Source organism: Sapajus apella, unplaced genomic scaffold (assembly GCF_009761245.1).
Source record: "Sapajus apella isolate SASKATOON/1434 unplaced genomic scaffold, GSC_monkey_1.0 scaffold108, whole genome shotgun sequence".
NCBI lineage: Eukaryota > Metazoa > Chordata > Mammalia > Primates > Cebidae > Sapajus > Sapajus apella.
This window is the reverse complement of record NW_022437048.1, coordinates 3,765,523-3,873,239: the sequence shown is the minus strand read 5'-3', so window position 1 is coordinate 3,873,239 and position 107,717 is coordinate 3,765,523. Positions and strand designations below refer to the sequence as shown.

The window sequence follows — 107,717 nt, the reverse complement described above, 5'->3', positions numbered from 1 at the left end:
TTTTTTTTTTTTTTTTTTTTTTTTTTTTTTTTTTTTGAGGCAGAGTATCACTTTGTCACCCAGGCTGGAGGACAGTGGCACAATCTTGGCTCACTACAACTTCCACTTCCCGGGTTTATGTGATTCTTCTGCCTCAACCTTCAAAGTAGCTGAGATTACAGGTGTGGGCCACCACACCTGGCTAATTTCTATACTTTTAGTAGAGATGAAGTTTCACCATGTTAGCCAGGCTGGTGTTGAACTCATGACCTCAAGTGACTCTCCCACCTTGACTTCCCAAAGTGCTGCGATTACAGGCATGAGCCACCATGCCCGGCCCCTATCTAACTCAATATTTGAAAGGCTTTCCATTCTCATTAAGGGAAATGATAGTGCCATTAGGATGGCAAAGAGAGTGGGTGGAGAAGGAGAACAAGAAAAAGAATGACTAGGAGTACTTCATGATAATTACTAATAGTAGCTGTTATTCACTTGCAGAAAGAAGAATTGAATCCAAGTCAATAGTCATAAAACCTGTTCTCTAACTCTTTGTTACATAAAATAATTGTTACTTTACCCCAAATTGCTAGCTTTTCAATTTAATATTAGTTTCCCTGAAAATGTCTGTATATTTTAAAAGAATAAGACATTTGGCAAAATATATCAAGTGTTTTAAAATGCATTGAGTTCATACTATGTTATATAAAAGCATGCAGAGAAAAAATAAATCAAGATGTACATATTCAATATTTATGGAATATATTCATAAAATAAACATTGGAAGTAATTCAAACATCTTAAACTAAGGAATGGTTAAATACTTATACTCTGTGCATATCATACCATCACAATCATTTTATCAAATATTAATATTTAATTATACTGGCAGCCATGAAGGTCTAAATGATAAATATAACAAAATGTCAACTTTTATACGTTTATAAAATTTCTTGCATTTATCTTTTCTTTTTTTTTTTTTTGAAACAGTCTCGCTCTTTTGCTGAGGTGGGAGTGAAGTGGCATGATCTCAGCTCACTGCAACCTCCACCTCTCAGGTTCAAGAGATTCTCCAGACACAGCCTCCTGAGTAGCAGGGATTACAGGCACCCGCCACCACACCTGGCTAATTTTCTTTTGTACTGTTAGTAGAGATGGGTTTTCACCATGTTGCCCAGGCTGGTCTCAAACGCCTGACCTCAGGTGATCCACTTGCCTTGGGCTCCCAAAATGCTGGGGTTACAGGTATTAGCCACTGTGCCCAGCTCTTGCATTGATCTTGTATCATTTTTATAAAGTTGTCACAGAATGGGAAAAAAAAAACAGTCCAAATCAGTGATTAATTTATAAACAGAGGATATATTATTTTAACGCTGGGTAGATGAAGAAGGCTCTGGGCATCAGACCAGTGAGATAAAACACTGAACACAAGTTACATTACATGTGGCTACAGGTTACTGCAATCACACACAATATCTGAATATCCCATATATTACCTGGAATAGCACTACGGTGACTCTCACATTAACACTGATGTCTTAAGACTAAAAATCATATTTTAAAAAATGCTAAGCAATTTGTGGTCTGCACAGTCAACATTGGGAACATTTTTTTTTCTTCATTTGGTAAAGAACACCCAAGAATAAGTTTTGCCCCAATCATTAAATTTGAAAATATTTAAATTTAAAAATTGGCATAGATTGGGAACCACAAGGCAGAACAATTCTCAATCAATTCCAGGAAAGCACATCTTCACCAAGATTTTTATACAGTGTGAGAAATCTACTCAAGACAGTGTCCAGAACTCCCCTGGAGAAAGGCCTGCTGGACTTTTCCACTATGGTGCAAGCACTCTCTGTGAGACACAGAAAAGTGATGATGAGGGTTCCTCACACCCAGTGATAAATATCACATCAATTTAACATCAGTGTGATTTCAGTGCAAAAGGTATTCTACCTAAACAATGACGTGAGAAATATGATCATTTGACTATGTAACCATATACTGTATAATGTATCACAAATGAATCTCTGGCCTATTTCACAGAAATTCCAACTATACTACCAGACACCTGAATGTCGGTGGTTCTTCATCACCAGCTTTTAATAGTTTTTTTGTTTTTTTTTTTTTTTTTGGAAAAGACTGAAAACTTCTGACAAACTTTAAGTAAAGTATAAAGGATATATGAATATATTCCAATATGAAAATTGATGGGAAATGTAAACAGGAAATTCAACATAAAAATTGATAATTATAAAAGATGATAAAATTATTGATGCTTAAAAAAATGAAAATAAGGTTAATAAATTATTGTCCTAGAAAACATTTGCAACCTATAAAAACCTGAGAAATCTATTCTTGAGGAAGTATAATATAAAATAATATTTTCAAATAAAATTTAAATATACCATTTGAAACTGAAGTTCTACATCTAGAAATCTGTCATGCAGAAATCCTTGCATATAAGCACATGTATGAACAGGATGTTTCCTCCAGCACTTAAATGGCTATCAGTCAATGTCTTCACAATATTTCTGACATACTATTTATTTCATCTATCTGGGGCCTATTTGTGTTCTATTTCATATTGAAACATCTATAAATAAATATATTAAAATGTTTTTTAAAATAGCAGTTATAGAAATCTACATTCACAAAATTATAGTGATTTTTCTGATTTCTATGTCAATATATAATAAATATTACAGTAACTTAGTGACTGCTGTAGCCTACTTCAAGAGGTTATATGTGTGGTGATTTTGAGGTATAATTCGAATACTTTGATAATACTTCTGTCAAGTCATATCCTTTTTCTTTTAACTTTGGCAAACCTTGCTGCTGTGTCAACAAAGAGAACGCAGTCAAAGTGATACAACTTAACTTCCAAGGCTTTCTTAGAAAAGCATGCATTCTTTCTTTGTCTCTGTCTTTGTCTATCTCTGCCTCTTTTCTATTTCTCCATCTCTGCCTCTTTCTATCTTACTACTACCCATACCTCCTCAACTAAATGTAAAGCCCTGTGCCATATGTGAAGTCCCTATGATAAATAACATTTGATGGAAAAACAAAAACCTATAAAAGAAGAAATCCTACTAAGAAACTATCCACAGTAGAGAGGGGTCCCAGATGGTTGCTAGGTTACAATTGAATTCAAAAGCTTTCATAAGGAACTGCTTTCATCTCTGTAACTGAGTAACTTTCTTATGTATAAAACTGCCTGCATAACTCTCACTTATGTAGTTTTGGGTGTGCCTGTAGGCGAGCACAAAGTGCTGTTTCTTTTGTTCGTATAACAGTGGATTTCTTTCAGATACACGTCATTCCTCTCTTTGGAAGTTCCCTTGGAGCCTATTGTCTACATGTCTGAGATCCTCCACAAGGTCAGAGTCCCCCAGCCAGAGTGCTTCCTGCCCACAACGTGAATCCAAAATTAAGTGGTTAATGTGCTGATTTTTATGTTTATCATTTTTACCTTAATTAAAAAAAAAAAAAAAAAAGACAGGCATATTTGGCCAGATTCAGCCCATAGGCCATTGTTTGCCAACACTTCATTGATACAGTAAATTTAATTTACGCGTATGTGAAATACCAAATGCTGTTTTTAAAAATTTATATTGGAAGCATGTCATGTTTAAAATAAAGTCACACAATTATTCTATCGTTTTTGGTTGGAGAGTTCTCTATATATTTACTAGGTCCACTTAATTAAGAGCTGAGTTTAGGTCCTGAAAACTTTTGTTGATTTTCTGTCTCGATGATCCGTCTAATGTTGTCAGTAGGGTGTTAAAATCTGAATTTTATCAAAGGCTTTTTCTCCATCTATTAAGATAATCATGTGTTTTTTGTCTTTATATCTGTTATGTGATGAATTACATTTATTGATTTTTGTGTATTGAACCAAACTTATATCCTGAGGATGAAGTAAACTTGATTATGGTGGATAAGCTTATTGCTGTGTTGCTAGATTTAAAGAACTTTTGCTTTGATGTTCATCAGGGATATTGGCCTGAAGTTTTTGTTGTTGTTGTTGATGTTGCTGTATCTCTGCGAGGTTTTGGTATCAAGATAATGCTGGCCTCATAGAGCGAGTTACAGAGGAGTCCCTCCTTTTCAACTGTTTGGAATAGTTTCATAAGAAATAGTACCTCTGTTAGAATTCAGCTGTAAATCTATCTGATCCTGAGATTTTTGTTGTTGGTGGTGATGGTAGGCTATTTATTACTGCCTCAATTTTTGAACTAATTGTTGGTGTATTAAGAGATTTAATGTTTTTCTGGTTCAGACTTGGAAAGCTGTGTGCATCCAGGAATGCTTCCATTTCTTCTAGATTTTCTAATTTATATGCATAGAGGTCTCTAAAGTATTCTCTGATGATTGTTTGTGTATTTGTGGGGTAGCGGTAATATCCCCCCTATCATTTCTGACTATGTCTATTTAATTCTTTGCTGTTTTCTTCTTTATTAGTGTAGCTAGTGGTCTATCTATTTCTTTTTTTAAAACCAGCTCCTGAATGCTTCAAGTTTTCTGAAGGGTTTTGTGTGTTTACATCTTATTCACTTCTGCTCTGATCTTTATTATTTCTTGTCTTCTGGTAGTTTTTGGGTAGTTTTGCTCTTGGCCCTCTAGTTCTTTTAGTTGTGATGTTAGGTTTTGACTTGAGATCTTTGTAGCTTTTTGATGTGGGCTTTTAGTGCTCTAATTTTTTATCTTAATACTGCTTTAGCTGTATCCAATAGTTTTTGATAAGTTGCCTCTTTGTTCTGATTAATTTCAAAGAACTTCTAAATTTCTGCCTTAATTTTATTATTTACCCAGGTGTCATTCAGGAGCAGGTTGTTCAATTTCCATATACTTTTGTGATTTTGATTGAGTTTCTTAACCTTGAGTTATAATTCAATTGCACTGTGATCTGGGAGACCGTTTGTTATCATTTCAGTTCTTTTGCATTTTCTGAGGAGTGTTTTACTTCCAATAATGTGATCAATTTTAGAGTAAGTCCCATGTGGCCATGAGAAGAATGTATATTCTGTTGGGGAAAAACTCAGACTGCAGAAGCTGTCTGCCTGAAAAAATCACAGCTACGGTGCACTTGCTCAGATAAGCCATGGATAAACAGGCAAGACATGCAATGTCCAGCATAGAAGTCTTTTGTTTTTTGTATGATTAGCAAGCTCCCAGAAAGAAGTTTCCTCCCCTTTTTCTTTTTTTGTTATTTAATTATTGCTCCAACCTCACCCTTTGTGTCCACGCTTCTTAATTTTCTTGGTCATGAGACCTCAAACTCAGAGAACACCCTGGAACGACAGATGAGTGACCCTGACTTGTTTCAAAGATAAACAATGTTAACAAAACTTTAGCTAAGTTAAGCATGAAAAACAGAGAAAAGATGCAGATAAATACTATCAGAAATAGAAAAAGAAGAGACGCAAAAACTGAGACCAAAATAATACAAATTTTTTTTAGAAATTGTTATGATAAACTGTATGTCAATGAATGGTAAACCTAAAAGAAATATATGAATTTCCAGACTCATACAACTTACCAAGATTTAAATATAAAGCAGCTGAAAACCTCAAACAAATAATAATGGAAACGTATTGAAGCTTTTATTGAAGTAATAAAATGTCTTTCATCAAAATTAAAAAGCTCAGGAACTTATGACCCCACTTTTGAATTCTACTCAACATGTAAAGACTTAATACCAATCCTACTCACTCAACCTCTTCAAAAAATACAAAGAAAAGGGAATAATTCTAACTCATTCTATGAAGATAATGTTATCTTTACACAAAAACAAAACAAGGGCATAACGAAATAAGAAAACTACAGGCCAATATCACTGATGAGTACTGATATGATTTGGCTTGGTGTCCCTGCACAAATATCAGGAATTGTACTCTCATAATTTCCATGTGTTGTCGGAAGAACCCTATGGGAGTTAATTGAACCATGGGGACTGTTTCTTCCATACAGTTCTGGTAATAGTGAGTAGGTCTCGAGATCTGGTGGTTTTATCAGGGGTTTCTACTTTTGCATCTTCCTCATTTTCTATTGCTGCTTCCATGTGAGAAGTGCCATTCACTTTCTGCCATGATTCTGAGGTCTCCCCACCCATGTGGAACTATAAGTCTCATTAAGCCTCTTTTTCTTCACAGTATCTGTTATGTCTTTATCAGCAGTGTGAAAATGGACAAATAGAGTAAATTGGTACTGTTAGAGTCAGGCATTGCTGAAAAGATACTCTAAAATGTGGAAGTGACTTTGCAGCTGGGTAACAGGCAAAGGAACAGTTTGGAGGGCTCAGAAGAAGATAGAAAAATGTAAGAAAGTTTGCAATTTCCTAGAGAGCTGTTGAATGGCTTTGATAAAAATACTGAAAATGATATAAACAATGAAATCCAGGCTTATCCAACCTTCTAATTAATTTCTTTTATCCAACATTTTAATTGTTTTATTATTTATTGAGTTTTAAGGGTTATTTATATGAATATAAAAATGTATTATTGATTTGATTGACAAATGCTCAAATATAAATCTAATCAATCATTTCTGGTTTTGTTTCATTCAGGAGTTTTGTTCATATTTTCCAGCCATTTTCTCTTGTGGTATCATCTACTGACTCTTCTTTGGAGTACAGAAGATACAAAGGAAAAATTTGTAATTTGTTAGAATTCTAGAATCCTGAGTCATGATGACAGTGGCTCAGACTGATTGGCAAAGAAACAAGATCAATGAAATTCAGATAACCTGATTTTTTTTAAAAAATGAGAAACCCTAGGTCAGATAAAGTAAACTGTGGAGATGGGTTGCTCAATCAAAGTGAGAGCATGCAGGAGGCAAGAAACAGGATAGAATAAAATTAAAATTGAGAGAAACACAGAATTAGCTCAAAAATACTTCAGCAAAGCATAAAATGAGTGATTAAGACCAGGAAACAATAATAAGAGAGCTTCAGATGTAAAGAAGCAATCAAGAGAGCTCTAACGTATGGTATGAGCAAATAATACTTTTATATTTCAAACAACTTGGTGGCAATTCCAACAGTATTAGGTAATTTCTGTTGGAGGCTCTATCAGTCAAGGTTCAGTCAGAAAAAGAAAGTTTACTTGTTCACCTTATTGCAGTTCTTGTTCTTCTTTTATTCATTAATTCAGTTCCATTTTATTTCATAAAATCTATTACATTTCATAAAATCAGTGACTTTATTTCTTTTTTTTTAATTGCATTTTAGGTTTTGAGGTACATGTGAAGAACATGCAAGATTGTTGCATAGGTACACACATGGTAGTGTGATGTTCTGCCTTTCTCCCCATCACGTATATCTGGCATTTCTCCCCATGTTATCTCTCCCCAACTCCCCACCCCCTGCTGTCCTTCCCCTATTTCCCCCCAACAGGCCCTAGTGTGTGATGCCCCCCTCCCTGTGTCCATGTGTTCTCATTGTTCAACACCCACCAATGAGTGAGAACATGTGGTGTTTGATTTTCGGTTCTTGGGTCAATTTGCTGAGAATGATGGTTTCCAGGTTCATCCATGTCCCTACAAAGGACACAAACTCATCATTTTTGATGACTGCATAGTATTCCATGGTGTATACGTGCGACATTTTCCCTGTCCAGTCTATCATCAATGGGCATTTGGGTTGGTTCCAGGTCTTTGCTATTGTAAACAGTGCTGCAATGAATATTTGTGTGCATGTGTCCTTATAGTAAAACAATTTATAATCCTTTGGATATAAACCCAGTAATGGGATTGCTGGGTCAAATGGAATATCTATTTCTAGGCCCTTGAGGAACCGCCACACTGTCTTCCACAATTGTTGAACTAATTTACACTCCCATCAACCATGTAAAACTGTTCCTGTTTCTCCACATCCTCTCCAGCATCTGTTGTCTCCAGATTTTTTAATGATCACGATTCTAACTGGTGTGAGATGGTATCTCAATGTAGTTTTGATTTGCATTTCTCTAATGACCAGTCATGATGACCATTTTTTCATATGGCTGTTGGACTCATATATGCCTTCTTTTGTAAAGTGTCTGTTCATGTCCTTTGCCCACTTTTGAATGGGCTTTTTTTTTTTTTTTTTTATAAATCTGTTTTAGTTCTTTGTAGATTCTGGATATCAGTCCTTTGTCAGATGGGTAGATTGCAAAAATTTTTTCCCATTCTGTTGGTTGCCAATTCACTCTAATGACTGTTTCTTTAGCTGTGCAGAAGCTGTGGAGTTTGATTAGGTCCCATTTGTCTATTTTGGCTTTTGTTGTCAATGCTTTTGGTGTTTTGGTTATGAAGTCCTTGCCTACGCCTATGTTCTGAATGGTTTTGCCTAGGTTTTCTTCTAGCGCTTTTATGGTGTTAGGTCTTATGTTTAAGTCTTTAATCCATCTGGAGTTAATTTTAATCTAAGGTGTCAGGAAGGGGTCCAGTTTCTGCTTTCTACATATGGCTAGCCAGTTTTCCCAACACCATTTATTAAACAGGAACTCCTCTCCCTATTGCTTGTTTTTGTCAGGTTTGTCAAAGATTGGATGGTTGTAGATGTGTGGTGTTGCCTCCAAATCCTCTGTTCTGTTCCATTGGTCTACATCTCTGTTTTGGTACCAGTACCATGCTGTTTGGATTACTGTAGCCTTGTAGTATAGTTTGAAGTCCGGTAGTGTGATGCCTCCTGCTTTTTTTTTTTTTTTTTTTTTTTTGTTTTTGCTTAGAATTGACTTGGCTATGCAGGCTTTTTTTTGGTTCCATATGAAGTTTAAGGTGGTTTTTTCCAGTTCTGTGAAGAAGGTCATTGGTAACTTGATGGGGATAGCATTGAATCTGTAAATTACTTTGGGTAGTATGGTCATTTTCATGGTATTTATTCTTCCTAACCATGAATATGGAATGTTTCCCCATCTGTTTGTTTCCTCTCATTTCGTTGAGCAGTGGTTTGTAGTTCTCCTTGAATAGGTCTTTTACATCCTTTGTTAGTTGTATTCCCAGGTATTTTATTATCTTTTTAGCAATTGTGAATGGCAGTTTGTTCTTGATGTGGCTCTCTGTAAGTCTGTTATTGGTCTATAGGAATGCTTGTGACTTTTGCACATTGATTTTGTATCCTGAGACTTTGCTGAAGTTGCCTATCAGTTTCAGGAGATTTTGGGCTGAGATGATGGGATCTTCTTGATATACAATCATGTTGTCTGCCAATAGAGACAATTTGACTTCCTCCTTTCCAATTTGAATACTCTTTATTTCTTTTTCTTGCCTGCTTGCTCTGGCTGGAACTTCCAATACTATATTGAATAGGAGTGGTGACAGAGGGCATTCTTGTCTAGTGCCAAATTTCAAAGGGAATGCTTCCAGTTTTTGCCCATTCAGTATGATATTGGCTGTTGGTTTGTCATAAATAGCTTTTATTATTTTGAGATACGTTCTGTCAGTACCTAGTTTGTTGAGGGTTTTTAGCATAAAGGCTGTTGAATTTTGTCAAAGGCCTTCTCTGCATCAATTGAGATAATCATGTGGTTTTTGTCTTTGGTTCTGTTTATGTGGTGAATTACGTTTATAGACTTGTGTATGTTGAGCCAACCTTGCATCCCCGGGATGAAGCCTACTTGATCATGGTGGATAAGCTTTCTGATATGCTGTTGCAATCAGTTTGTCAGTATTTTATTGAAGATTTTTATTTCTAATTTCTATAATTTCTAAATGTTGCTTTTTATATTTATGCTTCTCACCCCATTACATACTTATGTTAACTATTTTATCATCTCTGAGAAAAAAATTTTTTTGATTATTTTTTCCTATTATCTATAAACCTTGGGTGAAAATCTTACTATTGTGAGAATTGGTTATTTCCTCATGTGGTTTTCATGAGTTAATCTTCAACAGGTGCTAATTTCTGCAAACTTTCATTTCCTGCATAGTGAGAACATCCTTCAGAATGGTGTTTTATTTGTCTCTGCTGTCATCTAGAGAGATCAGTTTTATTACAATTTGTTTACATTTTTTAGCCATTTCATTACAACTTATATTAATTTTCAGAACAGAAATTCCCTAAAATCTGTAGATAAATTTTATTTACTTTTAAAGCTTTTGACTCATTATTTATTCTCCCCAAAATTACTTTGTTATAGCTTTTATAAGAATCTATTCATATAATATTTCCTAATGCTAACAACAGGTATACAAGTTTTCTCAACTGCATACATGTCTGAGTATCTTCCATGCTGTCTTCTCTTCATGATATATGTGTTTGGAGCAGAAGAAGTGGTAAAGACTTGAGTCATGAATGATAAGTGAAGTCTACTCCACTGAATGAAATTCTTAAATGTGTACATTTGAAAGATAGTGCATTCTCTTTTAGTTAATAATTCTTTTAATTTTATTGTATTATAGTTAGGTACATATGAGATATATACTTCACAATTTTTAGAGATTTCATCTGAGACATTACTTTAGGTCAATTTTATAAAATGTTTCATGTGCACTTCAAAAGGATATTTATACTCTATTTGGAGATGCAGGATTCAGTACATTATGTTTGTTACTTTTGTTGCTAATACAATCAACTTTCATATAATTTATTTTCTCTGTTTAATCTATTAGTTTTTGAGATATATTACAATCTCAAAATATTTATTATTGTTAATTTTAAGTGAATTATTTCTAACCATATGAAATGATTCACCTTATCACATTTGATACTTTATATCTTAATTCTGCTTTGTTTGATTTTTGTATTATTGCATCAATTTTGATTTATTTAGTATTGGCTGTATACCTCTTGTAAAACCTATATATGTTGTTACAGTAATATGTGTCATTTTTATTAGGTGTTCCTCTTTTAAACAAAAATAAAAACTAAATTAAAATATCTGTGAATCTTTATCATAACAGGTGCGTTTAATTCTTATTCAAATTGATATGTAAGTATTACATGACATTAAACAAAAATAACTTTTTATATTAAATTATTAGTTTGAACTTATCTGCAAACATTTACTATTTAGATTTCCTATGTTTTAGCTTACTACACTCTCCATTTTCTGTATTTTATGGAAGTGATCATTTTTTATTCTCTTAAGCTGCTGATGAAAAATTATTCATAGATCTATTTCCAAAATTTTTATGCTTAAATGGTCTAGAAGCAGTAAAATCCCAAATGCAATGAGTACCCTAAGTACTTGAATTTTAGATTCTAGACTCTATGCTCCAGTAAAATGAACTATGCCTTTTTTAAGATATAATTGATATTACCCCTGAGGCAACAAAAGTACAGGATAAGCCTGAAACATCTAGGAGTGCCAGAAAGTAAATAAGTATATAATATGATGTGAACATGTCAGAAAAATATAGAAGAAAACTAAAGGGAGTCCCAATGAATTAAATCTAGGCCAATTTGAGCAATGGAATAATGATAGCTATGGATTGTAACCTTTGTAATAAACCAAATACTCATGAAATCATCTTGACAAAACCCAATATAAGAAAATAAAAAGGGGAAATTTTCCTTTCTTAGGGTAGAATTCCTCTACTAATTATTAAAAAAATTATAGACAGAAATAATCATTAGACAAGCTCCACACTAATTTAATTCAGGTGAAAATTATCTTTCAATGGATGCTAAAATTAGAGGGAAAGGGTGTAATGGAAACAGGATATTTACAGTCTCAAAAAATCTCCTATCAAGATACATCTAATTCCAAAATGAGAAATTATAATTTTATAAAGAATAGACTTGTACACAGCATCTTAACCAAGAAATCAAAGTTAGTATCACCAGAATGACAAATCAACATTATCTGCTGCCCAAAAATGATGCAATGTGAAGACTACAACATCATGTATGCAGTATTCTTTTATTATTTTTATTATGATTTAAGTTCTGGGGTACATGTTTAGATCCTACAGGTTTGTTACCTAGATATACACATGCCATGGTGGTTTGCTGCATCCATCCCCCTGTCATCTACATTAGGGGTTTCTCCTAATGTTATCCCTCCTCAAACCCCCCACTGCCTGCTACCCAGCCCCTGACAGGCTCCGGTGTGTGATGCTCCCTTCCCTGCATCCATGTGTTCTCATTGTTCAACATCCACTTATGTGTGAGGACATGTCGTGTTTGATTTTCTGTTCTTGTATCAGTTTACCGAGAATGATGGTTTGCAGCTTCATCCATGTCCCTGCAAAGGACATGAGCTCATCTTTTTTTATGGCTGCATAGTATTCAATGGCATATATGTGCCACATTTTCTTTATCTAGTCTACCATTGATTGGCATTTGGGTTGGTTCCAAGTCTTTGCCGTTGTAAACAGTGCTGAGATGAACATATGTGTGCATATGTCTTTATATTTGAATGTTTTGTAATACTTTGGGTGTATACCCAGTAATGTAATTGCTGGGTCAAATGGTATTTCTATTTCCAGATCCTTGAGGAGTCACCACACTGTCTTCCACAATGGTTGAACTGATTTACACTCCCACCAACAGTGTAAAAGCATTCTTCTTTCTCCAAATCCTTTCCAAAAATGTGTGATAGACACTTAATCATAAAGGAACATTAAACAAATGTAAAATAAACATCATTGTATAATACAACTGGCCGATAATTCATCTAAAAGTCAAAAATTAACAAAGACAATAAATGAAGGGATTATTACTGACTAAAGGAGGCTAAAGAGATGAAAATGAAATGCACTGATCTTTACTGTACTACATAATACCATCCTCATCGCACTCTCCACAAAAAAACTAGAGAGTCCTTCTGTAAAGAAATTGAAATAAATTCTCCAGAGTAAAATGAGAAAACTAGAATTAATGTAACACATCCAAGTACAATCTTCTTTTTTCTGAAATTTTTGGTTCCCTTTAGGTAAGGTCTAGTAGTCATATATGTTCAGCATGAAAATCAAAGCCAATCAGATACTAAATCCTTCACAGATGCAAAGATATCCCAGTGAGTCATTCTACATCTTTATTCCTAAATATGTAGATAGATGATAGATAGATAGATAGATAGATAATAGGTAGGTAGGTAGATAGATAGATAGATAGATAGATAGAGGCAACATTTGAAAAAAGAAAATAAAATGACAGATTAAAGCCAAGATAAACAAAAACAAGTACAACATTTGCACACACACATATGAACCAGAAGAATTAATCCAGAATTAATGAGAAACTATGTTTCTCATTTATAAGTGGGAGCTAAGCTTGGGATATAAACAGACAAAAGTGGAAACTAAATAGACAGTGGGGACTACTACAGAGGGAAGCAAAGGGTAGAAGGCCTGATAAACTATTGGGCACTATGCTCACTACCTGGGTAATGGGATAATTCATATTCTAGACCTCATCATCACACAATATACTAATGTAACTTCTGTACATGTACTCCCAAATGTAAAATAAAAGTTGATATTACCAAATAAATGAACAAAATTAAATTTCATAATTATAGCATAAACCAAAGCCTGACAAACTGGAAAATCTGGGTGAGATCAGGCCAGGAAGGTCTTTTGATTTTTCTTTTAAATTGAAGCAAAATACACCTAACATAAAATTGACTTTATTAATCATTTCAAGGTGTACAATTCAGTGATGTTGAATAAATTCACAATGTTGTGCAACTATTACCACTATACAGGTCCAGAACATTTTTATCACCTCAAAAGAAAACCATTTAACAGTTCTTTTCTTTTCTTTTCTTTTCTTTTCTTTTTTTTCTTTTATTTATTTTTCAGATGGAGTCTCACTCTGTCACCCAGGCTGGAGTACAGTGGCACAAACTCGACTCACTGCAAACTCTGACTCCCAGGCTCCAGCAATTCTCCTGCCTCAGCCTCCTGAGTAGCTGGGATTATAGGCATGCACCACCACATCTGGCTAATTTTTATATTTTTTAGGAGAGATGGGGTTTCACCGTGTTGGTCAAGCTGGCCTCAAGCTCCTGACCTTGTGATCTGCCCACCTCGGCTTCCCAAAGTGCTGTCATTACAGGCAAGAGCCACTGGGCCCAGCCAGACAGTTGTTTTCTATCTCCCCTTCTGTGTAGCTCACAACAAAAACCAACATGCTTTCTGTATAATTATCTGCTTATTTTGCACACTTAAAATACGTGGAATCATGCATTTTTAGTCCATTGTGTCTGGATCTTTTACTTATAATGATGTTTTTGATATTCATTCATGTTGTAGAATGTATGTGTACTTCATTCTTTTTCATGGTGAAAAATAGTGTTCTCTTTATACATACCATATTTTGGTGATCCATTCATCTATGAACAGTGCTGCTATGAACATTTTTGTTCAACATTTTGTTTGAATACCTGTTGTCAGTTATCTTGAGTATATCCTTATGGGTGGATACTGTGTTCCATGGCAATTCTGTTTACCCATTGGAGAAAATGTCAGACTATCTTCCAAAGGGTTGCATCATTTTATGTTCTCAGCAGCAATGGATGAGATTTCCAAAATTCAGATTCTCCTCATCTTCATGAGAACTTCTTATTTTTCTTTTTTATTATACTTACCTACTTAGTGCTTTGCAAAACAATGACTGTGCCTTAGTTAGTGCCTTAGTTTTGACTTACAAAACAATGATTGTCCTCTTTGCCCCTTGAAAAATAACGATTCAAGTCTTATCAGGTCCCTATGGGTGAGATAAAAGTATGACCCATGAGTAGGCATACAACACTCAAAAATGACTGCTAGAGTTTTCTAACAGACTTGCCCAATATACAGACAGAAATCTGGGGAACATGTGTGAGAACGGGTACCAAGGATATGAGATAATCATGGAAAGAACATAAATTTGAATCGAATGAAATGTGGTGATATGGGATTATTAAGCAGAAAGTTATCATTTACTATTGAATTTTGGGAAGTTACAAATAATTCTAACAGTTTGGTTAGTTGGTTGGCTGACATACTGACCAAAAGTTGTTTCATAGTGTGTTACCTGAAAATGTTCAACCTGCCTTGGTTTATTGTAGAAGAAGGTATTCAATGTCTTAGGGAGCTTGAAATATTAGTGTGGATTTGTCATTTAAGATCTGCTCACTTATACTGGGAGGGTTCAGAAGATAAATTTCACCAATACTCTGAGAAAAAATTTCTAAAAAGAGCCTCAGCATCCTTGAAGAGACCTACAATTATTCTTTATTTTAGGGCAAATTTAGTGGAAACATCTGCCAATTATAGAAAAATCAAATGTCAATGGGAGTAATTGGATATGATGGTGGCAAGGATCAAGTAACTGCACTTAATCACCCAAGGCAAGGAAGTTATTTTTACCGTAATAGCAATCAATATGTCCTGATTCATGTAGTCCAATAGTGCTGTCTAGTTCACCATGGTTTCCTAATGGTAAAATATAGAAAGTCTAATAAATTATAAGAATTTGCTTTTGCTGTATAAGCAAAAAAAATCCAGGTAAAATGAACAAAATTCTCACTTGAATTAAAAAAAAAAAACAGACAGTGACAATCCCTCAATCTATTTCTATCCTTGAGCCAGTTTATAAACCCAGACCTTTTTAATTAAGAAGATACTGAGTGTCCTTGAGGAAGGACTTCATTATATTACCAAAACTGTGTAATGTAAACTTTTCTCCTACCCTTACTCAAAGAGATCTTCAGCATTTTACAAAGCTAATTTGACAAAAGGAAATAATTATAACTTTTAGGGACTACTCGACACTGGCTCTGAATGGACACTGGTTATACTAGTAGACCAAGAACATGACTGTGACATTTATGGAAGCTAGGTGATCAATGGATTTTTATCTTGCATTTGTTCCAGTGGCTCCCCAACCCTTCTATGGTATCTCCCTGTTTCAGAATTGTGTAACAAATAGTTATACTCAGCAGTTGCAGAATGGTCACATTGGTTCCCTTACCTGCGAAGTAGGACCATTATAATGGGAAAGGTTAAGGGAGAACTTCCTCTACCTAGGAATATAATAAACCAAAATGAATACCCTATTTTTGGAAGGATTACAGAGATTAGTGCCACCATCAAAGACTTGAAAGATGAAGAAATGTTGATTCTACCACAACCTAACTCAAAACACTCCCTTCCAATAATTTTATTGTGAATCTCCTGTGTATGATGAATAGTTTCTCTCTTGGTACTTTCAAGATGCCCTTTATTTAAACTTCTGATAATTTTAGTATGATATTCTTTAGTGTGGATATTTTGGAGTATATTATATTTGAAATTTTTTGATTGTGGGTAGGTATATATATTTCTCTCATAGAATTTGAATGTTTGAATGGTATTTAACTGCTATGTTTTCAAATATTATTTCTTCTCTTCTATTTTTTTAATTCTATTCATCATTGTTCATTCTATGCTATTTTTTAGACTATATAACCTCAATTCAGCAATCTTCAAGTTTGCTAATTATTTCTTCTCTCTCTGCAAATCTGTTGAAGCCCTCCAACAAATATTTTATTCCAGTTAATAAGCTTTCAGTTCAAAAATTACTTGATTCATTCTTGTAATTTCTCTTAGCTGATATTTTATGTCTTGATTTATTGTTTTTCTACTTATCTTCTATTCCGTATTCTGGTTTTTTTACTTATGTGAACTTAGGTAAGGCAATAGATTCAAATATCTTGTCTAGTAATTTCAATGTCTGTGTGTCTTCATAAATAGTTAATTTCTTTTTCTCCCATCAGCATCTTATACTTTCTTGATGCTTCTTGTACTTTTTCTTCAAAACTGATGCCTTTTCTATACTATAATGTGGTGAGTCTTCCTTCCTGCTTGTTTGATGTTGTTGCTTATTTGGGGTTGTTACTGTTTGTTTATTATTATTTCTACACTATTTTTCTACAATCTGTATTCTGTGTGTGGTCACAGAAGTCTCTAGTCTATTAGTTTGGTAGTCAGAGAGGGATTGGGTAGAAATTTTCTTAAATTCTTGAAAAAGAAATACACTCCCAGTCTTTGCAAATTGGCCCTATGATGATGTAACTGCCTAAGGGGTTCTTTACGCTCACTGCATAAAGGAAAATCATGGCATTGCAGTAGAGAAAGTGTTTAATGGACTCAAAGTTCTCATGCTGTGTTTCTCAGCTCCATCAAGGCATTCATCTTCTCCTCTTCACTGGTTATTCTAGTTAGCATTTTGTCTATTCTTTTTTCAAGGTTCTTAGCTTCATTGCATTGGGTTAGAACATATTCCTTTAGCTTGGAAAAGTTTGTTATTATCCACCTTCTCTGGCCTGCTTCTGTCAATTCATCAAACTCGTTCTCCATCCAGTTTTGTTCCTTTGCTAGTGATGAGTTGTGATCCCTTGGAGAAGGGGCATTCTAGTTTTTGGAGGTTTCAGTCTTTTTGTTCAGGTTTCTGTCTTTTTGTGCAGGTTTCTTCCCATCTTCATGGATTTATCTACCTTTGGTCTTTGAAATTGCTGACCTTTGGATGGGGTCTCTGAGTGGACATCCTTTCTGTTGATGCTGAAACTATTTCTTTCTGTTTGTTAGTTTTCCTTCTAACAGTTAGGCCCCTTTGCTGCAGGTCTGCTGGAGTTTGCTGGAAGTTCACTCCAGATCCTGCTTGCCTGGGAATCACCCAAAGGGGCTGCAGAGCAGCAAAGATTGCTGCCTATTCCTTCCTGTAATAGCTTCATCCTAGAAGGGTACCCACCAGGTGCCAGCCAGAACTCTCTTATATGAGATGTTTCCCTGTCAGAATACATGGGGACCAGGAAGCCATATGAGGAGCCAGTCTGCCCCTTATTAGAGTTCAAGTGCTCTGCTGGGAGAGCTGATGCTCCCTTCAGAGCTGCTGGGCAGGGACATTTAAGTCTGCTGAAGCTGAATCCACAACTGCCCCTTTTCCCAGGTGCTCTGTCCCAGGAAGGTGGGGGCTTTTTAAAATAAGTCCATGATGGGCTGCTGCCTTTTTTCAGGGATGCCCTGCCCAGCAAGAAGGGAGTCTAGTGACAGTCTGCCTGCAGAGGTCTTGCTGAGCTGTTGTGGCTCCACCCAGTTGCTGTGTAAACTTCCTAGGTGACTTTGTTTACACAGGCAAAGTTAAAACCACCTACCCAAGCCTCAGCAATGGTGAACGACTCTTTCCTCACCGAGCTTGAATGACCCAGGTCAAGCTCAGGCTGCAGTGCTGGCTGCGAGAATTTCAAGCCAGTGGAGCTTAGCTTGCTGGTCTTCACGGGGGTGAGACTCACCAAGCCAGGTCGCTTTGCTCCCTGGCTTCAGCCCCCTTTTTCAGGGGAATGAGTGGCTCTGTCTCACTTGCATTCGAGGCACCATTGGGATATGAGAAAAACGTAAAACTACTGTGGCTAAAATAGCAACCCAGTTTGGTGCTGGAAACCTGGGGCATTGGTGTTGTAGGCACCAGCGGGAATCTCCTGATCTGCAGGTTGTGAAGACCATGGGAAAAGCACAGTATCTGAGCCAGAGTGCCAGAGTAGTGGGAAAAGTCCCTAATGGCTTCTTTTGGCTAGGAGAGGGAGTTCTCTGGCTACTTCCATTTCCCAGGTGCCCCGCCCTGCTTTGGCTCACCTTCCTTGGACTGCACCCACTGTCTAACCAGTCCCAATGAGATGAACCTGGTACCTCAGTTGGAAATACAGAGATCATTCACCTTCTGTGTCACTCTTGCTGGGAACTGTGCTCTGGAGCTGTTTCTATTCAGCCAGAATTTTATATCCAGCCAAACTAAGCTTCATAAGTGAAGGATAAATACAATTCTTTACAGACAAGCAACTGCTGAGAGATTTCATCACCAGCAGGCTTGTCTTACAAGAGCTCCTGATGGAAGCACTAAACATGGAAAGGAAAAACCAGTACCAGCCACCGCAAAAACATACCAAATTGTAAAGACCAGTGACACTATTAAGAAACCGCATCAAGTAATGGGCAAAATAACCAGCTAGCATCAAAATGGCAGGATCAAATTCACACATAATAATATTAACCTTAAATATAAATGGGCTAAATGCCCCAATCAAAAGACACAGACTGGCAAATTGGATAAAGAGTCAAGACTCATCAGTGTGCTGTATTCAGGAGACCCATCACATGTGCAAAGACAGACATAGGCTCAAAATAAATGGATGGAGGAAGATTTACCAAGCAAATGGAGAGCAAACAAAAAGCAGGGGTTGCAATCCTAGTCTCTGACAAAACAGACTTTAAATCAACGAACGTCAAAAGAGGCAAAGAAGGACATTATATAATAGAAAGGGGATCAATGCAACAAGAAAAGCTAACTATCTTAAATATATAGGCACCCAATACAGGAACATCCAGATACATAAAGCAAGTTCTTCATGATCTACGAAGAGACTTAGACTCCCACACAAAAATATTGGGAGACTTTAACACCCCACTGTCAATATTAGACAGATCAACCACACAGAAAATTAACAAGGATATCGAGGATTTGAACTCAGATCTGGACCAAGTAGACCTAATAGACATCTACAGAACTCTGCACCCCAAATCCATAGAATAATACACTCTTCTCAGCATCACAACACAGCTATATTAAAATTGACCACATAATTTGAAGTAAAACATACCTCAGCAAATGAAAAAGAATGGAAATCATAAAAAAGCAGCCTCTCAGACAACAATGCAATCAAATTAAAACTCAGGATTAAGAAATTCACTCAAAACTGCACAACTACATAAAAACAGAACAGCTTGCTCCTGAATGACTGCTGGATAAATAATGAAATGAAGGCAGAAATAAAGATGTTCTTTGAAACCAATGAAAACAAAGACACAACGTACCAGAATCTCTGGGACACATTTAAGCAGTGTCTAGAGGGAAATTTATAGCACTATATGCCCACAACAGAAATGAGGAAAGATCTAAAATAAACACCCTAATGTCACAATTAAAAGAACTAGGAAAAATAAGTTTTGAGATCTATTGCACAGCAAGGTGACTATAGTCAATAATAATTTATTGATATTTCAAAATAAGTAGCAAAGTAAATTTCAAAAGTACCACCACAAAAAGTCAAGATGAAAGATATTATAATTAGTTTAATTTAATAATTCCACATTGTATACATATTCAAAAACATTACATTGTACTCCATAAGTGTAATGCAATTGTGATTGGTAAAATTAAAATAACATTAATAAAAAATATGCATTCTAGATTTTTTGAATTCTGAACATATTATTTGACTCTGAAATTCTAAATCTAGGAGTCTGTCATGTAGAAATATTTCCACATGACCATATGTATGTATAGTATGTTCCCTCCAGCACTTAAGTGGCTATCAATCAACAAACACTTTACTTGTATCAAAGGTAGGAGGTATACAGCCATTACAAAGAAAGGGTAGGCTCAAAGGAAAATAAATCATTCTACTTACATGATAAATAAATGCATTATTTTCAGTGCAGCACTATTCACAATAGCAAAGACATAAACTCAACCTAGATGCCCATCAATTCACAATAGGAAAGACATGGAACCAACTTATATGCTCATCAGTGGTAGACTGGATAAAGAAAATGTGGTACATATACACCATGGAATACTATGTAGCCATAAAAAAGAATGAGATCATGTCCTTCACAGGAACATGGATGGAGCTGAAAGCCGTTATCCTCAGCAAACAAACACAACAACAGAAAACCAAACACCACATGTTCTCACTTACAAGTGGGAGCTGAATGATGAGAACACATGGATACATGGGGGAAACAACACACACTGGGGCCTCTCAAAAAGTGGTGGGGTGGCAGGAGGGAGAGTATCAGGAAGAATAGCTAATGGATTCTGGGTTTAAAACCTACGTGATGGGATTATCTATGCAGCAAGCAACTATGGCACATATTTACCTGTGTAATAAACCTGCATATCCTGCACAGGTACCCCAAACTTAAAAGTTAAAGGAAAAAAAGATGTAAAAAGGGTAGATTATAGGCAGTATCATTGAATATTCTTTATGTGACATTACTAAATAAAAAACAAGTTTCAAAAAAATAAGTGTAATACTCTTCTTTGGAAATAAAATACATGTAGATTTCTGTAAACAGAAAAAAATAATCTGAAAAAATACAGTGTTCACAGAATTTCCAATTCTGGAAATTGTAGTTTTCACTCTATATATGTTATTGAGTAACCTTTCACAATAATGTTTGCAGGTATTCATTGCAGTAAGCCCTCAGTATCTGTGGTTCTGCATTTGTAGATTCAACCAACCATAAATGGGAAATATTTGGAAATAAAAGAATTGAAAAATGATTAAAAATATATAAATTTTAAAAACAATACAACAATTTACATAGCATTTACATTAGGTATTGTAGGTGACCCAGAGATCATTTAAAGTATGTAGGAGGATGTGCATAGATTATACGCAAATACTACACCATATTATATAAGGGACTTCAACTTCCATAGATTTTGGTATCTGTAAGGGACTGTGGGAGCTGATCCCTCTCAGATATCCTAGAGTGACTATGTGTGGTTCAAAATTAATTGTGAAAAATAAGCATACTGACACAAAATAACAAGTTTCAAGATTTTTATGTCATTCAGAATACTTGAATTGATCAGAAATTTGATATGCTATGTGATCCTTTTAGGGTTTGCTTTAGGATACATATTTCATATATTAAAATCTATGAATAAATATATTACAATGTTAACTTAAAAATTTAATAGTTATTTTTAAAAGTCAACTTTTCATGATTTTACTGTATTTTTAATGTTAATATTTCATATTACAGTAGCCTAATGACCACTGCTAACTACTTCAAAAACTTTTTAGTGATGATTTTGGCACAATTACCAATAATTTTACAATATTTCGACCAAGTCATATCCTCTTTCCTTGAACTTTGTCAAGCCTTGTGCTGTCTCATTTATGAGACCACAATTGAAATGATGCAGCTTTACTTCCAAGGCTTGATGAAACAGGGTAATACTTCCTCCTTCCTCTCCCTCTCCCTCATCCTCTCCCATCTCTCCACCTCTCTCTCTGTTTCTCTAATCTCTGTCTCTCCCTCCCCACCACCCTTTCTCCTTTCTCTTTTGAGACCCACTACCCTCCCCACTTTCTCTTTTGGGTATACATGAAATACGCAGGACAAAAGATTATATAGTGAGAAGATTATACAGGTAGGTCTAAGTAGTCTGACAAAGATAAAAAAATGGCTTTTGTTGTTCTAAGTTCTGTATTTGAGGGCAGTTTGTTATGCAGTGATAAATAGCTGGAAGAGTATTTCTACAAATTTTAATTAGACATTTGTAATGTAATTAATGTGTAGCTACATAAATGAAAACACAAATGTACATCAATGTTACATTTTGAAAATACTTCTAATTCAGAAAGAGGAGTCAGCATAGCGTGGTGGGTAAGAGCTGACACTCTGGACTCAGTCTGGACTCAAGTCTCTGCTAACCTGCTACAGAATTAAGTGAGGCTGGGCAAGTTACTTAACCTTTCTATGCCTCAGCTTCCACACCAGTGAAATGGAAATGAGTAGCTGCCTACCTCATAGGGCTATAGGGCTGTTAAAAGATGAATGTGTGGCCTCTAAGCTGATCCTGATAAGGACAGAATAATCTCAGGGGCTTTGAGGAGACCTCCACCCAGTACGGCTCCCTCTCTGTGCCTCTCTTCTCTTGCCTGCGATTCCTCTCTCTTCCTAGGCTTCTCGGATCTGATATTGTTGTGTGAGGTGAGCAGGCCCAGCAAGAATGGTTTACCACTGAGGAGCCGCAGTTGCTATCAAGATGATAGAGGTACTGACAAAAACTGACCCTCGGAAACTGTTACAGCAGCTGAATGCCATGTTGGAACAGGAGTCTAGATGTCAGCCAAAGGTATGCAGCTTGAGACTACTTGAGTCAGCACACGATAATGGCCTTAGAATGACTGAAAGACTAAGGAACTTGGAAGTAAAAGATCTTAGTCTAACTCAGTTCTTTGGTTTTGACACAAATTTTCTCTAAATATGAATTTACTGGACAGATTTCTGTCTAAAATGAAGGTACAGCCCAAGCACACTGGGTGTGTTGGACTGACCTGCTTTTATTTGGCTGTAAAATCAGAAAGAAGAGGAAAGAAATGTCCCATTGGCAATTGACTTGATCCAAATAAGTCAATACAGGCTTATGATTTCAGACTTGAGAATGGAAAATGTTGTATTGGAAAAGGTGTGTTGAAAAGTCAAAGCTTTCCATTTCTGCAACTGTATTATTCACTCCTTCAAGAGAACTTGCCATTTGAAAGGGGAAATTGTGTTCATTTTGGTAGACTAGAAGCTCGGATTAAAGAATGTCATTGCAGGATCACATTTTCTAAAGCAAAGCTTCTGTGTTGGCATTGTCTGTCATTGCACTGGAAATCCAAGCACAGAACTGTGTAGAGTTAACAGAAGGAATAGAACATCTTCAGAAACATTCTAAGCTCAATAGTAGAGATTTAACCTTCTGGTAAGAGCTTGTAGCCAAGTGTTTAATTGAATATTCATCAAGCAAGTGTTCCAAACCAAATGTTCCGAAGTTGAAATGGATTGTTTTTTAATCATGCTGCATAGCAACAGAAGCCTAGTTGCTACAGAATAGCCCACTTTCCAACAATTCCTGAAATTGTTCCTTAATTGGATTTATTACAGCAACAAAAAACTTATCTGAAGCCTTTCTTCACAACCTTGATCTATAGATTCCATATTTTGTAATGGATTTAAACTATGAAGCCTCAAAACATCACAACTAGATTAGCATGATGATCTCAAACTTGGAAACACTGCCTAATTAATATTATGTTGTAGTGGGGTTATATCTAGATTTGAATTCATCTAGCTAAAAGTCTAAATGTGAAATGCTAATGACAAGCCTGAGAAGGTGAACCATGAAACAAGGTTTAATACCTGGGTGATAAAATAATCTGTACAATAAACTCACATGACACAAGCTTACCTGTGTAACAAACCTGCATATGTACCCTTGAACTTAAAATAAAAGTTTAAAAAAGCAGAGAGGAAAAAAAACACCAAATATGAATGGATTAATTTAATTAAAAGGCACATATTACAGACTTCACTAAAAAATCCAAATATGCTACCTAAGTAGACTCACTATGCATTTAAAGATACAAATTGATTGAAATAGAAGGATGAAAGAAGATGTATTATACAATCAGCAGTTACTTTAGACAGCTGGAGACTGTACTAATAAGCAAACAAGTAGACTTAAAACCAAAAAATCAGTAGATATGGAGAGAGACATTTTATTACTATAAAAGTGTCAATCTCTCAAGAATATGTAATAATTACAAACACATATGCATCCAACAACAGAGCCCAAAATACGTGAAACAAAAATAGCAGAAATAAAGAGAAGGAACCCAACAATAGTATTAGACCCTTTATTGCTCTACTTTTGACAGTGAACAGAAAAACCAGGCAAAGGATGAACAAGGAAATAAAAGTATTGAGTTAAAATCCGACTAGTTCTAACAGAGATCTATACAGTACTCTACTCCAAAACACCAAAATATAGTTATGTAACATAACAATGTTTCAATCAATGATGGACCACATATACAATGGTAGTTCCATAAAATTATAATGGACCTGAAAAATTCCTTCACTTTGTGGTGTCACAGCTGTTGTAACTTGTAGTGCCATGCATTACTTGTGTTTGTGGTAATGATGGTATAAACAATCCTGTTGCACTGCCAGTCATATAAAAGTATAGCACATGATTCCATACAGTATATAATGCTTGATAATGACAATCAATATGTTACTGGTTTATTTTATCATTATTATTTTTATTTTTTAAAGATGTATTTTAGATTCAGGGGGTACATATTCAGGTTTGTTACATGGGTACATTGCAGGATGCTAAGGTTTGGACTTTGAATGCTCCTGTTGCCCAAGTAGTGAACATAGTACCCAACAGGTAGTTTTTCAACCTTTCTCCCTCTCCCTACCTTGTCCCTTTTGAAATCCCCAGTGTTCATTGTTTTCATCATTGTGTCCATGTCTACCCTTGTTTAGCTCCAGCTTATAAATGGGAATATGTGGTTTTCTGTTTCACATTAATTCAGTTAGGATAATGTCTCCAACTGCATCCATGTTGCTGCAAATGCCATGATTTCACTCTTTTTCTTTTATGGCTGCTGCATAGAACTCCATAGTTTGTATGAACCACATTTTCTTTATCCAGTTAACTATTGATGGGCACCTGGGTTGATTTTATGGTTTTGCTATTGTTAACAGTGCTACAATAAACATATTAAGTGCAGGTGTCTTTTCGGCAGGACAATTTATTTTCCTTTGGGTATATTTCTAGTAATGGGATTGCTAGGTTGAATGGCCTATTTTTAGTTCTTTGAGAAACCTCCAAACTGCTTCGCACAAAAGCTGAACTAATATGTATTTCCACCAGCAGTGTATAAGCATCCTCTTTTTGCCAAAACCTCACTAATATGTTATTTTTTCAACTCTTTAATAATAGCCATTGTGTTTTGTAGAGACAGGGTCTCACTATGTTGCCCAGGCTGATATTAAATTTCTGGTTTCAGGCAATCCTCCTGCCTCATCCTCCCGAATTGATGAGATTACAGTCCAGAGTAACTGTGTCTGGCCGATAATAGCCATTTGACTTGTATGACGTGGTGTCTCATTGTGGTTTTGGTTTTGTGTCTCTCTGATAATTAGTAATGAAGATATTTTCTTATGTTTGTTGGCTGCTTGTATGTCTTTTTTTGAGAAGTGTCTGTTCATGTCACTTTACTGTTATTTTAGAGTATACTCCTACTTAAAAAAAAATAAGTTAACTGTAAAACAGCCTCAGGCAGGTCCTTCAGGAGTTAGCCCAGAAGAATGCAATTGTTATCACAGGAGATGACAACTCCATGCATGTGAACAAATTATGGAGATGGAACTCAGTGATATTGATGATCCTGATCCTGTGTAGGCCTATGTGTGTTTGTGTCTTCGTTTTCAAACAAAAAGCTTAAAAGTTAAAAAAATTATAAAAATACTTTTAAAAGCTTATAAAATAAGAGTATAAAGAAAAAATATATTTGTATGGCTGGGAAAATGTGTTTGTCTTTGAGCTAACTGATAAAAGAGTCAAAAAGTTAAAAAAAATTAAACTTTATAAATTAAAAGGGCTATAGTAAGCTAATTTTTCATGGAAGAAAAATTGTTTACAAATTTACTGTAGCTACGTGCATTGTGTTTATAAAGTCTACAGTAGTGTACAATAATATCCTATGCCTTCACATTTATTCACTACTCACTCACTGACTCATCCAGAGCAACTTCTAGTCCTGCAAGCTCCATGCATGATAATAAGTTTATACAGGTGTACCGTTTTATTTATTTTTTATATTGTATTTATACAGTAACTTTTCTATGTTTAGTAATATTTAAATACACAAATGTTTCCCATTGTTTTTCAGTTCCCTATAGTATTCAGTATAGTAACATGCTGTACAGATTGTAGGTTAGGAGCAATAGATTATGCCATACAGCCCAGGTATGTAGTAGGTTACACCATGTAGGTTTACTTAAGTACACTGTACGATGTTCACACAACAAAATCATGTAACAATGGGGTTAATGTATCCCTGTTAAGTGATGCATAATTGTATATAATATTCTCAAGTACATCAACATTTTTCAAGACAGGTTGTTAGTAGGCCATACAAAACTCTCAACACAAGTACTGAAATCATGCAAAGTGTGCCCTTTGAACATAATGGAATTGTATTAGAACTCTTGAGTCTGTATGATAGATTGTGTCTTTTTAGAGATCTGTTCATTTCATCTAAGTTATAGTTTCTTGACATACAAGTGCTCATAGTATGCAATTATAATTCTTTTATTTCTGTATGACTAGTAATAATGTCTTTACTACTATATCTGACTTTATTATTAAAACATGAATCATCTCTTTTTTGGGAGGTCAGTCTAGTTAAAAGTCTAGTAATTTATTTGACATTTTGAAAAAATCCAGTTTTGGTTTTGCTGATTTCCTTTATTGTTTCTTACGCTCTATTTTGGTTATCTCAGCAGTGATTAATTAAACTATTCAGTAGAAACCATACTTTAAGTACCATACAAACATTTTATTTTTCACTTTCAGTATGGAAATGCTTGCATTTTCATATTTACTGCAGCATTATTGACAATAGCCAAAATATAGAATCAACCTACATGTCCATTGATGGAGGAATGAAAAAGTACACACAATGAAATACCATTCAGCTTTAAAAAGGAAGAGAATCCTGCCATTTGTGACAACATGGATGAACCTGGCAGGTATTATGTTAAGTGAAATAAACCAAGCACAAAATGCTAGTTACTACATGATCTCACTTACCTGTGGAATCTAAAAGGGTTGAACTCACAGAATAAGAGAGTAGAGTGGTGGTTGCTAGAGGCTGGAGTGTGGTAGAAATGAGAAGATATTGGTTAAAAGGTACAAAGTTTTAGTTACATAAAATAAATAAGTTCTGGAAGCCTATTTGCAGCATGGGGACTACAATTAATAATAATATATTGAGTATTTTTAAATTGTTAAGAGTAGATATTGCTAAGAGCAGATATTAAATATTCTCATAAAAATAGTAAGTATTGATGTAGTGTATATATTAATTAGCTTGATTTAATAATTTCACAATATATACATATATCAAATATCAAGTTGTACATTGTAACTGTATACAATTTTTTTAGCCAATTATACTTTAAGGAAGATGGGGAAGATTAATTAGTTTTTAAAAACAGTAAGTGGAGAGTTGGATTTTACCAGGATCATAGTAAAAAGCAAGTGTCATAGAGTGGGGCAGCAAGAGAACAAACAGGTGAAGGGTAAATGCAAGGCAGTGAGTACAGTGATTCTAAAATTTAAGGTGACTTCATATACGCCAAAGAGGTACTGATTAATGGATTCGGGTCAACTAGGAGAGACCTTTTGATTGCATTTCACAGGTCTCTGTCTTTCTCTCCACCTTAAGAGTTATATAATAAAAGCTACCTTAGAACAAATTATAGAGTCATGGTTATAAAAACTAAGAGTAACCAATATTTATTAGGTGTATCCCTAAACTGAAATCCATTCCACAGGTACAGTAGAAGCTGATACAGATGTGTCAGAAAACTATTAAATATAACATGAATTAAGAAATAAATTCAGGCATAAAGATAGACTCACCATATCAACCGTGTGTTTAGCCTATGTCTGATTGTGTACCCTGAGGAAAAATGAAAAACAAGATTTTATATCAACAAACATAAAATGCTTGGAGGTACCATGGTAAAGTCCATGCAGAATTACAGAAATTGGATAGCAATACCTTCATAAAGAAAATCCTGTTCATTCCTTTCTACCCAAAGTCATTTCTTCTTTTTTATTCTACATATATTTGTTTGCTTTATTAGTGTCTTTACTTTTTATTTAATAACTCTTTATAGAACGACTGTCATAAGTAATATTATACTTTCCTATGAACTGTGAAGGATATAAAAATGAATTCATTACTGTCCCTACTTCCATGGAGTTTACAGTCTAGTTGTTGAAATCACATCTATCTACACCTCTGAAATACACAGGTAGAGATTCTAAGTATAGAGAGTTTTACAAATAGTAAGGAGCCATGTAAAAAGAATATGGCTGTTTCTTAAAAATCTGAACATGTACTTACCATATGACCTAGCAATTGTACTGTATGCCATGAATCTCAGAAAAATAAAAACATGTCCACACAAAAAGCTTACACACAAATATTCATAGCAGCTTTATTTGTAACAGCCAAAATCCAAATGCCCTTCAATAGGTATACAGCTAACAAACTATGGTACATCAATATCATGTAATACTACTCACTAATGAAAAAAGAATGAACTATTGACACACACAGCAACTTGAATAGATCTCAAGGGAAGTATGCTGAGTGAAAAAACCAACCTGAAAAAGTAACATATTGAATAATACATTTATATACCATTCTTGAAACAATAAAAATTATAAAGATAGAGAACAGATTAGTGGTTGCCAGGGATTAGAGACTGGGAACGGGGGGAGGGAGGGAGCTAGGTGGCTGTCGTTAGCATGCTCCAGGTGTGTTTCCAGAGACGGTTCCTCAAATCATGCATGATAAATTTTGTTTTAGTTTGGAATCCAATCTCCAGAAATTTGAAAAATACTAATAATAATGTAAATCAACACGAATCAATTTTTAAATGCCATTTGCCAAGCTAAATTGTATTCTTTTGGTTTTGCAAGACTCTAAACTCAGGTACAGTTCTCATTATTATTTAAAGATCTACACATTCTTCTTGAATCCATCTAGATGCCAGACTTCCCTATAACTTCCCACAGCTCGTGGGTGCCACCTAGAGGCTCAACTACAGAACACACTGAAACAAGGGGAATTCATTTTTCACAGAATACTGAGAGTAGTTTTAAACATACTTGCATCCTTGATTAAAATTCAAGGTTTTCCTCAGTTTTTTTTTTTTTTCAGAGCATTTTGTTCAATGAAACAAAAATAGTTTATGCAAAATATTTAACACTATCAATTCAGGTCAGTTTTTGTATTCTTGCCAAGTGCCTAAATTTTATCAGTTCATACTCCAATGTTATTCAAGTCAATAAAGTGAAATTTTTCCCACTAATATTGATTTTCAAGGTAATTATGGTACAATATAAAATTTATATGAGTAGCTGTGTGCAATGAGAAAGACTTGATGAAATCTCACCATTAACAAGTCATATGTCATGGTACCAGTCCTAACTTTGTTGTGGCTTAGATTACTGAAAGCTGTGTCTCTAACAACTCAGTAACACGTTGTTAAATAAATATTTGCTATAACTTGCTTAGAACAAGTACATTGCATGGAGTTTGTATCATTATTGTAGATCACAAGAAAACAGAGTCTTCTTCACATTTATCATAGTAGCTGTTTGGAAATGAAAATAAAGCTATATCTTGGCTTCTTTCTGGATTTCCTTAGTTCCCATACTTCTTAAATGATGAACTGATTGATATTCTGCGGTATTTCTTTGCTTGACTTTTCATAATGAATATGATCATTTCCCATATTCCACTAAGGAAAAGAAAAACACCTAATACTTTCCTGTGCCAATAAATTGTAGGGGATTTTTTCTTCTTATATTTTCTTTCGCTCCTTGTTCTGTGCCTTGAAAACGGATATTTACTGAAATGAGAGGAATTGAGGAACTGAAGAAAAAGAGTGCTTCAAATTATATATATGCAGGAGAAATTTATGTCAACAAGTCAAAACTCTGACGACAAAACTTCTGAAGAACAAATGCATGCAGGCTGTAATGTAAGATTGTATTATCTATTTCTCTATGTGCATAAAGTTTGAACTATTGCTGAGAGGATCACAGAGTTGATCTGGCAGAACCAGGATGCTTATGTGTGGAACAGAGTTGGGAAGAAAACATATGTAGCAAGCAAACAGTTTAGTGAGTGAGATCAGTCAAATCTAGTTGATTTGCAAGTCTTCTTCTCCAATTCTGTATCTCTGAAAATGACCTCTACATCCAAAAAAAAATGGATCTCTTCTATTAGGCTTTACTCTCTTAGATACCAGTTTTGGAAGTAATCCAGTCCCGCAAGGCAGTAACTCTGGTATAAACACCAGGCTTGTTGGGTTTCGCACATTCATCTCCCCAGCTTACTATTCCAGCAAGATACCAGATATCTCTAGCATCTGAACTGACCAGTGGTCCTCCAGAGTCACCCTAAAAAAAAAGACAGAAATTAGTAATTCATAATTCAGTTCATTACAGAGGAATTGGCTGTTTTTCTAACTTAAGAGTGCAATGAAAGGGTTAATTTTCAAAAGTATTCCGTGTGTTTGCATTCATAAGTGATTTTCTCCATCTATGTCAATTTTCCACCTAAAAGAGGAGCTCCAATACCTTGAAAACTGATGTAGCCTCAAGGTTCAAAACAATGAGATGGAAGGCTCCAACTCTCTGAATTGTACTCTTAACTTACATGATACATCTGACAAAATAACTCCCTGTATAGACAGTCTCTTTATTAGTGCAACATAACCCCCCAAAAAGAAGTGAAGAGTCTGATTTAAAAAAAAATAGGAGAAAAAAAAAAAAAAACAGACTTTAGAATCAGACACCATGGTTTCTGTCTCAAGTTTGGCCTTTCCAAGCTGGCTAAGACCTTTAATTTATTTATCTGTAAATGCTCCTAATAATACCTACCTGTGATGGGTACTATGAGGATGACGTAAGACAATGAATATAAAGTGCTTAGTCTAGCAAAAAGCACAACTTAGGAAATGCATCTATAAAATCACTAATTCTAATTACTTATATCCTGCAAACTCCAGAGGTTTGCTTCTTTATATGGGTTGTAATAACAAGGCACTGGCTGATTATTCCTCAAGATCCTGGAGCCTCTAATCGTTGACCACCCATTAAGTGTTCACAGTCTATGAAGATCTTAATTGATTAAATTATCCCTATAATTTTTGTAATTCTTGTTTAAAAATATAACTAGGTTATTCTTTTTTCATGTTATTAATAAGAAAAATGAAACTCAGAAACATTAAGTAATTTGCCTGAGATACGTGCTAATCAGTGGTGGACCCTGAATTTAAATCCAGACAAATCTAACTTAGAAACACATGCTTTTTTTCCTACATTATACTAACTTCCTTTTGAATTTTCTTTTGTTCATTGAAAAAATTAACTAATATAATAGTTCAATTTGAAATAACGCATGTGTGATTTTTTTCCCATTTATTTATTTTATTGCATTTTAGGTTTTGGGGTACATGTGAAGAACATGCAAGATTGTTGCATAAGTACACACGTGGCAGTGTGATTTGCTGCCTTCCTCCCCATCACCTACATCTGGCATCACTCCCCTTGCTATCTCTCCCCAGCTTCCCACTCCTCACTGTCCCTCCCCTATTTCCCCCCAACTGACCCCAATGTGTAGTGCTCCCCTCCCTGTGTCCATGTGTTCTCATTGTTCAACACCCGCCTATGAGTGAGAACATGCGGTGTTTGATCTTCTGCTCTTCTGTCAGTTTGCTGAGAATGATGGTTTCCAGGTTCATCCGTGTCCCTACAAAGGACACAAACTCATCATTTTTGATGGCTGCATAATATTCCATGGTGTATATGTGCCACATTTTCCCTATCCAGTCTATCGTCGATGGGCATTTGGGTTGGTTCCAGGTCTTTGCTATTGTAAACAGTGCTGCAATGAACATTCGTGTCCATGTGTCCTTATAGTAGAACGATTTGTAATCCTTTGGATATATACCCAGTAATGGGATTGCTGGGTCAAATGGAATTTCTATTTCTAGGTCCTTGAAGAATTGCCACACTGTCTTCCACAATGGTTGAACTAATTTACACTCCCACCAACAGTGCAGTAGTGTTCCTATTTCTCCACATCCTCTCCAGCATCTGTTGTCTCCAGATTTTTTAATGATCGCCCTTCTAACTGGCGTGAGATGGTATCTCAATGTTGTTTCGATTTGCATTTCTCTGATGACCAGTGATGATGAGCATTTTTTCATATGTTTGTTGGCCTCATGTATGTCTTCTTTTGTAAAGTGTCTGTTCATATCCTTTGCCCACTTTTGAATGGGCTTGTTAGTTTTTTTCTTGTAAATCTGTTTTAGTTCTTTGTAAATTCTGGATATCAGCCCTTTGTCAGATGGGTAAACTGCAAAAATTTTTTCCCATTCTGTTGGTTGCCGATTCACTCTAATGACTGTTTCTTTTGCTATGCAGAAGCTGTGGAGATTGATTAGGTCCCATTTGTCTATTTTGGCTTTTGTTGTCAATGCTTTTGGTGTTTTGGTCATGAAGTCCTTGCCTACACCTATGTCCTGAATGGTTTTGCCTAGATTTTCTTCTATGGTTTTTATGGTGTTAGGTCTTACGTTTAAGTCTTTAATCCATCTGGAGTTAATTTTAGTGTAAGGTGTCAGGAAGGGGTCCAGTTTCTGCTTTCTGCACGTGGCAAGCCAGCTTTCCCAACACCATTTATTGAACAGGGAATCCTTTTCCCATTGCTTGTTTTTGTCTGGTTTGTCAAAGATCAGATGGTTGTAGATATGTTGTGTTGCCTCCGAGGCCTCTGTTCTGTTCCATTGGTCTATAACTCTGTTTTGGTACCAGTACCATGTAGCCTTGTAGTATACTACCAGTATACTACTGCAGCCTTGTGGTATAGTTTGAAGTCCGGTAGTGTGATGCCCCCCGCTTTGTTCTTTTTGCTTAGAATTGACTTGGCTATGCGGGCTCTCTTTTGGTTCCATATGAAGTTTAAGGTGGTTTTTTCCACCTCTGTGAAGAAGGTCATTGGTAGCTTGATGGGGATAGCATTGAATCTGTAAATTACTTTGGGCAGTATGGCCATTTTCACGATATTGATTCTTCCTAACCATGAACATGGAATGTTTCTCCATCTGTTTGTGTCCTCTTTTATTTCGTTGAGCAGTGGCTTGTAGTTCTCCTTGAAGAGGTCCTTTACGTTCCTTGTTAGTTGTATTCCTAGGTATTTTATTCTCTTTGTGGCAATTGTGAATGGAAGTTTGTTCTTGATTTGGCTCTCTTTAAGTCTGTTATTGGTGTATAGGAATGCATGTGATTTTTGCACATTGATTTTGTATCCTGAGACTTTACTGAACTTGCTAATCAGTTTCAGGAGATTTGGGGCTGAGACGATGGGGTCTTCTAGATATACAATCATGTCGTCTGCAAATAGAGACAATTTGACTTCCTCCTTTCCTATTTGAATGCCCTTTATTTCTTTTTCTTGCCTGATTGCTCTGGCTAGAACTTCTAGTACTATATTGAATAGGAGTGGTGAGAGAGGGCATCCTTGTCTGGTGCCACATTTCAAGGGGAATGCTTCCAGTTTTTGCCCATTCAGTATGATATCGGCTGTTGGTTTGTCATAAATAGCTTTTATTATTTTGAGATATGTTCCATCGATACCTAGCTTATTGAGTGTTTTTAGCATAAAGGGCTGTTGAATTTTGTCAAAGGCCTTCTCTGCATCAATTGAGATAATCATGTGGTTTTTGTCTTTGGTTCTGTTTATGTGGTGAATTACGTTTATAGACTTGCATATGTTGAACCAGCCTTGCATCCCCGGGATGAAGCCTACTTGATCATGGTGGATAAGCTTTTTGTTGTGCTGTTGCAGTCGGCTTGTCAGTATTTTATTGAAGATTTTTGCATCTATGTTCATCATGGATATTGGCCTGAAGTTTTCCTTTCTTGTTGAGTCTCTGCCAGGTTTTGGAATCAGGATGATGTTGGTCTCATAAAATGATTTGGAAAGAGTTCCCTCTTTTTGTATTGTTTGGAATAGTTTCAGAAGGAATGGTACCAGCTCCTCTTTGTATGTCTGGTAGAATTCGGCTGTGAACCCATCTGGACCTGGGCTTTTTTTGGGTGTTAAGCTCTTAATTGCTGCCTCCACTTCAGACCTTGTTATGGGTCTGTTCAGGGTTTCGGCTTCTTCCTGGTTTAGGCTTGGGAGGAGGCAAGTGTCCAGGAATTTATCCATTTCTTCCAGGTTTACTAGTTTATGTGCATAGAGTTGTTTGCAATAATCTCTGATGATGGTTTGAGTTTCTGTGGAATCTGTGGTGATATCCCCTTTATCGTTTTTTATTGCATCAATTTGGTTATTCTCTCTTTTCTTTTTTATTAATCTGGCTAGTGGTCTGTCTATTTTGTTGATCTTTTCAAAAAACCAGCTCCTGGATTTACTGATTTTTTGAAAGGTTTTTTGTGTCTCTATCTCCTTCAGTTCTGCTCTGATCTTAGCTATTTCTTGTCTTCTGCTAGACTTTGAGGTTTTTTGATCGTGCTCCTCTAGCTCTTTCAGTTTTGATGAAAGGGTGTCAATTTTTGATCTCTCCTTGCTTCTCATGTGGGCACTTATTGCTATATATTTTCCTCTAGAGACTGCTTTAAATGTGTCCCAGAGATTCTGGTATGTTGTGTCTTCATTCTCATTGGTTTCGAAGAACATCTTTATTTCTGTCTTCATTTCATTGTTTATCCAGTCAACATTCAAGAGCAAGTTGTTCAGTTTCCATGAAGCTGTGCGGTTCTGGGTTAGTTTTTGAATTCTGAGTTCTAACTTGATTGCACTGTGGTCTGAGAGACTGTTTGTTACGGTTTCCGTTCTTTTGCATTTGCTGAGGAGTGATTTACTCCCAATTATGTGGTCAATTTTAGAGTAGGTGTGATGTGGTGCTGAGAAGAATGTATATTCTGTGGATTTGGGGTGGAGAGTTCTGTGAATGTCTATTAGGTTTGCTTGGTCCAGGTCTGAGTTCAAGTCCTGGATATCCTTGTTAATTTTCTGTCTGGTTGACCTGTCTAACATTGACAATGGGGTGTTAAAGTCTCCCACTATTATTGTGTGGGAGTCTAAGTCTCTTTGTAAGTCATTAAGAACTTGCCTTATGTATCTGGGTGCTCCTTTATTGGGTGCGTATATATTTAGGATCGTTAGCTCTTCTTGTTGCATTGATCCTTTTACCATTATGTAATGTCCTTCTTTGTCTCTTTTGATCTTTGTTGCATTAAAGTCTAATTTATCAGAGATGAGAACTGCAACTCGTGCTTTTTTTTGCTCTCCATTTGCTTGGTAAATCTTCCTCCATCCCTTTATTTTGAGCCTTTGTGTATCCTTGCAATTGAGATGGGTTTCCTGGATACAGCACACCGATGGGTTTTGGCTTTTTATCCAATTTTCCAGTCTGTGTCTTTTGATTGGGGCATTTAGTCCATTTACATTTAGGGTTAATATTGTTATATGTGATTTTGATACTGCCATTTTGGTGCTAGCTGGCTGTTTTGCTCATTAGTTGATGCAGATTCTTCATTGTGTTGATTCTCTTTACCATTTGGCATGTTTTTGGAGTGGCTGGTACTGGTTGTTCCTTTATATGTGTAGAGCCTCTTTCAGGAGCTCTTGTAAAGCTGGCCTGGTGGTGACGAAATCTCTGAGTACTTGCATGTTCACAAAGGATTTTATTTTTCCTTCACTTAAGAAGCTTAGTTTGGCTGGATAGGAGATTCTGGGTTGAAAGTTCTTTTCTTTAAGGATGTTGAATATTGGCCCCCACTCTCTTCTGGCTTGTAGGGTTTCTGCTGAGAGATCTGCTGTGAGTCTGATGGGCTTCCCTTTGTGGGTAACCCAACCTTTCTCTCTGGCTGTCCTTAGCATTTTCTCCTTCATTTCAACCCTGGTGAACCTGACAATCATGTGCCTTGGGGTTGTTCTTCTTGACAAATATGTTTGTGGGGTTCTCTGTATTTCCTGGACTTGAATGTTTGCCTGCTTTGCTAGGTTGTAGAAATTTTCCTGGATAATATCCTGAAAAGTATTTTCCAGCTTGGATTCATTCTTGTTGTCGCATTCAGGTACGCCTATCAAACGTAGATTAGGTCTTTTCACATAGTCTCACATTTCTTGGAGACATTGTTCATTCCTTTTACTCTTTTTTCTCCATTCTTTCCTTCCCATTTTATTTCGTTGAGTTGATCTTCGACCTCTGATATCCTTTCTTCTGCTTGGTCAATTCAGCTGTTGATACTTGTGCATGCTTCGCGAAGTTCTTGTGTTGTGTTTTTCAGCTCCATCAATTCACTTATATCCCTTTCTATTTTGTCCGTTCTCGTTAGCATTTCGTCAAATCTTTTTTCAAGGTTCTTAGTTTCTTTGCATTGGGTTAGAACACGTTCTTTAAGTTCACAGAAGTTTCTTACTACCCACCTTCTGAAGTCTGATTCTGTCATTTCATCACACTCATTCTCCATTCAATCTTGTTCCCTTGCTGGTGAGGAGTTGTGATCCCTTATAGGAGGAGAGGTGTTCTGGTTTCTGTTGTTTTCATCCTTTTTGCACTGGTTTCTTCCCATCTTTATGGATTTATCCACCTGTCGACTTTGTAGTTGCTGGCTTTCAGATTGGGCCTCAAATCTTTCAGATTGACGTTCTGTTTGTTGACGATGAGGTTATTTCTGTTTCTTGGTTTTCCTTCTGACAGTCTGGCCCCTCTGCTGTAGGTCTGCTGAGGTCCACTCCAGGCCCTGCTTGCCTGGGGTTCACCTGCAGCAGCTGCTGAACAGTAAGGGCTGTTACCAGTTTTCCTCTTCTGCTATCTTTGTCCCAGAAGGATACCCGCCAAGTGTCAATCTGATCCCTCCTTTATGAGGTGGCTCTTTGGATATACAGCGGTCAGGGAGCTGCTTGAGGAGATGGTCTGTTCTTTACAGGTGTTCAAATGCTGAGCTGCGAGCTCCGTTGTTCATTCGGAGCTGCTGGGCAGGTACGTTTAGGCCTGCTGCAGCAGAACTCATAAACTGCTTTTTGTTCCCAGGTGCTCTGTCCCAGGGATTTAGGGCTTTATGCGTTTCCGTTATGCTACTGCCTTCTCTTTATTTTTTTTCCTTCAGACCTGCCCTGCCCAGCAAGGAGGCAGCCTAGTCACTGTCTGCCTGTAGAGGATTTGCTGAGCTGCTGTGGGCTCCACCCAGCTGCCGAGTGAACTTCCCTGCAGTCCTGTTTATATGGGTGTAGTTAGAACTGCCTGGGCAATGGTGGCCCGTTCCAGGCGGAGTCTCTCTGCTGTGGCGGGTTGCCTTGGCAACGGCAGGCTGCCTCAGTATTAGCTGACTGCCTCCGTAGTGGCAGGTTGCCTGGGTAATGGCAGACGCCCCTCCCCCACAGAGCTGGACCGTCCCGGGTTCAGCTGTGCTTGCTGTGAAACTCTCAATCCAGAGAGTTTCTGATTGCTGTTCTTTTGTTGGGGTGGGACCAGCTGAGCCTGATCACTGCCTCCCTGCCTCAGAGCCTTTTTTTTTTTTTTAAATTGGTGTTCCAGTCGCCTGTTGAAGAGGCGCTGCGGTGTGTGTTTTTTTCTTTGTGGCGACTCACTGCTCTGACTTAAACAGCAGCACAGATTCGTGGTGCTTTTTTTGCCCTGGAATATATTGTCCTGGCTCCCTGCTCAGTCCCCTTTTTAAACAGACGAATGGGCGACTTCCCATGGCTCCAATCGCCAGCCAAAAGGGCACCCGGACTGGTGTATTTTGTACGGAGAACCGCTGCTCCGGGGCGCCGACAAAGCAGCCACGAGGGGCAAAGCAGCGGCAGCCGGCCGGCACAGCCGCGTTGGCTGAAACAGCCGCACTGGCAACCCGTGGAGCTCCTCCGCCTGGGAATTGCCTAATCTGTGGGCAATAAAAATGCGGCGTCCACCCACCCTCTGTGCTTTCACTGGGAGCTGCAATCCCGAGTTGTTCCTAAACGGCCATCTTGGATCCCTCTTCCCGCATTTGTGATTTTAAATCAACTAACCAATAAGCATTTACTGATACCCTCATACATGGCAGGAGATATGAAAAGAGTATCATAAACACATGAGGCTTGTCCTCTAGGAACCCACAATCTGCTTATAGAAATAAGATGGACCATATGAAGCTACTTGAAAGTAAATAATTTTGATAATAAAATCCCAAGCCTATATGCAGGCGGAGAAATTAGGATAAAGAAATAGAAGATACAAGAGACAACAAAGCTTAAATCAGCATAAGAAACAGGAATAAATGAGTCTGATAATAAATAATTCTTTTAAAGAGATAGCAGTATATCTAATGGCATTACAAGCTGAAAAGTAAGGTTATGTCCAGTAAGTATCAAATAGAAAAAAATATGGAGTCTGTTCTACCAGTACTAATTAGCTCACATTTGATTAGTGAATGGCAGAGTTATGTCAGAAGACGGAAATTATGATGGTTTATATATGCTTTTTCTTCGGCAGGGGAGCCAGAATAATGGGACTAGAATTAGCAACTTCAGAAGAAAAGGAAAACCCTTTCAACTCAGCTATTGCCCAGGCAGACACCTGTGGGGCACTATTGTAAGAAAATGCCTGAGTTCCTGTACCCAAAACTCCCTCCCCAGAGGGATGTATCCTAACTTTGTATAGTTTTTAGGTCCGGAAAGTTGCATTTCCTCTTCTGCTCAAGACTGCAATTCCCCGTGTATGTTGCTTAGCACCAGCAAACCTATATATCCACATGATTGTTTCTGCGCATTTTTAACATGCCCTGAGTCAGCCACCGGAACTTGGGCATTCTGTCTGCCTATGCTGTGCAAGCTATTTTTAAAGTACCAATTATTATATTTTTTATAAAGTTGCATAGCTTTTGAAGGGCCAGTTTGTCTCTAATCCTATTTGTCTTATTAATCCTGTTATTTTTTAGTGAACGGTTTAGTGAGAAACAGAACAGGAAATGTATTTAGGAATGTGCATATCATAACAGAAACATCTAAAGTTGGTACTAAGAAGCCAAACAGGAAGTAATGGAAGTATTAAGACACAAAGAAATGAAGGACTAGATGAGGATGGTAACAGAAATAATACGGACATAGGAAATAAACATAAAAGATATGGTAAAGTGGGAAAATAGTCTAGGACTTAACTGGATACATGTGAAGGAAATATAAGAGTAAAAGAAAACTCTAAGAATAGTGAACCCTAATAATATGAATGAGAATGAGAAACTTAAAAACTCAGGTAACATTTCACGATGCTTGTTGAATTTCAAATGGCACATATACAAATTTTTCATTTCATATGAACAACTTAAAATATATAAATAGAAATTGCTTTGAAGTAGGTAGAAATGTGAGACTACATAAGGGCAAGAGTTGAATTCTGGAGACACAGATGTGGCAGTCATTAAAATAATAGCTGAGTTCAAAGAAAAGATGACGTCTTTGAGTGAGAATACAGACAGCAGACACAAATTTTATCTGAGATCTGAATCTTGAGGGATAGCCAAGCTTAGAGAGAGAAAGATTAATCAAAGGATAGAACCATAAGGGAGTAGATGGAAGGGGAGGAAAGAAGGCAGCAAATTTCAGAATTATGAAATGCAAATAAGGAATATGTTTTAAGAAAGACAAAGTCACCAAATACCACTGAGATGAGAAACAGTAGGAGACCCAAGGAAATTTTTTTACATATGAGGTTATTAATGGTTTTTGAGATATTAAAATGTAAGAAGCAATGCAAGTGGGAAAAACTGTGGATGCTAGACATAAACATTTTTTAAATGGAGGCTGGGCACAATGGGTTACACCTGTAATCCCTGCACCTTAGGAGGCAGAGGTGGGTGAATCACCTGAGGTCAGGAGTTTGAGGCCAGCCTGTCCAACACGGTGAAACCTTGTTTCTATTAAAAATATAACAGTTAGCCAGGCGTGGTGGTAGTTGCCTGTAATCCCAGCTACTCAGGAGGCTCAGGTGGGAGAAATGCTTGAACCTGGAAGGTGAAAGTTGCAGTGAGCTGAGATCACGCCACTGCACCTCAGCCTGGGTGACAAGCATCCACCCCTGTCCCCGCCCCCCAAAAAATGGGTTCCATGTCCTTCCAGAGATAGGAAAGCAGAATATCATAATCAGAGGGCAAATTTGGTTTCTCTTCTGTAGCTCACAAAGTTTGTAATATCTAACCCCTAATATCACTATCAAAATGGTATTTTTGAATAGGGACATATTCAGATGAAAGAATATAACATTTGGGATTAACTTCAAAATAGATTTGATATTTTGGTGGGGGGAGGGGATGAGAGGGTTGTGTTAGGTTATGTACGGGTAAAATAAGTTTAGTCATGAGTTGTAATTTTTGAACTCGGTGATGAGTACATGAAAAGTTCATTACATTATCCTCCCTAGTTTTGCATGCCATTGAAATTTTTATAATAAAAATTATAAAATCAAATATTAAGAGAGCATACATCTCTTCCTTCGAAATTTTTAGGAATGTCGTTACTATAGAGACTATCAAGATTGAGATAGTTGAATAAAGAACATAAAGAATGATCATAAATGTAAAAGTATACGATGTTTTCAACAGTTTCAGTAAAGCTGGAGGAAAGTAGGATGATGATGATTAAGACAAAAGAAGGTCTAGGATAATATCTAAACCATCAGTGATTCTATGACCATCAAGAAGACAAATAAAATACAGGTCATTCTCATTATTCATGGTAGTTGTGTTCTGTGAAGTCACCACAAACACTGAATTAATGACCGTTGAATCGTTGTTCTTAGGAGAAATACAGGGTTGGTTTTCCAGGAAACTCTGGTCACATTTTTGTCAAATGATTAATACATAAACAGATTTCATGTGTGTTTCTGTTTAAAGACATTCTGTTTAATATACACTGTTGATTCATTAACACTAAACTCACAGTAAACAGTGCTATAACATAAAACTAAACAAAGCCTACCAAATATACGTATTTTCTCCATTTGGCACATCACAACTTTCTTGCGCTAGGCTTCGGCACTACACTTGGGAACTATTTTAAACAGCAAAATCATCAGCAAAGAGAATAACAATGTGAAAAATGTAGCACTGCAAAGAAGTGGACATCTGTTTACAATATGAGAATTGAAACAAAAAGGCACAGCATCACACTACCTCAGGTAAGAATATGCTCATTGGGTAATAAGATATTTTGCCACTCTGTGCATGCTTGTGAATGATCACAAAACTGACTTGAGTGTTGATTTTGGAATTACAAATAAATTTTAATGAGTAGGTGAATTTGCAAATATGGACTCTGCAAATAACAAGGATCGAGTGTATTTTCAAGTACATCTTTTAAGTTGAATTCATTTCAAGAGACTGAATTACAGAATCAATTTCAATTTTTAGGAAGGAATTTTTAGTAGAATGTGGTAATGGGACCAGCCTACTTTGTTCCGTGTGTTCCTTCAGGAGGAATTAGGAGCAGTTAGGACCTCAGAGCAGAAAAAGAAACACAATGAAGTGAGTCTAAACTTGGGCATTTGTCAGGGTATAAACAAAGGTCAACTGGATAAAGGAGTTTAATGTAGCAAACAACATTGCTGAAAGACTAACCCAAAGGTAAAAGTTGGGAAGGAACTTTAGTGATGACAACAGTGAATTAAATGAGGTGGAGCCAATGAAGGCAAAACAGATACAGTGTTCATGTGAAAGCATGGAAAGAACAACATAAAAAGTTGTAAAAAAAAAACCTTAGAAAGTAATGATACCATTTTGTGTATTCATATTAGAAAGCACACAGAGTAACATGAAATTTTAAAGCAAAATATAGGGCTTAGAAAGCACATTAAACAAAAAAGCTTTCAAATCACAAAATGCAAATTATAAGAGCATTTAGTGACATACACAAGGAACCGGTTATTGCCCCCCACCAAGTTTTGTCAGTGATACAGATGAAGACATAGAGATCAAAATTTTTGTATCCACTGAAGATACAAAATTGGTGGCACTAGCCAAACACTTGAAAACAAAATTTGGGTTCAAAAATGTGTAAACACTCCAGATCAATAAGTAATAGACTTACTTTTCTTTTCTCCCCAACTAAATACAGCTAAAACAAACAAAAACCCCTAGACATTACAAATAAAACAAATATAAAAAGACTATGAAAAACAGAGAGAAGAAGACAGGTGGGCTCCGAAACTCAGGATGAATAATACGACAGTGAACTCTCTGGGTTTTCTTTTTGCTTCATATAGCATGGACTTGAAACTGAAGAAGTCAGCAACCTGGCAACCTGCCAACAGGCGTAGATTTTTTTTAAGTCTCCAAGAAAACCCTGCTCTCCCTTGTAAACTAATTAATAAGAGGACACTTCAGGAAAACAGAAAATCTAGAAAGACAATACATCTCAACTGAAAAGATTTCCAAGCTTACCAGGCTATAACAAAGCTCAATTCCCTACTAGATTTGTGTCAGAATATGCTGAATAGGGGCTGGGTGCAATGGATCATGCTTGTAATCCCAGCACTTGGGGAGGCTGAAGCAGGTGGATGACCTGAAATCAGGAGTTCAAGACCAGCCTGGCCAAAATGGCAAAACGCCATCTCTACTAAAATACAAAAATTAGCCAGGCATCATGGCACATGCCTTTAATCCCAGCTACTCAGAAGGCTGAGGCAGGAGAATTGTTTGAACCCAGGAGGCAGAGGTTTCAGTGAGCCAAAATTATACCAATGCACTCCAGCTTGGGCGACAGAGAGAGACTCCACCTCAATAAATAAATAAATAAATAAAGATACTTAAAAATATATATATATGCTGAATGGGAAGCATGAACTATCACCCAGTGATAATAAGAAGTAACTCTCCCCATCTACTAGAGCCATGTCAAAGGAGATGTAGTGGGGAGTCAAGTCTTTCACCACTGCAGTGCAGTAATGAAATCACTAGTCCATGATGTCAGTGGAGGTCAAAAGGGGAGCAGTAACAAGGTACCTTCAGCCAGAGTGCTATCAGAGGAGTCCTAACTTCCATGCAGTAGTAATGAGGCATTAGTCCCCCACCTGAGTATCAAAGGAAGATGAGTGGGAAATGAGGCAATTCCTTCATACATCCCTCTCCCTCCGCACCACAATGCCTGCTGAGGCATGGTTAGACAGAAAATTTTAAATAAATCTAGAGTTTTAAATAATAATAATTTAATTTCTTCAAATTATTATTTCATTATTTAATAAATACTAAAATAAAATGGCCGACCAGATGCAGACAAGAAGACCTTCTCCCAATGAGGGAGCAGACTATCAAGAAAACTGGCACACTCAACAAAGTTTCAGAAAGAAGCCATTGAGAGCGGATGGAAGGAGAATGCTGAAAGGGGAGGAAGCTGGTAACCCTGCACAGGGTTGCCAAGCACCAGAACTTATTCCTGGCCAGGAAAGCTTCCTGGGGAAGGGGTGAGTTAAGTTGGCATGGAGTGGCCAACTCACATAACAGACCTCCAGAATCAACTACAGGAGACCCCTCAATCCCATGGACATTTGAGCTGGCAGAGAGAATGGCCTGGAGAGTTGAAAGACACGTAATTCTAGCCTGCACAGTGTCCACAGGGTTTGGCATGAGAATGGCTACAACAGAGCATAACGATGGGTGTCCATCCCCCAAAGTTCATCATACATTTCTAGGTGACTTTAGCCTTTGTTGACCAACAGACATGGACATCACAGGGCTATCTGCTTGTGGGATAGGAACAGTATGATCTGAGCACTCACTTGGCTGCTGGTGTATGCCAGAGTCCCTGCCTGGCCACACATACTTGCAGCACTGCCTCAGCTGCCGAGCCAAAGCATTTTTTGACAGCCACAGCCATAGCTATTTTGGTGGCAGACCCTGCCTAACAGCTGGAGAGCTACTGAAGACAGGCCCCTGTCAGTAAGCACCTACCAGCATGCACTCACTGGCAGCTCTCTCCTGCTGTTTATCTAGCATGTATTTGCCTGCAGCCTCCAGCCAATGACTCACTGGTGCATGCATGCACACTGACCCCATCACCACCCCACCACCAGCACACATGCCTGTGCAGGACCTGCCACTACCCCACCGCCAGCACATATGTGCACACAAGGACCCTCGCAGACCCACTGCCACCCTGCCAAAGTCCTTTTGCCAGCACAGTTTTGTTTCCATTGGACCAAAAACACCTCATCCCCCACAGCACAGGAGGTGCTTAACCTCTAGGGGCTAGAGAAAAACAGCCTCAGGCCTGGTCCCAGTTCCCCAAGGTTACAATCTGGTACAGCATGCAGCCCAGGAGTGCTTAGCTAAACCTTGGACCCCTGAAATCATCCAAAAATAAACCAAATTAACTAAGGGCAACTAATACCACAATCAAACCACAAAAAGCATCAGGGAATATAAAAGTAAAAATCCCCATACAAAGGACAATAACTTCAAACACACAATGCAAGAACTCTGGTAGCTCTAAAAGCCAGAGTGTCTTCTTACCTCCAAATGACAACTAGCTCCCCAGCAATGGTTCTGAACTAGATTTAAATGGCAGACACAGAATTCAGAATAAAGATGTCAGTGAAGATCATCGAGACTTAGGAGAAAGCTGAAACACAATCTAAGGAATTTATGGAATCCAATGTAATAATACGAGCTAAAAGATGAAATTGTCATTTTAAGGAAGAACCAAACTGATCTCCTAGAGCTGAAAAACTCACTGTAGGTACAAGAATTTCAGAATACAATGGGCAGTATTAACAGGAGAACAGATCAAGCTGAAAAACAATTTTAGAACTTTAATGCCAGTTCTTCAAATCAACTCAGTCAGACAAAAATAAGGAAAAATGATTTTTTTTAAATGAAGAAAAATTCCAAGAAATACAGAATTACATAAAGAGACCAAATCTACAACTCACTGGTATCCTTAAAAAAGGAGGAGAGAGAGAGCAAGCAAATTGAAAGCCTCATTTAAGGATATTGCTCATAAAAATTTTTCCAATCTTCCTGCAGAGGTCAACATAAAAATTCAAGAAATTTTCAGAGAACCCCAGAGTTATAATATACAAGACACCCATCCACAAGACACCTAGTCATCAGATTCCTCAAGGTCAACAGGAAAGAAAAAAATCTTAAAAGCAGTAGAAAGAAGTGATAGGTCACATATCAGTCTCAAAGGAGACACTATCAGGATAACAGCAGAACCTTCAGCAGAAACCGTACAAGCCAAAGACATTGGGAACGTATATTCATATTTTTTTTTTTTAAGGGAGAGCCTTACCCTTGTTGCCCAGACTGGAATGCAATGATGCAACCTCGGTTCACTGCAACCTCTCTTCCCCGGGTTCAAGTGATTTCCCTGCCTCAGCCTCCCAAATAACTGGGATTACAGGCACCCATTACTATGCCTGGCTAATGTTTATATTTTTATTTTTAATAGAGACAGGGTTTCATCATGTTAGTCAAGCTGGTATATTCTGCATTCTTGAACTCCCGACCTCAGGTGATCCGCCCATCTTGGCCTCCAAAGTGCTTGGATTACAGGCGTGAGCCACCATGCCCAGCTATTCTGCATTCTTAAAGAAAAAAAGTCTAACCGAGAATTTTATATCCAGCCAAACTAAGCTTCATAAGTGAGAGAGAAATAGAATCTTTTTCAGACAAGCAAATGTTAAGGGAATTTATTATCACCAGATTTGCCTTGCAAGAAGTCCTTAAAAGATTGCTAAATATGGCAAAAAAAGACCATTACCTGGCCAGGCATAATGGCTCATGCCTGTAATCCCAGCAATTTGGAAGGCCAAGGTGGGCAGATCACCTGAGGCCAGGAGTTCAAGACCAGCCTGGCCAACATGGCGAAACCCCGTCTCTACTAAATATACAAAATTAGCCAGGTGTAATGGCATGGACTTGTAGTACAAGCTACTCAGAAGGCTGAGGCAGGAAAATTGCCTGAACCCAGGAAGCGGTGGTTGCATTGAGCTAAGATCGAACCTTTGCACTCCAGCCTGGGCAGCAAGAGTGAAACGCCATCCTAAAACAACAACAACAACAACAACAAAACCATTATTTGACACCACAAAAAGACAATTACATAGTCCATGGATGCTATAAGCAACTATACAATCAAGTCTATGGAATAATCAGCTAGCAGCATGATGGCAGGATCATATCTTCACATGTCAAAATTATAACTTGAATAAAAACAGGCTTAATGCCCCACTTAAGAGGTACAGAGTAGCACATTGGATAAAGAAGCAAGACCCAACTGTATGCTGTCTTCAAGAGACCCATCTCAAATGCAATGATACTCAGTCTCAAAGTAAAGGCATAAGGAAAAATCTATCAAGCAAATGAAAAACAAAAAAGAACAGGGGTTACCACTCTTACTTCAGACAAAACAGACTTTAAAACAGTAATAATTAAAAAGGACAAAGAAAGGTGTAACAAAGTGATAAAGTGCTCAAGTCATCAAGAAGACTTAACTATTGTAAATGCATATGCATCCAATACTGGAGCACACAGACTCAGAAAATAAGTTCTTAGAACCTACAGAAAAAGACTTAGATAAATACAAAATTACAGTGGAGACTTCAGTATCCCACTAAAGGTGTTATAAAGGCAGAAAACTAACAAAGATATTTTGACCCTAAACTCAATACTTGACCAAATGAACCTAACAGATGTCCGTAGAGCACTCCACCTAACAACAAGAAAATATAGATTCTTTTCATCTGCACATGGCACATACTCTACGATCAACCATGAGCTTGGCCATAAAGCAATTTTAAACAAATTTTTTAAAAATCATACCAGTCACACTCTCAGACGACAGTGCAATAAAAATAGAAATTAACATCAAGATCTCTCAATTATACAATTAATGGAACAAGACTGGGCACAGTGGCTCACACTTGTAATCTCAGCACTTTGGGAGACTGAAGCAGGTGGATCACTCAGGAGTTAAGGCAAGCTGGCTAACATGATGAAACCCCCTCTCTACTAAAAATACAAAAACTAGCAGGTGTGGTGGTGGGCACCTCTATCCCAGCTCAGGAGGCTGAGGCAGGAGAATCACTTGAACCTGTGAGGTAGAGGTTGTAGTGGGCTGAGATGGCACCAAAGGCTCCTAGAACTGATAAGTAACTTCAATAAAGTTTCTTAATACAAAATCAGTGTACTAAAATGAGGAGGACTTCTATGCAACAACAACATCTGAGCTGACAGTCAAGTCAAGAATGCAATCCCATTCACAGCTGCCACAAAAAGAATAAAATACATAAGCATACAGATAACTAGGAAGGTGAAGGATCTCTACAATAAGAATTTAAAAAATGCTGCTGAAAAAAATCATAGTTGAAGGCCAGGTACAGTGTCTGATACCCATAATCCCAGCACTTTACAAGGCAGAGGCAAGAGGATTGCTTGAGTTCAGGAATTCAAGACCAGCATGAGCAACACAGCAAGGCTTTGTCTCTACCAAAAATCAAAAATTAGCCATGTGTGGTGGTGCATTCCTGTAGTCCCAGCTACTCAGGAGACTGAGTTGGGAGGATCACTTGAGTCCAGGAGTTCAAGGTTGCAGTGAACTACAATTGTGGCACTGCACTCCAGCCTGGCTGACAGGGTAAAACCCTGTCCCAAGGAAAAAAAAGGGGGGGAAAGAAACCATAGTTTACACAAACAAATGAAAAAACAGTTTGTGCCCATGAATAGAAAGATACAGTATTATTAAAATGGCCATATTGCTCAAAGAAATTTACAGATTAAATGTTATTCCTATAAAACTACCAATGTCATTTTTCAAAGAATAAATAAAAACTATTATAATATTCATATGGAACCAAAAAGGAGCCTGAATAGCCAAAGGAATCCTAAACAAAAAAACAAATCTGGAAGTATCACACTGCCAGACTTACTACACAATACTACAAAGCTATGGTAACCAAAAGATCACAGTGCTAGTACAAAAAATAGACAGATAGACCAATGGAACCAAATAAGGAAGCCAGAAGTAAAGCTGCACATCTACAACCATCTCATCTTTGACAAAGCTGACAATAACAAGAAATGAGGAAAGGACTCCCTACTCAATAAATGTTGCTGGGATAACTGGCTAGCCATATGCAGAAGATTAAAACTGAACCCCTTGCTTTCACCATATACAAAAATCAACTTGAGATGGATGAAATACTTAACCATAAAAACTAAAATTATTAAAACTCTAGAAGAAAATCTAGGAACTACCATTCTGGGCATCAGTCTTAACAAAGATTTTATGACAAAGACCCTAAAAGCAATTACAACTAAAACAGAAATTAATAACTTGGGCCTAATTAAACTAAAGAGCTTCTGCACAGCAAAAGAAACTATTAACAGAGTAAACAGACAACCTACAGAATAGGAGAAAATATTTGCAAACTATGCACCTGGCAAAGGTCCAATGTCCAGAATCTATAAGGAATCTTAAACAAATCAACAAACAAACAAACAAAAAACTCCTTTAAAAAATGAGGAAAAAAATAGATATAGTTAGAATATTTGTCCCCTCCCAAAGCTCATGTTGAAGCTTAATCTCCATTGCTGGAGGTGAGGCCTGGTGGGAGTGGTTTGGGTAGCATATTCCTGATGGCATAGTGCTGTCCTTGCAATAGCAACTGAGCTCTCACTGTATCTGGTTAAAAGTGTGTGGCACCTTGCCACAGTCTCTCTCTCTTGCTCCTGCTTTCACCATGTGATATACCTGCTGCCCTTTCACCTCCCACCATGATTATAAGCTTCCTGATGCCTCCCTAGGAGCCAAGTTAATGCCGGCATCATGCTAACTATAAAGTCTGAAAAGCCATGAGTCAATTAAGCCTCTTTTCTTATAAATTATCCAGCCTCAGATAGTCCTTAATAGCAATGCAAGAACAACCTAACACAGAAAATTGGTACCCATGAGTGGGGCATTGTTTTAAAGATATCTGAAAATGTGAAAGTGACTTGGCAACTGGATAAGAGGCAAAAAAAAAAAAAAATTGAAGAATTTGGAAGACTCAGAAGAAGACAGAATGATAAAGTTTGAAATTTCTTAGAGACTGGTTAAATGGTTGTAACCAAAATGCTAATAGTTATATGGACAGTGAAATTCAGATTGATGAGGTATAAGGGAATTGCCTTATCTCAGATGAGACTCTGGACTTTGGGCTATTTTTTCATTTTTTTCCAAGATGAAGTCTCTCTCTGTCACCCAAGCTGGAGTGCAGTGATGCAATCATGGCTCACTGCAGCCTCAACCTTCCAAGCTTAATCAATCCTCCCACCTCAGCCTCCCAAATAGCTGGAACTATAGGCATACAAAACAAAGTCCAGCTAATTTTTTTATTTTTTGTAGAGATGCAGTTTTGCCACATTGCCCAGGCTGGACTCAAACTCCTGGACTCAAGAAATCCACCCACCTCGACCTTCCAAAATGCTGGGATTATAGGGGTGAGCCACGGCATCTGGCCAACTTTGAACTTTTGAGTTAAAGCTGGAATGAGTTAACACTTTTGGGGACTGTTAGAAGGCATAATTGTGTTTTGAAATGTGAGAAGACCTGAGATTTGGGACAGGCCAAGAGCAGAATGATAAAATTTGGTTCTTTGTCCTCACCCAAATCTCATGTGGCATTGTCATCCCCAATGTTGATGGTAGGACCTGGTGGGAGGTATTTGGGTCATGGGAGCAGATCCCTCATGACTTGGACTTATCTTTACAATAGTGAGGGAGCTTTTGTGAGATCTGGTTGTTTAAAAGTATGCAGCACCTCCCCTACCACCCTATCCCTTTTGTTCCTGCTTTCGCCATGTGATGTATCTGCTCCCTCCCATTTCACACTTCACCTTCTGATATGATTATACGCTTCCTCCCTAGAAACTGAGCAGATGCCAGCTTGATGCCAGCACCTAGCTGCCCGTAAAGACTGCAGAATCATTAGCCAATTAAACCATCTTTTTGCTTTATTAATTACCTAATTTTGGGTTTTTTTGGGTTTTTTTTTTTTGAAACAGGGTCTTGCTCTGTCACGCAGGCTGGAGTGCAGTGGTGTGATTATAGCTCACTGCAGCCTCAAATTCCTGGGATCAACCAATCATCTTGCCTCAGAACTTCCAAGTATTTGGGACTATAGGCGCACACCACCTCACTGGATAGTGTTTTTATTTTTAACAGAGGCAGGATGTCACCATGTTGCCCAAGCTGGTCTCAAATTTCTGAGCTCTGGTGATCCATCTACCTTGGCCTGCCAAAGTGCTGAGATTACAGGCATGAGCCACCATGCCCAGTCCAGGTATTTTGTTTACAGCGGTATACAGGCAAGAACAGATACTTCTCAAAAGAAGACATACAAGTAGCCAACAAATATTCAATTTCACTAATTATTAGGGAAATGTAAAGTAAAACCACAATAAGATACTGTCCCAAACCAGTCAGAATGGCTATTACTAAAAAGTCAAAAAACTTTTTAATAATGTTTTTTAATGTTGTTGAGGTTGTGGAGAAAAGGGAATGCTTATACACTGCTGATGGGAATGTAAATTAGTTCAGTCACTTGGAAAGCAGTTTGGAGATTTCTCAAAGAACTTAAAACATAACTACCATTTGACCCAGCAATCCCATTACTGGGTATATTATATCCAAAGGAATACCAATCATTCTGCCATAAAGGCACATGCATGCATGTTTATAGCAGCAATTTTCACAATAGACGTGGAATCAACCTAGATGCCTCTCAATAGTGAGTCCACTGTTGACACAGAAAATACAGTACATGTAGACCATGGAATCCTATGGAGCCATAAAAATGAAACCATGTTTTTTTGCAGTAATATGGGTGCAGCCACAGGCCATTACCCTAAGCAAATGAACGCAGGAACAGAAAACCAAATACCTCATGTTCTCACTTATAAGTGGAAGCTAAACATTGAGTACATAAGGACACAAAGAGAAGAATAATATATACTGGGGCTTACTTGAGGATTGAGGATGGGAGAAGGGAGGGCAAGGACAAAAACCACCTATTGGTTACTGTGCTTACTACTTGCATGATGAAATAATTTGTACACCAAACCCCAGCAACACACAATTTATCCATGAAACATTTGTGCAGATATAGCCTCCGAGCCTAAAATAAAAGCTTGAGGAAAGAAAGTAATTAATTAAATAAAATAATATAAATTTCAAAGCCTGATATAACAACAACAATAACAAAAACAGAAAAAATAATAATCAGATGCCCAGGATATATTTGAATATCACTCATCATACAAAGAAACAGAAGAAGATTTAACTTGAATGAGAAAAGGCAATCAACAGATACCAACACTGAGATAACACAAATGTTTAAATTATTTGATAAAGATTTTAAAGCAGCAATCATAAATATATCTCAATGACTGATTACCACCATGTTTAAAACAAATGAAAAGAAATAGGAAGTGTCAACAAAGAAATAGTAAATACAAAAAGAAGAATCAAAGAAAAACCCTGGAACTAAAAAATATGATAAGCAAAATTCAAACCTCACTAGATGGGCTTAACAGAAGAATAGAGGAGACAGAGAAAAGAATCACTAAACATGAAGATAAATTGATAGAAATTACCCAATCTGAGCAACAGAGAGAAAATAGAGTGGAAAAAAAAATAAACAGAAGGTTAGGAAGCTCTGGAACTATAATACAAAATAAACATTGCTGTGGTTAGAAGGTAAGAAGAAAGAAGGTGGGACTGAAAACGTATTTTAAGAAATAATGACGGAAAATTTCTCAAACTTGACAAAGGATATAAACCTCCATATTCAAAAAACTGAGCAAACCTCAAACAGGATAAACTCAAAGACATCCAAGCCAAGACCCATAGTCAAACTTCTGAAAACTAAAAACAAAGAAAAATCTTGAACACAGCAAGAGAGAAATGACACCTCATCTATTGGGGAGAAACAAAATGATTCCAATAGCAGCAAATTCCTTGCATAAATCACAGAGGAAACAATTTAAGTGCTGAAAGAAAACTGTCAGTGCCAAATTGTAAAATTATGCTTCAGTTATGAAGAAGAAATAAAGACTCTTGGATACAAAGAAAATCTAAGAGAATTTTTCACCAGCATACCTCTACTAAAAGAGTGGCTAAAGGAAATTCCTAAAACAGAAATGACATTTTTAAAAAAAGGAATCAGGAAAGAGTAAACAACAAATCAATAGGCAAATAGTCTTTCCTTTTCCTCTTATGTTTTCTAAATTACATTTGACACTTGAAACAAAACATTGTCTTCTGTGGTTCTCAAAATATAAAGCAAATATTTAATATTTATATTATTATTTAATGTTTATATTTGTTAATATTTAATATTAAAGAGGGAAGAGTACAGGGATTTAAGGGGAAGTGAGTTTTCTATTCTATACCCCACCAAAACTAGTAAAATTTCAATACACATACACAGTGATAAGTTATGTATGGATATATAAATAAATATATATTTATACACACATCTATGTAACTTAGAGGAATCACTAAAATTTTTCTACCAAAAAAAGCCAAAAATACCAATGGATTACTTAAAATTAGTTTCTGTTTAAAAAGATACTATTGTTCTATTTATACAACATTTTGAAAATTACACTCTTACAGAGACAGAGAATAAATTAGTGATTGCCAGATGTTAGAGATAGTAGGAGGGAAAAAAAGTGTTACCCTTGAGGTAGATCTTTGTGGTGATAGAATAGTTCTCCATCTTAACTATAGTGGTGGTTACACAAATCTACAGAATTGATAAAATGCCATAGAATTAGACATATACTTTGCACCACTGTCAGTTTCCCAGATCTTATATTGAACTATAGTTACGTGAGATGTAATCATTGGAGAAAACTGGGTGAGAGGTTGTAATTCCTCTGTACTACCTTTGCAAATTCCTGTAAATATAAAATTATTTCAAAGAAAAGTAAACAACAAATTACACAGCATACTAATAGGCAAAACCCTTCACCTGGCATGCATCTCTTTTTCCTTTTAAGGAGCCAGCACATAACATTCTAGGAGTTATGGCGCCATTGTAAGCTTGAGGTTCGTTGCAAGTTGCAGTGTCTATGAGAGTCACCTGTGCTTGTCGAAGATGATTTTGACTGGTGCCTAAAAGAAAAAGAAGTCTTTGTATTTGTAGACATACACATATTTTATAAACCTGAAGCAAGTGTTCATAACTATAAATAAGACGGTGATACAGGCTGGGTATGGTGATTCATGCCTGTAATCCCAGCACTTTGGGAGGCTGAGGTGGTGGATCACCTGAGGTCAAGAGTTTTGAGGTCAGCCTGGCCAACATGGTGAAACCGCGTCTCTACTAAAAATAGAAAAGTTAGGCTGAGATTGCACCATTGCACTCCAGCCTGGACAACAACAGCAAGACTCTGTCTCAAAAAGGAAAAAGGGAAAAGAAAAAAAAAAGGTAATACAGAATCTTAGAATACATATTTTTAGAACAGTAATATTTGGGAAGATAATTTGTTCCTAACTACTTTAAGTAAAACATTAAGTGCCTAGGAAAGGACCAAAAGTTATTTAAATAATGTACGTTCCATTGTTAAGATTAGAAGGAAATTTCAGTAGGGGAGAATGGTGGCTTTATGATTCTCCAATTTTCAGAATTGGGTAAGTGGTAAATTCTCAAAGAAAAATTCACGGCTATGAGACGTATTTGCATTTTCAGACATCTTAGCAGTACTATGACTGTAGTAGCAGCAAATTACTTGATATTAATTTAGGCAGGAAGGAATTTTTATGTCTTCTAAGTTACTTACTTCGCTTTTAGTTGGCCCAGGTCACATGACAAAACAACTAACATATTTTGGCATAATGGCATTTCATTCTTTAAATGCCATAAAATATCAATTTAGCTTTGACTTGAGTTTCTCTTCAGATGCTCACCATCATTTTGCAGTGCTCCAAATCCTGTCACAAACACCACATCACCTGGGTGAAACTCATAGGATGCATCAGGGAGACAAACTCTATGTACTGCATTTGTGTAGGGAACAGGTCTAGAAAGCTCTGCAAGTGAAATATCATAGTCATGTGTTGAGTGTTTGTATTTTTCATGGACAATTATTCTACGTAGACCACGTTTTATTTTTGAAGGTTTTATTGTTACTCCAAAGGAAGCAATCCATCTGGCAGGGTCCTTATATCTGGGGAGAAAAAAAAATGAAGAATAAATTTCTTTTACCAATTCTACCAGTCTAATAATTTATGTTAAATAATTTAGTCTACAGGTGTAGATTTTTTCTTTCGTTTAACAGTTTCTATGAATAGAACTCTTTCCAATTTGAGAATAAGGCTCAGGGGTCTGACCAGGTGAAAAAGCCACCATTTCCTATAATATAAATGCCACTCCATAGCCAAGTCATCCATTCCAAATTCTAGGGCTTTTTGATATTTCTGGATATCAGTGACTCCAAGGACCTATGGAAAATACCTGGTACATAATGAGAGAAATGAATATATTCTATGTGCTTCATGTGCCCCACCCACAAATATGCAGATTTCTCTGAAAGCCATAAAGGCCACACAATAATTTAACAAAGTATTACTATTTTATATGCTATGGACACTTGCAATACAATTAGTCAATCTATTCGTTTGTACAATTTGCTATTTCCAAATTCTTCATATTGTCATTATATAATTCTTCTAATTCTTCATATTTAATTCTTTTTCTTACCATGTGAGGTATCCACCTTAGGGTCAGACCTACAACCTATCCAGATTCCATCTTTGATTCAGATACTCAGCAGAGAGATAGAGCACTTCTGTTTGACATCAAATTCAAAGTCCAAAAATGACTAAAATTTTTGCTGTCTTTGAGAAACTATTGTGTATTTATCAAAAGATTATTTATTTACATATATTTTTATTCCATTTCAATTTCCAGACTTTAAAACGTCTTACTAACATTTATAAATTTTTCATTTATAAAATTATACACATTATTTTTAATTTATGCTAAACTCATATCTCCCAAAATTAACGAGGTATTTTCTTGCCAAAACCAGTGCACTTTGTTCACTCCCAATCATTCTCAAGGTTCAAGACTTACGTTGTAAAGCAGTGAGCAGCACTCACAAGCCATGTGGCATTAATTAAGGTTGCTCCACAGCGGTGGCTCCCATCCCACTGCAGGCTAGCTTGCCAGGGCCATTCACCCTCTTCTGCTTCTGTGCCACCAACGATTCTAAGACTCTGACCTGGATATTTACTTCTTCGTGTTCCACAGCCTGCAAAAGAGGGCAGATGAGGGGGAGTACACTGGTGGGTGCATTAATTAGCAGCTGTTTTAAGCATCAAATTGTGTTACTATGTCCCAAATTTCTTCTACTTTGTGCTCCAATAGTATCAGTAACTCCTATTCATTTTGTAAAATTTATATCAGTTATTACCCGTTCTAGGATGCTTTCTCTGACTCCTCTGTCTCCAATCTGGATTAGTTATGACTTTCTTGGTGCTTCCAAAATAATGATTTAAAAAAAAAAAACTCTGTGTGCATGTCTATGTGTATAACAAACACACTGTGTGTGTGTGCTTATGTGTATATACATATCGGCATTGTTTATGACAGGGTTCCTCAAACTTGGTACCGCCAACATGTTGAACCGTTTGCTTCTTTGTCATAGGGGCTGTCTTGTGCACCATAAGATCTTGGCCTACATATAGTAGATGCCAGTAGCACTCCCCTATATTCATGACAAAAATGCCACAGTGGGGCATGATAGATTGGCCAACAACATTTCTCTTAGTTAAGAACTGTTGTTTAAGAATGATGTGTTCACAAATTAGTCTCATGCATCTAGTCCCATTAGAGTATGAGGTGCTTTAGGTAGAGTATATCTTATCCATTTTGAATTCCTGTTGCCTAACACAGTGCTAGCACATAGTCCGTTCCTAGTAAATATCGGTGTCAAGAGTATATGCTATTTATGTAATAAGATTATCTTTTGGTTTAGTGTTTAGTTAATTTTAGAAATTAAACAACTATATGAGCTGCTAAGTAGCACATTTTCTTCCACTTTTTAAGAGAAATGTAATGTGCAACAATCCCATAACTATGGAATGTATACTGTAGATCCCGGTGGGGTTCTCGGCTATAGGAAAAGAAAAGTACCAGGCCTAGAGTCAGCAGTTTCAAAATACAGGTGATGATATGATCTATTTTCTTCAGTAATTTTATTAAAATATACCCCAACCCAATAATTTCCTGCACTTTCCATGACATAGGATTAATAACATCAAGAAGATTTTATCTAGGATATAGTGACAATAAGTTTCTGCCTCTAGCTGGAAAACACAACATATAGATTTGTTTTACCTTATAGATATCTACAAAGAGAATATTGATAAGTAAACATTTCGCGCCTCTTCTTTAACAGCTATACAACTCACTTCCACTACACAACTGCCACAGACTCTCATACATCCACTCGGAAGTTATTTCAATTTTGCTATTCCTTACTAATAAAGTGTGTCTCCAAGATATGATAAAGCACCATGAACTGTACACAAATTCATCAAACTTTATCTGTTCTGCCCCTATAATATCAACACAAAGTAAACCTAAATGACATATAGTGTTAACTTTTTACATTCATGTAATGCCATTTGAAAAATATATTAAACTTACAATGGTTCAGATAGTTGTCTGTTTCTGTCTTGTTGATTTCTGAAATACACAGAAATGGTAAATAGAATAGGATCAGCACACCAAAATTACACTATGCCTCCAAGTATTTCAAATACTAAAAGACTGTTTGATTTTATTATAAAACAGGATCTAGAGAATATAAAGAAAGCAGCACAGTAAGTTTGTCATAGACATAGTATAATCATCACATTGGAGAGCATGTGAAACGTGTGTTAAACTTTAATGAAGTAAGAGTCACATAGGGAGCAGATTTATAATGTAAACTCCTATTTCTCTTCCCAGTAACTCTAATTCAGTAGTTTTGTGTTGAAGCTCAAGAATACAGATTTTATATCAGTAAATAAGATGCAGGTAGTCCACAGCCCCTCCATGGGATATACTGCTGCTCTAAACCATAGTATTGATTCTCCAAATGTAATAATACTTTTATTAACCATTATTTCAGATTACATTATTAAGCTTCTAAGCATAGTCCCATTTACCTGAGTAGCAGCTCCATAAATTTGTACTCATAGTTAAAAACAGCATTACCCTTTTGAAGTCTTCTTTCTGCTAAGATTTCGGAAATACAGTCTGCCCTCAAATTGTCATTCAGCTCCAGCCAATGACCCCTTAGTTTGTTGACTTCTCACTAGTCACTCTCAAACTCTGTGCAAACACTAACCTAGCCAATACGTATATAAAACTCTAAACTCAAACTTCCTGACTCAGCAGAGTTCTAATGACCAAAACTATTTTCTGTATGTAGAAGGATAGACACTCTAAAAGCAAAAATATTAATGTTAATTTTTTCTTTAGTATTTAATAGTATGAATGAAGTGGAAATCTATATTCTAGAAAGCCTTCTTTCTGACTTCATTTATTCTGGCTACTTGTGGGGAAAATGGCAAAAATAAGGAAAAATTTACAACTTATTATTGGTTAATATTAAAAGGACCACCTCTGATCTCTTGTTTTAAATAGCCTATTCTCTACCTCAAGCTCTTCCTAGGAGAATTTCAAGCTTTGCGTATTGATACTACTGACAAGGTTGGCTTCATGAGTGGCTTATACATCTGCACTGGGTGGCACTCTCACAATGGCCTTGTGCTTGGTACAATGTTCTGTTGTTGCTCACTTAACATTCTTAGTGATTTTATCTTGTAACTTGTGTTTTGAATATTAAGTTTAATAGGATAGTAAATTATAGTGTGAGCAGAGAAGATATGTACAATAAGTGTGTCCATGGTTTCTTCCCACCCCATTTGCATATATCATTCACAATTCCCTGTGAAATTAGAATTCTAGTGGACCCACAATGAACAGGGGTTCAGCAAAACTCAAAGCAAGTACAGGAAGGTAAGTGTGCCATCCCTTCCACTAAGTAAGCAGAGGCGCACTGACATCTCCTGGATACCATGTTTTCTGTTTGAACCAAAACTTGCTTAGAACCCAGAGAAAAGGCAATGGCATTCTAATAAACACAAATGCACAAAAGATACTGTCATATCCTTTCTTGCTTCTGTTACTTCTGTGTATTGGCCAACAGCTTTTACTGAAAATAATAGCATAGAAAGAGAAAGATAGGGAAACCCAGATATCCTTTTCCTTCTAGTCCTTCCTCACACCTCAATAAGCTGAAGGTAGAGAGTGTTGGTAGAATTTGCTCATGTCAGCCAGGAAAATAAAAAGAGGTCTTAGCCTTTTGTACTATTTCCATTGGTCTGACAAAAATGAAAAACATGTATGTATAAGCTATGAAATATAGTTGCATAATTTCCATGATTTGAAATACAAGTAAAATGTACTTATAATGCATTTAAATAGACACTGAGTGATAGAAACAAACTCAGTAATTTGCAAATTTATTTTTTTCTCTTAGAATGACAATAATCAGCAAATGAAAACAGCATGAGACTGGGAGTGGTGGCTCAGGCCTGTGATCCCAGCACTTTGGGAGACCGAGGCAGGGGGATCACAAGGTCAGGAGTTCAAGATCAACCTTACCAATAGGATAAAATCCCGTCTCTACTTAAAATACAAAAATTAGCTGGGCATGGTGGCACACGCCTGTAGTTCCAGCTACTCAAGCAGCTGAGGCAGGAGAATCGTTTGAACCCAGGAGGTGGAGGTTGCAGTGATAGCCAAGATTGTGGCACTGCACTCCAGCCTGGATGACAGAGCAAGACTGTCTCAAAAAAAGAAAGAAAGAAAGAAAACATCATGAAAAGCCAAGAGAGAGATCAGGAAAGTAAGAAAAGTTTTAGATTTTTTGTACTTTTAACAGCACTTTTTTCTTGTTTTTTGAAAAATGGTCTAGCATTTTCATTTTATGCTAGGGTGCATAAATTATGTGTCTGTCCCTAACTACTGAAGCCTCCTTCCTAAGCAAGTGGGTTGGTTGGCCCATTTTAGGCAACTACTTAGATCTATCAGATTTTGTATTAGCACTTTGTATTCTTTCTCTCTTCTTGTCCCCGTTCTCTAGTTTCCAGTGCTGCCGTATCCATTACTGTACCCTCTAGCCACATGTGGCAGTGAGCTCTTGCAGTGTGGCTAGTCTAAACTGAAATGTACTATCAATATAAAATTTACACTATATTTTTGTAGTCTTACTACAAAAAATGTAAAATATTTGATAAATAGTTTCTACATTGACTATTTGTTTAAATGATAATACTTTGGACATATTGGATTGAATATACAAATTATTGAAATTAATTTTACATGTTTATTTTTATTTTTAATGTAACTTCTAGAAAATGTAACAGTATACTTATGCCCACATAGTATTTCTATAGACCTGCACTGTTCTAGAACATATGACCCAGCCCTTAGCCAGGCCTTAATTTCCACTGAGGATCTCATATTTCTCATTTTCTAATTGTGAGGACCTAACATCACTTGTTTTGTCCTATGTGGCCCTACAAACAATAACAACAAGAACAACAAAAATCTACCTAAATTTTTCATTTATAGTTGTAAATATACCATATAAGTTTATTATAAATGTTTCACTGGTGAAAAATTTAAGGGAAGAAAATATAATAAGGTTTATTAATGAGATTTATAAACAAATGTGTAAATGGCATGAACCTTTCCATATACCATACACTCAGAACATAAAATGAAAGCAACAAGAAAAAGGAGGGGAAAATACAAAGTCACTTTCTTCATTAATAATTGGATTCTATAGACCAAGTATAAAGTGTAATATAAAGAAAACTGCTCAGGAGTTAATAAAAAGCTTGCATGGGAGGCCTAAGTTTAGGGTAGTTTTAGAAATTAAAATACTTTATTAGGACCAATTTAGTTCCAAAGAAATATACTGTTGATGGCAAGACCCCAGAAATAAAGGACAGCAAAAATAAAATTTTTAATGAGTGCCAAGATCAAACCTAACTTGAAACTGTTCTATGAAAAATAAATAAATAAGATAAATTAACTTACTTTTAATTTTAACTGATGCAGGATCTACTTTAGGGGGTCCTGTAGCATCTTGCAGCTTTTCATGTAAAACACGTTGAACAATTTTATTTACAGTTTCAGGATCCTCAGTAGAGCGAAATCTACAAATCAACAGCATATGAGCCAACACTCCATGTTTCTGTTGACTATGGGCCAAAAAAAAGAGAAAGAAACACAGAAAAGAAAGGACGAAAAAAGGCAAGAAGGAAGGGAGGGAGGAAGAAAGTGAGGAAAGAAGGGAGGGTGGAAAGAAAGAAAAGAGAAAAGGACAGAAGGAAGGAAGGGAGGGAGAGAAGGAGGAAAGGATGAAAACATAAAAAAAGAAAAGAAGGGTAATATCATAATCTGCTTTTTTCTTTATCACTTATATAAAATGCACACATAAAATAAATCCATAAATGTTTCCTTCTGTATTGCTACTGTTTACTATGTGAAGAACCATAAATTCAGCCTCTCTTATAGTGAGCTAATCTGTTCATGGTCTCTCTTATCATCAAAAGGTCTAGTTAAGTACAGTCTAGTACTATTAATGGTCTTTATATTAATAGCTACTAGACTATTAATAGTCTAGATAGTCTATTAATAGTACTATTAATAGTCTAATAGCTATTAATATAAAAAGACACCTTGTCAACCATTCAAAATTATCAAATACAATGTGCCTTAAATATGAAACCAATTATGGTTTTGGCTTTCAGGTTTTATTCTTGTGACGCAAGTCTACTTACCTCCTCTAAACAATCTTCAGGCTATCCTAAACAACTCCTAATCCTAAAGATACTAGAATGCTTTACCAAATTGTACTGACTTCATGTGACTGTGTTTTCAACGCAGAGTATTAATTAATCTTAATGCTATTTGTATGAATTATTACCTCGGAATCATTCTGCCAGCTACTTTACCCACTCTTTTTCATAGTCAGTTCTGAAAGAATCTTACCCTTCACTGTATAATGCATCAACCACTATTCTCATTAACTGGAAGTGGGAATATAAATTAGAATCTTATTTTTGGAGGGCAGTTTTTTAACTATTAGAAGTTTGAACCTGTCTTCTCTAACAGCATTTCCACTAGAAATTAAATATTCAAATGTGCTCATGCATTTGTGCAATGACATACCTATAAACATGTTAATTGTAGCACTGTTTTCAAGACAGGAAAATAAATAACAACCCAAGTATCCTAGTTGACATAGTCAGTGGATTCTTTTCAGTATTTATATTACTCAGTAAGGAGTATTTGTCAATGCAGACCACACTGTCTTTGAAATGTTTATCTTTTGCATCAGTGGTGCCTCTGTCATGATTTTTCTATTTTCCTACTCTTTCCGTACATCTTAGGTTCCTATATTCCTTCCGTCTCCTTAAATGTTGTTGTTCTTCAAGCTTTCTTTATTGTCCTTTTCATTCCCTTTCATTATATTTTCTCTGATAAATTTACACCCATGCTTTCAAAATTTGGGTTGATCATGAGTAAATTTCTATCTTCTGCTCAGTTCCATTTTCTTCTACCAAGTCACACTCATTTTTCAGGTTCATATGGTCCTTTAGTATGTAAATTTAACATCTCCAAAATTGGCTTCATCTTTCCAATACACTTGCTCTTCTCACTATTGCAGTAACAGAAGATGTAATAATGAGTAGCAAGATTACTGGAATACAGAGGTAAGCAAATTAAATGGGATTGGGAAAATAGAATTAGTAGAACTTAGTTATTCATAAAGTGTAAGGGGCCCAGGAAAGGAAGGAGTGTTTGGTGACTTCTAGGTTTCTCACTTTTGTGATTGGATTCTCCCTGAGTTAGGGAATTTTCTGTGAACTTCCACATGGAGATGTGTATACAGTTATAGAAACCAGAAAAACAGTTCAGACTGGAGATAGAAACTTGCATTTCAATAGCATACGAGGCCATGTGAGTGAATGAAGTCCCCTTGAGAGGTTAAATTTAAGGATGGCAGAAGTAGTTGCAGACCCAAAAAAGGGTACAATCTCAAACAACCTAGAGTACAGAATTTTTAGAAGACAGCAATTGAAGTAATGCCTTAGAGATATCAGCTAAGTAATAGAATGGCAGGAAACTTTTAGAATTTTGTCATTGGAAATAGTTCTTATTATATTTTTTAAAATACAAATAATTTGTATCATGGCAATGTCTTATTGAAAATTCTTATATAATATTTTTCTTAATATTATGTTCTAAACCTATTTATCAATGGTTGGTTAACAGTGAAATCTTCTCAGCTACAGAATAGAGGGGTGGAATAGAAGAAAGTAAAGAAAATAGAGGGGTGGAATAGAAGAAAGTAAAGAAAATTCATTAGTAAGAGAAAGAAGAGCTAAAAACAAGCTTGATCTGCTGTACTGTTTTACATGGGACACTACTTACCATTAAACCAAAGATGTGCGTTAGGTCCCTATCTATACTTAGTAAGTTTCCCAGAAAACAATTTTATAGCATAGGCACCAATTATTCCTCTGTCCCTGGCAATCATCTTGTAAATGCTTACTTTGGGATTTAAAGAATGAATAAGGGACTTTGTAGCCCATGACTTACACAGGACAAGTGTCAAATGTTTGTTAAATTGAATTATATCTTTAGCTCTTCAAACCATATTTATTGCTCATCAGATTAACAGCTTCAACTTAAAATTCAGAAGTCAGCAATTCAGATTTACATACCTGAACTTGATAACCTGAGACTTGACAAATTCTCCCCTTAATGGAGTTTTATAAAATGCGTTTTTCACCTGTTTGAAAAATATTCAAAATATGTCAGCAAGAAGAACTTTCTGAAATTCCACAAATTAATTTAAAGATTTTTAGAAAATTAAAAAACAAAACACAACAAAAAACATTGACATTTCACAGTGAGCTGAACTTGAGGTAGCCTGAGGAATCTATTGTGGTTTTCTCAGTGATTCCAACTGAACTCTGTCTTAGGAATGATAGGAGTAGGGAACCTCAGTGGGCCCAGAAGTACCACCCGCTGTACTAATGCTCAGAAAGAGACCAAAGAAAATGAACATGCTGTTTCTTCAAAATTAAGAGTGAGCATTTTTACCCTGAGATAAGGACTTTTACTGCGCATAGACAAAGGAAATGAAATAATTCTGGCACATAATACTTGGATCATAGGAATGAGTGCATGACCGTGTCAAATACTTCCCAAACCTAGTGATAAAGTTGCCATTATCCTAGCATAATGTACAACCAGTTCAGCACTCAAATGCTCTTAGAAAGGCCCAGGTGAACTGGGATACTTAGCCTAACACATCTATCAGTTTTACTCTACTAAAGTGAATGAATCTATTTTGCAGAGACATTTGTTGTTATTCTAAATAAGAATTCTAGGCAACTTAATATTTTAATTAGAAGTTTATGTAAGGAAACACTTCAAGAGTTTCTTGTTTTCAGTATGTGGATATGTACTAAACACTTACTACATGCTGGTGATTGATACAAGCAATGAGCCTTTTTATTCTTTCTTACATTTTATTAACTCCTGAATTTTTTTTATCCAAGGGCAATTCCTGAAATTATGAGACAAAGGAGAATAGTACAAGTCCTCTGCATAGGATGACAATATTCACAGGAAAATTTTTATTTAAGGGTTAATTCTTGTCCAGTAGCTTAAAAACTATTATTAATTTTAAAGGCATTAAAGAGTCCTATGTAAATTCCTTTAGATTTAAATCTGTCTGGATTTTATTTACTTAAATAAAATTTATTTGATGAAATGGCACGAAAAAACAAGGGAAATAGTGACATCTCTTCTTGATCTTTTTAGTTCCATTTCATTTCCTTCATTTTGCATATGTATTTAGCCTTAGAGAAGAGCTTATTCAAATATTTCCCTGATTGGGTGTTCACAAGTGCAAATGTAAACAGGATTCAACTTCTGTCTCAGCAAGGTGGCCAAATCCCCAGGCTTCTGTCTACTGGGCAATTTCCAGGGTGTTACTTCCATTCTTATTCAGGTTACTGAAACTGGAAGATAATTTGGAAATTATCTAATCTAATAGCTTAATTTTCATATAAGGAAGTTTGTCCAGAATGATAAAGTGAAATTCCACGTGATGTATCAATAGTTAGCAGATACCACTGGAGCTACATGTCCCCGCTCAGTGTTCTTTCCATCACATTATACCATGAGTTACTTCACAGATTACCAGAAAAAGTTAATTAAATTTTCCTTTAATTAATCTGATAATGACAAGAAGTTACCACTCAGGTGCTTGGTTTTTTGGTCCATCCTGCTAATTTTTCCAGTTTCTTAAGTATTTGATTGATCCCTTAGGATGAACGTTGATGTGTTAAGGGTAGAGTTGCCTATCTTTGGATTCACTACAGATGTATGTACCAAAAGCTGATTGAAGGTTAGCTGTTTTAAAAAACTAACAGACTATTTAGTATGTGCCTAAATAATTTCAATCTTGGCAATCTTTTGCTCAGAGCCTGTTTTTCAGAAAGTCTAGGATGCAACAAATATATTTTAGGTCACGCTAACATTTCCAGAATTTCTGGACTCTGCTGATAAAGAGTATAGCACCAGCTAAGGAAAGGTGAGTAAGAAGGACTTGACTAAATAGCTAAAGTTTCTTTGGTTCATCCCTGTGAGGCATATTCTGCTAAGTGATGTATCATCTGTTTTGTTTTACATTCCTTGCGTTAGGGCCTCTTTTCATTTTGCAAATACACAGGGATCAGTTAGTTGAATGGATATTTTAGAAGCTAGGATGCTTAAAAATATGGTAAAAAGTGACAGCAAATGCACTAGAAGTGGATGAAAAATTGCTTACCATTAATTCAAGTCTCTGGCTCATTTCTGTAAAATTGTTAGAAGCCTCTCTGCCAAACTCAGCATATAATTTGTCAGTCGTAAATGACAATGTGCTATAGTAATTGTAGGTCTTCCTTTGATCTACAATGAAAGAGGCAAAATCCTATCATAATTTTTATCAGATGTGTTTAAAGCATCATTATTTCCCCAGTTGATGGTTGCTAGAAGACTGAAACAGGAAGGAATGCTCCTAGCCAGGTCATCATCATCATCCTGCCCCAGGCTTCATAGTTATCGCAGGATAAAAGACAACAACATTTATCATCATGTGATTTAGAGTATGAAAGCTGTAAGAAATGCCTGGTGTTCCTGGAGTATTGTACAAGTACCTCATTGGAGCAGTGTGCTGATTATTCACATGCTATTCATTCCTAAGTTAGCCACAAGCGATAGCAAATCACGCCATCTGAGCGCACAAAATGAGATAGATTCAGAAGCCTTCCAAGGGTCACTGCATTTTTATACCCAAATGTAGATTTTCTTTTTCCTTCTATCAACCACACATCAATCCTGGCCACAAGAACTCTAGTTTGAGAAAATTTATTTTGGCTGAAAAGGAAGATGAGGAGTTAAAATGCAAGGGATTCAGTAAATAGAAGTTTAGCAAGCTAAAGTTGCCACCTGCATAACCTTCCAGGGACACTATTCAGTTTCACCTGGCTCCCTTGCCACTTCACTTATTTTTTTTCCCACCAACCACAGGGGTTGGCTTGTCTGCTCTTTGGCCACTGTCTCTACCTTCTGCATTGCAATTTAAGCAACCTACATTTTTGACCTGCTGAAAAGTTAATGTCACATAACTTTTCCTCTACCCTTTAGTACATGAAGCAAGCACACAGTCCTCAGAAAATTCATGTATTCATTCAACCAATATTAATGTCAGCCACTTTTCAGTGAAAGACACTGTGTCAAGAAATACACTAATTGGTGATCAAGACAATCGTATATTACTACTATAGGAAAGCAGAGTGTGGCTCATCCAATCACCATCTCTCTCCTCCTACCTTCCTATTCTTTCCCTCTTCACTTAAACCCCAGAAGAAAAGGAAACTAACGCTGAACACCAGTGTCCCAAGTGCATTCATGTATCTCATTTAATTAACAATAACTCCATGAAAAGGCAATATTATCCACATTTAGCAGACTACAGTCTTGGAAATGTAAATAATTTGCCCAACCCCGACATGACATAGCCAGGACTAACTTCTAAAGTACAGACTTATTTCACATGCTGCTTCTTAGAGTAGAAAAAAAAAAAGCCACTTATTGAAGCTAGAGGAGAAGTCTTTCGTTACATAAAAGTTATGCAAAAAACTACTGGTATATTTCAAGAAAACATGCTGGCCATCCAGGGGATTTGGTGGGACAGAGAGAGAAGCTGCTATCAGACTCTGACAAGGGCTGGGGAGGGACTGATGATGAATAAAATGGATGGCAGGCTGGAGACACTGAAAGTTCAGTCTCCAGAGCATTAGAGACCTAAGTGAAGGACTTGGAAGGTTTTGCTTTTCCTCCATCCTTCCTTACCTCCCTTTCTCTGAATGGCCAGGATGACATGAAATTCAGGCAGGTACCTGGAAATATACATAACTTCAAGTAAGGTTTTAAATTTATTGAAAGACTGGGTAATAACTCATACTATCTCTGTAAACTACTGTTCTATTACATTTGTATTTTTTAACATCTGCCTCATGGTTAACTATAACTTTCTGTGTAGTTGTATCCCTTCTTCTAGAATTCTGCTTCAAACTTTAATGTAAAGATGAACCACCTAGGGAGCCTGTTAAAGTGCAGATTCTGGTACATGAGATCTAAAGTTAGACTCAGGAGTTTGCCTCTCTAACAAGCTCCCAAGTGATGTTGATGTTTCTGGTAGTTAATCACACGTTAAATAGGAAGGTTCTAGACAGAATGGTAACAGACCCTTCTATACCCTTAAATGTAGTTTTTTGACTTATTAGATTTATTTAAAATTGTCATTACTACAGATCAAAATTGGCAATTTCATATGCTTTCAACAAATATACAACTTATTAACTGTGCTCAATATTTTACTTTGTAGATGTAAGCATGTCACTGTTAAAACATATTACTAGCTTCCATAAATATATGGTACAAGTAGTGACTAAAATATGTTGGGAATATTAAGAGAAAAGTTAAAAATAAGGATAAACATGAGTTTGTTGGTAATTTTCTAGCAGGTTTGTGATTCTATAATCTGCAATGATGTTGCTTATAACAGATTCACCTTCTGACATCCAAATCACAAAGGGGCAGAAATGTACCTCCAAAGGTCCCAGACACAAACTATACATAGAATTCTATGTTGTCCTGAGCTTTATGAAATGAGAATCAAAATGATGTTTTTCCAAATCGGATTACCTTTATCTGTATCTGTCTATTTCTGTAACAGATTGTTTTTGGTTTGATTATTTTGGCATTCAGCTCCTAAATGTTCATCTGCCAAAACCTCTCTGTTAGTTTACGTTCCAAAACAGAAAGCAGGTCACCAGTAGAAGACAGTAACACACATCACAAGAGTCACTGTTTATTCAGGTGTACTGTGTGGGCAGTGGAAGCTGTGTGTTCAATATTGCTCAACTGATCATCCAAACAACAGGATTCAGGAATAGGTTACTAAAATATTCTTGCCAACTTTTCACTGTACACATATGAGTAAGATTATGAATCTTATAAAACTTGGCTTAGGAAGAGGCAAAGAAGTAGTAAGGGACATTTTCTCTCACTGAGGTGATTAGCACCTAGTACTACGAAGAATTTCTTGTGAAGTCAGACAAGCCAAAATGTGGCCCAAGAAAATACTGTAGGTATGATTCATTCAATTTAATCATTCGGTATTAAATAAACATTTAACAACTAACAGGTGCCAAGATTCTGAATAAATTCTAGATAGAAAAAAGTGTGTAAAACAGTCCTAGGCATCCATGGGGACAAATAATGATGCTTACAACAAAATAGGACTCAATATACTCAGCAGAACTGTAGAACTATAAAGTTATTTCAGCAATTCATATTTATTTAAAGTGTGCTACAAGCCTGGAGCAGTGGCTTTCACCTGTAATCCCAGCACTTTGGGAAGCCGAGGCAGGAAGATCATTTGAGGTCAGAGTTCGAGACCAGCCTGACCAATACAATGAAACCCTGTCTCTGCTAAAAATACAAAAAATTAGCTGGGTGTGGTGGCACACACCTGTAACCTCAGCTACTTGGGAGACTGATGCACAAAAATCGCTTTAACCCACGAGGCAGAAGTTGCAGTGAGCCAAGATCAAGTCACTGTACTCCAGCCTGGGCACAGAGTAAGACTCCATTGCAAAAAATAATAAAGTATGCTACAGAAAAATCGTTATTAAAACGCAGATATTCCAAATTTAAAGACCTGCCTGTAGGCAAATTCTACCAAAAAAAAAATCTTTGTTTTAAATTTTTTTAAACTATCCAGAAATGAACCACCTTGCTTTGGAAATTGAGATCACACTTGCGTGGATAGTAGGGAAGACAACCAGTTTATAGATTACTCTTCCTTGTTACAGGAAAGCAACTTCAACAAGGTCCCAATTAAATTGGAATCAAGTGATTAGCTTCTATAATTACAGTGCCTTGAACACCCAAGCATAATCCAGTAACAGAGTGAGATATTAAACTAACAGGTCATAGTTGAGTCAAGTAATTAAAACCCAAGGCAGAGTAGAAGGAAACTTCAGAAGGGTTGTGATATCCTGGAAGAACAGTTCTGAAGTACCCTGGAGACCTTTCTAATAACATAGCAACTAGCAGTTCATCTAGCAATGAGGCACCTGATAACCGCAGAGTGAACTTCTTATAATTAGCTTTCTCAGCATACCCTATCGTCTTTAATCACCTAAAATACACCCTGAGATTTTAATAACATAAATAGGCACTTATTCAACAATACATCACTATGACTATTTTCTTAACTTATTGGTACAGAATCGAGCCTACCTTTTTATGACCCTCGATTATGTCATTGATCTTTTGGAATGTCAGGACTTCAATGAGTTGGAGGTTTTTTTTCTTTTTGAGACCGAGTCCTGCTATGTTGCCCAGGCTGGAGTGCAGTGGTGCAATTTCAACTCCCTGCAACCTCCGCCTCCTGGATTCAAGCAATTCTCCTGCCTCAGCCTCCACAGGAGCTGAGATTACAAGTGCACACCATCACATCCAGCTACTTTTTTAAAATTTATTTTTAGTAGAGACAAAGTTTCTCCATGTTTGTCAGCCTGGTCTCAAACTCCTGACCTCAAGTGGTCCACCCACCTCAGCCCCCCAAGTGCTGGAATTACAGAAGTGAGCCACCGAGCCTGGCCAGAATTATTTTAAATCAAGGTGATTGCCCTGTGATCTCAAACAACTCAACGCATTGGGTTCTATCATCTATCCTGTGAACTATCCTTGATTAATATTCACTTACTGCTTATTAAGGAAGATGCAAATGAGTATGCCGTTCCCAGCAGGAAGCATCACTAAATCAAAGAAGAAAAAAGAATCCTCCGTGACTTATGAGGACGAAATAAGAGACAAAACAGGTAAAGATTTCTTTGTCCAGGCTATGCAAATGAATCCTAGTAATGAATGAACAAGCCTGAGGCAAATGAAAACAGGAAGGTATGAGGAAACGTTTGGGGTAAATCACATGATGCCAGGGCAGCTTATACTTACTATATCTCACATAATGAACAATGAGTCCAATGCACACTGCCAGGACAATCAGGGATATGAAGGTGACAAGGCCGATAACCCAGGGCTCCCAACAAACTCTTTTCCTAGCCCTCGCCACATCTGGCCTAAGGAAGAAAGTAAATATATAGATTATTTCAGAGCACACAACCATCCACTCCTTAGGCAAAACAGATATTTCTCGGGAATAAAGGACATTCAGTTGGTGGGTCGTGTACTGTCTGGGTTTATAGCACTCCGTGGTCCCAGGCTGCTGAGGCCAATCCTGACTCTGGCTCCTGTTGCTAGGCAAGTTATTTGACTGTGCTGTGCCTCAGTTTCCTCACACATAAAAGGCAGACAATAGTAATAATACCTATGTCATACAATTACTGTGAGGATTAAATGAATACTACATATAAAGTGCCTGCAACAGTGCCTGACATGTAGAAAATGCAATGCTAAGTGTTAGCTATCACTTATTGAGCCAGCCATGTACTTGATACAGAGTTAGACACTGAGGGAGCTACAAAAATATTTTAAGCCTTTTCTCTAGCATTCTAGAATCTTAAATAGTCTTTGAAAGTGTTATAGCTTGAAGCATACCAGATTTCAGATAAAGTTGCTAATTCTCTTCCTCTAATTTTCTGATCTGTTTCCAAACCAAACTTTCAGGACATGTAGAAGAGACAACAAGAGGCCCCTCCTAAAGAACCTGAGGTTTTGAGCTAAGATTTACCTCTAAGCCTCAATGATGCTACAGGAAATTTTTTTTGCATGAGATTCCCTCAACTTCTTCCATTTGTTCTGCCTTCAAAAATACACATTACTGAAAAACATTGATCCATGTGATTTTTGTTTGCTTGGTAAATTTGCTGTCCCCTTGGGTTATATTTGACAAGCAAACTCTAAAGCCAGAAATGTGAAATAAGTCAGAAATGACCAAGGAGTTTGAATATGATACTGTTATTTTGTATTTCTTGAGGCATTTACCATGCCAGCATGTGCTATACTTTTTTTTCTAGAGTGCTAACTGTCTGCTACAGGAGGACTTGAGGAAAATGTGATATTCTCCTGGAGGAGTACTGGGTGTTGAATCAAAATAAGGAGGATTCTAAGTCCAGCCCTTTTGTTAACAGATCTGCATCTTAGACAAATCATTTGAAGTCTGAGCTCAATTTCTCCATCTGTCAGTAAGGGTCAGGATAGCCATGAACGTGAATTAGATCATGGAATGTGTAAACAGCAAAGGATTTCACAATAAATACTTTTTCTTTACAGAAATCAAGAACATTCTGTTTCCTGGTGATAGAGGATCAGGAAGTGATGATGTATCATATTGACCGCTGCCACACCATCATTACATCCTGGCTTGGACTGGACACAAAATAGAGAGCATTGGCACAGAAGTCAGTGGTGTTATCACTATACAATCCTGTCCTTGGGGAAGGCACTGAGATGTAGTGGAAGGCTTCAGGGACTCTGCTTGGTCTCCTCTCTTGTTACTGTGATTTTCCATGGGCCATAACCAGGGAAGCTTTGTCTTACTCTCCTCAACCTTTCCCATCTCCAGTTTTCCCTTGAGTAGAACTCCAAACACCTGTTCCTACGGTGGCAATTACTGCAATATAAAAAAGACTTCTCCACAATGAGATTACTTTTTATGTGCAACTGTGCCAAAAAAAAATCCAAAATTGATTCTTGCTCCATCATCCCTGAATGCTTGCTATTCACCTGTTGCAGAAGAAAGGAGATGCATGTAACTGACGTATGCAAAACTTTGGGGGAAATACGGGGAGGGAACGGTTTCTCAACTAATATCAAAACATGTAAGATGAAGAAAATGAATGTGTGCTTGTAGAAAACATTATGAAATTATCAAAAGCATACAACTGTTATGCAGAATTAACATGTCAGATGAAGAAAATGAATGTGTGCTTGTAGAAAACATTATGAAATTATCAAAAGCATACAACTGTTATGCAGAATTGTGAAATATTAGACAAGTTCTATTTGTTCTACAGTAAGTTTTAAGACAAAAATGTAAATAGTGCAGTCATTCTATTGATGAAGTAGGTTTCATGTATTAACATTAAAAAGTTAATGATACATTTTAATTTAAAAAGTTATAGAATAAGGCTGGGCGCGGTGGCTCACACTTGTAATCCCAGCAATTTGGGAGGCCGAGGCTGGTGGATCACTTGAGGTCAGGAGTTCAAGATCAGCCTTACCAGCATGGTGAAACTCTGTCTCTACTAAAAATACAAAAATTAGCCGGGTGAGGTGGTGCGTGCCTGTAATCCCAGCTACTTAGGAGGCTGAGGTAGGAAAATCACTTGAACCCAGGAGGCAGAGGTTACAGTGAGCTGAGATCACACTACTGTACTTTAGTCTGGGCCACAGAGCAAGATTCCATCTCAAAAAAAAAAAATTAAAATTAAAAGTTATAGAATAATATGCATTCCATGTTTCAGTTTTTATAAATAATAAAACTATATATGTGTGTGCATAACAAAATATATGGAAGGCATAACAAATTATTATCAGTAAGAAGCAGAATAACAAATAAGAATAAATTTTAATTTATGGTTTTGTTTGTTTTATGGTGGGTTTTTTAAGAACAAACATTATGGTTTTTGAATTAAAAAAAAAGAGAGACATAAGATATTCTTTAAATATGAAAAACAAAACTAAAGAAGATTATACATGTATTTTCATTGAATGCACATCACTGCAGTGTCCAAGGTACCATTGTGAATCCTTTTCTGAACCCAGCCTTCCCACATTACTCACAACTATTTTAGTGATATGCTCTCCTTGGTAGCTAGAAGACAAAAGGGATAACACAGGACAAAGAAGAAAGAGAATCCAGTCAAAAATACCTTGAATAAATAATTAAGAGATTATATTTCTGAGTCCTGCCAGCAACTCATTTATTGTATAGTGTCGTATCCACAGATTCAACTATCTGTCTTAATATCTTCATATGAAAAACAAGGTTAAAAAGTCGAGACCCCCACTAACCTAATGAACTAGGTAGAGATAAAAATAAGGCGGCTTAGTGCTTTGAGCTCCCAAGTGGAAAAATCATTGTACAAATAACAAGGATGATAATTACTATCATCATTATTTTTATTATTAGTAACAGTGGTAATGACCACATTACCAAGATGTTTGTCATTTGAAACATTATTTCCTCTTTTCCCAGTCTGTATAGCATTGTTTTTCAAACTGATTCATCCTATTTTTTTTTTAGTTTTTTTAAGATATAATTGACTCTATTCCTTAATTACTTTTTTATTTTCTCAGTAAGTGACTCAATACTGAATTCCTCCAAATTAGATGTGGAAGAAAGTATGCTCAAAAAAAATAGTAAAGTGAAGGAATAAATTTATTTTACATATCAACAGACACTTGTATAATTAACCTCCTCCTGAACATACATAAACACTTGTCTACTCATTATTTTCATCTGTTGAAACTTATGTGCACCTCTTCATCTAAAACCATGACTGAATTTTAATAGCTTTAGTCATATCAAATTGTTTTCTTTCTTTGAATTTTTTTTCAATCTGAGGACATGCATAATTAGTGACAAGTCAAATGAATATAGCAGTTAAGGTATGCTTTTGTTTTCTTAGCCCCAAATTGCCAGAAAACAAGGAATATGTTTAGCGCTGCATTATTATTATCACTTATTAATGTGTCATTTTTAGAATAGTGCTAAAAAAGAAAAGCAACAGCAACAACAAAAAGACAAGGGGAAAAGGGGTACTAATGCAAGTAAAGCTAATGGCAAGCACTGGAAAATGACAAGTCAAGACTTGGTGTTTCAAAGAAAAATTTACCAGACAAGCCTCTTCACAACACCACCACCAAGTGCTGACCAATAGTGGGGCTTGAACTCTGCTTATTCTTCCTAATGGTAACCAACACTGATGCTCTCAGTCCCCATGTTCCCATGTTTCACCAGCTCAGTCTAGCTGAGATGTTTTAAACAAATGTGTTCACAATATTTATAAAGTTAGTGGCTCCTAACCAGTATTATCAGCTAGTAAGCCAGAATTCAGCAAGCTTTTCTGTAAAGATCCAGATGATGACTATTTTAGGTTGTCTGGGCTATAGATTGTAAGTGGCTATAACTCAACTCCGCCACTGTAGTACAAAAGCAGCTATAGACAATACATAAACTAATGAGCATGATTTTCTTCCAATAAAATATTATTTCTGTGCACTGAAATTTCTAATAATTTCCTATAATACCTCTTTTATGAAGTATTTCTATTTGTTTTCAACAATTTTAACATATTAATGTCATTTTTAGCTCCAGCACCATATAAAAACAACTGATGAGTCAGTTTTGGTCCTTGGGCCACAGTTTATTGATGCTGTCTTTAGCAATTGACTCCAAGTCAGTGTTAACTGTGGTGGGAAGCTATAATGATCTCTTTATTTTTGAGAATCTCCCTCATGGCAAACCTAACGTAGCCTGTCTCCAGTCTGGCAATTCTCACTAAAACTTGTCCTATATCTTGTCAACATGTTTCTCTTTTGTATCCCTAGTCTAGGAATCCACTCCATTACAGTAAACTGTCTTTCTAGACATGATAGAGAAAATGGCTTAGACTATCTAAAATCTACATCCGCTTTCCTTAACGTAACATTTCTCATCTTCCCCCTGAGCTCTTTGACTTTGTTCCTGCTGCCTTTTCTATGGAGTAACTTAGAGTCTAGTATTTGCTGGCATCATAAAAGCCTGTATGTATTCAAGAGCAAGTTCAAAAATCCCTTCTACTCTAGTCAAGCGTATTCATGCATTCTAGTCAAAATGCATCATGTTGAAGTATACATTTTGAGCTGCCTGGGAATAAAGTCTGAGCCTTATTTCTGTCTGTATTCTCTGAACTCATGCTCAAGAAATGTTCACAGAAGAAATTAAAATGAAGTTAACTAAACCAAAATGAACTGATCATTTATCAATACCACAATATGGGCCAATCTTTCTCTTAGACCTAGAAAATAACTAGGAATATTGCACACAAAGGATGCAATTCAGTCATTGTGAAGAATAATTGCTATTTAAGTAAAGCCCAATTTCCAAAAACACATTTTGATCAATCTTTGTCATTAACATTTCTCTTTAACCTGTATTTAAAATATATTATTTCCCAACTGTGTATTCTATCTACTGTAAAAGTTTTATCATAAGACAGAAAGTGACAAATGAAAATTAGGATATCATACCTAAATGATATCAATTTCAAGTGACACATATTATTTGGGGTAATTGAACGTCTATATGTTACAATATCAAAACAAATGCATAAAGAAAGATAACCACAATGAAGTAGCAGCATAGTACCTTAGAGTACTGCACATTTTCTAAATGAGTGTTTAAGATTTAAAACATCAATTGATAAACATTTGGCATTTGTTATGTATTGACAGTAGCTTAGCTCATAGGATTATGCCTGCTTATTCTATCAACAAAACTATTGAGATGTGTTTTACTTTGTGGAAAGCCCATGTCAGTAGGCATTGGTGCTTTAATTAAAGACATTCTTAATTCTTCTCATATTTTCTAGAACAAGACTATAAAAATATCCACATTAGAAATAAAACAGTATATTGTATATATGTGCATAGATTATATATTTTTATTGTTTTCTTAAATAAGAAATACAAGCAAATTACTCCATATAAAATTACAAATAATGTATTTCTGACCTATCCACTGATAGATAAAACACATCTATAAGTATCTAACAGCATCAGCCAGGCCAGTGAGTGGAATTATAATGTTTTCATTCCCTACCATAATAATTATGGCTAGTTCTCATAAAGAAGTCACAATTATAACAAAGTTGTAGTCTAATTACCAGAAAATTATGTCCATTTCCTTTTTACAATACCTAAATGATAGGCAATTCATTGTTTCAATTATAAATGTTTACATGTATATCCCACCTGTACCAGGCTAATTTAAGGTGGCTTATAAAGACATACATATGTAGATGCATATATAGACACACACACAATATATATGTATAAATACTATATATGTATATATGTAGCTAACTGATAAATATAGTATGTGTATGTGGTATAAAATGCATAAATACAAAAAGAAGGCAAAACACAAGTAACAAATATAAAATGGAATAGTACTAAACTATGTATAATTCTCATTTAGACATTTCCTTACATAAGACCACAAAATTGTTGACTTTCTAGCAACACACTCAAAAAGAAAACAAAATTTAAAAAAAAATCAGCAAATCCTCCTCAGGAAGATTCTTTATATACCCATAAATAAAAACAGCAATTTTGTTCAGCAGCAATAAAATTGTTTTAGGTTGTCATAAGAATTCTGTGTAATGTAATGAACTATATCCTCTACAATATTCTTTGCATAAAGACAAATTCAGTTTTATAATACTCGTAGTATGTTCTTCAATGCTGGAAAATGGCATCAATTGCTATTCAGTAAAAGCAATATTTTGTGGGGACTGAGGGTAAGCGGGCTATGAAATCATTCTGATACCAAGCAGATAACTTTTAAATACCTGATTATACTTCCCTAATTATATAGAAATGGCTCTAGAAGGTATTTTCGCATTATAAAAATTATCTAAGGATTCTTGAAATACTAGGCATGAAACTGGACATCTAAAAGATGTCATATTACTTAGTACAGCAATAAGTTCTTAATAAATATTGTGAATGACAAAAAAAAATCCTACTACCTGCTAACTATTAAGTGATTGCTAGATGATATAAGCAATATAACAGAAGACCAAGGTCCCAGGCAAGGGTCTCCTTATAATAAGCTCTATGACTTTAGGCAAATAACAAAACCCAGAGTTTATTTCTATTTAACCAACCATAAAACTTATGTGACGGTATCTTTGCCCCTACCTTTAAAAGGAGGTTTTGAAGATTGCAAATGATATCAACAGACTTTGTTAGATAGATGTACTATGTAAATATTAGTGGCAAATCAACAGTAAGGAATGTCTCTGACCTCCACTGCAGTTATCATCAAGGTCTTTATTAAGTTCCCAACTAGATATGGTACAGCACAGGTGACTACAAACTGATATTTAAGTTGACACTTTGCCTATCTCTAGAAATTTGCAACTACATGCAGATAGATGTGTTGCAAAAAAGAAAATAAATATATTATTAAGTAATTAGCTATGGGTTTATAGGCTTATAAACGAAACTCTTAGTTTATAGACATATAAACTAAGTTTTCATTCCACTAATCCTCAAACTCTTTCTAGTTCAAGATAATAAATTGGTATTATCTGAGTCAGCAACTTTATAAGCAACAATATCCCACAGCAAAGTTAACAAGGGATGCCACTGCAGCCAGTCATCAGGGATTATACACACTTCAAAGTGTGAAATAAAAATAAGAATTAATAGGCAGTGTGCTGATGTCATGGCAAGTGTATCAGAAGAAAAATGATTGAGGAACCTGAGCTAGAGACACTCTTGTGGCTGCTAATCTATAGCTTGAGACTTTCAGAAACTTCTTTTAATGTTAGGTGTCTTCCTACCAGCTCTTCCTCTTGACACTGACTAGATGACTCCAAGAAAGCTTGCATGATACAGTGGAAGTAGCTCTAAACTGGAAGACCAGTGACCCATGTCTTAGTGTTAGTTCAAACAGATGAGAAATCTGAGAGCATATTCCATATCACACAAGTTCCAGCATCCCCTGAGCCCCAATTTGTATGATGTTGTGTGCTCTCCTTTTCTTCACATGTTAAAAAAAAATCAGTGGAAATTTAAATTGATCTAAGTGTTCTTTAATTTGCATCCAAGCTAATATTCCATGCCTCAAGTAACCCAAAAATGTTTAATATTATATTTAAAATTCAGCTTTTATTAAACAATCAGGCTTAAGGTAATTTTTCAAAGGCCTCATTTTTCTGTTGACTACAATGTCAGATAATTTGAAATAATTTGCAGTCAAACTAAAAGACTACAAGTTATTTGAAATGATCTAAGTACCATACCTATGAGAAAGTCAGACTTTGAAAATCATACTTTACAAATCATACTTTACTACTTGCACTAAGAAGTTGGTTAAGGGGTACAAAAGTATAGATAGAAGAAAAAGGTTCTAGTATTCAGTACAGTATTCTAGTATTGTGTATTTAAAAATAGCTAGAAGAGAGCTATAATATTTCCAACACAAGGAAAGATAAATGTTTCAGGTGACAGACACCCCAGTTACCCTGATTTGATCATTACGCATTGCATACAAGCATCAAAATATTACAAAATATGTATAACTATTATACACCAATTTTTTTAAATCTCTAGACCCTGATTAAAATGTGCCTGAATGTGAAAGCTGGGCCACATGCTAACACCTTGTTGTGTTCTCTGGGTTGCTGTTTCCTTAGCAAGCACTCTAAACCATACACCAAGAATTCCTTAGACAATCTAGAAATTTTTACATGTAACAAAATTCTATCTGAATTAATTTAGCAATGAAGATAAATTGAAAAATGTATAGACCCTATTAATGTTTAATCAAGAAAAGTGAGTTATTATGTTTAATCAAGAAAAGTGAGTTTTCTTGATTAAAGAATTTTCTGCCCCAATTAGCAACCTGAAATATATGTAAGAATTAAGTTTTAATTTTTGGATGGTACACAAGATTTATGAAATTTATCACTATATACTCACTTTAACTTAATTATATTCTATTATACTGGCATTTAATAATAACAGTGAAATAAACTCAGGTTCATATTGGAATAAAGTGAGTTGTCTGTGCAAATTAATACCATAAAAATTATAAGAAAAGCATTATTTTACCCAAAAGATTTAATACTTTTAGTTACCAATGTCCATGGGTTTAATTCATATCTATATACAGATGACTACCAAATCTATAACTGCAGCTCAGCCAACTTGCCTACACTTCAGAATTGTATATCCACCAGCCTATGTTCATCACAATAAACTATACCTCTTATCATTCAAACTTAATACAGCTACGCTAGAAACTCCTAGATGCCTATCCCAAATATTTATTCTTTTCTTCCTAGTAACAGAAACCTTGATCTTTGGTTAGGCACATGGCCACCGGAAAGATAAAATAGTGTCCCTTATTTATAAGAGTCAGCATACGAATACGTTCTTTCCAATGGAGTCTCTATTTTGGTGGCTAGGATCCTAATGTACATTTCATAGTTAGAATAGGTATGTGCTAGTTGAGGCACAGATTGCCATAATAGATCAGAATTTGGAAGACACATGATCAGGCTGGTAGGACAGCACAATAGTAGGAGCCTCAATTCCTAATTATTTTGTGAACCTCCTAATTAGCTCTTACTTGCCTACCTCCGGAATTTTTTCACTTTAAACAGAATAAAATTCCGAGTTATGGAATCCCCTGTTACTCTAGGTTTCCTGTCACTCACAGCTAAATCTGATACTATTATAATATGCAAACAGATTGTTGCAATCAAGGTAAATTGCCATTTTCATGTAATGATCTTTGGGAAAAATGACATGAAGAAACATATTTACTAATTCTCTTGCAAATTCTGTATATGTGAAAGATGGTAAATTGTTTTAACTTAATTTTCTCTAGTAGCATAATTTTGAGATTCAATTGTTAATTATAATACTAATATATCAAAAGACCAGTGTTCCAGTCAAGAGTACCCTTGTAACAAGCTCTATGACTTTAAGCAAATGACTTCCATTTTCTTGTTTAATGGGTAAAGACTTGGGCTTAGGCATCAAACAGCTTGGGGTTAGTCCTAACTGCCTCTTACTAGTTAGGTGGCTCTAAGAAAGTTACTCATCCTCTCTAAATCTACGTTTCCCCACACACAAATGAAGATAATAATAGGACCTAACTCAGATGCTTCTTCTAAAGTAAAGTAATACTTACAAGGCTGTTGGCACCATGCCAGGCACACAGTAAATACACCACAAAAGTTGGCTGTCATTATTTCCTCTTTCATAATAAAAAATAATTTTAAAGTGGGTTGAAAAATCCACCCAGATGCCTCATGTATGCCTAAGGGAATACATGAGAAGGGAAGGTAGAGGGAGCTTTTAGCCTCAAACCCACTCCACCCGCAGCAATTCTGCTCCAAACATCAAGGATCTGTATTAAGCTTTCAGTGCAAAAGGGATTCAACTAGTAAAGAAAACTTTAAAAAGCATTCATCTTCTGACCCATCCAGCTTTGAGATTTGAGTCACGCAGCTGCCAATTGTCCTACGGTTTAGAACAAGCATTCAGTACCCTGTTTTTAAAAGGCCAAATATAGCTTTATTGTTGAATCAAATGATTTATGCCCAAATGTCTAATAATGACTTGAATGTACTTTATAATTAAAAGATTGATTTGAAATATTTTTAAAGTATTCATTTATTATCTTCGATGTTTTCTTCATTAGGAAAGTCGAGACACTAAAATTAAGTAATTTTTTGAAAGCCAAGGAAAGTTAACTGTGCTACGCCAAGGGAGTACTTCTGATCCCAGAATCATGAGCTGGCAGAAGCAGCAGGAAGGACTAGAAAGCTCAGGGCTGAAGTGAGAACATGTGTGCTCAGGTTTCAGCTCTACCAGTCACTTAACGCAGAGATTTAAAAGTCTCAGTCTTCCTAATTTTTGGTTTCCCTAGCTGTAAATTCATGGTGATATTAAAATTATCTGATTCTCAGGGCTGTCAAGTATCAATGAGAAAACATACATTGAAATATGTGTAGCATATTTATGTCATATCTCATATTTGTGTCATCTCATATTTATATCAAAGAATTTTTTTACTATATGTACCCTCCCTAAATTTTACTAAATGTGACCTGACAAGATTTAATGTGAAGTGACTAATTTTAAATGGGCTCTATATTTTTGTACAAGCTTAAATGGTAATAATAACAACAATAACAATAATATTTCTTGGGTTATGTAGTCACCGGTGTTAATTTAACTCTTCTGTTTGACTATATTGACTTCAGTATACAGGTGAACTGGAAGGACAGACTCTATCTCTGGTATTGACTGACTCATCCATTCCTGTGGCCACATGCAAATTATCTCATCTTTGAGCATTTTATTCCCTTCCTTTAGAGAATGCATGCAGCAATGCTTCCTATCCACTGGCCTTAAAGGTCTACTTCAAAGATCATCCATAACAATGTTTCTGGAAAATATAATTTTTTTTATCTTTTAACACAATAAGTCAGTTAAATCAAAGTGGTAAAAGAACTATGTCAGTAGACGAAGGAGACATTGTGAGGATGGATAGCATTGTGATTAAAAGCATAGGTTTTGAAGTCAGATAGACCTGGGCTAACCATCAGTTCTGTCTTTTATTACCTCTGGGCAAAAAAATATTACCTGTCTGAGCCTCATTTTTCTCATCTGTAAAATGAGTGTAATAACATAACCATAGGTTGATATGAAGTTTAAATGCACATGATGTTTTAGGACAGTAGTTGGCAGTTAGTACACATGAAACTAAAGATAGCAATTATTATTTTGTCCTGCACTGACTCACAGTTCTACTTTATACAAAGTGCTCAATCCCTCTGCTTCTGCTTTCACAGCTTCAAAACAGAGATATCATCTGACATCTTCAGATGAAAGGTTGCAAGATACAATTTAAATATGACTGCATAGTACTTTGGATCCCCCTAAGATTAGTTTTATCATCTTGGAATTACTATTCTAAAAATCTCAGAAATTACCCAACCACACAGGCCATGTGTACCCAGGAGAAGAAGGTTGGGCTTACAGGTTCTGGCATGACCAGGTGTTTCTGCAGCCCATTTTTCTTTCTCAACCTCTTAAAACCTTCCTTCTTTTTAATCCAGTCATTTCAAACCTCTTAAAGCCTGCAAATGTGAAAGTATTCTTCGTGATTCTCATCCATTATCTTCAATGAGAGCAGATCCAAAGGAGTGCACTTAAAAAATTTTTCTGAACTCTAACCCTGATAGAGCCATAAAACAAGCCAGGGAACCCATTTCACCACCTACCCTTCCAGAATACCTGCTTCACAACTGTTCAGTGTACCTCATTCACAAGCACGAAAGCCATCAGGCGTGCTTGTAAATCTCAATGCTGATATGGAAGCACATGACACTGCTATTTTTCATATTTTTCTGGACTGTTTCTATTTACTTTCTCTTTAAGCAATGACATATTTTTGGAGGAAAGCAGACAACAATGTCAGAATAACAAAGATCCGTTAAGCAGTTACTACAGACCAATGAATTAGTTCCATGAAATGTTGCTCTAAGATAAACATGATTTTCACAGCACAGCAAATGTAATCCTTTTTAGAAAACAGAGATGATGTAATTAAAGTGCTATAATCTGATCACCTTTGAGACAGTGCAGAAAAGTTAGGTCACTGCTTATTTTGTTTAAATACAAAGTAGGAAGTATAAGGACAGGAAGTGCATTTTTTTAATGTTTTTAAAACTTATAAATGAAAGTAAAATTATATCCCCACACTTCTTTTTAGAATGTTCTTGATTTTATATTAATCTTTACATCTTCTTGTTTTTTAAATCTATGCACCTACATTTTCTCCATGTGTGGATATATGTGGGTTTGTTTTCTATTTCTCTGTTGCCATCTATTTTCTCTGCAAACTTTCCAAAGATTCTATTTTAGCTTCCTACACATGGTAGACAATATGTTATAGGGGAAAAAGTATAGATTTTAAAGCCAGAAAGATCAGGATTAGATTCTAGATTCAACACTTACTAACAGCCTAGGCAATCTGAGTTACAGGCACTTCATCTTTTAAAAGAAATAAAAGTAGTTACCACTTCTCAGAGTGTTACCAAAATTTAATGAAATTGCACTTAACAAAATACGCAATATACAGTAGGTGTTCAATAGATAGTTTTCTTCCACACAGGACTCAGTATGCAGCGAAAACTAACTAAAAGTTGTTATATGGATCAGGGCTGATTCTAGTTGAAGAAGTGTGGGCACATGCTAAATACTTAGCACAATAATATAGCAACTCTGGACCTAAGCCTCAAAGGAGTGCCCCTTCAATATTCCTACTGACTAGTGTCACAGGGTGACACTGCTGGATTAATTTTATATCAAAGTTTTTTCTGTAAACAAATAGATGAATAGATGTTTATGATCCAAATAAAGTCATCCTCCTTATCAGACATAAACTACCCAAAAAATGTCTATATTCTCCCTTCAGTTTCCTATTCCTCCTGAAATTATCCTCTCTTCCTTAATCATCACCAGGTTGCATAAATGAGTACTCTTCTCCCTTGAAGGGAAAGGTGACTGGGAGGAAGCAGCTCCCATTAAGATATAATTACACCAATTTAACAAAACAAAGAACTGCTTCTTTTAACAACTGGCTTATTTCATTTATGGTTTAATTTCTTTCAGCCTTACACATTTCTTTTTCTTTTTTAATGTCTTTACACTATTAGCGCTTGTCAAACTTTAGGGTAAATAATAATTACATTGTATAAATTTTTAAAATATGATTCCTATGTCTCAATCAGAGATTCATTAGAATTTCTGGGATGAGAGCTGGATTTTCTATTTTTAATAAGCACTGTAATGTAAGGATCTATGGATCAGACTTTGAGAGACAGTGCTTATCCTATTAAGTAAAAATTAAAGTTGTCCATTTTGTCTCATTTGAATATTACTCATTCACCTTCATCCATCTAAACGTGTGTGAATGTTGATGCCTATAAGTTTAGTCTGCTTCCTTTTCATTCTTCTCAGTGGTTGCTGATAAATATAGTTAGCACACACTTCTATCACCAATAAGTATATTTAATGAAACATTCTTCTTTTCCCAGATCTCTTTTCTATAAACTTTGCCTGATAAAATTTTCTTTAACTTTCTGTTGTGTGTTTATAAGATTCATGTGTTGATCTCTTCATGCTCAGATAGTCCAAAGTAAAGAGTTTGGAGAAAATGGCAGTACAAGAAGAATAATGTTTACCCAGTCTAAATTTTTTCCTGCCCTTAAATTATAAAAAAACAAAACAAAACAAAACAAAAAAAAACGAATTCTTATTCAGGCAGAGTCAGGGAGAAGGCTATCAGAAATCTGACTGAAAAGGAAGGAGCATGTTTTTTAATAAAATTCCCCACCTGTTTCTTATATTCTTTCTGAATTATACATCAATGACCTTAAAAAGAAATTGTCTACTTATATTCTAGGATTTCAATTATCATTCTTTCTCGAAAACACTCTGGTTGGCACATTTACAACAGCAAATGTGAATAATAAGCTTAATCTTTTTCTGCTTTAGTACATGCTGTGAACATTTTCTCTCATCTAGACTCACTCAAACATAGATGTGCTTCATCTTTTATACAATCTTCAGATCAGGAATATTTTTTGTGTGTTGGTTGGTTGGTTTTTGTTTTTGGCTTTTTCCTAAGAGATTACTTGCATTTATCCTGCAGTATGATTTTTAAAATTAGGCACATCTTTTGTCAAATTAGAGACTACATTCAGAAAAATTCATTCCAGTATTTCCACATTATACCTCCTCTACACATTTATAACTAAATTCCAACTCACTCACATATACCATAGATAAGGCTCGGAATCTATTTAGTATATTAAGTTTATTGGAAGCTTTCTTGAAGCACTGTTTTCTATAGTATTCTTAAAGAAATGTGAAAAGGAGAATAGGATACAAAACCTTCATTGGTTATAAAGAAATACTTGCAAAAAGCAGGGAGCCTTGAGAAGTCTGACAAAATTTTTAGTATCTGTAGTTTTTAGTTGCTTCATGGACATGTACGAAAGAGTATTAAGTTTCTCATTACAAGGATGTAGAACTTTCAATTGATGACAGAATCTGTTCTTCTATGTTAAATGAAGACCACAGATTTCATTCAAAGTTTAACATTTGAAACTGTTCTCTTCTCAAACTAAAAACTAATAAAAAAGTTATATGCCAATATGTGAATCAGAGAAAATAAATTTGAATCAGAAGACAAAATTATTTTCAAAGACAAAATTAGTACCTTAAAATGTTGTTACTGGTTAGTTTTTAACTTTGAAAGAAAACAACCTCAAAATGATCATGATTTACATATTGGAGTTTACTATGGCCAGGTATATCAGTGGATTTATTTTTTAAATCAGGCTATAAAAAATTAGTCATATTTATTCAGTTGTTTCTGGTTCTTTCAAAACATCTACAACTTTTAAATTTTAAACTACTTCCAAAAATAAACATAGTTTTGGTCTGCATGATTTCAAACTTTTTTTCATGTACACCTTAAAAATAAAAGTATTTCTCAATAAGAAAAACAAAGCCCAGGCTAAAAATATGTTATATATTTCTTGAAACATATAGGCAAACTAACTAACTAAAAGACAGCTGTCAAACACCATGTGCCTTTACATTGTACAGGACCCTTCTAAAGGTATACAGAAAAACACTGTGAGGTACAACACGAGAGGACAGGAAACACTAATAAAGAATAGAAATCTTTTTCTTGATATAATTTTATGTCAAATCTCATAAGTATGTTTCTATATTTTAAAAAAATAATAATAAATTGAAGATCTACAGATTCCTTGGTGTGGCTCATGCTGTTTTAAACCAAAAGTTACCTTAAGACTTCAAGAAAGAAAAAGGAAACTCACCAATACATTGCTGACCAGCAATGAAGAGTCCGGTGAAGACTGAGGTCTACATCCAAGTGTGTGCATCCAGCTCCATCAGTGACTTTGTGGGTTAAATTGAAGTGAAGAAATAAGTCACTGATGATCTCAACAGAACCAGTCTGACGAGTTTTGGCTAGTGCGGTGGGGACTGTATGTGACTAGTAGGACAAGGACAAATTTTACATGGAGCAAGAGAAAAAATAATTTATAAGCACTTGCTAGGGGTGGGAACTTTAAAGCTATTAAGATAATTTCTTTTAAGTATTAGTGTAAACCATATTTTTTAGAAAAGTCAGATGTGGAAAGAAATTTTAAAATTATCTTACTTGACCTTCTCTTGTTTCCAAAGAAGAAACTGAGATTTAATTAAATTAAATGACTTGGTCAAAACAAAATAGTTATTAAACTGCCAAGCCAGGACTGACATTTATATTTTTTAAACTAACCTAAGACATTTTCCACTCTATTATGTACATAATGAAAGTTTCCCTTTGGCCTTAACTATATTAGCCATTGAAAATACATTAGAAATTAGAAAAGCATTAATATTTTTAAATTATGTGGCATCATTCTTCTAGAAAAATCCGGTAGTTTGCAAATATCAACCCACACTTAAGACGTTATATTTCTTTCATTATACTGGAGAATATCAGCTCACACTGAGTCACTACTGCCTTATTTCTGGGACGTAAATAACATCTTTTTTTAATGCGTGACCACATACTACGCAAATATCTGTGTGTTTGTGTTAGGTATAATCTCTAAATTGCTTCCCCTAATCCTCACAAACCAGAGTAGGTGTTTCTCCTCTGTGCTTTGATGGTGTCATAATATTTACCTCATTATACTAGCATTTTTTATTTATGGTATCTCAACTCTACAAGGTTGTGAATCCTTAACAGACTGAAACCCTGTTCCTAGCATATACAGGCTCTCAAAAATATGCATGGGAAGGATGAGTAGGGGATGGGGTGCAAGGAAAGGGGTAGAAAAAGAAAGGGCATAACGAGTCCTAAAAATCACCATTTAAAAAACAAATAAATACTTTTTAATTTCACTATACATCTACTTAGCCAACAGCTCACCTAAATGGATGCAGGAGTTGGAATTTATATAACATGTGGGATCAGACTGCCAAGAATTGGAATCACTCACTAGAAGTAACCCAAGAAACTTCTATGCAGGGGCGTACTGTGCTAGGGGCTAGCAACATATATCCTTTTTATTCTGGTCACTAGATCACTTACCTCCATGAATAGCAGGGATATTAATTTATTTAAAGTCATTCAATATATCATATTGGGTTTCTGTGTATTCATTTAAAAATTGTAATATAGCCAAAAATAAAGAGGCAACAATAACAGTAACAGCAGTAAAAAGGCAGGGATTACGGGTTACGAGATTAACAGCGTTTAACAAAGTGAAATCTCTGCCAATGAAATGTTAATATGGTTTAATAATATATATTATACTTTATATTCACATTCTATGAAAATATTGATTTTACTCTTGCCTTCAAAGGAATACAGCTTCCCTCTCAGTGTAACTTTGGGCCAAGACTTGCCAGACTTATTTTTTAAAAATCTCAAGAAATTTTATTCTTTCACAAAATCTGGATTTCAAATTCAAATAAATTCTTTATATAGCCCCATGGACCTGTATACTTAGGCTTATGTATAACCTAGAATTGTAGATGCATAAAATGAGAGGGCTCTCATAAAGTTTTTAAAAACTCGTGACTATACTACAATTTGTAGAAAATTAAGAGATTAAGCATATGTAAATAAAGAATAAGTGGATATCAGAATCAAGTTATTAAAAGTATGTCTTCCTTGCTATATTAATGGCCTTTATTCAGTCTGCTCAATGGGCATTGCAGTGTATGCTATCAAATTTCATGATGTACCTTACACTTTAGTAGAAATTTGAATGGCAGGGAAAGAAGGAATGAAACATTGGATCCTGATAATATTGTCTTCCAAAAGTTCAAAGAAGCAAAAGTTTGTCTTTCATTCAAATTTCTTTTTTGCTGTTTTTTCTTTTTTTAAATTGTTTTTATTTCAGGACCACTAAGAGTTTCATTTTATTCAATCTGACAAACATAATTTGACAGAGTATCATCAGTATTTTGGTAAAGCCTAAAAAAAAAATTATTAAGAAAAATAAATCAAATTAATTGGGTACATGTGAAGAACATGCAAGATTGTTGCATAGGTACACACATGGCAGTGTGATTTTTCTAAAACCATAAATGTTATTCTGCAATACTTTTGTCCTAAAGTACGGTGTGAAGAAAATGTTTTCAAAGAGTTCCTCTTCTTTTTGTATGTTGGTCTGTGTTCCCTGCGCCATTCTGTGCAATTACAGGAACAGTCAGGAGAAATACATTTGTGGACTGGAGTCTTTCAGAAATCCACAGCAGATATCTTACATTTCATAACAAGTGAAATAGCAATGTGACCACATGCATTTCTATCAGCCAACAAATTATTGCTTAGTCCTTTTTACACTTAGCAATGTCAAAGCACTGAGGCATCTTATGGCCTTAAACTACAGAAGTACAGTGCCCAGGTGGCTAGTCATGGATGACTTTTATCATTGTTTGAATATCCCCTAGCTTGTACAAAGTTCTTTCATACCTGATAATACATGAATGTCTGTGTATAATAATCTGATTAATACTTAGAGGCCCTTAAACTTATACTTGGATTATAGTTCCATAATGCTAAGGCAACCCTTTTATTGGTCAGTTTATTGGGATGTACGTTACAACTGGCCAATGTCATTAAACTAGTGAATTAACTAGTTGTCGGGTAAACACAGCTATTGTCATTTGTGAATCCATTCCCTTTTATCATGTGTTGTTTTGAAGGTACCCATGCACTTTAATTTGCTTGAGCTGAGAAAACAAAGAGGATCAATGTAATTAATTAGTATGTGGAGTCAAGCTGTCACAACTCTGTCACTGACTCTCCTTTTACTTGTGCTACATTCTTACCCAAAATATTACCTATTATACCTATTCTTCTATAAGACGTTCTATAACTGACATAAGTGTCTTTATAATGCTGGGGATAATTTTCCTGGGCATTGACGTGAGGATCTGCTAAGCTTTTCTACATATAATGATACATATAATAAAAAACAGAGATCGAGTTTTTAGCATTAACTGACAGTAACACTGTTAAAATAATCCTATCATTATTCAATTTATTAGAATATACAGTATAGACTGGTTAATGTTATTAAACTAATAAATGAATGAAGATTACATTTTGGTGGCCCTTTTAATTTTTTTTTTTTTTGGAAGTAGTCTTTGAAAAACACCTCAAAGATGAATCAATGTCATGTTAGGAGCTCAACTTGCAGTCACCTGAACCAACTTTTCCTGGCACATGAACCAAATTTATTTACCTATACTCCATTACTTTACAAACAGACACTCCCCCAAAATGTAAAATATACTGATAAAATAAGGATGAAATTCAAGAAAAAACAGAAGTGCAATATATTGTACAGATTAAGATACTTGCTCTGATAAAGCTGCAAATTTGGCTTTGAACTTACTGATATCAAGAATAACAAAGGAAACAGGAAGTTTCACAATTCTCATTATTTAAAGAAACAAACAAATCATGAGAGAATTTTTCCTGTCACTAAGTTGATGGAGAAATTTCCCGTATGGAGATCACACTGAGCAACACATTGAATAATATCAGCAATATTTTTACCAACAAATAGAAGAGAATTTTATAAACTATTTCTTGTAATAATTCAAAGAAGCTTGAGAATATAACTTTGAGGTTAAAGTTGGTGACAGATTTTTAAAGGAGATATATTTTTGTCTCCAGGTACATAAAATTCCACTGATCCAGCTTGATCCAAAGGCAGAATTCAAAGTATTTAGACAAAGGGTACAATGTTCCTTAGATGAACTTTCTTAAATATTACTACCCTCAGAAGAATTTTTTAGAAACAGAATAGAAGATAATATGAGTATGCATTCCTAACAAGGGCCTGAAGAGTTTGTATTATAGGTTGCTGATGGAAGGAAGATCAACTAACTTTGTTATAACAAAGAAGCAATTGACAGAATCTCAAAACTGAGGAGTCAGATGAAATTTTACATTTAAATAAAATGTCCCATGAAATTATAATTTTAGATTAGTGCATTTGGATTCCTCCTTAGTTTGGTGTGGCTTATAGTGTTATGTTGCATTGTTTGGTTACTCAAGTAATATGTCTCAACAAGAGTATAAACACAAAATAGTTACATTTTTAATTCCAACCAAGGCTTCCAATCACGATGTGTCAAATCTTGCTCTCGTATTCTTTAATGAAATCTTAGCACATCTTCTAACTTTCTACCAATTTCAGTTATTTGACGTTTATTTGTTCAATTTAAAACTTCGCTTGTGAAACTGACATAAATATAATCTCCTTTCTTTCCCCTCTACACAAACCATGAGCCTGCTGCTTGGAGTAGAGAAGTTGAAAGGAGGTCTGACTCCGAAACAACCATCCTCACTCCCCACTGCCGAGCTCTTCTCATTTTGGGGTCAGAGAGGAAAGAATGACAAGGGTGGTAGACATCTTACATAATCAGTTATATGTCTGTTTGGGAAAGTGTCCTGGGTTTTTCTCTGGTTCAATCCAGTTTTGTCTATTGCTAACAGATTGTGGTACTGAGAACGCTGTGCTGGTGGTGTGCTTGGTTTTCTGTAGACAATGTTCAGCTTTACCCTTGCCGCCTCACTTATTGAGGAATCCCTCAGAGAAAAGCAACCATATCCACTTCGGACCCTGACACCAGTCCATGCCCCTAACTGCTTCCCCAGCTGGAGTGTCTCCTCACTAACAGCTATCCTGTTCCTTTCTTTACCACCATGCTCCTTTGCATATAGCCACAATAACCTCTGAGACCATCTTCTAAATGCTCCAAGGACCACAGAAGACCAGGGTGGGGATAAAAGAGGAAATTTAACTTCTCTCAGTAACAAACTCTAAACTACAGTTCCTTCTTATTCTGTTACCATGAACTACTCCAGCAAGTTCCTCTCCGTCAGAAATCTTAAGACTAACAGCTGTTTTGGATTCACGGGTGGCTCCTAAACTTTGGGTACCATATACACATCTCCACTGAGGCATTTGCTCCTGCTTTGCCAAAGCAGCTCCCGATGGACCTGTGTGTTTAATATATAACCATCCAGCCAGCTGAGTCATGAGTTGCCAGTCTTCCTTCCCACAGACTCACACACAATCTCTAAACATTCTCTGATGGACTCCCATTATTTGGCTTCAGGAAGAAAAAAATAATGATCCTTCTGTTTCCCTTGGGAAGAGAAGTAATCTTTCCCTGTAAGCACCGTCTGCTGACTTGCATTGATTCTCTCTCTTTATGCATATTGACAGCTGGTTGCTAGTTGTTGTTAGGAGATCCTTTTTTTCACCTCCTATAATCTTGTTTACAAATGTATCTTAAGCTTCCTTTCAGCATGATGTTTTATCACTTTGTTGAGTCATTAAATGTATCTATTATTAATCCAAAATTATTTGACTACTTTTACCTCATCTTTGAATACTAGATCTTACTTCATGCCACGACAGGCCTTCTGTTTACTCTTGAACCCCTGAATTCAGTTCTGCCTCCTGGCCTTTATTCTGCCGTTTCTACTTTCTAGAATTCTTTTCCTGCTTATTTTCCCAACATTCTATCTCATTTCATTCACATCTCTGCTCAAATATCTCCTCAAAAGAGTGTAAATCCCTCCATCTAAAACAGCTTGCCCACTATTATTTCTTACTAGCCTCCATCCCTTTGGACTATTTTCTCTTTCTTCAAAGTAGGTATTAATGCGTAATATATTTATATATGTGTTTGTTTCTCTTGTTTATTGTCAGTTTGCTTCATTCAGATGAAAGTCCCTTAAAACTGAGAACTTCAGTTTGTCCTCCTAGGCTCTATCCCCAGAAGCTAGACAGGATTTAGGTTCTCAAAAACACTTGTTTGAATGAAAGAATGATTTATTAAGCATTTATTTGTGTGCAGTCTTTTTATGTCACAGTTGGAAACTACTGATGTCATTGGATAGCAGGTCCCACACTCATGTAAAAATAATAGGTGACACTCTTGGAGTGTTTGCTTAGGCCATACCCTTTTTCGAGCACTTCATGTATGTTTATTGATTTAATCCCCACAACAATCTTATAAAGTAAACATTATTTTTATCTCCATTTTACAGATAAGGAACTCAGACACAAGGACTTACGTAACTTAACCTAAGTCTCATACTAGTAGGTGGCTAAGCTGAAATTTGAACTTGGTCAATCTACTTCTAGTTTATAAGCTATACTGTTTACTGCCATATTTTAATGTTATATCTCTAACTTCTAGATTGATGGTCTTCAAGTCTTAAAGTATTTTTGATAAGTCGCTCAACTTAAAACTTAAAAGACCGCCATTTTTTAATCTGTAAGGCTAACCAGAAAAAGAATATATGTAAATTATCTAAATTGTCTGGGAGGAGACATTCACTGTTCAACATCTAGTCAAAGATACAAAGTCTTACTTGCACTTGCTTGCTTGCCTTTTTTTTTTTTTTTTATTTTGAGACAAAGTCTTTCTCTGTCACCCAGGCTGGAGTGCAGTGGTGCAGTGTAGTAGTGCCAAATCAGCTCAATGCAACCTCCACCTCCCGAGTTCAAGCAAGTGTCCTGCCTCAGCCTCCCAAGTAATCGGGATTACTGGTGCATGCCACAACACCCAGCTAATTTTTTGTATTTTTAGTTGAGTCGGGTTTTCACCATGTTGGCCAGGCTTGGTCTCAAACTCCTGATCTCAAGTGAGCCACCTTCCTCAGCTTCCTAAAATGCTAAGATTACAGGTGTGAGCCACTGCACCCAGCCTTACTTGCTTTCTTTTTCAAATTTATTTACCTGTAGTTTTATGTAACACCTCATTGTTAAAAAAGAGAGATAGAAGTGAATCTTTGAAAATTTTAATGGTTTAATGGGTGATAGCATAAAAGATATTTTTCTAATACTAGAAGTGTCCAAATTAAATGAAGTTAAGTGATGTTAAATTCATTGAATTGAACTGCAGAACCTTGAAATGGTTATTTAAATATGACCGTATTTCATAAATACGTCTCCATGTTTGGAAGTCATAAAATGATTTTGGTTATAATAAAGAGAAAAGCTAACTTAGATTGCATTCCCTTCTGAGAAGAAAACTTTGTTCTTACTCATCGTTAATTCCTCATACCATCTAGTACAATGCCTAGCACTACAAAGTAGTTGCAGAATTACCAGAAATACTGCTTTAAAATATGTTGTTTTGCATATTTAAAACTGGACCTAAGTGAACACCTTTTGAGTTTCCTCTAAGGTCACAAACAGGACTGTTTTAATCTCTGGAAACCACAATTTCCTGTTCAACACCTAGTTTGCTATAGTCATATGTTTTCCTACCTATTAGTGACTCTTACTTTGTTTGGGCCTAATAAGATTGTAATGTAATACACAAGTGATAATAAGACCTGCCCTATGTGTGGAATATCTGGAAGTATGAGACACAAATTATTAAAAATAGATCTCTTAAACAGGCTGTTGGAATAGACATGCCATTTCTTTATCATCTAGAAAGACTTAAGGGAGAATATTTTTTATTAAGAATCGCCTTATTTAATGTTTTCATGCCTAAAAAGAAAATCTAAAGAAATGGTTAAAGTTGGAAGAAAAAAAATCAGACAAAAACAATCTATTTCTTAAATAATTTGACAGGAAAAACACATCCATGGGAGGGCATGGAAAAAGTCAGCACAGGCCATTCTTCATCTGTTTTCCCATTCTTCTCTCATTTCTCAGCCCTGTGTCCTCTATCCCCGCCTTAGAGGAGTTCAACAATGGTTGGGTGTGTCTCTTTCTGAATTACTCAATGGAAAATTTGTTTGTTTGTTTGTTTGTTTAGAGGTCGAGTTAAGAGACTGGCTAATTAGATGGGGTCTTGCTATGTTGCCCATACTGATCTCAAACTCCTGGGCTCAAGTGATCCACCCACCTCAGCCTCCCAAAATGCTGGGATTATAGGCATGAGCCTCTGTAGCAGGAAATGAGTCACATTTATCTTTCAGAACAAATGCCAACATCACTACCACTGCCCATTTCTTTTATTGAGAAACAAGAAAGAAAAAAATGAACCCAAACTTTCTGAATATTGAACAGTATTGGGTTGTTTTATGATTAAGGAATTGAAATAATCAGTTGAATCTAAAAATAAGATTAAATTTGAATTACTTTAATTCTTAAATTTAAAAAAATATTTTGTGCTTCAGTACAATACAGAGTTCTGAGATTAAAAGGGGAAATGATTAATTTCTTTCTTCAGGTAGGAAGGCAGAGGAGGAGAGGCAGATAGGATTGTTCCACATGTGGTAGAGGAGCTAGGCCAGGCATGGTGGCTCACACCTGTAATCCCAGCACTTTGGGAGGCTGAGGCAGGCAGATCACCTGAGGTCAGGAGTTCAAGACCAGCCTGGCCAACATGGTGAAACACCTTCTCTATTAAAAGCATGAAAATTAGCTGGGCGTGGTGGTGCATGCCTGTGATCCCAGCACTTGGGAGGCAGGAGAACAGCTTGAGCCCACGAGACCACGGTTGCGGTGAGCCGAGATTGCACCATTGCACTCCAGCCTGGGCTACAGAGTGAGACTCCATCTAAAAAAAACAAAAAAACAAACAAAAAAAAAAGGGAAAAAAAGAAAAGAACAGAAAGAACTAATGGAAGAAAGAAAATGAAGCAATTACTCTGCTTGGCAGAACGCTACCCTCTGTGAAGGAAACATAGTTATTTTCTAAACTGCATTCCCAAGTAATCAAACACTTCATGCTTGTCCCTCTAGATGCATCAGTGTAACAAGCTCCCATACTGAATGCTGTTTTTGACAATCCCTTTACTTCTAAGAAACCATCCTTCCTGGTTGAGCAAGAATAAGTTTTCGTTCAAATATAGAAAATTACCACCACTTACATTTTTTTTCCTATTGCTATACTGCATCTCATTCTTGGAAGACTTCCATTATCTACTTAAGAGACTGTTTTGTGCTTTACAGGATGCAGTAATTCATCCAATATAGCACTTATTTGCCCATTTTATAATTGCCTACATATTTTTTGTGTTCCTCATGTCTTTAGTCTTCCTAAAGATTGGTATTTTATCCTTTTAACCACAGTATCCCCAAGGGCTAGCTAAATGCCAGACAATCTTATTTGGTACTCAACAAAGATTTAGTAATGAATGAATAGCTTAATACTTGTGATTTATGGATTTAAGATTCTCTTGCAGTGCTCTAGGCCAGGCCTGTCCAGGACATGAGACTACAGAACTGGAAAATGAGTATTAGTCCTAAGATAGGGCATACAGGCTGAGGAGGTCTAAAATGGAAAAAGCAAGATGACTGAATTCAAAGTCCTCAAAGAGAATGAAGTTTAAAAGTCAAGGAAATATGGTCAAAGGTCAAAAGCAGAGTCTTAAATGGGAAGAAAACTCTAAGCTATGACTCTTAAATTGGGAACCTTGTGTTCACAGGGGTATTTGTCAGGGTGCCTCAGAGGACAAGAAAACCAACATGGATCATCTTCCAACAGTGTCAAGTTTATTCAATGGTGAGTAATTTGAAATATTTTACTCCTATTAAACATTGGTAGATAGAGTAAAACAAAAAAAAAATTTATAGATTTTAAAAAATGAGATTTCAAAATAACTATATGCTTTTAGTGAGTGACTTTGTTTTGTTTCATACACACAAGTTCCTAGAATTTCGTGCTTTTTCCCCTGATGTTGGGATATTGCAATACAAATTTTTGAGATGTATATGTAGGTTAAGAAACTGGGAAAAATCAAACTTTCAAAAAAATATTTGGGGTATAATCTAAGAGGGACCTAATTTTTACCGATTTGCTTTAAGGTATATTCTATAGACAAAAGAAAATATTAAGCAGATCTTAACTTCCTTTTTAACTAAAATTTTTTTTATTACAAAACAATGCATAAAACAAGGTTTTTCACAAGTTGATCATTGTGAAGCTCGGTGATGGAAATGTGAGGGTTCATTATATTACTATCTTTATTTTTGGATTTATTTGAAATCTTCCATACTAAAACGTTAAAGAGACAAAAATAACATATACAATTTACAGAAGAATATTATATACATGGGAGTGAAAGAAAGAATATCAAAAAGAAATGTAATTCATTGTCCAGCTACTACCCTATGACAGTATTAATTTTCTAGAGTATCCATAGAGATTAGAGATTTTTTTAACTGTCTCCAAATCCCCAAATGCATTCCACTCTTTATCTATGAAATGGCAGCACTCTGATTTGGAAATTGCCCCTAACTCAATGGGTGAGCCTGATTGGCCTAAAGATAATCACATTTATTCTGCCAGCTATCAGTTTAGGAATCATCAGTTCTAGCCAATAATAAATGAGGATTTGGTGGCTACAGACTTATAAAAATTTCCTCTTTGGTCTTTACGGAAAGGAATAGCAAACCATTCTCTCCTTCAGCATACAAATACGAAAACATGTAGTAATATCCAATTGTACCTGGAATCTATTTTACAATTTTTTGGGGAACGAGCTGTGAGATAAAGCAGCTATTTTAGATTACAGAGCAGACAGACAAAAAGAACATTGTTTTTTAATAATATTTTTGGGTCACTGATTCAGTCTACCCTGAAGGCTGTTTTACCTCTGCACTAGAACAATTAGATTAATAAATGTAAATATTATAATTATAAAAATAAATATATTTTTCTAATTCATTTTGAATTAGATGTTATTTTACTTGCTGCCCAAACTATGCTTCAGCATATAGTTTACTCTTTTTGTGTACATATATTAGAAACATCTTTCTTTGTCAATAAATTCAATTCTACAGGCTCATTTTGATTGACTGTGTAGTCAAATTGTGTGCCTGTACCTTTCCAACAGCTCCAACATTTACTGTTGTGCAATCTTGTGCTGCCAAATGAGTGAGTTTTTTTAGTGCCAAATCTACTAAGGACACAGTCCCAATATTAATAGTCTTCTGAAGACTATTAATCATTAAATCATCACTATAAATAATACAGCAACTATATGTTCAAAATCATTTTATTGGCCAGGCACGGTGGCTAACGCCTGTAATCTCAGCACTTTGGGAGGCCAAGGCAGGTGAATCACTTGAGGTTGCGAGTTGGAGACCAGCCTGACCAACATGGAGAAACACTGACTCTACTAAAATTACAAAATTAGCTGGGCGTGATGGTGCATGCCTGTTATCCCAGCTACTCGGGGAAGCTGAAGCATGAGAATCGATTGAACCTGGGAGGCTAAAGTTGTGGTAAGTCAAGATCATACCGTTGCACTCCAGCCTGGGCAACAAGAGTGAAACTCCATCTCAAAAAAAATAATAATCATCATTTTATCTAAGTCTGGGAGCTGACAACAAGATAGCACTTCATTATTGTGAACCCATAGAAAGTTTCACATAATACTATCTTCCTTTCCACTCCTAATTCAGGAAAAGTTTACTACAAACTAATACCAGAACAATTTTGCCACCTCATGTAGGATGCTCACTAGTTCCAGGCAAAGGTAGGGCTCAGTGACAAGAAATGTTTTTTACTGTTTTCCTGGCATTTTAAGTATCATTCAGAAAGATCAGAAAGTAATGATGACCAAAGAAACTCTGGCTATTAAAGGGAAAAACAGGTTTTAAAACAACTCGTTTAGGGATTTTTAAGCATAATATGTCATGTTAACCAATTAACCTTCAACTAGCTGAAATCTTCTCAAAAATGATACAGCATTACCAGATTAAAAATAGGGCTATCTAAGGAGAACAGATAATAATTTTATTTTTCCTTTCTTTTTCTTTTTTTTTTTTTTTTGGAGATGGAGTTTTGCTCTTGTAGCCTAGGCTGGAGTGCAATGGTGCAATCTCAGCTCATGGCAACCTCTGCCTCCCAGGTTCAAGTGATTCTCCTGCCTCAGCCTCCCAAGTAGCTGGGATTACAGGTGCCTGCCACCACACCCAGCTAATTTTTTTGTATTTTTAGTAGAGACAAGATTTCACCATGTTAGTCAGGCTGATCTCAAACTCTTGGCCTCAGGTGATCCACCTGCCTCGGTCTCCCAAAGTGCTGAGATTACAGGTGTGAACCACTGTGTCCGGCCATATAATGATTTTCTTTTTAGCTATAACATTTCTGTTATTGAGGGCCAAATATGGGCGATAAAATGTGAAAAATGTCAGTAGTTCATATGCATATAGTTAAGTAAATAGCCATATAAAATACCATATTATGACAAAAAGAACCATGATCATGTCATAAATATCACAAGTATCAGTGTTCTACTAAATCTGACTGTATCTGTATTACTTCCCTGCTTGTTTGTCTCTTCTTAAGCTGATTGCTTTGTCAAAATTGTGGATACTCATAATAGTTTGGATTTTATGCCCAGGCAAGCCAATTTATGTTCTATTATACTCCTTTTTTATAATGACATAATTCTGCTGAATTAGTAAATATCCCAATGCTGTTTATTTTATAAATAGAAAATTAAAAGAAAAATTATTGGCATAAAACAGAACCACAGTGAATGCTCACTACAATCTACTCTTCAACTACCCAGCACATACTCAAAGACATGCTTACATTCCAAAATGCCCCTGCCAGCCATAATCTACATGCCATCAAAAACACCCACCTCCTCTCCAATGGGAAATTACATAAAATCATGTCTACTAGACCTCCTCAAGTGGTGTCTGGAGGTCAGTGCTCTTTAAGTTCAAGCTTTCTGTGAGATGCATAATCCCCTTCAGTGTAGTTGAGTCAGGCGTTTATGCTAAGTTCCAAAATACTGCAATCTTCAGATGATGAATTTCACTGCTCTACCCATCAAAAAATAGAAAGCACAACTAAAAAGAAAAATTTTTGTTTCTATGTTTAAATTTTTATTTAAACCTTGAGCAAACAGCTGAGAACAACACTGATGCACTTTCTGCTCTCGTGAAACTTACATTCTGTGGGAGGAAGGGAGAATTCAAACTAATCATTCAATTAATGCTAAAAATTAATCAAGAATTTAAGGAAGCTACAAAAGCTTATACTTAGAGGCCATATTTGGTCAGGGAGGAGAAAACTCACTTTTCTGCAGAGTGTAGATTTCAAGCAGGAAATTTAGTGTAGATGTAGAGGAATTCTGAATTATAATTAAAGAACCTGGGGTTTTGTAGTGTTGGGGTCACTACCTGTGGGGGTCTGTCCTGCAGACCCTGACTCAGTGACAGATGAATAACATACACTCAAACACAGAATACAGTGGAACAGTGAGCTGGGGTGTCCAGGCCACTCACTCGAAGAAGTTAATGGCAGCCAGCCTCAAGCAGCCCTTACTCCAGGCTTTTATTTATCCTAAGGACAATGGTCTTTGGATAAACACCATTAGAGGGTAACTAACTTCTGCCAACCCCCTGAGTAGAAGGTAGTTAAGCACAAGCAGATGACCAAAGGTTTTGCTAATGGAGGTGGGGGTAAACAGACTTATTCAGAGAAACCTCTTTTACAATTTCTAGTAATTACTGTCCTAATACCCTAGAGTAAAAGCCATAGCGTTGGACCCATTTAATTATTACAAGCTATGTAAACCTTTGGTCTTCCAAAAACGTTTGTGACTATTCCCTAAAGCTATCTCTAATATTTTTCCTTTAATATTTTTGCTACCACCCTGAGTGAACCCCCACATTACAGTAGCTAAGCTATTGCCCCTAGGCCAGCAGTTACCAAAGGACGGAGAGCCCCATAAAGCCATTTGGCTTGAAATAAGCAGTGGCCTTCAGCTAAGGGACACAGGAAGCGATGCTTAAGATAAGTACCCTTATCCTATCTTCCCACCTCCTTATCATCTACTCCTTATTGACTGAATCCAACCTCAAGCCAGAGGAGGTAAGAATCCTTTAAGGTTCATGCAGGTCAGCCTCCCAGGATAGCATGTAGGTAGAAGAAGGTGGAGAGTGGAGAAGGATTCAGAGGGGCAAATAAAGGCACACCACAGACAGAATAACCATAGTAAAATATCTCATCTAGGGAAAAGAAAGGGGCTTGGGAATAATCACTTGTTAGGAGCAGGCACTATAAAATGTCCTTGACTTGCTTTATTGGAAGTAGAGGAAGAGTCTTTGTTGGTGTTTTGTTGTTGTTGTTGTTGTTCATTTTCTGAGACAAGTTCTCACTCTACTGCCAAGGTGGAAGTGCAGTGGCACAATCTCAGCTCACTGCAGCCTTGACCTCCCAGGATCAAGCGATCCTCCAGCCTCAGCCCCCAAGTAGCTAGGACTACAAATGTGTGCCATCACAGACAGTTAATTTTTGTATTTTTTTGTAGAGACAGGGTTTCGTTCGCCATGTTCACCAGGCTGGTCTCAAACCTCTGAACTCAAGCCATCCACCTACTTTGACGTTTCAAAGTGCTAGGATCACAGGTATGAGCCAACACACCCATCTTGGAAATTTCCTTTAAAAGCCAATCAGCACCCTGAGTTCTGCTCCCTGGAAAGATTAGTATTGTTAACTTCCTGGGCTGCTTCTAAGAGGAATGTGGAGAGAGTCTTCCTTGCAAGTCCAAATCATTCTTTATAGGTGTGGATACTTAGGCCTGAGGAATGCATTACAAGTTAAGTAATCTCTGTTCCTAGGGCTAGGCTTCCTGTTCTTGGAAAATTTAATTAATTTAAAACCTCTCCTTGCTTCAAGTCAATTTGAATTTGAGACTCTTATTTGCTAATTACTAAAACAAAAAAAAAAATCTTATGGAGTCACTTGAGGCACTTCTCAAACTTCTAATTCAAAGATTGTACCACATGCAAATGAAATTGGTACATCTAAGGGTGGGAGCCAGGCATCAATAATTTTTAAAGATCCCCAGATGATTTCAATGTGCAGCAATGAACTAATGAAGACGACTATGTATGAGTTGCTGATGTGGTTAAAAATAAAAGCCCTAAAGAAGTATGGTATAGAAGCCAGAAAAAAAAATTATAAAGGAAGGCTTGGGGCATTATCAAAGGCCTTTAAAATGTGCATTTTCTTTGAATTCACTTCTAAGAATTTAATCTAATTAAATGAAATTTAAAACTTGCCTGTAAGTATATTCACTCTAACATTGTTTAGAATAGTCCTACCCAAAATGTCCGAAAATGCAAAAGAACATCATTCCCTCGTAAAAAAGTAATATGGATAAATTGATTTATGGTTGTGGAAAGATCACCATGTGTTGTTATGAGGAAATTACATTATAAACCAATTGAGGACAGTCTGATTTATTCATATAATTGTATGATATATAATATACACATATATTATATTTTTAAAAATCTAGAAGTATGTACATACAATAAAATTTAATATTTCCTAGAGGTTGAAATGATGTCAGATTTTGTTCCTACCCTTCTTATTAATCTATATTCTTTAATTCTAATAAAGTAGCACATATAATTTTTAAAGGGAGACAATGATCGAATACTGGATTACCTACCTGGATTACTGTATTGATGTGTGAGATTTTAAACTTTTGAAGAAAGCAGTGGTCATCCATTTTTGTTCCCCACTGTGTCCCCAACGCCTGGCTCAATAGTTGTTATATACTAAGAATTTAGTACCACTATTATTGAATAAATGAATCAAATGCCTAAGCAGTCTTTCTGCTTCCTGTCTTATTCTAATTCAATACATTATCCCACCTCTTGCTAGAGTGTTCATTTTGAAATACCAGTCTGATCATGTCGCTGTCTTGCTAAAAATCTTCCAATTACCATTTACCATTTCAGGATAAATTCTGTATTTTTAGCATAATATCTAATATCTTGTCTTCCTACCTCTTCAGCCACATCCCTGGTTATGGTGTACTTTGTACTCTGAGCTATTTTCTGTTTTATCAGGTTATCTACATAAATATTCTTCTTTGATTCAGGATCCATTCTCTTTCTTGGTCCTACTGAACTATCCAGCTATCAGCATTTAACTCATCTTTCACTTTCTCGAGGAAGCTATTCTCTTTTAGTCTAGATTAGGTGTCTTTCCTAATGTGAACTTTCCTTAGCCATTGCACCTACTGTGTTGTATTGTATTATATCTTATATTGTACTACGTTATATTAGGGTTTGTAATACTGTTTTATTGATTTTTAAGAACTATATTTGTCCATGGTGATAATTCCAGAAAAATATCAAGAAGAAGTCTAAAGAGAATAGAGTTAGTCGATCTACCAATATTGCAAAATATTTCTTTTGTGCCCACAAACGTACATGTTTCAGTGCATATCCTCCTCCCTATGTGCATTTGTGCACCCCCTGCCTCCAACATATTTCCCATAGTGAAGGCAGAGTGACTTTTTAAAACTGTAGACTAATCATGGCATTTCCTTCCTTAAAGTTATTTTAAAATTTCTTATTGGCTTGAGAAAAAGATCTAATATCTTTATTATAACCTATAAGGCCAGGAAAGGTCTGGTTCCTACCTACCTTTCCACACTTACTACATACCACCTCCACACCACTCCCTCCATACTACCTCACTGAAGTTCCCGCCTCTATGCATACCAAGCTTTTTACTACTACACAAGGAACTTTCTGTGTGTGTTCTCCATTATACCGTATTGTCAGTTTTTTATTTTACATCTGTAAAAACTTTGTTGTCTTTATCAGTAGTAGGCATTTTGCCCAAAGTGTGATATACTTAAAGACTTAAAAATCAATCAAATGATAGAAGTTTTCACTTTTCATTATTTTAAGAGACTAAAGAAAAGGAGCTAAACAAGGTGCCCACTTGGTTGTAGGCAATAGCTATAAGAAGAGGTACAATGATACAAACACTACTTAATAAAAACTCAAAATACACGCACACACAGAGTTGACATTTGATTTGCTGTGAATATTTAAGAACTGAACAACACTTATGATTGCACAAAATGTAAAACCAAATCAACAGAGTTAAACACAATTAAACTCACCATGCCAAGTACATACAGTTAAAATATATATATATTTCAATAAGTCCATTATATTAATAACTTAAAATGAATATTTTTAAAAGCAGGCTGGGCACAATGGCTCAAGCTTGTAATCCCAGCACTTTGGGAAGCCCAGGCAGTTGGATCAACTGAGGTCAGAAGTTTGAGACCAGCCTGGCCAACATGGTGAAGCCCCTTTTCTACAAAAAATAAAAAATTAGCCAGGCATAGTGGTGCACACCCATGGTCCTAGCTACTCGGCAGGCAGGAGAATCACTTAAACCGAGGAGGTGGAGGTGGCAGTGAGCCACAATCACACCACTGTACTCCAGCCTGGGTGACAAGACGAAAACTCCATCCCAAAAAGAAAAGAAAGCAAAAAAAGAAAAAAAACAAATTTGCCTCTCAGGACTGTTATTTGGGCTGAAGAAAATAATATTTCCTCTAAATATGAATATTTAGGCAATAAAAAAGAGAGAAAATATTACCAAGCTATAATTAAATAACATAAAATTTAAATGAATGATTCACCATCTCTGTTCCATAGTCAAGACCAATAAGGTTAAAAGTCAATTGTTTTAATACTATCTCTCAACAATACCCTCTAAGTATACCTTTATTGTTTCTCCATTATCATTTAATGAAGAGTTAGATCTTCAAACTGTCATTAAAGATATTTGTGATATATGCATGCTTATCTTGAGTGTATGATGTATATGTGTATGTTTGGATGAAAATGAACAGGGCAGAAAAAATTAGGGCTGAGGTAAGTTTTAAGGAATAGATGTAAATATGAGGGAGAAATCTAGTTAATTTTTTGTTTTTTCAGATAATTTTATGTAGAAGTATTTGACCAGATGACTGAATACAAAACACACATATTAGTGAAAGAAAGGTAGAAGGCAGACTTCTAATTTTAAAATGATGAACATTTAATATAATCCCTCCTCCTGCATTAAATTCATAAAAATTAAGGAAAATTCACTTTTTAAATAAATAAAAATATCTATTGTGAAAACTACAGAAACAATAATTAGTCTTTGAAAAATATGAGCACAAAAGAAAGAAGTCATAGTCCATGATTTCCTCAGGAAAGTTTTAACCTGGGAGGTGAGACCAACAAGAAAAATGCTCCGTGCCTGGAGGGAATGAAATCCAGAAGCAGGAGGGGTACCCAGAAGCTATAGGCAGGATGATTAGTTGGAGCCCCACAAAGGGAAAAGCCAGACAGATCAACCCCTGACTATCTCTCTCCTCTCCCTCCTATAAGACAAATGGAAATATTTATCTCTATAAAGGAAAGATGGAGAAATAGGGCAATGTATTGAAAGCTGATGACACCCAAAGGAATGAGGTGCACTCATACCCAAAGTCCAGTCACCAAGGTACCCCACCACTCATAACACTCTTCAATAGATTTAGAAACAATGTAGGAAACCTAGGCAATACCATTAAGGACATAGGCACGAGCAAAGACTTTCATGACAAAAACACCAAAAGCAATGGCAACAAAAGCCAAAATAGACAAATGGGATCTAATTAGACTAAAGAGCTTCTGCACAGCAAAAGAAATTATCACCAGAGTGAACAGGTCACCTACAGAATGGGAGAAAATTTTTGCAATCTATCCATCTGACAAAGGGCTAATATCCAGAATATACAAAGAACTTAAATTTACAAGAAAAAAAAAAAAAAAAAAAGTGGGTGAAGGATATGAACAGACACTTCTCAAAAGAAGGCATTTATGCAGCCAAGAAACATGAAAAAAAGCTTATCATCACTGGTCATTAGAGAAATGTAAATCAAAACCACAGTGAGATATAATCTCACGCCAGTTATGCCAGTTAGCATGGTGATCATTAAAAAATCAGGAGAAGATAGATGCTGTAGAGGATGTGGAGAAATAGGAACACTTTTAAAGAGTTGGTAGGAGTGTAAATTAGTTCAACTATTGTGGAAGACAGTGAGGCCATTCCTTAAGGATCTAGAACCAGAAATACCATTTGACCCAGCAATCCTATTACTGAGTGTATACCCAAAGGATTATAAATCATTCTACTATAAAGACACATGCATATGTATGTTTACTGTGGCACAGTTCACAACAGCAAAGACTTGGAACCAACCCAAATGCCCATCAATGATAGATTGGATAAAGAAAATGTGACACATAATGCTCCATGGAATACAGCCATAATAAAGGATGAGTTCAGACCCTCTGCAGGTTCATGGATGGAGCTGGAAACCATCATTCTCAGCAAACTAATACAGGAACAGAAAACCAAACACCGCATGTTCTCACTCATAAGTGGGAGTTGAACAATGAGAACATATGGACACAAGGAGGGAAACATCACATACCAGAGCCTGTCAGGGGTGGGGGGTTAGGGGAGGGATAGCATTAGGAGAATTACCTAATGTAGATGGCGGGTTGATGGGCGCAGCAAACCACCATGGCACATGTATACATATTAACAAACCTGCATGTTCTTCAAATGAAACTACACAATGGGCCGGTGAATGCCATGCAAAATTAAAAAGACATATACAAGATGTTGAAATCTTAGAATACCAAGTATAAAAAGGAAAAACCTGACACTATTAGAAGGAAAAGAAAGATTCCTTACAAGAAAATAAGAACAAGATTGACATCACACTTTTCATCAGCATACTACTTGCAATGAAACACTTGAGCAAAATACTGAGTTGGAAAAAATATAGATATATATACATATACATTATATATATATATAGAGAGAGAGAGATGTACATATATATATTTTTGAACCTAGAATTCTATCCCTAGTCAAATTATGAAGTCAAAAAAGCCACTTTCAGAGATAATAACTGAGAATTTGATGGTCTTGTTTCCCAGTTCTATATGAGTTTAGTTTAGTATCAAATATTTAATTATACTTTAGCCATATTCCAATATAATGCATGACTGATCTTATTCCCGGGTCTCCTGTCAATGGCCTACTATGTATGAATATATTCATTATTTTCTCTGTTACTGAAAATATTTTTTCAAGGCTGGACTCAGTTGAAAGGTTAATATGCTTATCTTAGACCTATGTCCTGTGCCTCTCCTCTACCCTACAAAGAATAATCTCCTAGATTTTAGATTTACTTGAAGCCTCATGTCTCTGGCCTGATGCCCATCTCAAAAACCCATCTTTCCAAACAACACTGCAAGTCTGACACTCTGACTCTGAGTCATGGCCTCTCCCAATCTGGCTCATTCAAATGTTACTTAAACCTTGGTTAAGGCAGATTAAAATTTTTAGTAGCACATAAGATTATATGTTCTTTTAGAATTTTAGGCTACAGTGTGCCAATAAAAAATTATAAAGAATAAAAGAGTTGCCTTAGCCTACAATTTACTAGCTGTGTGATGTACGGCATGTTTTACTAAACATGCCTAAACCTATTTTTATTACACAGAGAGAATATCTTTTTTCCCCAGGGTTATTATGCAAAACAAATGACATAATATATATAAGAGGCCAAATAATAATAGGCTGTCAATAAATATGAATATTCTCTTCTTCCTCCCTCTTAATGGCAGGGCAAGTTCTGCAGGTAGAGAAAAATGGATTCATTTAATCTTAAAAAATAATTTGAGAAACAAAAATAAAAATGCATGTTTCCAGCACATGAATAAAGAAAAGTTAAATATGAGTTGACTGTATAAGGTGATATTTTTATTTAGCCATGTTGCCATCTGTAAACGCCTATTGCCTAATATTTCTTAAGTATATAAAATATTTAGACCCTCTCAATATATGCATACCATACAATTATACAAAATATTTGCATAACTAAAGCATATAACCAGAAAACTTATTTGTTAATTTATAATGAGAAATATTGTCAATCTGGTCAAGTGGACCATATTTTTAAGGTTGACCAGCAAACTTTTTCTTAATTGGAAAATCAAATTATCAGAATATTTCTTAGCATAAATTCAGCAGCATAGACATTAGTTACGTAATTCCAATGTACCTGATACATCTTACTCCACAATGGATATGTACATGCTAGGTTACTCAAAAATGAGGTAGTCTGATCTCTCACCTCTTCTCCAGCATAGTGTTCATTTGTTACAGCTAGTATTAAACTTCAAGACTCTGCTTGTATCAGCTTTGTTGCTGGCCAGTCACCCTTTCTTCAAATGTGCTTTGTCTTCAAGCAGGGTTATTGTTTCGTCTTACTGGTCTGAGAGTCACCTTTAAGATAACTTTGGATATGGGCTTATTGAATAGGTTAGCCCTCAGAAGTTAGTTGTTTTCTTTCAGTCAAATGGATTATATAGTGCAGCATGAACTTTAAAGTTTGAAGCAGCAGAAGTTTCCAATGAGAAGATGGCATGTGGTTTTCCTGCATTCTAATGTGGAAATTGAGGGGGCCCTTTTACTCTTGTACTCAAGTCGCTTTCCATTATTCTTGAGGACACTCCTGAACATAAGGGAATATCCCCCAACCAGACACCTGACCTTAAGGTAAATTTTATTTAATAGCCAGGGTGAATGTTTACAGAGTTAGATATAGTTTATCTTAAATCTGAATTCAGCCTATTTGCTAATGAAAATTACGATTTTGTTTTTGGAAGTTGTGTTTATAATTTTTGTTCAAGCATTTACTTCCAGGAGGATAAGAGATGAGATTATGCCATACATACAGTAGCAACTTTTTTTTTTCTTCATCCTGAAGATAAGATTGAACGCAATCTTGTATTAGGTTTGATGCAATGATATGTGGACTGTAATATAACATTTCTCTTCAACATAAATTGTTATTTGAGACTAAATGGGCAAACCACAGGGATGGCTTTGAGTAGTCTGTGGAGCCAAACACCAATATTCGGGAAGATGTGGGTTTTTCTCCTGATATAAATGGGATTTTCATTCACATGCACTCCGTAAATGTGTGTGTGTGTGTGTGTGTGTGTGTGTGTGTGTGTGTGTGTGTGT

At 36.0% G+C, this 107,717-nt stretch overlaps 1 protein-coding gene and 1 pseudogene across 1 annotated transcript; one reads left to right on the top strand and one right to left on the bottom strand.

Annotated features, from left to right (window-relative positions):
* Nucleotides 1-22,552: 22,552 nt before the first annotated feature.
* Nucleotides 22,553-23,577, top strand: LOC116537227 (annotated as a pseudogene).
* Nucleotides 23,578-29,780: 6,203 nt separating this feature from the next.
* On the bottom strand, nt 29,781-85,749 carry LOC116537253 (transmembrane protease serine 11E). The gene is made up of 10 exons (XM_032259309.1): nt 85,667-85,749; nt 70,011-70,135; nt 65,269-65,390; nt 63,149-63,216; nt 60,453-60,616; nt 57,003-57,041; nt 55,425-55,602; nt 54,257-54,516; nt 53,319-53,461; nt 29,781-30,709 (listed from the first exon to the last, which is right to left on the bottom strand). The coding sequence occupies exons 1-10, from the start codon at nt 85,672-85,674 to the stop codon at nt 30,548-30,550; spliced, it is 1,269 nt and encodes a 422-aa protein (XP_032115200.1). The 5' UTR covers nt 85,675-85,749; the 3' UTR covers nt 29,781-30,547.
* Between the last annotated feature and the right edge of the window lie 21,968 nt (nt 85,750-107,717).

What these genes read in the sequence shown, in the direction of transcription:
- LOC116537253 (XM_032259309.1), bottom strand. An exon ending in TCTCAGGTTATCAAGTTCAG is followed by an intron (nt 60,617 to 63,148) that starts GTATGTAAATCT and finishes TTTGGCCCATAG; the next exon opens with TCAACAGAAACATGGAGTGT. An exon ending in AGACAACTATCTGAACCATT is followed by an intron (nt 55,603 to 57,002) that starts GTAAGTTTAATA and finishes CCTCTTTTGCAG; the next exon opens with GCTGTGGAACACGAAGAAGT.